This window comes from Paramisgurnus dabryanus, chromosome 1 (genome assembly GCF_030506205.2).
Source record: "Paramisgurnus dabryanus chromosome 1, PD_genome_1.1, whole genome shotgun sequence".
Classification (NCBI taxonomy): Eukaryota; Metazoa; Chordata; class Actinopteri; order Cypriniformes; family Cobitidae; genus Paramisgurnus; species Paramisgurnus dabryanus.
Window position 1 is genome coordinate 66,366,933 of NC_133337.1, and position 144,179 is coordinate 66,511,111.

Sequence of the window (144,179 nt, forward strand, 5' to 3'; positions counted from 1 at the left end):
TGCAACATCCCATGTTCGTATTTTTTTCATAAAATAGGCGTTTTTCCAGTTATTACTCATACAACATTTACTTTAAGCCTAAAAAGAAAAAGTAATGATTTTTTTATTTAATAAACATATTTTTGTATTAATAGAGACTATTAATTTAATAACTTAACAGAACTGAAGAAACATATTGTAAGCATATTCATTTAAAACAAATAAAACTCCGTCTGACGGTGGTGACACTGATGGTGGTGACATTGGCCTCATTATTCCAAAATGTATACCACTCAAGTCAACGGCTTCTTGCTTAAACTTTATGTAAATATTTGGTCCAAAAAATAACAATCCTGAGCACTGTGATGAAGAAATATCAAATCATAACTTCCTAAAATACATAAAACTGACAGAAAAGACAGAAAACCTGACGGTGGTGACATCTGACGGTGGTGACAAAAACCTCATATAGATTAAAAAAATAGATGAGTTGTTCACATTATTAGCCATCTTGTTTCCCCTCTGTTGCTAGCTACTTCTGACCTCTTCTTAAAAATGATACGTTTATTTCATAATCTAATCTAATATTTTTTTTTACAAAGATGACGGTGTTGACATGTTATGGTTGTCACAGTAGCAGTGGCCAAAAATATGAACAAGTTTAAGAGAAAATATCAAACATACAGGAGCTTGAGTGATCTTGAAGCATGCAGTAGAGCTGAAGGTTTGAAAATGGGGTCCTCAGGAATGCAGTTGACCCTGTAATTGTCTGATTTTATTGCTTTTTATAAATATCTGACGGTGGTGACGAATATGTGGGACGCATTTTGAGCAATCACAAAATAATAGTAAATATTGTTCAAAACTCACAACTCACTGTTTGTAGTTTTTAATACATATTTCAATGTACCCTTTCATGTAGTAAATATATTATTCAATTCAATTATTACTTTTGGCTTTTTTAATCAAGTTGAAATGATTATCTATTAACCGAGGACAGCTGATTTTGTAGGCAATGGGCCAGCATATAATCATTAAATTAATAAAAAATAAACAAAAGAACCTTACATATGTGCAAAGGACCCCCTGATTATAACATTGATTCTTTTTCTTCATGAAAATGTTATTAATTTCCAACAGAATTAGCACTTTTCTTAGTGGGACATGTTTTTGCCAAAGTTTCAAGAATCAGTGATTTAACCCATCCAGTGAATAGTGAACACACACACTGCAAGTCGTGAACACAAACGAATTAGCCTAAGCTTGACTTGTAGGACATCCAAGGTGAAAGGTGTTTTACTTAAAAAACCTGTGATACTTTACAAAGTGGTGGAAAAAGGATTGTGGAGTTTGTGGTGGTTAAGGTATGGGAAGAGAAAGTAACATATTTTTTTATCATTAATGCCAAAGGCTGGTTTTAGGCTGTCTTGCACTTATAGAGGTTCAGAATGGAGAAGGGTAATATGAAATAATAATACAATAATAATAATTTGTTACATTTATAAAGCGCTTTTCGGCAGCGCTCAAATCACTTTACATGTGAAAGGGGGATTCTTCTCAACCACCACCAATGTGTAACATCCACTGGATGATGCGACGGCAGCCATATTGCGTCAGAACACCCAAAAAATGTGTGAAACATGAATGGCATCATATGGAGGAACACAGATAAATAAAAAAGATATTTGTCGATAATTGAAGTAAGCTAAATGCGCTGTTGTACAAACTCAAGGTTTTCCAGTAACCCCCTGAAACCACTGGCACAACAAAATAAATATGCAATGCACAGCATACATACTATGGTTCACAAATCCAGTCCTGGAGTGCTTTGCACATTTTGCATGTCACTCTTTCTTATTCACTTGAGAACTGGAGAAACACTTTTTACGGCAATATTAAAAATACAATGATACTATCAGTTGCATGCTGTGGACCTCAGAAGCCTTTTGTTTATTTGAGTCGAATGTAAATTCATGATCATGTTCAATTTTAGGTTTGCAGAAAATACTTTCAATTAATGTAAAATTTAAATATATTAACTACACAGAAATGCATCTTTACTTGACAATAAATATTTATAAAAATTAATAATAAATTACCATAAATAACAAAGAGCCTGTTTAGCTGAACATAAACAGCTGCCTTATCCTCGGCTCAATGTTGAAAATAAATAAATAAATAAATAAAACCTTTTGTTTTCTCTTAGAAATTTACAAGTGGCTTTAAGGTCTTAGCCTCACTAGCCTTCAGAGGGCGCCAAACACTCAAAAACTTTTAATAATCTATTATAAATACTACAAAATTGAGAATTGTATTGTTAAAGTGTTTCAGATATTAAACTTTATCTTTCTAGGCAAACAATATGTTCTAATGTTTTTGTCTCATGTTGCAGCAACAATCGTGATTTCCCATCCAGTGGATGCAATAAACAGAGGCAAAAAAAGACAAACGCATAAATGGATGATTATTTTGTTAGGCCTGGACATCTGAGGCTTGTATTGATGTGTGTCTGGTCACATCTTCATTAATCTGGATCAGATTAGTTGTTACAGAAAGAGGGACATATTTTAATGCGTGTAATGAGATCTGCCTCATGGGATCAATCCTTTCCTTCAAGAGCGTAGATTTGATTTAAACATTGGGGGTTGAAATGTCAACTGTACATATGTTTTCATTAATCAACGTTCATTGTGGGGGGAGGTTAATGGTTAGTTGTGATTATTTTCCCATCTTCTTATAATGGGTAGTACTCAAGAAGATTGGTTAGCAAGGCTGAGTACATGCTACTCATTCGTTGCATGACCAGTTTGTTCTTCTGACGTTGTTACGCCTAGGGCAAAGAAGAATATTTACAAAAGGTCATCCATACCAACATTAATTGGTTATCTGAATCAGAATGTGGTGTGTATATGTATGTAAAAATACAAAAATATGACATAATTACTTAAAATAATTTAAGAAGATAATGGCCTGGTTTCACAGACAAGGCTTGCTTAAACCAGGACTATGCCTTAGTTTAATAAAAATATTTAAAGGGATATTTCACCCAAAAATGAAATTGCTGTCATCATTTACTAACCATCCCATTGGTCTAAACCCATATGAGTTTCATTATTCCGTTGAACACAAAAGAAGATATTTAGATTAATAATGATAACCACAAAGTTGACGGTTCTTATTTGACTTTCATAGAAGGAAAAATAAATACTATGGAAGTCAATGGGTACTGTCAAATGTCTGCTTACCATCATTTATCAAAACATCTTCTTGAGTCCAATTCATGAGTGCAAGTATAGTATAATGAGATGAGCAGTGATTATATAATGCACGTGAAGCGGTTTATCACATCTTGTACTGTACCATCGAAGAGTGACTGTGAGAAGTGTTTGAAGGCTGAACCAGAAGCACTAAAGTAACATGACTGCAAAAGAATGTGAACTCTTTTAGTGCATTACTGTCTGTCAATGAAATACGTTTGCATTGCAAATAAGTTCTCTATGCCAGTTTTTGTTTTAGCTTCCAGCATGTTTAAGGTAGGTTGTTCTATGAATACCCACACCTGAGTTTTGCACTCTTTTTTAATCAATTTTTTAAAATTTAGTTTATTTTAATTTTTTCATTTTTTTGTTTCTTCTTTTTATTAAGCAAATTTGTTTTGGGGGTTTATTTGATCTCATCTGTTATGTGTTTAATGAACATATTAAAAGTATATTTGAGCTGTTTGCCAGTAACTTATTATAGATTTATGTTATTTAATGTTACAATTAAGTTTATTTAACTAAGTTCGGGAGGAGCATGGTCATGTGATCCAACCAATCAGTGCAAAGAGGTGCCTATAAATAGCAGTCCCTCACCTCTGTCACGTGACAGATTTTTTACAGCCTCCCTCCTACACCCCATCACCTCACTCTCATTTATTTTCATTCATCCCAGTTAAAGAGGGGGGGGGGGGTACTATGGTTTCGGGCTAAAATTCCGAGCTCGGAGGCGGAGCCCTCTTCTTGGAGAGCACACCAAATATGCTTTATCTCATTCCCTATCGATTACACGTTAATGCGAACTAGTGAACGGGCAACAGTTTGTTCAAAGTTAAATGAACATTAAACATTACAGAGTAAAACTATAAAATAACAGCCTCATGCAAAGCATTCTGGGAACCAAAATCTGAATGCAAAAAAAAAGAAAGAAAAAGGTTGAAGAGGATTTCTGGTACCCAGAATGCTTTGTATAAGGGTGTTATTTTATACTCGTATTCTATAAAGACAAAGACTTGTTAAAGTTGAATGTTAAAATACATAAATATTAACCAGTAATACTGTAATTTCTACATAAATATGATCTGGCTAAGATAGAAGGCAGAGAAGGCTCCAGCACTCCACACGACCCCAATAGAGCTAAGTGGTATTGATGATGGATGGAAAGATGTTTAAATAGCCCAAGGACCCCTAATGGACAAAGAGGCGGAGCAAGAAGACCCCAAGTTTAAGACTAAATTTACATTCTTTGCTATCTCTTATATACACAGATACATATTAATTTTGTATACAGCGATACAACATACATTTATTGAATAGATTTGATGGGGAAACCTTCATTTAAAGGTGCAGTGTGTAAATTTTTGCTGCATCTAGTGGTGAGGTTGCGAATTGCAACCAATGGCTCAGTTCACTGATTACCCCTTGCTTTTGAAATGCATAGAGAAGCTACGGTAACCGCCACCGGAAAAACACGTCATCGTCGGAGACAACTTAGTAAAAAGAAGTTTGTCCGTTAAGGGATCTGTAGAAACATGGCGGCACAAAATGGCAACTTCCATGTAAGGGGACCCTCGGTATGTAAATAAAAACATCTCATTCTAAGGTAATAAACACATAACGGTTCATTATGAAAGGTCTTAAACACCCCTGACAATAAAGTTTAGTATATTATTTTGCATTTCTGTTAAGAAATTTTTCTAAAAATTACACACTGCACCTTTAAATAAAGTTTAATATTATTATATATGGTAACCTTAATTTCAATCAAGTTTTTTTCATTTCTGTTATTATTAGCCTATTAATGCATTTTTGTTTGATGCTTTATTTTCCCCACAAAATAAGTTTGAATTCAAACATTATTTTAAGGACCCCCCACTAATCCCCAAGGGGTACAGGACCCCCTGTTGAAGAGCCATTATCCATTGTAATATGCCCTATGTAATAATCCCGATTTAAACAGCTAAGTAAACGTACTCTGTATGAATGCATGCATGCATGTGTGTGTACTGTGTCTGCATGTGAGGCTGCGCGCCCTTGCGAACTACGCAAACAAAAATGGGTGGAGTCTCGTGCCATGACAACCTCCGAGAGTCTTGTCTTTAATGTACCGAGGGGGCAAGTAGTTTTGGACGTCATATACGCCTGGGGAGGAGGGTTAGGTACTGGGCACAATAACAGATTATCTGTTGCCGGTCGATGCTGTTAGTTTGTTCATGTATGTGCGTGTGATCGTGAGTTTGTATGCAAAAACAAATGAGAAGAAGAGCCACATCCCCTCGGCGTAAGGAAGAGATCCAGTTAACAACACAGCAGCAATGGAGCACTTATGCGGGTCCACACTTCCATTCTGGGTAAGTTCTGATCAACTCTTAAATTATACTACATGTAGTAAAACACATTCAAATACGAGCCTAGCATTACGCCCATTATATCCGTGTAACCTAGTTTGTTTCGATGCGTTTAGCTGTATATAAAAGCGTGCATATTAAGACTAACGTTATATTAAAAGAATACTTTACCCGAAAATAATAAAATTCTGTCATCATTTACTCACTTTCATGTTGTGCTAAACCTATTTGAGTTTATTTTATCTGATGAACACAAAAGAAGATATTTTGATAAATAATTGAAAGGACATTGACAGTACCCATTGAATTCCATCGTATTTTAAGTGTTTTTCCTACTATGGAAGTCAATGGTTACAATCAGCTGTGTGCTTACCATCATTTATTAAAATATATATTTTTTGTGTATCTGAAAAAAAAGATATTCATACAGGTATAGAACAACATGAGGATGAGAAAATTATGACTATAGGAATTATGGGTGAACTATCCCGTCAAAAGAGTGGTTTTCAAACTGGGGGCCGTGGGGCCCCAGTTTAATAGCATTTTATAAAATACATAAATTTATCATCAATTTTGTGTATTTAAACCTCAGAAAAATAAGTAAACTAACCAACAGCACTACTTTGTATAATTTGATATGCTTTGTTTAAGTTTTGTAATATTTTATGTCATACATTTTCTTTGGTGGGCCACGGCATGATGCCCTGTACATCAAAGTACATTAGCCAAGCGAATCATCTTAACCCTTACAATTAACCCTAATTTTACTGTAGTAACCATAGTTTTAGTAAAACCTTATTTATACAGTTTTCAAAACTATGCCAGTACAAATTGCAATCCAAAACATGGTTTCTACTACACTTTACTATAGTAAAAGCATGGTTACATACATTTCATAAGGAAAGTTAGCCCATGTGGTTACTTAAACATGTAACAAAAACATTTAACAATTCTGTTCTTATCTAGTCTTCATTGTCATGAAAAACCGTGTTTTTTTTCGTGCATAATATTTTTGTATGATACAGTCATTAATTCACTGTTCTTTTATGAAATTTAATACTGTATGATGACAGCGTGTTCAATTTGAGTCTATGTAGCATCTCACGTGCAACTTCCACTAACACACATAAATAAGCATCTTCTCCAAATGGTGTGATATTGTCAGCTTCAGCCCACTGGCTGATGTAGGTTTCAGCAGTCCAGTTTGCACGTCACAGGTTCTGGAGAGGAATTTCTGTTGTTTTCAAGGTTATTTAAGTTACTGTCGTCCTTGTGCGTGGCCTAGTTATTACAAGTGACACAGTTGGTTCTGAGGGGCAGTACAGTCAGTAAGCATTACAGACCATGAACATTATCAGATAAGAAGATTGGGCATGTTTTCGCTGACTTTGCTATCATCTACAAGTGTTTTAAATGTCACAAACCCAGTGACCCCATCTGGATTCTCAAAAAACTCTGGTACCCCAGTCGTTTAATAGACTTAGACGTACAGAGAAATTTACAAAAATGACGTGTTGCACTATTACGGTAAAACCTTTCAGTTCAGTGTATGAAAATTTGATGAAAATCCTCTTCACTTTTTAGCCCTGTAGTACTGTAGGCTCGTTTTATGTAAATGAAGTGATGGACAGTAAAATGCAATACGCTTCTGGTATTTCCATGCTTCCCATGTATTTCACTGATCTCCTTTTCAAAGTTATTCTGTTTCTCACAGCTTATAGCTCATGTTTTTTGTTTTGAAAGATTAATGAAAAGATAACGCACATAGCATGAAGTCTGCACATGCAGGATGTAAATGAGGACTATTTGGTCATAAGTTTCCTTGCCAGGCTAAAGTCTCTCACATCTAATATCTAAAGCAGGGGTGCCCAAACTTGGTCCTGGAGGGTCGGTGTCCTGCAGAGTTTAGGTCCAACTTGACTCATCACACCTGGCTGGAAGTTTGTAGTATGCTTAGTAAGACCTTAATTACCTGCTTCAGGTGTGTTTAATTAGGGTTGGAGCTAAACTCTGCAAGACACCGGCCCTCCAGGACCAAGTTTGGACTTCCCTGATCTTTCATTTCAGTCTTTGACATGGCCTTACTCTGTCTCTATTAAAGAGATCAAGGTTATTTTTTCACATAATGTTCTTTGCATTTTTATAACCTTTCTCTCATGTGCAAATTTGAATTTCTCTCTTTGCCTTTACAGAGATATGTGTATTTTCTATAAGGACACGCATCAAACAGCGTATACAACATATCTATCGCGGACATTGCATCTTCATGCTATCTTATTTGCATGTGTTTGAAAGTTTTGACAGTTTAAACTTTAATTTTACACACACATGCACATCTTGTCATTCAGTACGAGTACAGAGCAAAGCTCTCTCTCATGTCTTAAAGCTACAGTAACCTTCATCTCTCTATAATATTAAAGAGAAAATCACTCTCTGCATATGCTTGAAGAACGGTTGTAAGAATGCATTTATATTATACTTCATACACAGTTTTATTTTTAGTACTTTTTACAGACATAAGCCTTTTTAATGGCATATTAAATTGATCTTTGTAGAATGAATATTTGTTGTGCTTATTTAATTCTGTAAAAAAAATTATGTAACTGATTCAATAATATAACAAGGTCAACATCTGTGCTATTAATTTATCTAGAAAAAGAGTTAACAGTTAGAAAGAGCTTGCAAATCACCTTGAAGAATCAGTATGGGGCATTGGTACTGTATCAGCCGATCATGATGACAAGACATAATTTCAACAGAAATTCTTTACAGTGAATGCTTGGGTTTGTCCATATTTTACCCAACCGTGGATTGAATCAACCCAGCGGTTTTTTTTAAGAGCGTGTGATGCAGTGTTAGAGTGACAATCAATCATTTTTTAAGGGGGTCCCTGAGTTCATTGAGAACCTGGGTGTGGGTTCCTGTTTTTCAAAACGTATAGATCATAGCTTAGCTGTGTATTCAAACGTATTGTGTTGTCACGAAACACTCAAAGACCTGGCTCAAGATTTGAAAAGGTTCAGACATTGCTGTCTGGCTGAGTTCAGCTCAATTTATTCTGCTCACTCAGATTTAGATTAGCTTGCTCAAAAGCCACAGGGCATGTAAGGTAACCGCCTTACATCGACTGCAGTTGAAAATGTGTGTGTCACCACACTCCTCAAAGGATACCCTTAAAGTCAGTAATGTTTGTAAGATGATGAAATACATTTCGCTCCTATTCTTTTTATTGATTTCTCTATAGTATCTCTCCCAACATCTGCCCCTCTTGTATGTAGCACACACACACACCATCCAAGTTCTCAGATGACTTTGTTTTTAATTATTGTAATTATTTATAAGGCGTCTGTTTTATAATTAGTTATTTCCACAAATTCATTACACAATGGACGTTACAGAGATGGTGCTTTATGTTTAAAACATTGATGTCCAATATCTGTATGACCCTTAAGGCATGCCATTGATTTCATGTATAGGTGAAATTCCTCACGGAGGAAGCCAAGGAAATGGGTCAGTCATAGAAAACTACTTACTCCAGAAAAGCCACGGTTCTTACGCTGAAATCAGTGTAAATTAGTTGTAGCATTGGTGTGTCCCAATTTCAAATGAGCCTGAAGTACAGTGTTTCCGCTATATACATTCAACCGTGGCGGCCCGCCACTCCTAAAACATCCCCGCCACGCCTGCGGTTGTGGATAGAAGGGATACAGCAAACGAAATCTCGTTGGATGAGCACTGTTTTATCCTAATCCTTTAACCAAACCCAACTCTAAATACAAAATTTCACACGATTGTAGGATGTATTTGTATCCAATTTAGCCAGAACCGCTGTTTTCATCCTAATAATCCTACCTCCAAATCTAATCCTTAACTTTTCGGTTTTGCTGTATACCTTCTAGACAAAACCCACAGCGTCAGCTCGCAAAAAAGCAACCGAAATGTCCGCTCTGCGAGACTGGCTGTCTAGAAATAAATTCCTTTCTGGATTTGCGTTGTTCACTCATTTATAAATAAATCTCCTAAAATATCATAATTTCCTCCATGGGTTTAGTTTCATGCACAAATAGATTTAAATCAACAGAGGTTTAATAAGCTACGTTTCTGTTTTGAGAAATAATAATAAAATAAATAAGCCTATACGAAATATGTTGCACTTAAATAATTATTAAATTGACAAAACGAATAAAAAAGTATTTGAGTTTCTGTTCTTTTTTTGTGACGCGCTCTAAAACCAAACCAGCAGAAAGCACGTCATGTTTTTAATGATTATAAATAAGCACAAGGTTTTCTCCTTATTGTGAGTTTACACAAATAAAAATACATCATTTGAAGTTTCGAATGTTGTTTTACTTTTATATTTATGACTATAAATTTAGGGTAATTTAAGCTGCAAGGTCATCACGCATATAATGTTCACCGGCGCATATCTACACCAACACAGCGCAGGGCTGCGAGAAAAGACATTATTAAACTTTTGATTTAACATATTACGAGTTTTTTTGGACATTCATTTGGAATCACTGTACTCATATTATCAACTTATCGGGCCATTAGTTATTCAGTATAGGCTATAAGCGCAGCGCACTGCTGAGCGCTCAGCTGTCAGTCAATCGTCTGTGCTTTAGATCGACACTCACAAAGTTTCACATTAAATGATAAGATATTTGTCCAAAAACAAAAGGCTAAATACTGAATACTACTTATATGCGACTGCAAGACATTAATAGTCGAATCTGTTTGTAAGGAAACTTACATTATTCCCGTGGAAGAGAAGAACGTTGGTAATAGAAACTTGAGGCAGACGGTGAGACTGTTTTATCTGTTTTCAGACGAAACAGCAGGGTCGGGGTACCCGCGGGTGAACCGCATAATATTTGATCTAACGGGTGTAATAGGCTATTCGCGTGTCATTTGTGTTGTAGATGCAGGTCGGGACTCAATAGACAAGAGTAAAATGCGGGTCTAACATCCAAGACCAAAATTCGACTCGTTTTTAAATGTCCCGTGCTTATTTGTGTTTAAGATCTGTCTGAAGACCGGTAAAGGTTTATATTTAACTGCGCGATTTGCGGTGTGACCGGCTCGGGGTCACAGTCTTTATGTCAAATGGTACGGGTGTGAAATAAAATTGCTGCTGATGTCGGATAACTGGTGGGTTGTTCTGTCAATCACAGCGGTGCGGATTATCAAACAGGACTGCATGACTCTGTAACAGCTCTGTACGCTAAACACGAGGACGAACTTGCAATGCACACTACATTAAAACTACAATGAAATATCCGAACTACGTACGTAGCTGTGTAACGTTTTTTTAAGAAAATACAGTTTAGATCAAACATAGAAAAGCAATATGCTATAAATATAAGAAAAAGTAAATGAGAGCGTGAAAATTATAAAAAAAATACATGTTAGTTTACTGTAGCCTATATTCTACATTAATTTTTTTTTTACATTTATAATCCTCATGGGCGCCCCCTGCCCCCACAGCTGAAAAAAATCCTAGAGGAAACACTGGAAGTACTTAATACATCAAGGGATTACCACAAAATCTTTAATACTGAATGTTACTATAATCAGAGCTAAAGCAATTGTTGGCATGTGTGAAGTGTCAGGTAAGGTCACTCATTTTGGGGCATACCATGTATTTGCTGGATTGGCACAGTTTGTTCAAATCTGTTTCCTCATTTGACCTGTTTGTTTTGCTGTAAAGTCTTAGAGTACAGTACATTGTCGGTCTGCTGGATTTTGACTGGATTGTCTTAAGACCGACAGCTTCATTGAATGAATGTGGCTTGAATTTGACCCTGTTAGAGCTGCGGTCATTTCAGGTAATACCTGTATTAATGTAAGGAGCATTGATGCACAGGTTTCTGGATTTTCGCTCTCTGCTTTTTGTGCTTCAGGGTAATGACAGGGTAATGGTTGGTTCTTTAAACTGTTGACTTGTAGTACTGATATTTTTTCTAGATAGATTTTCTTCACTGTCTTTTATGTGGTTACTTTGAAGGTATTAACCTACTTTTAATTACCTTAAAGGTAGGGTAACACATTTTGAAAAATGCTAACGGTAGCCGCCTAGCAATGAAATCCCGATCCCACCCTCAAGTCAAATCGCCATCCAAAGTCACGCCTCTTTCCAAACACATGAACACGCACAGATCAGACGGTCACGTCTCATGTCTCATTCACCAGTGAGAAAACTTTGCAGTACAAAGTGAATAACATTTCCAAAATAACCAACATAAACAACTGGTTTACATCAGAATTAGTTTAAGCACACGTTCGATTGTGTAGACGTAGTAACTATATCGTTATGCTAATCCGGAAAACGAACACAAATTTCATAAGCAACGCAACGTTTCATCAAAGTAGAATATCTGAATCCATCTCAATACAAACATATCGCGTACCTACCTTACCAAAATAAACAGTGCAACGACCCTTTCAGACCCTTTGCCTCCTGTAGCTGTTTGCATCTCGCGGTAAAGCAGTAAAGTTACAGATGTTAATTTGGGTTTTTGCTCTTGCTGATCCAGGCAGTTTTTGCTGTTGTTGTTATAAAAGATGCATTTAGTTTTGTTGCTCCTGTGTAGGTTGTCAATTCAGCAGAAAAGTTTGCTGTTCTCGCTGTTTACAGACAGAGCGCACGTGAACGAAAAATGTTCACGATGACGTATGGTATCTGCGTGGACTCGCTGCGCTGTGGGAGTTCAAATTACGCTTATGTATGAGGGACATAAAAGGAAACGTCCGTTCGGACCGAAATCTATGATTTGTTGAACATTTTTTGGTCCTACGCCTTTCACAGATGACATAAATTTTTACAAATACATTTAAACAACTTAACACAGTGATTGCTATCAGAATGTGAGGAGACTTTTAACCAGCATAACTAAAAATGTTTCAGGATCAAATCTGTTACCCTACCTTTAACTCATTCCCCGCCTTTTTTAAAAAGTTGCCAGCCAGCATTTTTTGTGATTTTCACAAAAGTTTCACAAAATGCCTTCCAGGAAAATTTTCTTCTATAAATATAAAAACATTCAAATATATCAAAAGAAGCAACCTCTGCTTTTAAACAAATAAACAAATAAGAAAACAAAACAAGATTTTTTTTTGTTCTCTTTTAATATGGGTAGGTTTCTTCAAAAATACCAAATTGTTAGCAAAAAGCTGAAATAATTGCATTTCGTAAAATATTTTTGTTAGAGATCAGATTCAGAACGATGATCAAAACAGAAAAATTACTTTTTGCTTCAGTTTTTTATAAATTGGGTAAGAGCCGTAAAAACTTGTCAGGAAAGCGTCATTGGCAGGGAAATGTTTTCTCTTAAATGACGAGATAATTGTGTGCTGCGTTTTGTAATGGTTTGCCTGGAAAAAGCCGAACTGTGATTGGTTGCTTTACATGTCAGACAGATGGTCTCTATGAAGCCGTTATGGAGTACATTGCAATCCTTTTCTGCAATTGGTCCGAAATTCTGACCATGTGAGACTGGGAAAAATGTGATTTAAACTATTTTAAGCATCCATTGGCTTACAGTTTTCCTTAGTGAAAGCAAAAAGGGTTTCAGGGCTCAACACAAAGAATTTTCTATACTGTCCGGTCAGGCCAGTGGTTCAGGTTTTAAATTGCCCTGCCAAGATTTTCACAGGCCCCACCAAAAAAAGATTTCAGTGTCATGAATAATTCAAAAGTCAAATTCAATTGCATACATATATATTTTATTCATCATTTGTTAAGACAATTGGCAATTTTTAATGAACTTTAATTCTGAAATTTCCCAATACTCTCATCAGGGTCAATAGTTTCAGGTATATCAGGATTAACTCTGCACAAAAATTGAGAACTCATATCAAAGAAATCTTGTTGTAAGGAAGATAATGACTCAATATAAATTAAGTAAGGGATAATGTAGAGGCAGCCGGTAGTTATCGGGAAATAAGCCCCGACAGTGTGATCAGGACCCGACGCGATTATTACACGGCTTCTTGTCACATAAGAAAAAAAACTGGACATGAATATGAAAATTTTATTGGCATATTTGTTTTAAATTAACATTTTTATCCTTCCGCGAAACTTTGCACAGATGCATAAAATGATCGTAATACCTTATTAAGATCCTCTGCTTCATACTTGTCTGTCTCCATTTTTTTCTCTTTTAGCCAGTCTTTGAGAAGTTTTAATGCCCATTCTGTATTTTTTTGTGTGTTGGCTTCGTAGCTGTCATGCTCTATTTTGTCAAGTTCAGTCTGAGTAAGCTCTCTGTGTCTTGTCGTGGTTGTCCAGTGTTTGTCACAAGATGGCGCCAAACAGACAGTAATCTTTATTGATCTTTATTGGCGCGGAGCGATCTTACTCGTAAAAGTAGTACCGGCTATGGGTTATTATTTTGGAGCGGTTATTATTCGAAAAGAACGAACCTGCAAATGTCTCAACTGACCAATCAGAATCAAGCATTCCAGAGAGCCGTGTAATAAACAATGTTATTAATATGCACTATGCAGTTCGATTCACTTTAAAATTCTCGCCATTAAGTTCAGTGGACCAGATGAAAGTTATCATCAATCCTTTTAGACACCTGTGCTGTCTGCTTCTCTCATGAGCTTTAAGGTTTTGTTTATGGTAGTTGCTTGTTCAAATGAAAAAGGCTCCCGACTTGTCTGCTTTACCTGGAAACTGACTGCAAACTTTGAAAAACATTGTATCGTTTCTTTCGTTGTGTTTTACCCAAGTAAATGTCTGCTTCCAAAGTGTCCAGAATTACGTTTTCATTTGGCCTCATAATTAGAGGATGCCGTCGTCTTAATGTCTCTTTGCTCTACCAGATGAAATAACACATAACACATGCAACAGTGTCCACAACAACCAATAAGGTAGGAGAAATCCCATGACATTGCTGAGAAGTTAATGTTTGTGACGCTTAAAATGTGTCTCGTGATGGTAAAATTGCAGAATACATACGGACAAATGGCCACAGGCAGAAAATATATTTTGATCATTGAGGGCAAGACAATACTGTTTACTATCCCGAGCATCTCTCACACTGGCCCCGGGCCACTGCGCAGTCCTTTATGTTAAGCCTTGGGTGTTCTTATCAGTCCACCCGGAAACAATTTAAAGGGTTTGAGACAATGAGCTCTTGAGAGAAATTATCTAGACAGAGATTGGAGGGTTAGTGTCATCAAAGCTTTAAAAGACATTCAGATTTTTTTGAAGCACTTTCTAAAAAGCAAACGATTAAACATATTCTGTGTGTGTGTGTGTGTGTGTGTGTGCAAAAAATGCATATTAGTTTTGTATGTTAGTTTTACCATTACTTTTTATGTTGCATTTCCTCAGTAATACTTTAAATTTACTTTTAAGTAGTTGCATGCTGTCTTACAAATAAAGGTTTAACTTTTAAAAGTGTTATTGTAAGAGAAAAGCCTAACACAGGATCTCAGTCTGTGCACAAATACTTTTGTTTTTAAATTGACAGAAACTAAATTCAAGTCTAAATCACACTTGTGAAAGTGCAAACATTTGTTTAAAGTCTCTTAATCCAAGCCCGCCAGCTATGTGACGTTTACTTTTGCACTATGTTTACCGTTTTGACTAACTTATTGGGTCGAGCAACAGGTGAAATGGGTTATGGTTGATCAGGGCTGCAGGCTAGCATGTTACTACTTGATATAAAGCGTCCATTGGTCACACAGCTTTAAATATGACAAAGGCTTAAAGGTTATAGGGCGGTTTCGCGGACAGGTCTTATTCTAGTCCCAGACTAAAATGCATGTTTGAGCTGTCTTAATTTTTTTAAACATATTGTACTAACATATCTTAACATATATCAGTGCCATTGTTTGATCTCAAAATGCACACCAGTTGTATTGTTTTTTATAAGATATGTTTGAAAAAATGACTTAAATGTCCCAATATAACCAAGGCCTAGTCCTGGATTAATCTTAACCCTGTCCGGGAAACTGCTACAATGTGTGTACGTTAAAGAGCTCCTATGGTCCGATTCATGATTTTACATTTCCTTTAGTGTGTTAGTGTCTAGTAAATGTTAACAATATGCAAAAGGTACAAACCCCAAATAAACGATGATGAGAGTTATCGTCTCCACCGTAAATCTCTTTTCTTGGACTACAACAAACACACGGATTGTAGGCAACAGTTAACTTCTTGGGATTGGTGATGTAGACAAGACCGGCATTATCATAATTCCTCCCGCTTCGGACTCACAGCCTGTAAGTTAACTCCTGTTAGCATTGCATTGTGACTGAATCTTTCAAACATGGTAAAGAGCTTCACAGTTCCGGCTGACGTCAGAGATTTTTAAGGCCAATCACAACGTACAGATTAGCTGGCCAATCAGGGACACAGAGGTTTTCAAATCAATGAGTTTTGTACAAAATCTGTGAGTTTCAGCAAAGAGGGAAATCTGGAGCTACAATAATGTATGTTATGTGAAAAAAATGTGTTTTGAACCATAAACCACACAAACACATTGTGTTTGCACAAAATAATGTTGTTTTTATCAAGAAATAGGTGCACTTTAAAATACAGGGTAGTCTTCCATTTTACAACCTTTAGAAAGCCATTCACAGATTTTTCAAAGAGCGCCGTGGCTGAGCAATTAGGTTGCAATGTTTGCTTGGGCTTTATATACAAACATTCACTTGAGGACATGGACAGCCTCTAACAGTTCAGTAGAGATCGAGGTTAGAAAATCTCTCACTCCGAATGAATCTCGCAGTTTCACTTCTTTATTATAACGGTCAGAATTCCCCCTCATGTGGGCATGTCTCATCACCCATGCTGATTATGTAGTCTTATGATGACTTGGAAAGGAAACATCATGCCTAATACTATGTTTGGAAAGCAAAAGCTTGTCCTTGTGTCACACTTCCTGTTGTAGTCAGCATGTTTTGCAGTGATTTGCAGAATTTCCATGGAAGACTTTCTTTCTTTCTGGATTTGTATATTACCAATAATACAGCCCATGATTACAATGATTGCATCTGCATTTCCTATATGCAGGGATGAAATACTGCAGTCTTATTGCCATCTCATAAGGAAGAAAAATCAGTTTTTAATATCTCTTCTTCTAGATGTCAATGAGATAAGCAAAAGTTAAAGGGTTAGTTTATAGACTGCAGTTTGATTTACACAATCAAGCCCAGAAAAGAATGAAAGGCATTGCCAAAAAGGTCCATGTGCCATCAGTACTGCCCTACAAAGGCAAAAGACCTTAACTCGCTAGAGTGTGAAACTGAGAAAAATGACTTTTTCAAAAGTTTAGACTTATATTGAGTTTCAGTTGTCAGTTAATTTCTTCTTTATTGTTATTTTCTCGAAAAAAACATAAAATTGACTCAAGATACTAATGCAAATAATAAAGGAGGTCTGGAATGTCTCAAAAATATCAATAAGTACTTTTTGACCAAAAACGAAGTTACTGCCTTTTGCCTTTGTAGGGCAGAGTAGTATAATATTAATATTATGAAGTGACGAGAACACTTTTGTGCGCAAAGAAAACAAACATAATGATTTTATTCAACAATTTGTTCTTCTGCTTTGTGGTTCACGTGCTGCTGATGTCACCTGCTGACATAGTTGCCAATGTTTTTTTTGTTATTTCCCTTGTTCAATTTTAGACATTATACAAACAATGTAAACAATACTTAAAGAGGCTGTATAAATCCACAAATTACTTACTAACCAACGTATTCTATGACTTAGAACGAGACATAGGGTAAGTGATTTATGATAAAATTGTCATTTTGGGGTGAACTAACCCTTTAACTTTTGCTTAAACGGATAGTTCAACCAAGATTTAAATTTCTGTCATCATTTACTTACCATGTTGTTTAAAACCTGTCTGAGGTTATATATTCAGTTGCACACAGTTGACGGTACCCATTGATTTCTATAGTAGGAAAAACAAATACTATGTTGTTAGTCAAAAGCTTTGTGCTTACCATCATTTATCAAAATATCTTCTTTTGCGTTCAACAGAATATAGAAAATCATACAGATTTAAAACAACATGGGTGAACCATGCCAAGTCCCAGAAACCTCACAAATGTCTCCATTAAAGTTTCAGAACAATGACTGAGCTCAGATTTGCCAAGTCTGAAATAAAAAGTAAATATTACTGAAGATTTCTCACCAAATTTACCCACATTTAGATTAGTTTACTCATGCATTCTACATTAATTTTACAGCTCTTAATGCATTTTAACTATTGTCTTACTTGTAGTACACTGATAAGAGATATTATTTAGGGATGCACCGATACCGATACTGGTATCGGGTATCGGCCTCGATACCACATTTTCTAAAGTACTCGTTAAAAGTCCCCCGATACCAGGGATCGATACCACGGTCTGAGAAATGTCTATGTTTGAGCGGCGTGTAAGGGGTTAATGCCTCTTGTGTTTCTAAAGAGGCAGAGTTTACAACAAACTGGAAAACTAGTCCCTTGTTTTTTTGTTAAATTATATGACTAAAGCTGTTACCTGTAAATTTAAATCATGTTTTTTATTAAGTACTCGTGCAAGTACTCGTACTTGTACTCGTATTCCAAAAAAGTGGTATTGGTGCATCCCCAATATTATTTTTATTTTACATTGTTTACTCAAGGATTGACTAATTAATCAGCCTGGCAAATATCAGTCTTTCTCTATAGTATATATTGTGTCTGTTATTACAGCCAATGTTTTACGCTCTACCATGTGTGCCTGTAACATACACGTCTCATATGATATAGTAAATAGTCACGTTTACGAGCTAATTTTTAACCATACCTTTTAACTTATTAATGTTTGAGGTTTTTGAAAACAGTGTATACCATTGTGATATTGACTGACGGTTTTCAGAGTGTTGATGATATCAAGAGGTAAGAACCAGAGGGGCATAAATGGCATTTCACCAACTTTACAGGAGGGCCAGAACAAAAAAAATGATCATGGTTTGATCTGACTTTGTGTACTAATTACATACTTTTATAACTCCAAAATGATTAAGAATTGACTTGTGTCCTTTTGCCCTTTCATATCTCCATTTCAAACAAAATGTCACTTACGCCCTTCTAGTTCTCACCACAAAGTAAATGGTGATATGTAGCATCTCCTAGCATAGAGAAAGATGTTTTTTCGACCTTACTTTGACCCTCAGAAATAAACTGTGTTTTTTTGCTGCTATAGTACATGTGACATGTCATGAACACTTGTGGTCAGTGCTTCCTTCTGGTTCTCACGTGCTCATGGGTTTACTATGTGTCAAATATTTAGAACCTGCTCCATCCATTAATAACAGGTATGGTATACAGTATGACAGGATCACAAACAATCGAATGTTAACATACAGTAAGGCTGAAGCTATTCTGGTTGCTTGTGTTTAGAAAGAAACAGCATTGATCTAACTCTCACCTTATTATCTCACTGTTATTGAACAGAAGTTTCTAAACACTATTGTAAATGTTGATGGTCATTTGTTCATCTGTATGATGTTAAAGATTTGGAAAAATTCAGTACTCTGTTTCAATACATTCACTTTGATGAACTGAGAGAAAGTTTTGAGTGCTTGATTTCAATATCAAGTACAAATTTTAACTCCTTGTCCTATGACATACTGTAGTGACATCATAACCATGACAATTTCTAAAAAATATATATTGTAATAACCATTAATTTTGTGGGCAACTTATAAACTCAGAAAAAAGGTACAAAAGTTGTCACAGTGGCAGTACCCTGCATATTGGTACATTGGTACCTTAGAAGTACATATATGGTTCCTTTAAAGGGACACTTCACCCATTTGCATTAAGCTTTGTATAGTTAGAACCCCAGTCATGTTTTTGAATGGTCATGCATCATTTCCTCAGTTGCCGCTGAGACAGGAGAAATACAGATTTCAGTGTTGCACTTCCTTCTTTCAATGATGTAAAAATCATCATTTTGCATCATTGAAAGAAGGAAGTGCAATGTCTTTGTTGAGGGAGTGAGACTACAAACACCCCTTTTCTCGGTCAAATAGGCACCAAATTCTAAATGTATGTTACATTTCGACTACAAATATGACACACTTTCAATAAAGATTAATGTTTCTACGGGTGAAATGCTCCTTTAAGGTACATATCTATACCAAAACATATTAGAACCTTTTAAAAGGTACCATCCCAGGGACAACTTTGTACCTTTTTTCTGTGAGTGTAAAAGTATTTTGAATGTGACTACTAGCGTGCCACTTCCCTTATTTTACATTTATGCATTTGGCAGACACTTTTATTCAATGTGACTTATAATGCATTACAAGGTGGTATACATTTTTTATAGTTTGTTGGTTCCCTGGATTCGAACCAATGCCTTTTGCGCTGTTAATGCAATGCTTTACCACAGAGCTATACATGAGTTTATTCATCCAAAGAACTTGCAGTGTTTAATGTATATGTTTTATCAGTGTGTGTGTTTCCTGGGCATTGAACCCATGACTTTTGTGCTGCCAATGCAATGGAATTGAGTTACAAGATTAAGAAACATTTTATTTTAGGCAAAGCAAAGTACCGTTTATTTTCCATTTCTCCTTTTTAAATATATATTTAACCCATTTTCAAGATCCTCAGAACTGGATTACCTTATAAATCTTAATAAGTGCTATTAACTGCATCTACTGCCGCCCACTTAAGTTGTTCTTTTATTCTGGTTGGCCGTCTGTATTACATTACACTGGTGAAACAGGGGCCACCTTTCCCTCCCCCCTGCTGGGGGTTCAGCCTGGGTTGAGGTTTCCCAGTGGGAATAGTTTGTGGTTGTCAGCTAGTATTTTTTTCAAACAATGTGTCAGTGGACAGCTCACTGAGACCTGCAGCTGCTGAGACTCTGCGTGTTGGGACAGCCACTTTACTGGATGTGGCGTAAACATTCTGCACTACTGTGTAAAAATGCATTTTTTGTTACTTAAGAGTTAAAACAGAAAGACCTAAACACAACAACACATACAAATTAAGCTCAAACAATAAATGGCTTGAAATTTATTTCTGATAATAAGTAGGAATTTCTCCCCTGGATGACTGGTGGTATGTCAGATTTATTAACTTTGGGGGAAGGGTGGGGGGCTATTAGAAAAATTTAACAAAAGCTCAACTCGTATCTTTGTGTTTGTTATATTTTTGCTGTGCATTTTTTTAAAGCAGCTCTATAATGAAAATGACATTTCCAAAGTTTACATTTGCATTTTAAAAAGTATGAGCATGTTTAATTAGTAACAACATAATATGGTAGCATAATATTAGTGTCCGTCACTTTAAATGCATCATTTCTCCCGCTCATGTTTTAGCAACTCGTCCATAGACCATCCCCTCAAAGTATTTAGGGCAGAGGTGGTCGAATCAAGTGGACTAAAGATACGGATTAAAATGGGACTGTGTCTCTCTCTTCCACTTATAATTAAATCAAACAAAATGCATCTTAAAGTGTTGTAAATGTTGTGAAGACACCGCTTGTCTGCTAATGCCTAAACAAGAGTCCCACTGACTGAAGTGAAGGGTTGGCTGGTGTCACTTAAGCCCTTTTCACACAGAAATTCCGTAAAATACACGTAAAATGCATCCTGGATTTTTCCGGAATAGTTAGAGTTTTTGTTCGTTCACACTGCCAAGATTACACGGCATCTGATGGTCCCGGAAAGACACAGGACATGTTGAAAGTCCCGCCCTCTCTTCTACGCAGCGTCTGAAGTTTGCATATTATTTATTATTTCTCTCTCCAGAAACAACTCGCGTGAATTTTTGTTTATGATAAGACTACAAAGGAGCGCGTGAATGCACAGTTCTATGCTGGTGAATGATCTCAGCTTCAGAGTGGATATTTGACATGCGGGTATTTTCGTTTATTATAGCTCAAATGAGCAAGTGACGCGATATTCTTTTATGCTGCTGAATGATCTCCGTTTCAACGTAGTAAGTAACGAGCTAACTTACCTGATATCTGCTTCAGTCCAGTTTGCTGAAATTTCTCGTAGTGAATGTTGTAAATCCCTGATTTTAAAGAGTTGAACCAACTTCATGTTGCCATGACACGCGCGTCCTCACTACGGCACGTGCGTCATTGTTTATGCGTCTCATATATCATTTCCTGATAACTGCTTCAATCTAGTTTGCAACATTTCTCGTGGTGAATGTTTATATGCATGTTATCTCTCGTTGTAAGGAGCTGAACCATAACTTGTGTTGTGGTGAGGACTTCGACACGCCCTTTACGGCATTCTTGTTCACACAGAGGGTTACCCGCGTATCTTACTAGGTCCTCTTTCCGGCAACGATCCCAGAAGATTAACGGAACGAGTTTTTGTTCACACAGACGCTTGTCTGGCAATTTTACGGGTATTTTCTGGGACCAGAGGTCTGTGTGAATGAGGTTTAAGATACAGTTATATCTGCAACAGGCTCGTATTGGCTGATAAAATTAACCGGTCGGGCTCTAGAATTGAACACTTTCTGACTGTACACTTTAAGTATGAATAGACTTCACTGGTAATACACTGAAGAGTTATTCCCCCACCTTTTGCCCCTTACACTGTAGATTAAGCCTTAAGACATAATAATAGTGATAATCTTCAACAACAAAGGGAGCTTTTGAAGTGTTGCATCAAAAATGCCTTATTAAGCCCAATTTATAGTCGTCCGTAACCTTGCAAAAATTTTTCTTCTACGCAGACCCCAAGCACAGTGATTGGTCCAACTCCACCAGAACCCCTCCCGTCAGGTAAAAAAACTGCGTCATAGGTATTTCCATTTGCGACAGTGAAAACAAAGAAGTTGAAGGTTGATTTAACTCAAACTGCAACAAAAGTCGCTGTTTATTTACTTCCATCATTGCTGGTCTTCTCAAATCATACACAAGTTGCTGTTTCTTCTTCATTTGTGGGTTAACTTGCCAAGCTGCTTCTTCATTGATGGTCATGGTGCTACTGTGGTTACACACATGGATGCTATCTCAGCTTTTTGCTCAAAATTTTGTATTTTTGAAGAAACCTACCCATATTTGAGAGGTAACTTTTTTTTGAAAGCATAGGGTCTGTTCTTTCATTTGATATATTGTATGTTTATATAAGAACAACATTTTCTAGAAGGCATTCAACTTTTGTGAAAATCATAAAAATTGCTAGCACTGGCAACTTTTTTTAAAAACGCTGGTGGGGAAAACGTTAACCCCACTTCTACCCTAAACCCAAACACTTCTCAACCATTTATAGAAAAAATGAAATTTTGAAGATGGGTTTCAAGTTTTATATAACAACGCTTTGCAGAGCAGCCGTATGATAACTGTAATATTTAAAAGACTTCCCTTAGGACAGCTGAGAAGTTTCAGTTAATGTATATAAACTGAAATTGGTTAACCAGCTGTGTTCATTTTTTTTTCATAATGCGTGTCTGCAAAATATAACCATATATGGTGTTTCTTCCTGCCTCGACATTGAGCAATCTAGGTTTTTCACTGTATGTTTGGATTACTCTAAACATTTATGGAATAGGTTGAGTGTTAACTACTTCATTGTTCATCAGCTCAGTCCTTTGATGCTATATTTTGTGGTGATGGTGTTTTTTGTCAGTGCACAGAATTAATGTACAGAAAGGCTTTTGTGCTCAGTTGTAAAGTGCTTTGTTGCTTTTATTTTCAGAAATCCATATGTCATTTCCACCTCTAACCCTACCTTTTTTGTCAACACATGCATTTTCTGTAGTCAGATAAGGGTGTTCTGGTGTAGTATACAGTTTTACAAGTAAAGGTTCCTAAAAGGTTTTTTGTCAGGTTATATAATTTTATAAAGAACCTTAAAGGATTTTTTCAGATTGTGAAAGGTAAGAAATACACTGTTAGACTTTTTATGATATTTTTACGGTAACTTACTGGCAGCAATATTGTCTGTAAGTTAAGCCCTTTTCACACAGAAATTCCGTAAAATACACGTAAAATGCATCCTGGATTTTTCCGGAATAGTTAGAGTTTTTGTTTGTTCACACTGCCAAGATTACACGGCATCTGATGGTCCCGGAAAGACACGTGACATGTTGAAAGTCCCGCCCTCTCTTCTACGTAGCGTCTGAAGTTTGCATATTATTTATTATTTCTCTCTCCAGAAACAACTCGCGTGCATTTTTGTTTATGATAAGACTACAAAGGAGCGCCTGAATGCACAGTTCTATGCTGGTGAATGATCTCAGCTTCAGAGTGGATATTTGACATGCGGGTATTTTCGTTTATTATAGCTCAAATGAGCAAGTGACGCGATATTCTTTTATGCTGCTGAATGATCTCCGTTTCAACGTAGTAAGTAACGAGCTAACTTACCTGATATCCGCTTCAGTCTAGTATGCTGACATTTCTCGTAGTGAATGTTGTAAATCCCTCATTTTAAAGAGTTGAACCAACTTCATGTTGCCATGACACGCGCGTCCTCACTACGGCACGTGCGTCATTGTTTATGCGTCTCATATATCATTTCCTGATAACTGCTTCAATCTAGTTTGCAACATTTCTCGTGGTGAATGTTTATATGCATGTTATCTCTCGTTGTAAGGAGCTGAACCATAACTTGTGTTGTGATGATGACGCGCGCGTCCTCACTTCGACACGCCCTTTATGGCATTCTTGTTCACACAGAGGGTTACCCGCGTATCTTACTAGGTCCTCTTTCCGGCAACGATCCCAGAAGATTAACGGAACAAGTTTTTGTTCACACAGACGCTTGTCTGGTAATTTTACGGGTATTTTCTGGGACCAGAGGTCTGTGTGAATGAGGTTTTACTGTAAGAGCCCTTTACAGAACAGAAGCTTAACTGTAGATGTGTTTTACAGCATGATGCAATTTTATTGTACAGCAGAACACCCTTACTGTAGCTTAGTTTTACAGTATTGTACTATAATTTGCTGTAAATAAATGACACTAGTCCATGTATAACAATTATATTTTTTTATTAAAACTCAATATAGATTTTTAACAATGCATACAAATTCATTACAATTACTCGGTGCAACAGTTTGAAAGTAGTCCAGTTCCATGCGAAACCCTTGAAGTAGCAACCCTAATGCAGAGACTTATTTCAGTCTGAAATGATCTGTATTATTGAAAGGCAAATACAAAAATAGGTTAGAAAAAAATGGATGTTGTTGAAAATTCTCAACATCCCCACTTAATATTTACATTGTTGAAATACAATGTTGCTATTTGAGCTATATGATTAAAAATTAAAATTAAAAGTGTTTTTTTACAGTACCAGTACTGCTGGAAAACAGCACAGTACTACAAATTTCCAAAGGTAATGGTATGTTAGTGTAAATGGCATGAAACATCATATGCATGTAACAACCATAATGCAAAGCATATTACAGTAATAAACTGTAATTAAAGAATATAATGTTACTGTTAGTAGTGAATCATAATACTGTAAGTTTTCTGGTCAGTGTTGTTTAAAGTGTCGACTCATGATTCGCTCCTCCCGCAGTTCGTAACTCCTTCTTTTTGGACGTTATCGGAAAGAATCGTTAAACTTTTATAAATCTGATCAAACAAAAGACTCCAGATTAACATCAGATACGCAGAAACAGCTTGTGTTATGGACAGTTTAACATGTACTAAAACACACCTACACACCAAAGGAAATTGTGAATCAGACAATTGGTGCTTTTCAATTAGAAAAAAAATGCAGCATCCTTTTAGTTTCTTTGTAAATGTTTGGACCATATACACAAAAAATTTCTTGGAGTCAGCTTTATAATTTCCAACCTTCCCACGAAAAACATTGAAGTATTATAAGTATGGCTTTAAGGCACCAACACAAAAGACAAAGCCCAGACAGAGCGTTTGACAGGTAGGAATGCGTAAGAGGATGTGGAATGAGCCGGATCAGCTTCAAATCAAACAGGAAAACAGCACATTTCTAAATGCGAAGCAGAACCCAAAGTGGTGAACAGATGTCTACATTAGAGTAGGAGCATAAGTATATACCCAGCCTTTGCTTGCACGATGAATAATCCCTATAGAAATCAATAAATTACTGAGATTCTCAGACACAGCATAAACATCAGTATGTAAGCATCCTTAACAACTGTACAATACATTTAGTATTGTACTATTACTAGTACTTTTCTATTTATAAGGCTCAGCATGACAAAAAAGAAATACATGCCTGTGCATCAGTGTTAAGTGTGATATTCATCTGTTTTTTTTTTTTTTTTGTTATACATGTTACATTACTATAATAATAACAGTAAATTATGCATACACAAAAGCAACCAATTCTAAACCCAACCTCTAAATGTTGTCAATGAATATTAACTCAGAACTTGTTTGTGTGGTTACACTTTAACAAAATAAGGTAAAATGTGTGTAATATGATATCAGTGCCTCCAGAGGTGAAAGAGAGAGTGAGTAAATCCTGAAGGAATGTTCCTCTTCTGGTTTGCTAAGTGCGCCTTCATACTGATTGTGTAAGTCACCGAACAAGATGAGAGGTGCAGAAGGCATACCCAGACTGAGATCTTTAAAACAGCACTGAAGGAAGTTAACACAACCCAGCTGGCCTGGGCCTTGCCAAAGGCGGGGCTTAAAACAGACGTGGTTTAAAACTGCTAATCCTTTATGTAAAATGCATAGTCATTCCAAACACAGTCACCGTATTTGTTCTTCCCCCTTTGACTTTCCTCTTATTTAATACCTACTTGCTTAAGCATTTAAGCATTTCACATTTTCCTGCATTTGTACACCACGTCCTTGTTATACCTTCACAAAAGGGCACTAAATCATGTTCCTGCTCATTTTCTTCACTACTCCCTGCGGGTGGAATGATCTTTCTATAGGAGTCCGGTCAGCCACATCTCACAAAACAAATAAAAACTTATGTCTTCCAAAAATACTGGACAAATTGATATTGACTGCAAACACACCTCTTCTATCTTAAAAAAAAAAATTATTTCTCTCTCAGCATATGCTGTTTTGCAATAGTGAAAACTTGTAGCTACTTCTTGTATTATTGCCTTCCTATGACGCATCGCTTTGTCATTTCCTAATATTTGGATAAAAGCATCTGCTAAATGCCTAAATGTAAAGGTAAAATGTTTAAATGGAAAGAAAATGTTTAACAAAACCACACATTGACTGCTAATATCCTTCTGACTCTTTCAATCAGTACAGTAAGGAAGATAACACATCAAGCTTGAGACTACTGAACAGTCAGCGCAAACAGCAATATTGAGTGTTGCACACTTTACCCTCAACTCTACAGCAAAACTATCAGTCTACAGACCACAAAGATTTTATCTGAAAATGCTAAGTTACTCAAATCCACAAATGCAACCCCTACCAGCGTGTTTACGAGACAACTTCACAACTTAAAAAGGGGTTTTTTTGCTAAAAAACTACCACTGACATGAAAAAGGGCTACGAACGCATGCCTATATTTACAAATTTGGCAGCACATTCGGCTACTGTGGCGTGGCAGAAGTTAAAACATACTTGGGCTTAGGAAGATGCTATTACCAGGCTTATGTAAGACTAGGTGAAAGGTAAATGCATCCCCACCCGCTGTTAAATAAACACAGCTGCCCTTATTCTCTGCATCTGTCAGCAGTGCCAGCAGACTGAGTTTATCCAGTAGACTGAGTTTATCCAGTAGACTGAGTTTATCCAGCAGACTTGGTTTATCCAGCAGACTCAGTTTATTCAGTCTAGGAGAGCAAAACCAGATAGACCGATACACAGTGCTTATCTTAACTTGGTTAGTTGCTACTATGATATTATTTTGAAAAGTAAGAGATAGGAGAAAATGGTAACATTGTAAAGACCAAACATCTGAAACCGATTAAAAAATCAGGGTTTTTTTTGGAAGTTCAAAACTACTCTAGAAATGTGATGGCTTAAAATGAAAAAAGAAATGTATATATTAGTAATATTTTTTAAATCATTTATTAAATGTTTAACACTAACCCTGTTAACTTGGTTGACTTGGTTTGTACCAAATTAAAGATAGAGATAATACATTAAATTGACTTATTTGATATTTAAATTATATATATAGTGGCCACGTCCCTTATTATGCAGAACTTTAAGGCTTAATATAATTTAAAACGGATGACTTACAAAAAAAGTCATCCCCTCACAGTTTTGCTATATAGACCAAAAACAATTTTTGTACTAGCTGTAAACATATTATTTTCTGCTGTAAAGTTGGGCATTTTAACATGGAGGTCTATGGGAATTGAGTCCTTTTTGGAGCCATCCCTTTTTAGCGGCCAGTCAATGAATTGCAGTTTAGGTCACTTCAGTATTACAATTGTATTACGTGTGTGTTCATGACTTGCTGTAATTATGTTCACTACTCATTTGATGGGTTAAATGAAGAGCCAAGTATGGGTTTCCATATACCGACAACCGTCACATTCACTTTCACCATTTCACTATATAACAATCAACCTGTCTGGATTTATTCTGCATTCATATTTCTTACTAGGGCTGGGCAAATTGTTTTTTTCCGATTAATCGTTTTTTTTTACGTGGTCGATTCAAATTCGATTCCTAAAAGCCACAAATTGATTTTTTTCATATTTATTTCAGCAAACATTGAGCGTAAGATTAACGTTAATCTAATTACTAATTCCACTATGTCACCCTCTTTTTTGCATTGTGAGTGAGAGGCGAGCCTGTCATTCATTCAATATTCTAATAAAATATATAATATAATATTTTAATATAATATAATATAATATAATATAATACAATATCTTATATTCATTGAGTTGAATCGAGAATCGAGTATAAAAATCGTCCGAGAATCGAAATCGGATTGATAGCTTGTGAATTGAAATCGAATTGATCTGGAACATCTGAATCGATACCCAGCCCTATTCGAAAATCAGCAATTCCAAATTTTCTATTCTAAAATGAATGTGCCAATTGTGGGGTGTCAAGATACTGCTGTACAGTTTTTAAGACTTCTATACATGCCCTCTTCACACTGTTCTGTTTTTTCAGACAAGCTGAAATAAAATGTTAACAGCTCCACCCTATAATAACATCCTCTTTGGAAAGCCCGCATTACACTGTAACAGGTTCAATAAACATGAACATATGTTATGAAATGTGCTGTTAAGATCAGACTTTAAAGATTGCAAGCCTTATTTAAAATGAACTTCAGCCACTCTTTACAAACATTAAAATCATTCAGTTGCCATAAATCCTTCAGTTGGATATTACAGAGCTGTGAGTGCTGCATTAAGCCAGCACTTGATTGACAAAGTTTTTTGAAGGCTTTAGTAAAGCTGGCATTAGTATTTCCGGTCAGTTAGCTGTTTTTTTCCTTTCACCTAGAGTTTTAATGCTCAGCACTGACCAAAATAGACCAACTTAGAGAAAGGACCTTATTGTTATATTTGGGCACGATATTGTCAGACTGACCTCATAACAACCTCTAAGTTGGCACAGTGAAGGGTGTCTTCCCTTTAAACCGCAGACCACATTCTACATGAGCACTCGACTGTGTCCTCCCCTGGGTCCTTGCTTTGAAAACACAATGAGGCTGATAAACATTTAAACTAGCCTCACATTTAAAGGGGATATAAAACAGTCAGTTCTTGTCCTTAACAATATGAGAAATGGGAAGTGGTAAACTGAAGTGTGACATACACATTTTTGTCTTCTACAGTATATCAAATGTTTTCTATATTCTTTAAAAGGTCAAGTCATGCTTATAAAAAATAACTTTTATTATGTTTTAAAGACATAATTGTAGTTTGTATTGTTAGTATACATGAGACACACGTACTGATAAAAAAGTACATATTAAATGCACTGTAAGCAGCTACCCAATGGATACATGTGAAATGTAATTTGTTTATCTGCTCTTTGACCCTCTTAACACTTGGTATATTTATCATATTTATCAATTTTTTTAATAATTATTCATTTTTGGTGTCAAAAGAATTTTTCAGCAATGGATTGGTTCTAATCAACCAAAAACCTAGAACTAGTTTACAAAAGTAGATTTGAAGCATGATGCTAAATATCTAACAAACAATTTGACTGAGACCAGTGGTTCTTGAGGAAAAGTTGCTCAGAATAAGGATATCTATCAAATGTTATTAGAATCGTGTTTATATCTGAAACACTGTATAATACACAATCACACAAAAACGAAAAAAAAAAAAATCATGATAGCAGCCCTTGGTGGTCAATTTTTCTATACTTTGCACAGACCTTCGAGGAAGAGAGTCTGCATTTTTTTCCAACCCGCGGGTCCCGCTTTTATGAAATATTTGGCCTGCCCCAACCCGCCCCGCAACACTGTATCTATTTTTACAACCCTAACTGCCCCGCACCCGCGACCATTAAAATAGACATACTAGGCATTTGTAATGTAAATAAAAACAGGCTTTATTTCAGCCTAAAAGTGCTTGGAAACAGCCATTAGATTACATCACCCTGTAAACTGGCAACAACATACGAGAATGAACCACAGGAACCAGCATGGTCATATTAATATAGAGCTAGGATAATGATAAACATTTTCAACATTTACAGAGCAGCGTTTGTATTATCTATTCACATATTCCCTACCTTTATTTCTCCTGCAGATCGTCTTTCATCTTTTACATTTACATTTAGTCATTAAACAGACCCTTTGCCAAAGTGACTTACAAGTGAGGTAAACAATAGACCCTTTTACAGCTCACGTGATCAAATAGCCTGCGCGCGCATTTGGGCAACGGAAGTGGTGTTATTCCCCATTGGTTCTAACGTGGTAGCAACTCAGAAAGTTTATTAAAACGGTTTCCCAGCATCAAATTGTCTGGTTGTTGCGTTTGGTTGCACAAATATAATATACTAATATACGTATATATATGTACCTGGCAACTTTATTTTTGGCCATCTGCTAACGTCTTCTATCCACTCCCCTATAGTACACGGATCTGGTAGCTGTGTTGAAAATGTTCATAAAGTCAACTTTTTTAAAATAACTTACTGTTTGTGTTGCTTCACTTTTGATTCTTACGATACTTCCGTTGCCTAAATGCGCGCGCATACGCTGCCACGTCATCATTGTGTACAAACAGTAAAAGGGTCTATAGAAGCAGTTATAGCAACCCAAGAACAGCAATACATAAGTGCACTGGAATAGTCTCATCAAGTCCAACACAGTATACATAGACGAGGGTTGTTTAGTACTTTTTTATTTCTCCGTTTGTTTTGTTGTTGTGGCTGGCAACGGGAGCTACTTGGTGCTTCAGTGACGTAATGCCAAAGGTTTGGGGATATGAAGTTACGTTGCGCAAGTTACTTTGCGGAAGTTACGTTGCCGCTTAGGCCTACGTAATTTAACCTTGTCAAAGAACGTAATAAAATATAAAAATATATATTCCCAAATATTTAATATGCTACAGGGAATTAGACGCAACATACCTGGTTTTTTATTTTGTTTTTAATGACCCGCCCCAACCCGCCCCGCATTAAAGTTACAATTTCTTTACCCGCCCCAACCCGACCCGCTGGTTACCCGCGCCTACTAGTGGTCAAGCCATGCAAGTTTTTGCATGTGACCCCAGATTGGGCCCATGTATATGTGTACCAAATTTGGTGTCGATACTTCATTCCTGTCCCTAGTTATATCCAAATAACCTATGTTTTCCGGTAAACTCCGAAGAGTAATTAAACACATAATTATAGCCTTTGGGCAAGGCAAAAATGCATTTTGTGTTGATAACAAAAATCTATCTAGTTTCTAGCAGACAACAACATAGACAAGCAAACACAATATGAAGTCCTGTCTACTGCACACAATGTTACATAGTAATGGGCAGACAAGCTAAGAGATTATGGTTCTGGTGCTGTATAGTTCACTACATTTTTTAACCGTTACATCTTTCAGAAACAGTTTGTAATGGTTGTAATGTGTCTGTGATCTCTGTCAAAGCAGGGATATAGAGGTGATGATATGGGTTGGGTTGTCTGGTCATACTGGTTCATGTACTATGACAGGTATACAATCGATCCACGCTGAAGAAACAATCCTGCACTGACGCAATCAGCCACATTGTTAAAAACATACTTCAGCCACTTTTTTAAACATTGGGATTTGAGCCAAGTAAACACAGGTACGGTAAAAAGTCGTCCTTAAAACAAAAAATTAAAGACCATCCTTCATAACGGGCTTGCTATTTACACCGCGCACCATCTCTTGTGTTACCAAGGCAACGACTGACCCATTTATATTACAGTACATTCCAAAGGATGCTACTGTTATGGAAAATAAAACCATAACCGTACCGACTGAGTTGGATAGGCATGGAATAAACGATTACACCGAGTACAGTTTGGCATGGTGATGGAAAAGCTATAGCTATAGTGGTTCTAAAGCACGGCAACATTTAGAAACGAGAGAACAGTACACAAAAACTTATCTGAGTTCTGTTACCACTGATCTGTCTGTGGTTCATAAGAGCATAAGGTACCTCTGTAGAGATGTCATTTATTTTCTTTATAGTGACGGTTTGCCACTTGGTGCCTCTGCTGTGATGAAAGGTGTACACTAAATACCATTTTGTTATAGACTTTATATAAGCCATTATAATGCATGTAAAAAAACATGCTACAAAATAAAGGTGAATTATATAAACCAGGGAATTACCGCATCGATGTATAAAAACATAGAAAAATGCAGAATTATACATATTGTTAAATCATTTCACTAAATGCCTTTAATGTGCTTTAATAATTTTTTATTAAAAAATTAAAAATCAAGACTTGCCCAAATAAATGTTTTTAAATTATAAATAAATGATTTCAACATAAACAGATTGATAGATACAAATTGAACAAAAACTAATGTTCCATCTAACTTAAATGAAACTTAAGCGCCAGCCATGTAGGAACACATACAAATAAAATAGGCCAGAGGTTATCGGTTGAAACCGATATATTAGGCAGACTTCAGTTCAGAGATATTCGGTGTTTGACTGCAATCTACTGCTTCTTCTATTATTACAGAAATTGAATTTCCCAGCTATTTATTACTCAGACAGAAAACTGTGATTTAAACTAACTTGAAAATAAGTTGTTCATATACAGTAAAGTTGAAGAAAGGTCATACTCATCAGCTTCCTGTGTACTTCTCATCCCCAGGATTCCAATCTCACCTTGCACAAACACATGCCCGACTTACCAGAATGTTTTCAGATGTCGATACTACAATGGGCTCCTTGTATCTTCCTGTGGGTAACTTCCCCTTTCTACGTCCTCTACCTCAAGAGGAACAACAGAGGCTATATCATGATGTCTATATTAAACAGAATCAAAACAGTAAGTGATATTACTCAGTGAATGTCTTCTCAGGACATCTGTGTGTTTTTACAATTTTACTTTCTGTTATCCCTTGTAATGGTGGTTTGTGTCTGTTTACAGGTTCTGGGTTTGATATTGTGGATAGTATGCTGGACAGATCTATTTTCTGCATTTCATGAGATGAACCAGGGTCACTCTAAACCTCCCATTTATTTCATTACACCTTTAATAGTCGGCATGACAATGGTAAGTGAGAAAAGCTTCCAGATCAGGGATGGGCAACTTCGGTCCTGGAGGGCCGGTGTCCTGCAGAGTTTAGCTCCAACTTGCCTCAGCACACCTGCTTAAAAGTTTCTAGTATGCCTAGTAAGACCTTAATTGGCTGCTTCAGGTTTGTTTAATTATGGTTGGAGCTAAACTCTGTAGGACACCGGCCCTCCAGGACCGCAGTTGCCCATCACTGTTCCAGATTATGTGTCGTACGTTAATACAACAGAAACGACTTAAAATTTGGTTGTAGCATCAGATGGCATCATTAGCTGGTTTTCCATCCAAAAGTGAAACTAATCTTTTCAAAATTTACCAATTTTTTTTTCGAGTGAATAACGATGCAATTGGTAACCTTGTAACCAATAGTAAACAAAACAAGGCGCGCTTGGAAAATGGAGACATGACTGCATCTAGTCACGATGCTGCAAGTTATTAATTTATTTGCAGTGCAGCTTGTAATTCCCAAACCGAAAGCTGTGCACAGAAGAGGAAATGCAGCATTTTGATGCAGGCACAAGCAGCAAGGGCATTAAGACGAAGTAGAGCCCTTTATATGGTAAAGGCAACGTCAGCGGAAATAGCTAGAGGGTCAGTCCCGTTTGTTTAATGTTCGCTACATCAGAATCAATTTGGAAAATGCGTTTCCATCTCCCATTATTCACATTTACAAAAACCACCTCAAGTGAGCATAAAAACATTTTTGCATGTCGGTTTCTAGTACTGACATTAAAGGCGGAGTCCACGATGTTTGAAAAACGGTTTGGAAAAGGAGACGGGCCGACTACCAAAACACACTTATAGCCAATCAAATCAAATCAAATGCCGGGTTGCGTATGTGTGGGGCGGGTCTATCAACGGAATGTCCAGATTCTATTGGGGTAGGGGCGTGTTTGTTTAGGCGATTTCAAATATCAACACTGGCTTTCAAACATCTTGGACTCCGCCTTTAATTGTGAAAAAACTGTGCACAGAGGGGTGGTAAAGGCTGTATTAAAGTGTTAAAAGAGTCTTATCATTTTATTAGGGATTAGTTATTACTTAATTTTAAATGTTTAACGTTGTCCCGACACGTTTGTTGTCAAGTTAGTTATATTCAGTGTTGGGAAGTAGTTAACTACAAGAAGTTTTGCCATTATAGACGGTTTCAGCGGATGTACGTGTGGTGACGTGGTACGCAGCAACTTCCGGTTTCTGTTTGTTAAATGGTCTGACTAGTTTTAAAACTGAACTCTTGAACAAATACCTGGTTTCCTAGGTAATCTACGTGTTATTTTGCTTGTTATATAAATGAACTACATTTAAAGCAGGGCTTTCAACCAGAATTTTTTCCCAATTGGTGCGTTCCGAACAGAAACAGTATTTTAAGGTTTCCGGTTTTCGGTTCAACCCTAAAATTGACGTTCCTGAACCGGTTAGAACAAAAAATAAAGTTCCCGAACCTGTTAATAACGTTCCATGTCAGCTGTGGGACATACAAATAAGTAGGCTGATCATTAGGACATTAAACTTAAATTATTAGTCTACATAATTTTCCTTAAGTCTCTATTTTGTCATCAAACATTAAAAAAGGATATGTAAGCGGCATAACTGTAATTCTGACATGCCTACATTTGTTGAGTGCACTTAAACACGCGCACACACATAGACGGAGGACGAATTCCAAACAGAGCCTCGGGAAGAAGATGCAGCATAAACAGTCGCTCCACATAAAGTGAAAATTACATTGTTTTTCAGTGCTTAAATCAACAGATGTATTGTTGGATCAACTGCGATCCGTAACACCAATAATTAGTAAAAAACAAACATCTTGAGATACTTGGTAGCCTACAAAATTTACCTCTTATGATTGAGCATTAAAGACTTGGGCTTGAGTAGGCTACTTGCTGGTGGCAAGCTTCTCATTTCTCCGATGAGTCAACGACAACTGGAAGTAAACTTCATTGAGTATTGCAAAGAAATCTTGTCAAAGAACGAAAAAAAAAAATAACGGTATTAACCGGTTACCATTATTTTAAATAAACATTTATGTTCTGGAACATATATTTTTTGAAAGTTTCTGGTTTCGTTTCTGTTCCTTGCAAAACATCAAAAGTTTCTGGTTTTCGTTTTCGTTCCGTGAACCGGTTCAAAGCCTTGATTTAAAGTACTTTGTTGTTATTTATTCTTAGCTGATGTTACCAGAAGTTATGTGTTGACCACGAAAGCCGCTTGTTTATGTTGTAACTGTTGAAACTGTCTATATCATGCATGTTTGTAAACTTAAAATACTGTGCATTTCACAGATATAAAGTTAATACCTATAACAGAAAGCACAAAAAACTTGATTCTATCATAAACCCACTGTCACTATCTTTTTTCTCTGTTCCAGTTGTTAGCCACCTTCCTTATCCAGTTTGAAAGGTTAAAAGGTGTGCAGTCATCCGGTGTGCTTTTCATCTTTTGGACAGTCACAGTGCTGTGTGCCATCGTGCCTTTCCGCTCCAAAATTATTCGGTCCAATCAAGAGGTCAGTACCAAGCTGGATATACCACCAGACTTTACTATAGCATATTTTTTACTAACTTGGTTAAAAGATGAGAAAATTTTATTTATTCCTTTTTAAGAATATATATTTATTATATCAATTATTATAGTATTTATTATACAGTATATTACAGTCCAGATGCAAAAGCCGCTAAACACTACCTAGAAAATAAGATAATGATATTGACTGAATGCTTTAGGCCTGAATGCTTTTAATGTTCATCAAATACTTTTGCTTAATCCTGGCCGTGAGCCATTCAGAAATACTGCCTTGTTGGCAGAATCCACATGAAAAATTGATGTGACGTTAAAACCTTGTTCACACTGTCAGTCCAAATCCGATTTTGGTGCATAGCTGATTTGACAGACTCACTGTCCATATTGTGTATCACAACTGTTCAGATCCGATCTGTGCACGGACTTTCCCAAACACCTCATCATTTCGTCTGAAATTGAATGTTCCAAGGTTCGCGCTGGGGTTGCGTTTATGTGACAGCATGACGTAAACAAAAAGCTACACAAATGCGATCAGAGCGGTCAGACTGAAATGGATTTCAAACCACCTCTGTATGTAGCCTGAAATGGATTAGAAAAAAAACGGATTTCTTGCAGGTTTTTGGCCGTTAACACGTTCTAAATGTAATTGGATTCCAAACGGATACTGTATGCACCAAAATCATATTTGGACTGACAGTGTGAACAAGGTATTAACGTCACATCAATTTTTCAGCAAAGGGAACAGAAGAAGAATTGAATGAACAAGGCGTGCAAATGTCTGATTTCTTTTTTTTAAAAGTAATTATCTGGGCCATTTCTGCCTTTATTTGATAGATAGTATGTAATGAAATGATAGGTAAGTGCAGGGTAGAGAGAGGGGTATGGGATTGGCAAAGGATCTCAAGCCAGGATTCAAACTGAGGTCACTGAAAGTGCATCTGCACCATTTGTCGGAGACAGTCGGATTTGTTAAAATATCAATGAAATGACTATTGAAGTAACATTTGTGAAAATAAACTATTTAATTTACTGAATTATAACCTTTTCATTGCGGTTTAAGTAAAATTCCTGAATTTAAACATACGAGTCATTTACTCTTTTACAAAAAAGTATGTCAGACGCACAAACATGTTCTCCTTATATATAGTATGTAACGGTAACCCCCGAAAGGGTAAAAAAAACATATGGCCAAATTAAACAGAGACAGTGTGAGAAATGCCAAAGTGTTTATTCCAAAACAAGTAAAAAATTATCCAAAAATAGCAAAAAAAACATGTCCAATAAAGAGCAAAAATATAAGGAAATATATTCAAAAGTCTTCCAAAGTAAGTTCAAGCCAATTTTACAAAAATACCAATTCAAATCAAGTTCAAAAAAATTCCCCAAAATTAGTAAAGCAAAAAAAAAAAAAAAAAAAAAAACACAAAATACATGAAAATACCTGCAGCCTTCTGGCCACACTTCACAGCAACAGACACAGACCAAAAAAAACCTACTCCAAACACACAAACATTTATACTGGCGGCCAGCGCCATTTTCCCCATGGGGAGGGCAACTCACAGAAAACACTAAACACAATTCCTATAAACATTAACTCTGGGAAAAGTATCTGATCACAATAATTAGAACATTTACCTTCCTTTACAATATCTTACCAAGTAGTTCACAATATCCTGAACAATGAAAAATCCCAGAAGCAGCTCGGCCGCGTTGTCCCTGAAACCCCCATGTTCAATTAACATTGGTAGACTCCCAAACAAAATGGAACAGGATTCCCGCAACTACTTTCCCAGAGATATACACTACAAGACAAACACCACAATGACAAATACACTCATTTTACTGGATAATTAATAATTATAATAAAAATAACAATACAAAACTCTTGTGTCTTATTTCTTTGTGTTTGTGTGAATTTATAAGTGAATATATGTCCATGTTCAAGTCCCAGTTCTCTGTGTGGTCATAATGTGACCATCACATAGTATTTATTATAATAGTAATTTTCACACGTTCCTAGAGTCATGGATAATTTTATTTCAAATTTAAGGAACTTAAAATTGTGCTTTCAGGCCTGGAAGATCATTTATATTGATAAAATCTAAAAGTACTGAAAAAGTCTAGTAAACTTTGTACAGTGAATTTACATTTTTATTACCTCTTCTTTGCTTTAAAAATACCGAATCAGTTAAATAAAAATGGGATGATTTCTAAAAAAAACTCACAAGTGACTGGTAAAGTCAAGTTCATAGTTCATTGAAAAGTGTAAGAATCCTGCATGTGGTTTGTGTGTTTGATTCATTCTGCGCAGTTGCCTCTACTGTGCATCATTGACCTACATATTCAGAGACCTCAAATCTGAAGGAGTTCAGTTAGGGACATGACTGTTTGAAGAGAATAGTGTTTCTGTTGTTCCTGAAACCTGCTTCAAGACAGCTTTAACTCACAGTAACAAACACAGCTCAAGGCTGCCACTCCTGAGAGGCTCCACTAGCTTTTGTCTGGGTTTGCTCCTGGTCCTTACAGATGCCTTCTAGTAGCCCTCTCTTTCACAGTAGTGCAGGGATGGGCACATAAAGTGAGAATACATTATCAACATAATACTAATAATAAAAAATGAGCCATACAAAATTTTTATATTTAACAAGTAACTGTGTTCCTGTACAGCTCAGTGGTAGAGCCAGGGAACAGACATAATGTTAAAAAATCTTGTAATGCACTGTAAGTCATTTTAATGTAAATGTAACCGTCTTTGGTAACACTTTACTTGAAGGGGTGTTCATAAGACTTACATGACACCTTCATAATCATGACATGACACATGTCATGAACATTAAGGAGAGTTTATGCACATTTATGACAACTGTTATTAAGTGTCATTTGTTCAGTTATGTCATTTTTAATGCAAAGATGACATGGTTTGAGGTGTCTTTGTTATGACAACTTGACATTAACCAATACATCAGTACTTGTAATGATAACTTGACATTACCAAGACAACATAATTGACCACTTTTTACCAGTTGTACACATTGAATTTGTCATTAAAATGTCATTAAGTGTGAATACTCTGTTAAGTAGATTTAAAATTGAATATTTTTTAGTTTCCTCCAGGTGTTTGAGAAATAAAATCAATTATACATTAATAAAAAAATAAAGTTAATAAAATTATATTTTATTCCATTTGGAGACCAATTCACCTTAAATTAAATGAAAACATTACAATAATGGGTTAAACCATGTTTTGTTGCGTTTTCTTAAGGTATTAAAAATTATTAACACTCATAGACATTTTAATGACAAGTTCAATTTGTACCACTTTAGTTGAGGTCAAGAAAAATATTCATGATGCTGTTATAAAACGATTTGACAGAGTATTAACACTTAATGACATTTAAATGCCCCATAAACCTAGGTAGTTTCTTAAGTTTACAAGATAATTATTTTACTATGAAATGTTTATGTTGTACAATTTTATGTCAAGTTTAAACAATGTCATATTTGCATTAAAAATAACATAACTGAACAAATGACACTTAATGACAGTTGTCATAAACGTGCATAAAATCTCCTTCATGTTCATGACAGGTGCCATGTCATGATTATGAAGGTGTCATGTCAGTCTTATGCACATCCCTTTAAGCAAAGTGTTACCCAGTCTTTTTAAGGAGACAGCCCTTGTTAAAGGTTGGGTTAGATTAACATCTTGAAATCAAATGAAACTACAATTTATTTACTTCAAAAAGAGGATGGAGTGAAATAAGGACTTTCAGGACTGATGGTATTTTTCTTGCATCATGAGTACTTATGAGTAAAGCAGCATTCTCTGTTTTCAGAATGGGGTGGAAGACAAGCTGAGATTCACAACGTTCTACATTTATTTCGGGCTCACCCTGCTTGAACTCATCTTATCATGCTTCAATGAAAAGCCACCTCTTTTCTCCAATGTGGTAACAGATCCTGTAAGTGTGTGAATGTGCAGCCTTGTGTACTCGAACATTAACAGTTATCATCGTCTTTATAATTTATGTTATCAAAGATTTAGAAGAAGAATTTATTAGGAATTAAGAAGGAAAAGCACAAAGGTCTTGGAAATGACGGAACAAGAAGTACCTAAAGTGCCTTTGGTGTTTCTGTTTTTTTTTTTCAGAATGTATGTCCAGAAACAACTGCTGGATTCCTATCAAGAATGACCTTTTGGTGGTTTACAAGGTGGGTATTATGTTTGAAAAAGCTTTTGGGTCATCATCAACACACAAGTACAACTAATAGTGTTCATATCTAATAAATCTTTCAAAACGTAAACTACATTTTAAATTGATGTGTCTGTTCCACAGCATGGCTATCAAAGGCTACAAATCCCCATTAGAGAATAAAGACCTGTGGTCTTTAAACAAGCAAGACAGTTCAGAGGTGGTGGTTCCCAGTCTGCTTAATGAATGGGAGATAGAGAAATCCAAAGCACTTAGGTATGTCCGGTATTTTGATTTAAATCAGGTCTTGTTTTAAGATTTTGCAATATTTTGGTTGTTTAGGTTGAAATCAACTTTCATATTGTTTGAGATCATCACTGTATGTTCATAATTAATATAGAATTCCATATGGATCAAAATGCTTAATCTGTAAAATTACTTTGCTGTTGTTTAAAAACGTAAAATAATATACCTTCTTTAAAAAATACAGCAGTATTTGCAGATAGTTACAATGTTAAAGGCCATGTAAAGTTTGATTATTAAATGTGTTGATATTTAATCACATCACAGAATAGTCAAATTTGAATGACGAAAAATGGCAAGTACATAAAACAAGTTATTACACGGCTCTCTGGAATGCTTGATTCTGATTGGTCAGTTGAGACATTTGCAGGTTCGTTCTTTTCAAATAATAACCGCTCCAAAATAATAACGCATAGCCGGACTACTTGCACGAGTAAAATCGCTCCGCGCCAATAAAGATCAATAAAGATTACTGTTTGGCACCATCTTGTGACAAACACTCAACAACCACGACAAGACACAGACAGCTTACTGAGACTGAACTTGACAAAATAGAGCATGACAGCTACGAAGCCAACACACAAAAAAATACAGAATGGGCATTAAAACTTCTCAAAGACTGGTTAAAGAGAAAAAAATGGAGACAGACAAGTACGCGTCGGGTCCTGATCACACTGTCGGGGCTTATTTCCCAATAACTACGGACTGCCTCTACATTATCCCTTACTTATTAAAGTCATTGAGGGCAACTTTGCTTTCTGCCCTGATACCATAGCTTGGTCCAACCAGACTCTCGTACATTAATTTCATTTGTACAGAGAGTCTGGCCACGCTCCATTGCAAAGCGTTACTTCCGTTAAGGAGGGTCCTCTGTTGAAGTTTAAAACTATTGGATCTGCCCAGAGTCACTCAGGATCTGCCATAGGCGATCGCTAACATGTGGTCGTGACGTATATCATGCACCGAAACCAGCCGGAAAAAACAAGTCCGAATAATCAGACCAACAAAACATAGCAAACCTGGTTCTTGCTCCGGCTTTAAGGGGCTGGACACACCAAAACTTTTAAACGCGGCTGAAAACGCTTTGAGGACGCCGAATGCCAGCTGTTTTTCAGCTGAGCGCTTAGGAAGCTGTGATACTTCAGCTGCGAGCCGGTTGGTTGCTGTGGTAATGTCCCGCTTCTCCTCCACTGTGATTGGGCGGCCGTGTGAGAACTGACATTGACGAGCGGAGCTTTTCTCCCAAAGTTGAATCTCTTTCAACTCTCGACGTTCAGCGCCGAGCGCTGAAAAACCGCCGAGCGCCGGTTTTCAGCGCGGAAAAAAACCGCTAGCTGCTGGCTTATTTGAAAAACGCCGAGCTTCCATTGGAAACAATTGAAAACATGCGCCGGCCGCGGGCGTAAAAGTTTTGGTGTACACAACCCCTAACTTCTGTATATTCGGCAGTTTTGCAACAACGGACCGAATAGCTTTTCTCACGTCTTTCTCCGCTGCCATTACTGAACTGAACTACAACTCAAACTGACGCACGACCTCAACGTCATCGTTAGCCACCCCCCTCTGTTCGCTGATTGGACCTGCAGATTTTTGCAGGAGAAAACGAAACTCTACACAGCAGTCCCAGACGTAGTACTGAAGCGAAATGAAAATACAGCGGAAGCACGTAGGAGGGCGGAGCCAGGCTACTGATACCACACCCACTAAGCGGGAAAGCTGCCGTCTTTTTAACTTTTAAATACCACTACAATTCATAGACTGCAAAAAAATTTGGACTTAGTGTCCATGATGTAACCCATAGGTTTGTGAAGAGCTTTTTTGAAGCCAATAGTTGGCGGGGCTTTGCAGTCGCCATCTTGGCCCTGTGTCACCGTGCATCACTAGCGGATAACCAAATATAGGTAAAGAGGCGGGACATGGGTGAAGCTAAGGGGACTGGTTGTTAAAAAAAACACATCTGTCTAGCTTGACAGTAGTGACAGCAACGGCAGTTCACATGTTACTCAAGTGGCCACGCCCTTAATTATGCAGAAATTTAAGACTTAATATAATTTAAACAGATGAGTTACAAAATAATTCAACCCCCTCAAGGCAAAAATTTGCTATATAGATCAAAAACACTTTTTGTACCAGGCTGTAAACATATTTTTTTCTGTAGAGTTGGGCATTTTAACATGGGGGTCTGTGGGAATTGACTCCGTTTTGGAGCCAGTAACTCAGTAACTCCACAATTAACTACAACATAGTTTACAGTCTTTGTAACGTGTTTCAGCAATGTGTTTCTAATATTTATAATGTGTTTAGAAACAATTCTCTGAAATGACTTAAAATCCGTTTCAGCTTTTTATCCCAGACTATTTCATATAACTGAAAATATAACCATTAACATTACACAGTATATAAAGTAATTTGTAACCTCAGAACATACAGTATGAATATTTGTCTGAATTCTTCATCACACAGTGAACAGAGCGCGAAGGATCAGGCCACATTTACGAAACCTGGCACCGGTGCTGACACCAACCATGTTGGTGGCAATCCTGAAGAGGCGGAGGTTTTGCTGTCCAAACGAAAAGAGTCCCGGCAGCCCTCCTTTCTGCGGGCCTTGCTCAGAGCTTTCGGACCCTACTTCCTCATCGGCTCTGCTTTCAAACTGCTGCAGGATCTCATTACCTTTGTCAACCCTCAGTTTCTCAGGTATGGGAGGCTATATAACAGCTGAGTTATACTTTTATGACAGGAAATTTGTAATAATGTATATGGCACATAAATGTGTCATAACTGTCAGGAAAGCTGCCTTATCTATTGATTTTCTGATTTATGGCAGGGCTACAGGGCTGTTGTTTTTATTGTTGCCTGTAGCCAGAGGGGCCTGGGAATGATCTAATAATCCATGATATACACACACACACTATTCAACAGATGTAATTGTTTGCTTTACATAGCCCTGAATAGAGATAATGTGATAATAAGAAAAACAATAGCATCTAATGTTACGGCAGTCCACTTAGAACAAGGTTGTACTGTATTAGTCACATGGTTTATTTTGCCTATTATAGCAGATAAAACTAACCCAAACTATGCTAACTAGCTGGACGATGTTGAAAATGACCTCTTGTAATCATGTTTTCCACAGAACCAAGCAGATTCATTTGCATGATATTTGCTTTCATTTCGGCCTTTTGTTTTCATATGTCCTTGCCAAAGTTTTGCAATTCAAATTTAATGTGCAAAAATGTTGCTCGCTAGTCCTTCGTCACCATTTCAAATATACAGTACTGTGCAAAACTCTTAGACCATCATGCCACAATTAGATTTGTTGTTTTTGTAATGGTGTGGTGATCATATATCATTATTTCTCAGTCTCTTTATTAGAACACAACCAGAAAATAAAGGAAATTTGAATGCAATATAAAAACTGAATACAATTGTAATCTAAAATGTCAAATGTTTAATGTTACCTCCCCTTACACTTGAGCAATAAACTGTCAGAATAAATGGTCCAAAAATGGTCCCAAGCTATCATTGGGGCAGTACCCCTTTAAAATGTCCTAATATGTATCATTTAGGTACATATATGTATACATTTGGTACTAAGAGATGTACCTTTGGTTTACTAATATTCACTCTTTGGTACCATAGGTACATTTGACTGCTGATATGAACTCTTTAGGTGCAAAGGTGTACCACCCCATTGCAAGGGACCATTTTTGGACAATTTTTCTGACATTGTAGCATAAAACTCCAATTCTAATCTAAGGACCTCAAAATGTACTCTTTGCCTTGAAATGTTGAGTTAATTCAACTTAAAAAAATAGTTAACAAATTTTTTTCAGTCAGCTAATATCTTTAAGTTGAATTAACTCAATTTTAAGGCAGCACAGAAACTGACTTTTTTAAAGTTAAAATAATACATAGTTTTTTATAGTGTACTGACTTTGCCTGAAAAAGCCATTTTGTTTGAAAAGTGTTTTTTTTTGTGTGGTTTTATGTACCTATTTCTGGTATTTTCTGTTTGAATCTTAAGATAAAGAGTGAATTGGTCATTGCACTTTGCTGAAACGACAAAGCTGTGGTGGCCTAAGACTTTTGCATAATGCCTTTTGCAAAATACTCTATTGTACACAGTATGCATGATGATATATGTAAATATAAACCACATCACAGAAACAATAATTTGAATAGTCTTCACTAATATCATAGAACTCAAGCGTGCCGCACAAGCCCTGAAAAGAGAAGCCAAAACGTCTCGATCGCCCCCCAGTGACTGGTCCCAGTATAGGTCATAAACCCCGCCTCCCCATGTTATTCAATGGGACTTGAGACCAACTAAAAAAATTAATTACACTTCAATTATCTTTTTTCCGAACCTAGTTTCTGTCATTTATTGTAGTTTTTATTACACTGATGCAAATTCAAATGTTTGTTTTTAAAATAAGTTTGTGTTTAGTTAATTATTTAATGATATAAAAACGGTGGTGTCACGTCATGATTGACAGCTGTGATATCGTGTGATATGCGCATTCTGCGAGGGCGGGGTTTTGATTTCGCGGGTTCACTTCCTGCTCACTACTGCGCATGACTGGTCCCGAAATCGCTACTGCGCAGACTCAAGACCCAAGATGTCAGCGCCATATCGGGACTCTGGCGGCTTCACTTTTCACTAATGGAAGAGAGCGAACAGGCGTCGTCCATCTTTTTTTACAGTCTATGATACAACTATACAATATTTAACATTTGTTGGCACTTTATTTTGCAGTATAGTGTTCTTCACTTCACAAAACACTACACAGTGTGCACTTAATATGGGATAGGGTTAGGTTACTCTGTACAGAGTAGGTGCAATATATGTACATGTAGTATGGGACTGTAAATAAAGTGCTATCTATCGATCTATAAAGCAGTGGTAATAAATGCCCTCTCTTTTCCAGGATGTTGATTGGCTATACCAAACAGTCAGACGCTCCGGCGTGGTGGGGCTACGCTTTGGCCTTTCTGATGTTCGGCACTTCCCTCCTGCAAACGCTCATCTTGCATCAGCACTTTCAGTACTGCTTCGTAACAGGCATGAGGCTCCGGAGTGCAATCGTAGGGGCCATCTATAGGAAGGTACATACTGCTGAGATGACCTAAGCTGGTTCATGCTGGTCTCGCTGGTGTTTTTAGTTAGCTGGTTGACCAGTTATATTCATAAGGAGCACATGTGGGAAAGTGCTATGAAACCCTATTGTAAAAACACTGAATATGGATACTTGAGCTTATGTCAACAGTAACCTGTACTTGAATTTCTTATTACTGCTATGACTGCACTGTTAGGACTGTATCAGGGTTACATTTAGAGTACAAACTACTTTTTTCTAGATTGTTGTGGAAAAGATGTTGCACAAATAGGTAAAAATAAATAAAGGTGCTAAAAAAGCGATGCCATAGAACAGGGTTTTCCAAATTGCAGGGGGAATTGCAGGGGGTTTGTGAGTTAATGAAAAATGAATTAATAATTACAATTAAATAGTAAAATATTAATAAATAATTTAAAAATAAAAAACTAAATATAACATCTACTAACAAAACAAATATATATTTTACATGTCATAAGACCATTACACAACACTGCAAAGTGGATAGACACGTTTTATGTTCCAACCAGAGGTTGCGTTAGATTTTCCTTGTCTATTATTTTGACAGACATGGTCGTAAAACACTTTTATCATGAACCTACAAGATGAGCACATAAGTTAAAATAAAAAAGTGTTTTGATTTTTGAAGAGAACAGATGAACAGAGATTGGAGTGTGTTAAACTTCAGCAGCACTCTACAGATCTATCAGCGTATGACATCAAAGTATCGCGAGTTTTGAGAACAGTGCTTACTTATGGCTCTCTCGCAGAACTTCACGTAGATGCAGCACTGCATTAAGTCAAATGCACACAATTGCAACCAATTGGACAGAAGTACATTTAGAAGTTGTAAGTGTCAAAATTATGGATTGCTTTTAGATTTTTCAGTGACTTCTAAAAAGAATTCATCAAAGGTGAATAAGAAAATGACCAGATTAAGGTCCAATAAGTAAGGAATAATTGACGACAGGCAATTTAATTACACCGTGGGTGTGCATTAATTTCAAATTATTCAAGGGCAGGATTTAGTTATTCCGTTTATACCACGGTTACCACAGACATTGCTAAAACATTGCTCTTGTGGTTCTTTTAAGACATTTAAAAGGTCAGGTGTGCGTTTTACAGAAAAATTATAAACACCCTTGGAATATTTCTCAACCAATCAGAATAAACCATTTAACAGGCCCGTGGCATTAATAATAACATAATGACAGAAAACACTACTGATCAAACCTGTTTTTTAAAGTTAAAGCTGCAAATGTGCTATTAAATTATTAAAATATTTAATATTTACTAAATATTGAAAACATTTATTTTCTTGCTAAATAAACATATCTGTCTGTTTTGCTTGAGTTCTCGGTTTTCTGATATATATATATATATATATATATATATATATATATATATATATATATATATATATATATATATATATATATATATATATATATATAGAATAATGCCTAAAAAATAATGCCTATAAAACAGAATAATGCCTAAAAGCTGCTGTGTGACAAGGAAATGACAAGGAGGCAGCCTCTCGCAATACAGAGTCAATGGAGATGGTTGGATTGTTTTCCACCCGGTGGGCGTGGTGTTCAAATTAGCATAACTGCGCTCTGTCTCTGACTGGATGAGTCACGGTTCAGGTGGCACCAGACATTAATGATATTTGATATGTGTAAGGTAAAGAATAGAGTAGTTTTTTGTTCTGCAGTAGGCGTGATGCTGTAGGAGTGGCTGCTTGTCTAAACACAGTAGTACACTTTAACCCAGATCTGCTTTAAGCCGCATAGGTGCATTGTTTTGGGTGTGACTTTTTGTGTCACTGGCAACGTTACTACAGCAAAAAAATCTGCTGTGTCACAGGGTTTTTCTTTGTAAAACTGATTTCATTAAACTGGACATATCATGAAAATCTGCCTTTTTTCATGTTTTAGTGCAATAATTGGCTACCTAGTGCTTTTATCAACCTAGAAAATATAAAAAAAGAAAAACCCAATAACTTTTGTTTTGGTAAACCATTCTCTGCAAGCATGTAAAAATAATAGGTAATTAAAATTTGGCTCCCCTTGCGATGTCAGATGGAAACAATACAGCCTCTTAATCTGCACTATTCAACCACAGCTCTGCCATTTAGTGAAGGGATCAGCTCATTTGCATTTTAAAGAAAGCCCCCCCAAAAAACAGCAACGTTTTGCCTAATCCTACAAAGTGTCAATTTTATCATGCTATAATAAATTATCTATATGATATTTTGAGCTAGACATACTTAACATATGTACTCCGGGTACACCAAAGATTTATTTGACATCTTAAAAAAGTCTTGTGAAATGTCCCCTTTAAGATTGCACAGTGAGCTAATGAATAAATCATTTAATTTGTATTAACTAAATTTAACAATGAGTAATAATACATTTAATAATGCTTATTCTAGTTCTGAAGTTGGTAACCCAATATAATTCTTACATATAAAAAAACACAAGTTTAATTCTTGCCATACATTTTTAAGTAAAAAATCCAAATGGCAACAAAGTTACAACCTGCAATTATAAGTTCACTAAGCGTTTACAAGAACTGAAGTTTTTTAATTAGATTAGATAAATAGATTAAAAGAAAGATATTGTCCTAACACAAGTACGAAAGCATTTTAGGCAGTTTTTGTTAGATCATGGATGCATCTTTGACAGTGTTATCAATCTCTCCAGGCACTTATAATCACGAATGAAGCCAAGCGGTCATCTACGGTGGGAGAGGTGGTCAACCTGATGTCTGTGGATGCCCAGACATTCATGGATCTAACCACCTTTCTTAACATGCTATGGTCAGCCCCACTCCAGATCATTCTTGCTCTTTTCTTCCTCTGGAAGGTAAACTTTTACACGTTTTATTTAATTGTAGTATCACCTCATGCCTCTTTTGTTATGTTTGTTTATACATGACTATTGTTTCTTTTTAAGCAGTGGGTCACAACTTTCTGTTCTTTTCTTATTGGATGGCAGACATCAGGGATAAACATTGCTTAATGCAAATCAGTTGCTGTGATCAAAAGGAATTTTACTTCCTACTTTTTAATTTAATATGCAATGAAATGTTTGCATACCGCAAAATTTACAGATTACACGGACAGGTTGCATGACATGCCGGTTAGTGACACGCAGTTTAGTCAAATTGCAGTGCCAATATACCAGACGATATTTGGATTTTTTTTAATTGGCCAGTAAATTTTTCTGTTACTTACATTTGTTGTTTTTTAATGAAAAGTACAAGGAGGCTTCCATGTCGTTACGCCATATTGATAAACTATAATAGCAGAGAGGGACAAAAAGCACTATAGCCTACCAACGCGTTTCCAAAACGCATTTTCATTCAGAACACGTGAACCAGCTGAAATAGACAAGAAGACCAGTGAGTTCATAACAGCTACCGTAGTTGCAACACGCATTTGGAAAAGCGAGGAGCTAGAGAGCACTATTCGGTTGAATGCAAAATACAATTTCACCGCTAGATGGGGAAAATCCTACTTACAGTCCCTTTAACTACTTTAAAAGAGTATATTTATTAATATTATTCATAACAAATATGTATTTAGTTTTTATTTTCTGTTTGTCTCTCATTTACTGTAATCACATTTGTGATATATTGCTATTGGCTATTCTTCTTTCTTAATATCGGCATCAACCATTAAAAAAACCATATCTGTTGTCCACTATTGTCTTTATTTTCAAAGCCAACAAACAAATGATTTCAGTATTTAAAGAAAAATAAGCAAAACCTTGGTAAAACTAGGTGCGAGTTCATATAAAATCTGGATCCTAAGGCAAAAACAGATATAAACCACTTTTTTAAAGAGCCCATGTTATGCAAAATTCATTTTACAAAGTTTGGATGTAAATGTTTGTTGGCAGTGTGTGAACGCAACAACCCTACAATAAATAATATCCACCCACTCAGTCTCATTAGACTTGCTGTTTTAATTCTCTTGTAAATGTAAAATCACACTGATAAAGCCCCACCCAAAAGCTTTTATAAATGTTTTTGTTAGAATGTTGTAGTACTAATGCGGTTAAAGATACCACTGTACAAGACTGTATTAACAGAAATCTGATCTATTTTTAAAACTAAAACAGTAGCTTATTTGCATTTAAAGGTACAGACATTAAAACAGCACTTTTTTGCTCCCGCCCAATTAGTGGCATATTGGACATGCTATAACAAATGATCTGTGGGGTATTTTGAGCTGAAACTTCACAAACCCACTCTATGCACACCTGAGACTTATATTACATCTTGCAAAATTGGGCATAATATGTGCCCTTTAAAACTTCCAGTTACCCATAGACGTATAATAATGCATTTTATTGAAGGCATTTATTAAACCTGCATGGTTGGTGGTGTAAATATGGTGGGAGATAAACTCTCTTTTCTTATTCTTTATATTGTTTTTCTGTCTTCAGAATCTGGGTCCCTCAGTACTTGCTGGGGTGGCAGTGATGGTTCTGCTAATTCCGTTCAATGCTTTTATTGCTATGAAGACCAGAACTTACCAGGTTTGTTTCCTTTTTCTCTCCACATCTTCATCTGTGTCTGTCTGCACACAGAAGCGTTTTTTATGGTGATCAATATTTTTCTGGTCTGTGGTTTTGACAGGAACTGTTCAGTCTCTCACATTTTTGTGAAACTTCAAGCAAACCATTACTTCCTCTTAATTTGCCTAAGAGACAGAACTAAATTGTGAACAAGGCACCTTTCAGCAATGCTAAACTATTTAGACAGCAGTTTACTCGTATAACAAACTATGTTTAGGCAACAGTATATTAAGCAGGTGCTCTCAGATGTTGTATGAGAAAGGCTCTTGGCGAAGTGTTGACACTTTCATTGTTAACAAACAGATCAGATTTCATTGTAAGATGACTAAGTGCAAATACTTAGCAGTAAAGATCTTATTTGTAAACCAATTTGGTTTAGTAGTCAGTGTGAACAAAGTTGTAGAGTTATAGATGTGAACCATCTTAGAAAAAGTGCTCAGTTGTATGATGTCACTTCCTGTCTGTACTTCTTACAGGTGGAACAAATGAAATATAAAGATGAACGCATCAAGCTAATGAATGAGATTTTAAATGGCATAAAGGTGTTGAAGCTCTACGCTTGGGAGGTCTCATTCAAGGAGAAGATCCTTCAGATTCGAAAAAAAGAGCTTAATGTGCTGCGTAAGACGGCCTACCTCAGTGCCCTCTCCACCATGGCCTGGACCAGTGCACCATTCATGGTAACACATCTTTCGTGTCTCATTTTTCTTATTATGTGGTTTATGTGTTTGAGGAAAATGCAAATCGGTTACCGTATCTTTGATATGCCAAATGATGCGGTAGATCTTTATCATGCAGGTCTCATTCTGGTCACACATTGAACAGGCATTAGTCAGATGTACCAGACAGATAGGTGACGTGAGAAACTCGTTTGGCTGGACGACTATCTTGTTTTAATGCAGATGATCTGTTAAATGTTTCATACCCTGCTGAGAACCCCAGTGCAGGTCAATGGTCAAATTAGGTGCCCTTACGTACTTTAAGCAACTTACCGTGCATTCAAGGTATATAAATGTATCACTTTGTGATCCCTGTGTATGCACTTGCATGAAGAGAAGACGCACAGGTCCAGATTTTAATAAATTCATGGATTATGTTTAAGTTGGTTATGGTTCTGAAGAAGAAATAATGAAAATAGGGGTTTAATGTGAATAAATGTGACTAAATAAATAAATAATATATCATTTTTGACTAAACTTTACTATTCCTTTAATGTCTCGGCAGGTAGCCTTGACCACATTTGCTGTTTATGTGACGGTGGATAAAAATAATATCTTGGATGCAGAGAAGGCTTTTGTGTCCTTGTCTCTTTTCAACATCTTAAGATTCCCCTTGAATATGCTCCCACAAGTCATAAGCAGCATTGTACAAGTGAGTATTCACTTCTTTCTTTTGTTAAAAACTTTTGACATGTAAAGTATGGTTGTGGGTTAAATACATTAGTTCTTATTCTTGCTGTTTATACATCTTAGCATAGGACTGGCATGTAAATATTTGCACCTTTTAAACCTGTATTAAGTTATATGCAATCTTTATGCATCCAACTTATTTCATGACCATAAAACCCAGTAACTTCAGCAAAATACTTGTGCAAAATACTGTATAGAATATGTACTGTATACACACATACATGGTGCAAACTTCATCCACAGGTCATTTGCATAGAAAAACAATGTTTAGATCATTATTTTTATTATATTATATTATTCATTGCCTTGGTATTGTTTTCACATGCAAGTACTATATAATGCGATATAATATCTAATATTATACAATTTGAACATCTCACACTGCACCAGATCAGCAAATATGCACTTTTTTCAGACATTACAATAATGTTGCAATACATAACTATACAAAAAAATACACACAAAGCATCTTTATCTCCTAATAAGTTTTTCATAAACATTTCATTTATAGTTAATAACTTTCATAATACTTTAATATGATGTTAAATTTAATTCCTATATAATTGAAATCAAAAGATGAATGACACGTGATCCGATTGGAGGAATTTTGTACCACTTGTGAAAAAAAGGACAAAAACACTTAACTCATTCCCTACCGGCCATTTTTTTTAAGTTGCCTGCCAGCATTTTTTGTGATTTTCACAAAAGTTTCACAAAATGTCTTCCAGGAAATGGATATAAACATATTAACAAAAATCTATAAACATACATATATCAAATAAAAAACAGACGCTCTGTTTCAAACAAATAATAAATAAACAACAGGGGAAAAACATTTCATCCTGTCTATATTTTTTCTCTTCTTAAATATGGGTATTTTTCTTTAAAAATAATTTTTTTAGCAAAAAGCTGAAATAATTGGCTTTTTGTGAAGGAATTTTGTTAGAGATCGGATTCAGAACAATTATCAAAATATACACGGAGTTTAAAATTAGTAAATAACGTTTTGGCTTCAGTTTTTTAATAAATGGGGTAATCTAGTGGATAGTCGCGGTATTGCAGATTAACATAACAAATTAATCAGGAACACGTTTTTATACAATTTTTTTTTTAATTGACACGATAACTCGTCAGTGTTTAAATGCTTTGGTGTACACGTCCTCTTAGCTTTCCTGCACAAGAATTTTACCTTATATTCAAATGCAATGTCTACAATATTAAAAGCAACATACTTTAAGAGGGTTAGTCTGATGAAGATACAGTTCTAGGCTTGTTTAAATGATGTAATATTCACCACAGTAGATTCCTGTAGAGATCATCATTTGCAGACAGTGTAACCAGCAATAACCTGACATTGTTCTTTTTCAGGCCAGTGTGTCTCTGAAACGTATCAAGGATTTCCTGAGTCACGATGAGTTAGATCCAGAGAACGTAGATAGAAAAAACAATACTTCAGGTGACTTTTGCTATAGCTGACAGGCTGAAACATGTAAATGTTTGAGGGTTTCTGTTTGGTGTGGAAGTGAATTTTTGCTGAGTCAGCATTAATCTCTGTTACTGTCTGAATGTTTCCTTTAGGATGAGTCAGAGCTTGACTTCCTCAATCTTTCTCTTTTTTTCCAGAATATGCGGTGACAGTGGTGAATGGGAAGTTTGCATGGGCCAAACAAGATCAACCCACTCTTGAAAAGTAGGAACACACATTTGTTGATATAGTAGACTTTTGGAAAAGTGCCAAGGGTTTGGCATGCTTTATTCTTGAGTGTCTTTAAAGTGCATTCAGAAAGTATTCAGACCCACTTTTCACTTCACTTTTTTATTTTATTATGTTGCAGCCTGATGCTACAATCATTTAAATTCATTTTTTATAATAAATCGACGAATAAAATGACGAAGTGAAATACATTTTTTATACATTTTTGCAAATGTATGAAAAAAGAAAACAGAAGTATCACATTTGTATAAGTATTCAGACCCCTTCACAAAAGTGAAAATAGATTTTTAGAAATGTTTGCAAAAGTGTAAAAAAAAAACACTGGCATAAGTATTCAGACCCTATGCAACAACACTTTAATGAAATTTAGCTTGGGTACTAAGATGTTTCAGCTAAGTACTAAGTAAAGGGGCTGAATGCATATGTAAATGATATGGTATTTTTTAAATAAATTTACAGACATTTGTAAAATTCTGTTTCTACTTTTGTGAAGGTACTGAGTGTAGATAAATGAGAAAAATTTAATTTAAATGACTGTAGTACCAAACAAAATTGAAAAAGCGAATCAGGTCTGAGTACACTTGTTAAATTCATATATTGCAGCATGTTGATAACTTAAAATCTCATTGGTTTTGGCATGTCTCGTGACTTCTTAACATTTTATTTTGTCAGGTGATGAATGTGCTTTTTGGAGTTTTGCTAATATTTTTAAATGCATATTTGACGCACCACAGACCCATTTAAAATAATAGCAAAAAACTGCCAAAGACAAAGTGATCAGTTATAGCCCCTACAGTATACACTTGATCCATTTATCAAATTGAATCTAAAATCTTGACTAAAACGGTGTTATTTAATAACAATCCACATTCATGCACATGTTCATTAGAGCAAACAAAACATTGCAACATGAATACTCTTATAACAATGATGACAACAAAGATTATTTTTGTAATAAAACAACTTGCCATCTGTTGGCAGCATTAATGTGATGGTGCCTCAGGGCTCTTTGCTGGCAGTTGTTGGACATGTGGGCTGCGGAAAGACCTCTCTTGTGTCCGCCCTGCTTGGAGAGATGGAGAAACTCGATGGCCAGATCTCCATACGTGTATGTAGCTTCACGTATGCTTTTGTTTTAATTTAATGACGAGTCCTTCTTTTCAATTAATACATTGATTTTCTGTCAATATAGGGATCTGTGGCTTATGTACCACAACAAGCTTGGATCCAGAATGCCACTTTGAGAGACAACATCTTGTTTGGAAGGCCCTATGTGGAGCAAAGGTATCGCTGTGTGCTGGAGGCCTGTTCTCTTACCCCTGACCTGGAAGTGCTTCCTGGTGGTGACCTAACAGAGATAGGAGAGAAGGTACTGTTTAATTGTTATATATGACTTTTAAACACACGTGCTTTACATTAAAATAGTGTTATTATGTAACTGTCGGTTTTAATGATCAGGTAATTTTTGCAGTTGCGTTGCAGTGATTTGTTTCTACGTATGTTCACAGGGCATTAATCTGTCTGGTGGTCAGAGACAGAGAGTAAGTTTGGCCAGAGCACTGTACAGCGAATCAGACGTTTACCTCCTGGATGACCCACTGTCTGCTGTGGACGCTCATGTTGCCAAACACATTTTTGACAATGTTGTTGGACCCGAGGGAATGCTCAAGGGCAAGGTATTCAGGCCATGACTTCTACAGTCTAACCATTTAAAATAATTTAGATGAACAAACTGTGTTATTGCTGCCTCACAGACCACTGCATTGACCCCAGAGTCTTTTTGCTATGTGAATTAGCAAAGCAGAAGTAAATCAGTGTCCTAATCCCTTCGCAGACCCGGATACTTGTGACCCACGGGATCAGCTTCCTGCCTCAGGTGGATAACATCCTCGTGATAGTGGAGGGCAGGGTGTCAGAGATGGGCTCCTACCAGGATCTTCTCAAGCAGAATGGAGCTTTTGCCGAATTTTTAAGAAACTACTCACTGGAGGATATCATTGAAGATGATGAAATGACCCGTAAACACACAACACTGTTTATATATTTGAAATAAATACTGTGATGATTTATATATGACTTATTTGTCCTGTATTTGTGTATATTACTTTTTACAGTTTCAGTGGTTGATGAAGAAGAGGAATTTCCAGAGGACGCTCTCAGTAACCACATTGACATGGTGGACAATGAACCTGCAGTAAATGAGGCACGGAGACAATTCATGAGGTACACATGAATTTTTAATGCCCTCTCACTGTACTGGCGGCAGTCTCTCTTTGACTGCTTTTAATAGCATCTCTCTTCAGATGATAGAATATCAAAATGTCAATGCAGTTGCTGGTTAGATTTTTTTCAAGCCTTTTCTCAAGCCTTTTTACTCCTGTAGGCAGATCAGTATCATGTCCAATGACATGGAGAACCCAAAGAACAAGTCCATCCGTCACCGGCGCTGCAGTGTAAAGAAACTTGCAGAGCCCCAAGTGGAGAAGAAGGAACAAAAGGGGGAGAAGCTCATTCAAGCAGAAACGACCGAAACTGGGCGGGTAAGTGACTCGTGACTGCCCCCATCTGGAGGATGGGAACTGTGCAACCACACTCACAGCACACTAGATGCTTCTGGGGCACAAGATCAGTAGCTGCATTTCCATTACCCTTAATATTGCACAAATTTACATGAAATATGGAATTTTTGCAAATACACTAATATATCAACAAAAAGTTCTTATGTTGCATGGGCTGGTTTTTTAGGCAATTCGAAAAAGGTGTATTTCGCAAAACTGCAATGGAAACTGTAGCTGTGTTTCCATTACCTGTCAAATTGCGCAAATTGACATTGCGAATTGAAAATACGGCCAAAGGAAACAAGTCAATTTGGTGAAAACTCCCATATATTGCAAAAAAGTTTTTATGCACGCATGACGTGGTTTTCCAGACAATTAAAATGTGTATCCAGACAATTAAAAGGTGTATTTTCCCAAAACTGCAATGATTTATTCACATTTTTAGGTCACCTAAACAAGTCACATAATTATTATATGAAGATGACGCGATATGTACTAAAACCTCCAAGAAACACCTCAATACGTGTCTGCTCCCAGGGGCCCATTTCAGAAAGGTGGTTAAGTGAAAACTCTGAGGGGTGGTTTCCCAGAGAGGGATTATCTTATCCCAGGACTAGGCCTCAGTTTAATTAGGAAATATAACTAGTTTTAACAAACATGCCTTACTAAAAACATGACTTGTGTGCATTTTGAAGCAAAACAAAGGGCACTGATGTATTTTAAGATATGTCAGTGCAAGTTGTTTTCAGTTTGGACAGCTCTTACACTTATTTTAGTCTAGCACTAGACTAATCCCTGTCCAGGAAACCACCCATGATTATATTTACCCTGAAATGAGGGAAACTCTGAATGTTCTGTTTAAAATGGGAGGTAGGTTAAACCCAAGACAGCGGGGTAAGTCAAGCCTGTTTAAGAAGGAGAGGTAACTTATACTCAGAGTCTGTTTCCTGGGTTTCTTACTCTGCGAACCTAACCTGGTCGCGAGCAGGTTTTATTCTGTAGTTTGTGCCAGCCCTCCCCCCTTTTAAATGAGTAGCGTTGTTTAACTATCTCGTTCGTTCATTTTGTACATTCATTCATTGATTGCGTACATTTTTATTATGTACACTGTAAACATTTTTTAGCTGTTTTTAAGTCATAATCAAATTTCCAGTGCAAGTAATTTTAACTTACTTCTTTATTTTATATATTACACAAAAAATAAGCAAATTAAAATGACGTGTAAAGCTAATATGATATGTATAGGTGCAGAGACCGTCTACTCTAAGTGACTAAAGTGGCAAGTGCTTTTATGGAGGTTCCTGTAGATGATGATGTTGCATTTATTTGAAGTTACATATATGTTGCGAGAGGACTTTAAGACCCCAAGGGGATTTTTGTCATGTCCACGTGCATTTATGTGAGCGGTATTATACTTTGCAGTCATTTTTGATATATAAATATCCTTACGTGACTAATATCAGCCTTTGTGGCTGGGGTCTTACATCTGAACAGTTGCCTTATGACTTATCACATTTCTTATGAATCCACTCATCAGAGCCGCTGGTTTAGTGTGTAGTGCTGTGCGCAATGGGCAGAGCAGGCTTAATGTCAGCGACCTGAGTTTGAAAGTCCGTAGCCTTTTATGCCAAAGTCTTAGGCCTAATTTTAGCTGAGCTGCTGTCATATTCTTTTGGTCCATGGGATTGCATCTGCATGAATTTTAATATAAGGCTCAATAATTTGTGCCTGTTTATTTAGATCTGATATTTTATTTGTTATGAAAAATTTAATTAAATTTACTAGAGTAGCAATTTCCAACAACAAGTATTTTCTTTAAAATATATGCTCGTAGTTGCTGTACACTTGCAACAACACTTTCAGTTTTAGTATTTAAAAGGATTTAGACCTCTTTTTTATGTGCTGTTACCATGGTGAATCGTAAAATCGGAGCTTTGGTTAAAATAATACCTAGTGCGGTGGATGTGAAAAAAGTAAACATACCAACATAAGTGGACATGATGTTTGGAATGACTTATCGTGAGAGGAAAAAACATGTTTAAATCGCATATCCTCGGTTAGTGGAAATGCTGTAATTTCGCTATAGTTTTTATCGATATTTAGAAAATATCGCAGAAGTTTTGTGCAAATCTATAATGGAAACGCAGCTAGTTTTAAATTGACAGTAAACTGCATTTTCCATGACACCTTCCTCTTTCAGGTGAAGTTAAAGGTTTACTGGGAGTATGCAAAAGCGGTGGGACCTCTCCTGTCAGTTTTCATCTGCTTCCTGTATGGCTGTCAGAGCGCGGCAGCGATAGGAGCCAATTTCTGGCTCAGTGAATGGACTAATGATGAACACAAGAACCGAACACAAGAGAATGTACAAATGAGGGTGGGGGTGTACGCGGCGCTGGGCATTTCACAAGGTATGACATGGTCTATTATATACTATTTGCATAATGTAATGCGGATGTTGTCCGAGTTAGATGTAGTGCACGCAGTCCTGTTTATCTAATGGAGCCTGGTCTGATTAGATTACGTGAACCCAAGCCTGACGCAAAATAAAATGAACTGAAATATCAAGTATGGGCATCAAATATAAACCTGGTCTTATATTTCATTTATGTGCATGGTTAAAGAAAAGTTCACCCAAACTGATAAAATTTGTCTTTATTCACTGTCACACCTTAAATCTTATTTTTAAGCAGATGGTTTATTACAGCAGAAATCCCACCCCTCTTGGCTGTAATGGGAGTCTCTCGCATATTAATACCAGCTACCTATACCCGCAAATTATGTCAAATATCCCAGAAATTAATTATATGGGAATGTGCAAGTTAGAAATGTCCGGTTATTTTTTTATAAGGTTTAAGTCTGACATCGCACCTTGTTGTTTTAGAAGTTTCAATGTCCATCCATATTAATTTTTTTATCTATTTAATTAAGATAAAAACAGAAAATACAGAAACTATGTACAAAAAATTGTAAATTTAATTTTCAGGACTAAATGTCTTCTTTAGGAATCATCTGTGTTTAGTGTGACATCTTTTGGCAATAAACACATCTTGAGCGTTTTTGAGCAGAACAAACTAAAAAGACTAAAGAGATCCTGCAGTTTCCTGCTATTGCTCAAGTGGAAGGGGAGTTTACCCTAAATACTTATACTTTTACGTTGTATCTTTGTCCTCTTGAAACTTGATAACCATGTTTACTACGGTATGTACTGTTGTGGGAATAGAATATAGCTGTCTAAAAAAAATCGTGAACAACAGCAAAGCGACTAAAGGCAGAATTTAAATTTTTTTGGGTGAATTTTCTTTTCCATGATACAGATAAGTGAGCATTTTGTGTATTTGCTCCTGAACATTACTCTTGCCTTGTAGCTCTTTCTCTCTCTTTCTCTCTCTCTCAAATACCACCCCCCTTTCTACCCATAACCCCATTTTTTCCAGCAGGTCTATGTAGTATGTAGTGACCCTCTCCCCCTTGCTCTGGTCTCTCTAACACAGGCATCCTGGTTACATTCTCTTCCTTTACTCTCGCCCTGGGGAAAATCCAGGCTGCACGCAAGCTGCACGAGGCCCTGCTGGACAACAAATTTCACACCCCCCAGTCTTTCTTTGATACCACCCCTATAGGCCGGATCATCAACCGCTTCTCCAAGGATATTTATGTGATAGATGAAGTTCTTCCATCCACAATGCTGATGTTCCTGGGCACCTTCTTTGCCTCTCTGTCCACCATGATTGTTATAATAATCAGTACACCCATTTTCGCCCTGGTCATTCTTCCCCTGGCATGCATTTACTTCTTTGTGCAGGTATTTTTTTTTTGCAGCTCTACGATCAATGATGGATGAAACCTTAATATTGTTATAGCATGTGCTATGCAGAATGTGGTACAAAATGTCTTACCTTCTTGATTTTCCCTTTTCTTGGTTATTTGTCATGTGTTCATTTCCTGTTTCTCCACTAAGCCTGCCCGCACACTTCCTGTTCTGACTTTTGCTGCTCGGCTGCAATCTCACACACACACACACATTCATAAGCACACACCATTACACCAATACACACATGTACACGTGCAGTGATTATAGATGCAAAGTCATATCATATTCCTTGAGAGGTGGTTAGGTTCATACAGTAGTATAGTCTTTGCCTTGTGGTTTGCTTTTAAGGGTCTTTCTTACTGCAGTGGTTTTGTGGTATATTAGCGCCCTCTGGTGAAATTCTTGTAGCAGTGCATGAGGCACACTTATTTCAGACACCTGTTTTCCATTGACGTTCAGATGAGTCTTTTTCTCTTCTAGATATGTGCAGCGTGACAGCACAAGGACAGCCATCTCCATAGTGCCAAATCAGTATTAATCCCTCAAAAGTGTTCACTTACAGTAGCGACCGTGCATTGTTTAATAGCTGATTTATTCAACCAAAACTTTGAGACGTGAACCAAGAGAGGGCACGCGACTAACCCTCCAATTCCTCACTGTCTCTCATTGTGCTGCCCCCTTCAACAGGTGCGCTGATTCTGGGCAATTGTTTACTGTGCCGGGCTTACAGCATGCTGAAGGCGGCCCACACGACCCACCTCGACATGCTCCACGCCATTTTGAGAGCTCCCCAGGCCTTTTTCGAGGCCACACCCTCAGGGCGAGTCTTGAACCGCTTCAGCAAAGATGTGGACACGATAGACTCCGTCTTACCAAACAATATTGATATCTGGATGCGCACTTTCTGGTACACAGTCAATGTGCTGATCGTATGCTCTGCCCTCACCCCTATGTTCCTCATAGTCGTAGTCCCGTTAATGCTGTTCTATTGGTGGGTCCAGGTAAATAGGAACAAGTCTGCTAACTCATTAATACAGCATGCTAACATGTTTCTTTTTTGTTCTAGCTGCATTAGCACTGTTTTAGTGTTGTAGTAGTGTACACCATGTGGTTTGGTCTTTTGGTTTTTAGTGCAGTCATGGAATCGAGATAATGGTGGCCATCAAGACTTGAACCCCTGAACAGGCGGTGTGTACACCAAAGCGTTTAAACGTGGCTAAAATGCCAGGCAGATGGCAACTGTGGGTGCTTGCCAGCATTTTTTTTTTTGCTGGGTGCTTGGATTGCTATAATACTTTGTACAAATACGCTGGTTGGTTGTTGTGGTATTTGTTCCGCGCCCCTCATCCACTGTGATTGGCTGAGCGTTTCACCCAAATTTTTCAACTCTGGGTGCTCAGTGCTACGTGTGGAAAAAATTTGCCGTTTTTTAAAAGCACAGCGCTTCCATTGGAAACAATTGAAAACGTACGCCGGCTGCCTTGGTGTACACGCCCCCTTAGGCAGTAGCTGTTCTTTACCAAAGCACTTTCTTGGGATTTTGAGAACTTTATGTTAATGGTACAGTACATAACAATATACAGTAGTACCAGTATTGCATTTCCCCTCTTAGTACTTTTTATTACATTTAATTTGGCTACCATAAAATGAGTGGAAATGTACATATGGCACTTTCCATTGGATAGCTCAGCTCGCTTTACTTTGGCATGGTTTGCTTTTCCATCTGAGTTTTAGAGCGGGTGGGGTTATAGACTTATCGATACAGTTGCGGCGCCTCTACTACCGTGACATCATCATAAAAACATGATACAAACAAACCCTCAACAGGTAGCAACGGAGCATATCGATGATGTTCTTGATTTTTGGCATGTGGATGTGTTTTACTGCTAAAAGGGAGTTTGGGAACTTTGCACAGATGGGTACAACAAAGCACTGATGACAACCTCACTTAGTTTGCTCAATGGTGCACGAGGGTAATCTAATCTTGTATTTGGCAATGATGTTGGTAGTGACGATTCTCTCTGACCAATCAGTGTCCTGCAGTGTAACACGTGACTTTTTAGTATCAGTACGGCTCGCTTGGAACCTCAACAGAGGAGGTACTAAAAAGTATTGGGTACTTGACATAGTGGAAAACCCCTCAAAAGTGAGCTGTACTATTTTATCCAATGGAAAATCACCAATATATTTTAGATTTTAATTGGTACTGAATGTTCCCCTTTTACTTTATAGACCCAATTGTCAATGTTAACCTGACATTTAAAGTATGCTCATTTGCCGAGTTGAAGCAAGAAAATTTTACTTTTTGTACAAAAATGTGTTTATATTTCATTATTGACTTAAATTATTACAAAACTAAAACTTTCACAAATTTCAATGACACTGTCAGAAATAATGGTCAAGAAATGGTCCCTAGATGTCACTGGTGCCCTACCCTTTTTTAAAGTACACCATTGAACCTAAAGAGTTCGTATAAGTACATCAGAGGTACCAAAGAGTGCATAGTAGTACCTCAAAGGTACCAAATGTATACATATTGGTACCTTAATGGTACGTATTAGAACCTTTTTAAAGGGGACATATCATGAAAATCTGACTTTTTTCAATTCAAGTGCTATAATTGGGTCCCCAGTGCTTCTATCAACCTAGAAAATGTGAAAACGAAAAACTCAATAACTTAGTTTTGGTAAACCATTCTCTGCAAGCATGTGAAAAAATATGTCATTAGAATGTTGGCTCCCCTTGTGATGTCAGAAGGGGATCTTATTATAACAATACTGCCCCTTAATCTGCACTATCCAATCATGGCACAACCATGTAGTGCAGAGATAGAGAGAGAGAATAAATAATTGACAGCACAATTGACTTTCAATTTCAACAAACCACCATTATGGTGATCAGTGTTTGCATTTAATCAGCTCATTTGCACTTTAAAGGACACACCCAAAGCGGCACATTTTTGCTCACACCTACAAAGTGTCAATTTTAACATGCTATAATAAATTATCTATATGGTATTTTGAGCTGAAACACCAAATGTTTATTTTACATCTTAAAAAAGTCTTGTGAAATGTCCCCTTTAATGGGTACCGCCCCAGTGACAGCCTGAGACCATTTTTTAACCTTGTTTGTGACAGTTGAATCCCAGATGTTCAGTATAGACCCAGGCTTTTGGACCCTACTGTTTATTGACATAAAAATCGTCTTCATTTGAGGGGAAAATGTTAAGTTTATGACATACTGTAATTTGTTTTCATGCTAGAGAGTTACTCATGAAACCCTTGAAAAGTAATGAAGGTGTAAGAACAGTCTTTTACTGTAGAGTAAGGTTTGCAGAAGTAACATGTACAGTAAATCATTTGTCTGTATACTGAACATGGCATGAAGTGTTGCTGTGCTGTACAGTAATCTCATCATTTCATCAGTCCAACCTTTATGTACATCGGCATTCGTACTCTCTTCTAACAAATTGGTACTAATGCTAGCACACGTAACAGGCATGTAAAAGTCCAGTTCAAGTTCCCTTGTACCTGGCATTTAGGATTTGTAATGGAAGAACTAGGGATGTGAGGGCAAATGTCAGTAAGTAAAGCGTAGCCAAATAAGTGAATCAGAATACTTACTGTACGCTGTGGGTTTGGTTGTGCGTCAACGTGATCTCACAGGAAAACCTTACTTTTATGAGGTGGTGGTTTCATATGGATTCATGTGATGTGATTTAAAAATCTACGATTATTAGAAAAAAGCATAAATTCGTAAACACAATCATCACTGGGAAAAAGCAGATTGTATAGAAAATGACATCATATCAATTTATTTGAAATAGCCACCAATACAAAATATAGTCTATAGCGGTGAGATTGTTGGGTGTGTCTTTTGTTGATTGAGCCTTCGCTAGTTTATTAAGCTACTAACAATTTAGCGTAAAATCAATTTTAACCAGTTCAGATCCTGATTATTAACTAAACAAATAAAATGACATTACGGTGCTAACACAAACAATCTGTGACATCACATATAGTTTAAATACTGTAGATGATATAGTGTTGTATTTCATTGTATTATACCACGGGCCTGTTGAATGCTTTATTCTGATTGGTTGAGAAATGTTTTATGGGTGTTGATTATTTTTCTGTAAACCGCACACCTGACTTGTCAAATGTCTTAAAAATAAGCACCAGAGCAATGATTGCAGTAACCGTGTATATATAATTGACTCTTTGAATTGACTATTTGAAAATAATGCACCATATTTGCTTCGCATTGTGGCGCATTACCACCCTGGGTGTGCATTATTTTCAAATAATTCAACAGGCCCGTCGTCAATTATTCCCTTTGATGTTGTTTCAGTTGACTTGTTTCAGTCTAGTCATTTATCCTGAATTCTCATCCCACACACATGCCTTTGTACTAAAGCATCTAGGTACTAAACCCAATCTCTCATTGCATAATTGTCATTTACATAATCTCACATTCGTCTTGATTCTTCTTGAATTGCACAGGCTTTGCATGGCGTGAACTCTTTCCTAACTGCACTTTATTTTCTTGCAATGACTAAATGAATTGTCTGTTGCATGCACCTAAAATATCAAATCCATTGTTTTTATTTCTGTTGATGTCCTTATAAACCCATTGAGGTGTTTATGCCTGACCAACCAAACAAACACTACAACATTATCATAGTGTTACATTTCATTTATGGATCAATGAAAAATACAGTATATATATATTTTATATACATGTAATGTATAATGTAAACATAGTTTAATATGTGTGCTGTTGTTGTTGTTGCTGCTTCTATTATATTGCTGTCAATTGTTGTAATAGCAGTTGAACAGGATGTTTGTTTCTTTCCCCTCAATTTCCTCTGTAGAGATTTTATGTTGCCACGTCTCGGCAGCTTAAAAGACTGGAATCTGTCAGTAGGTCTCCTATATTTTCTCATTTTTCGGAGACCATCACAGGCACTAGTGTGATCCGTGCCTACGGGCGAAACGATGCCTTTGTGCTCTTGAGTGATATGAAAGTGGATGAGAACCAAAAGAGTTACTATCCTGGTATTGTTTCCAACAGGTAGGTTGTAGTGCCGCTCACCTTTGGATGCATTGCTGCTCATTTTATTTATTTATTTATTTATGCTTATTTATTAGCTATTCATGACTACACAAAAAATAGCATTTACTTATTTGGAAATGAAAATGTTATTTATTGAGACATGTGGACCCTCTGAGATCTGCCCGATGTACTCTGCTGTGTGAGTTGTCACAGTATTGTGTTTAACTGAAAACAGGTGGTTGGGGGTTCGAATCGAGTTTATCGGGAACTGCATAGTGCTGTTTGCCGCTTTGTTTGCTGTCATTGGGAAGGACAAGCTCAACCCTGGTTTGGTTGGACTTTCGGTGTCATATGCTCTGCAGGTAAACAAACATCATTTTTATATTAATTGTGTATTGTATCATCACAAGCAGTGGTGGCCGGTGACTTCTTTTTTGAGGGTGCACGATTCATCAAAACGTATTTTTCCCGTCATGTGTGTGGCTTGTCATGTCAAAATATGATGTGTTCGGCGTGTCATGTGAACCTATGTTCGAAGGGGTTTATGTATTTTGTGAACAACTCTTTTCTCATAAACTATTTCGACACGTGTGCAGCAGGCACTTATTTTGACAAAAGCATGATGCACATGGTTCACATGACGCAACGAACACATATTTTGAATTTGCGGCCCTCGGAAAAGAAGTTACCTGCCGCCACTGATCACAAGCTGTGTGGTTATGTGATATCTAAGCATTATTTGAACTTTGAACCTTAGTTGTCATCTACAGCTGCTGTACTGTAAATTCATGCATTTTGTTGTATATTGTTTAGCAATAGCACAATTCTCGAAATCTTGTATGTAAACACTTAAATTCTGTAACAGTATGTCTTGTATTTACTACTATATTTTTTAGGTCACGATGTCCCTAAACTGGATGGTGAGGATGACCTCTGACCTTGAGAGCAACATAGTAGCAGTGGAGAGAGTGAAAGAATACTCAGAGACGCAAACTGAGGTGCAGTACAACATAATTTAACCTTTTTATCGGTCAGCTAGTTTCATTTACCATTCTGTTATTTTTGCTGACTTTTAAACACTTTTTTAAGATGTTTATTAAAGGGAGAACTCATTTTTAAAGCGCTCCCCTATAGCTCAGTTGGTGGAGCATTGCATTAGCAGTGCAAAAGGTCATCATTTTTAATCTAATATAAAATACCTTGTAGTGCACCATAACGTCACCTTCCTAAAATAATAGGCTTTATGCCCAGCTGCATTACTTCCTGAACTTCAGCCAGCTCCTTGTTTCCTGTCTGCCATTATTGGACAAACTGATTAATCCAGGTGTGCCTGACCACAGTAGTCACAAACAAACTGATTAATCCAGGTGTCACAACAACAATAATCAGACACACCTGGATTAATCAGTTTGTCCAATAATGGCAGACAGGAAACAAGAGCCGTTTCTCAATATGCGTTCTTGTCTGTACTTGCGTTCTTGTGGACTTGTGAAACGTCATCAGTCGCGGCCCAAGTACTGTTCCAATTCAAAGTTCGCATCAAGCCCAAGTTCACATAAAATCCCCGGATGTGTTCTTGATCCGCCCATTTTATCGAGGATGCATCAGAGGAGACTTGTGTGGACTTATGAAGGCGAAGTTTCCCAGAATGCATTTCGCGTCAGGAGTTCGTTCTTCCGAGTCTGAACTTGCAAGTTCGAACTACGAAGGACACAAGTCCGAGTTTGGCGTACTTGGTATTGAGAAACGGCTAAGGAGCTGGCTGAAGTTCAGGAAGTAGTGCAGCTGGGCATAAAGCTGATTGCCTAAGTCATTTTTTCAGGTTTCTCAGAAAACACAAATTAACTTCAGAGGCTGAGTAGATTTGTGTTCTTCTTGACACAGCTGCCATTTAGAAAAGCGTATAAAATTGCCTAAGTCTCAATGTCTTTTGGCAAAATAAAACAGCCTAAAACATTTGTGTCAAAAATTGTAAAGAATTATTTTAGGAAGGTGACGATAAGTCACTTTGGAAAAAAGTGTCTGCCAAATGAATGCATGAAATCAGACAAGCATGCAGAAAAGTGGTAGCTCATTAAAACAAATGCAAAGCAATCTCAAAACACAAATGGTATCAGAAAGTAGTTTGTGTTGATTTTGTGGTGTACATTTTGTCCTTCTAGAACAGGGGTGCCCAAAGGTTTTTCTAAAAAGTGCCAAAAATCAAACCTGACTGAGGGGCGTGGCCCCAAATTAAAAGTTGCTGTGTTATTTTAAAATGAAAGTTGCCCTGATTCTTCTCATTTATAATTTTCTAATATTTAAAAAATAAATAAACAAACATTACTCTGTTTATGCATAACTAATGCAGTTTTATTTTCAAAGATAACTGTTGTAAAAATAAATAATTTTGCCTATTATTTTTTACATTTCTTTTGTCTGTGTGCCACTGCCTCGACCTCTCCATTCTTAGCCTATAGTACCCGAGTTCGTTGAGTGACTCGTGACGCATGCTGTACACCTTCAAGTATGCATGTACATTAAAAAAATTATTCACTTTAATTCCTTGCATTTAATTTTAATTGACATTTTTGTAAAGTACAAATAAAACAAAAAGGGTTGAATTTTATAAAATGTTTAATTAGAAATATGAACATCTGGGTCACAGACATTTATCCTTTTTCCTTATCTCACTTTGCATGACGGGCAAAATTAAAGGTCATTACTGGCCAACTTTGGCCCTAGTTTTGGCACCTCTGTTCTGGAAGCATGTAAGCTGACATACTATATGTTCATATATTCATAGGCTCCATGGACAGTGTCAGAAACCTGTCCCCCATCAGACTGGCCCGCTATAGGGAATGTACAGTTTGTGGATTACAGTGTGAGGTATCGAGAAGGTCTGGACCTGGTGCTGAGAAACATCTCTCTGAAGGTGAAAGGAGGAGAAAAGGTAAGGATCATTGCAATACATTTTTACTGGTGCACTGTGTAGATTTTAGTGGTGAGATTGTGAATTGCAACCAACGCATCATTCCACAGCTAACCCCTCCTTTTCGAAACGCTTAGAGAAGCTACGGTAGCCTTCACCAAAAGACAAGCATGTCATAATCTAACACAACATAGTGTTGAAAGGCACTCTATAGAGCAGTTTGTCCATTTAGGACTACAGGTATTGTAGAACATTGCGACATGAAATGATGACCATCATGTAACCTGCGGTAGTGATGGCCGATTTCAAAACACTGCTTCACTGAAGTCTCGAAACATTTACGAATCTTTTGTTTCGAATCAGTGGTTTTAAACTCGCCAAGTCAGGTAAATTTAGCAAACAAGGTTTCCTCATAATTGTTTCGAAACGTTTAACGAGTTAATCACAAATGCCCAGTGTCTATTTTGCCTACTTTTTGTTTATAGACTGATTTAATGACAAAATGTGCATCATTAAAAGTAGATTGTTAAAGATCGGTTTGCACTAAATAAAACTTAAAATACAGAATACACTTTTACTGTATTGCTTATTTAAGTTAAAGATTTCATTTTTCTTATATATATATATATATATATATATATATATATATATATATATATATATATATATATATATATATATATGTATATATTACATATTTTAGTGTAAAATGTTTGGACTGAGATCTTGTTGTTTTACAAAGTTTTCACCAGCAGGTGGCACCATATTTAGGTGAATAATTTTTAAAAGCAATTGGTTGAATTGATTCCCATCACTAACCTGCAGTGTACATGTAAATAAAATCTTTGTACACCACTGAAAATTAGTTATATATATTATATTGCATTTCTGTCAAGAGGTCCTTCTAAAAGTTACACAATGCTCCTTTAAAGTGCTGTGAAATTTTGCTGGTGAAACACTGCCAAACCACGCAATTTTTTATGGGATGGCTTCAAATTCTTTTGTACAAACCTTTGACATTGCATCTTCCGTAATTCTTTATTGCTCAGATTTTTAGTAAAATGCAAAGTTGTACTATGGTAAATGGGCCTTCATAGACACTTGGTGTCATTTGGCTTGCATTCATTTGTGCTCAACAATGTTTTTGAGGCATGGCCTATATATCACACATCTGTTTCTTCTACAGATCGGCATTGTGGGAAGAACAGGGGCCGGTAAGTCGTCCATGACGCTATGTCTCTTTCGCCTGCTGGAGGCAGCGGAGGGGGATATCGTAATCGATGAGGTGAAAATCTCTGAAATCGGCCTTCATGACCTCAGATCCAAACTCACCATTATTCCTCAGGTTGGTCTTCTGAAATATCTTTGGCTTTGTTGGTGGTATGACATCTGTTGCAAGTTAAGCACAGCTTGAAAATGGTGTTTATCTTTATATTAGCAGTTCACTCATGTTGGGTTTACTACAGTATGTCAGCAAAATAAGCTAATTTAACTATTCAGTGCCATAAAGCAGTTGATTGTGATTTTTGTCCTGGCAAAAGAGGAGGCCAAAGCACCTTCAGGCTTACAAACAGTGGCTAATGAGCTTGTTCAATTGAAAACACTATTGTGGCTAATGGATTGTTGGTTTTTGCCCAGGTTCTTAACAGTTTAGATGTTTTTTTTTTTTTGCTTGTTAAAGGCAGATCTGAATTTAATTTCACTCTTTAACACATGCTATTTGCATTTTGATATGATGTATTTTGCTTAGGATAGCTAAGACCTGAGCAGCTTAATGGTGTTTACAGCTAAATTTGCTCATAATTTACCCTCAGGTCATTATAGATTTTTATGATTTCCTTTCTTTAGTTAAACAATATATATTTTTAAATGCTTTTAATATAAAAAATCTTACATGGGAGCCTACATACAGTAGTGAAACACTCTAAAGCACATCCATCTATCAATAAAGTAATCCAAAAACTCCAAAAACAATATGTTTATGAGCTTACTGTGAGATTAGTAATCATCAATACATTGCATATTTATAGAAAACAGAGATTTTTAACTTTAAACAACTTGACTTAAATAAGTCATTTTAACTTTCTGGGAGGAGTTGGTATAAATGAAAAATACTTAAGTTAATACAACTTTTAACTAGTCAAAAAATTATTCAAGTTATTTAAACTTAAAGCTCCACTGTGTAAGATCTACTCCCATCCAGCGGTGAAAGTCTATATGACAACCAACTGAATATTACTTTCTAGCCCCCCCCCCCATTCGGAATGCGTTTTAACTCGTACGGTGGCCCGGCCGTGTCATGCCAAGGTTAACATGGCTTCCAGTAGCTACAAAGCAAAAGCAATAAAAATAAATTAACAATTTGCAATGTCCTTTGCCTGTGATCCATCAAAGCACACAGATTTATGTTTAACATGAAAAAAGTCTGATTGTCATGATATGTCCGCTTAAAATCACATACAAAAAGCAACCATAAACGTAGCTTTGACACTCCTTTTTCATCTACGCGAGGAAAAATATCACAGGGGCTGTTAAACTTGGTATTAAATATGTGTTTTAATCCGTCTCTTTTTGTCCATTTTTGACCGCTTCTCTTTAGAATACTGAGGAGATGGTCTGTGGACGAGTCCCTCTCCTGTCATTTAATCATGAGCGAGAGTAATGACGGGTTTAAATGGACGCAAATATTATGTCAGAGTCCAATGCTTATGTTTTATGTAAACATTACATGTCCGTGTATATGTAAGAGCTTTCTCTCAGATTGGTGAAAAAAGATCGCGCAACTTTCACACGCTTGTAAAATGAAATGAAAGATGCGCAGATCAGCTGCGTTTTATCAATGAAAGGCTAAAAATAGGGCTGTCACCGTGTGTTTGTGCTAGAGGTCAGAAAAGAAGAAAAACATTTATCTCAGTACCTCAGATTACATAAATGGGCGGAGAGACGGCATGTGGCTGTTCGATTCACATTAAACCACATGCGTGTTTACACTAGAGGTCTTCACGGGTCCACTTAGATCCGAAAACCCGAGGTCCGACCCGAGACCCGATCGGGTTCGGGTCTAAAAGTTTCACATGTGCCTCGGACACGGGTCGGTACAATAATAGCGGCATCGGGTCTCGGGTAATTTAAAAATGAATGTATTTTTTCTTAACGGACCCGAGAAGACCCGAACTCTCTCGCCTGTGTGCAACAATGTCCTTTTCAAACCTCTCATCTGTTTGCCATGAGCGCTTGCGACATTGTGTGGTTGTCGGAAGGTTCATTTTGGTTGAGACATACATGTCAGTCAATTATAAATGTACATTTTAGCGGTTACGTTGGTGTCGTCGTCAGATAACAAAGTAAAACGAATGGAGCAGCTCGCCAAATTGGTTGCAAGGCCACCGGAGTTTCTTTCTGTCTGACTGCTGCGTGTGGGTCTGCAGAATACACACACGTCAGTGCTGTTTACATTCGGTTCCAGTCGGGTTAAAAAAAAATTCACTAGTTCGGGACGGACTCGGGTCTAATTTTCTCGGGTTTGTCTCGGGTCGGGTCTTTCTTTAAAAAATTTTTATTTATGCACGTCGGGTTCGGGTATGAAGTGATTCGGGTCATTTCGGGTCGGGTACATTTCTTTGGACCCGAGAAGACCTCTAGTTTACACTAACTGCATAACCATGCTATAGTTAGCCAAGGAACTATAAAACTTCAAGTTTACAACATAGACTGTATCGATGTAAAGGAATATGCTGAATTACCTGTGGAGAAGATAGAAAGTGCAACTTCAGTGTCCCTTGAGCCCCATCTTGGAAAACTAACTCCAATAGTGACTTTGGTCTTGATGTTTTTCTTGTCGCGTTGTCGTTTAAAATCCCCGTTTCGCTTCCTTGGCGACTTGTTTTAATGTCCTCGAGAATATGTCTTCAACAGGCTTTCAAATCAAAGCATTAGATCGCAGGTTCATCACAGTTTGCAGCTGTCGCAGCCGAAGGATTCAGCTACGCAGGTCACAGGCTGCATACGTCATCAAGCCTGGTTTATTTAAATTAACTGAGCATTACATTCACAAGTCATAAGCATATTACATCAATTTACAATTAACTAAGAATAACTGTCAGCTTTATAATTGTTAATATTTTGAAATAAGACTGTCTTGATGACGTATAACGCCTACACATGCAACCTCCGGAGGCTTCAGCTATCGGCCAGCGTGAGTGTAGAGAGAAAGCGCGAAAGGCGGAGCTTGAATTTCAGGAATGTCCCTCGTCGGCGAATGTATTTCAAAGATGGAGGCACAACATGGATTCAGCCAGAGAGCGCTTCGACGGTATGCATTTTAAATAGCAGATTCTACACATACGAGAATACTTTGATTAGTGGGGTGGAGGTTATTACACATGAATGAGCACATACTTTTGAAAGAAAACATGGTTTTTTGCTAAGAATTAACTCAATAAAGTACACAGTAGAGCTTTAAACATTTAAGTGCAACAAGGAATTTTTACATTGTACTGAAGAGCGGGGTAAGGGGCCAGTCACACCAAAAGCGTTTATGACAGTTGCAGGCGCCTTTTTTGAATGATATTCTATGGGCAGGGCGCGTTTGCGCGCTGTTTATGCGCGCCGAGCGCCTTGCGTTTTTTTGCCGCCTGCCGCGCACGCGTTTTTGAAGGAGCGCTGAGAGCGGAGAAGCGCCCGACGTCATTCGTGTCTTTCCATTGTCCAATCGAATGAGGGGAGAGGCGGGCCTTACGTTGTGGTGAGGGAAGTTTACAGTTGCTTTGAAGAACCGGACACCACTAGCTCACTCTCTCCTGTGTGTTTGTGCACCTGTCATCCTCAAACAAGGTCAGAGCAAGCATCCTCTTTTTAAAGTTTCTGCTGATATGACAGTTAACAGCAAAAGAGCGCTCACGCTTCAATATTTGATTGACAAGACACCTGACTCGGTGGTTGCTTAGCAATATGAAAAGCCGCGTCGCACTGCTCTTTTTTTTAAAAAGGGAGTGCGTCGCGCCTTGCGTTTGCAAGCGTTTAAAGCGCTTTTGGTGTGACTGCAGCCTAAGTTGTCACATGGGTAAGTTGTCACACTGTTAATAAAAAGAAAAACCCAGTAACTTATGCTATGGCCGAAACCGCCTACTTCCATACTATATAGTTAGCGAAAAGCAGTAGGCGAGGCGAGTAGTATGGCCGAATATATAGTATTTTAAAAACAGTATGCGAAAAGTACCCGGATGACCTACTACTTCCAGTTAGATTTTAAAGTGTGCATACAACGGACACTTCACTATCCCATGATGCCCCAGGAGAGGAGTTATCCAACGAAGAAGAGGATGCGTCGTCTGCGATGTGGCTGTTTTCGCGCTGGTATGACATGACGTGATGACGACATATGTTACGTGTTGTATCAACATGGCAGATGTAGTACGTCCAAATCTCATTCATACTAACAGTACCTACTGTTTTAATGGTCAGTAAGTAGGTACTTCATCTCATTCAGTACCTTAAGTATGTGGTTTCGGACGCAGCCATAGTTTTGGTAAACCATTCCCTGCAAGCATGTGAAAAAAAAGCTCATTGCAAATTGGCTCCAATTGTGGTGTCAAAAGGGGATCATTTTACATCTTAAAGAAATCTCATAATATGACCCCTTTAATAGCAATGATAAGGTTATTAGTCATTAACTGAAATGCCTTATGTTCACAAATGTCACTTTAGTCATTTCATTGGTATTCATCAACTTTGACTATCTTTTTCTAAAAAAAAAAAAACCTCTGCATGCAGGCTTTTTTGGCAAAAGCCTAAAAAAATCCACTTTTTTGGACAAGATCCAAAGATCCAACTAGAAACATTGCAAATGATAAAAGTCAGAATGTAAAATGAAGAAACTGAACCAGACATTAGAGGGCGCTGTGATCCATGTTACTGCCACATTCGGGTTATATTCAGGTACAAGTACTTAAAAGGGACACAAGTTTTAATGTTATCCGTGGTTGTTTTACACACCATCATTCATCCAATTCATATTCTGTGCACTTAGAGGACTTTGCTGAAAAATCAATCTGACATTTAATGGATTCTGCAAACAAAGCAGTATTTCTGAATTGCTTGAGGCCAGAATTAAGCAAATTTGAAGCAAAAGTATTTGACAAACGTATAATACCTGCCGAGAGCATTTAGTCAATATCATCTCATTTTTGACTACGGTGACATTTAGCGGCTTTGCATCTGGACTCCTCAAATACAATGGTATTATTAATTGTTAACAAAAGACTTTTGCTGGTCACAAGCATCTAAGTTAAGCATATGAAATTATAGGCCTCCTGAACTTGCCATGTGTCCTCAGGCACACTTCACATCTAAACAATGTCTGCTACTGTAGTGCTAATTAAAGCATTCATAATAACTTGACTTGTGATTGATATACATTTGTAGGAACCTGTTCTGTTTTCTGGAACGCTGCGGATGAACCTTGATCCCTTTGGTAAATACAGCGATGATGAAGTGTGGAAAGCTCTTGAACTGTCTCATCTAAAGAAGTTTGTTAGCAATCAGACTGCCAAACTCAATCTGGAATGCTCAGAAGGAGGGGAAAATCTAAGGTACAAAGACTTCATTCAATACAACATTTTCTTTTTTAAATGTTATCCAGTAAATTTTTTATTACATATTATTTGATTAGAATAACAGTTACATTGAGGTAAAAATGAAAATATGAATTTTTTTGTTATTTTTGTATATTTTTGGTATTTGATATTACTTTTTTTTTGCTTTAATGACTGCATGCAATCATCCATCCCAGCATGCTTTTAGAATTTTGCATACTTCCATAATTCTGTGGTTCTCAAACTTTTTAGGGTGCCCCCTCCTAAAAAAAACATTCAAGACATAAAATTTAGTTTAATTACATCCGAAACTGGGACCCCCTGCACCATCCTGCAATCCCCCAGGGGGGCCCTGTTTTATGATAGATAATTAATAAGACATTAATTCATCATAAATTCAGTGTAATTAAACACCAGAAAAATAAGGCTACTAACCAAATCCTTAGTATGATATTGTTTTACATCATGATTTTTCTCTTGAGGGGTGCATGAAAGGGATGCACAAACAAGGGGGTGGGCATGCAAACATGAATTACTGCCATAATCAATTTAAACAATAATAATATAATACAGTAATACTGTGGTATCAAACTTTGGACTTTAGAGATGTGTAGCATTATACCCATTAGCTGTAGTTTGCCACTATATAAACCTGCTGATGTCTGTTTAGTGTGGGTCAGAGGCAGCTGGTGTGTCTGGCTCGAGCTTTGCTGAGGAAGACTAGGATCCTCATCCTCGACGAAGCCACTGCCGCCGTTGACCTGGAGACGGATGATCTGATCCAGTCCACAATCCGTACTCAGTTTGAAGACTGCACAGTTTTCACTATAGCTCACAGACTCAACACCATTATGGACTACACCAGGTACAGATTTATGAATTATAATCAATTATAAAATCAATTATATTTTTTTAAACTATTGTACAGACCATTGCTGGCACAGGAAAGTACATGTAAAGAAACTGGACCTCTTGTTATTGAATGTCCCTGATATACTCTACCAGACTAAAGGAGCCCAGATAGTGGATTATTACCTATTGTTGTCTTGTTGAATGATTGTTATGCTGTTGTTATCACTGTGGTTTGTGGGATGTTCATGTGGGTGGTCTGTGGTCAGTGACTGGGTGACAATTACACTGATTCTCTGGAGGTGGCAGACAGGAAGTCAGGTTGCAGGATGGTTACAGTCACTGGGGCTGCAAAAATAAAGTGAAACCCTCAATCACTGTCAAATGCTAAATCTTCCTTTCTTTACATCTAAACTGTATCTGTTTATAGTTTAACATGTATTTGAAACAGAAGAGAGAGGTTCTCCATTCACAATATTTTAACCAGTGCACCTGGTCACCTGTATTGTAGAGACAATGATCTTCTCCTTTTATGTTTTGTTATTAATATGTATTAATGTGCAAAGGCAGCCAATCAGCGCCAAGTGCTTGCATTTCATAATGAGGTTCCCAGTTAATAAGCCAAATAGGTGCAAAACCACGCGTTTAAAATCCCCCACCCTAATACAGCTATCTAAGAGAGGTTTTTAGGAAGCTTTTAAGGCATTACAGACCCCACCAAAATTTGTTGTTAACATGTCACATCACAGAACAAGGATAAATACCCCATTTAATCATTCTATGTCACCTTTAATAAAAATGTAATTTTACCGTAAAATAAGCTAAAATGTACAGTTTTTGAAAGTAAATGGTGTGAATTACCATATGTTATGGTGAAAAGGATTATATGTACTTTTACGGTAAAATTTTACTATGATGTTTTGTTACAATTTGTGTTGTTTAATGAATGTTTATAGCATTATTTTCATGTCACATGTGTTACCAGCATGGTGTTTTGTATTTGTGTAAATGACACTCTACAATGACATGTCTTGTGTATTGGCAACAGTCTATGGAAAGGCCACTTCTGATAAATTGATTCAGCATGTGGCCGTCCATTTTACCACCTGTGTTTGTTACAAAGTACAAAGCAGATTTATATTAACAAACATATATAATCAATTAAATACATGGTTAAGAATGTTAAAGTTTACAAAACTTTGTAGTAAAAATATACAGTTAAGAATTGTGAAATATATAAACTTTGCTGTAATGAAAAAGAAAATGCCGTATTTTTAAACAGTTTTTAACTGCAAAGCTGTTTACATATTCCTGTATTTTTTACTGAGATTTTCTGGCAACCACAGTTTTGTTGTTGCCATAAAAATGACTAGATGAAACTGTATGATTAAACTTAGATAATACTTAAACAACTGTACCGTTCCATGTTAAGATAATGTTTTTGAAGTGAATTAATCACATACATCTTTCTTGTTACAGAGTGCTTGTTTTGGACAAGGGAAAGATAGCAGAATTCGACACACCGACGAATCTTATCGGGCAGAAAGGTATATTTTTTGGAATGGCCAAGGACGCAGGATTGGTGTGAACCCACTATGCTGTGATAATGCCACGAGTGCCTTTACACAGTTTCAGACTGAATGCCAGTGAATGTCATTTTATGTTTACTCGACAGCAAGCTACATGCCAGATCTTTTATTATATTACTTTATTGTCTCTTTTTCTATACTACAGTGCCACTGTTTATTCAATGAGAAAGTTTGATGATGACGCAGTCTATTTTTGTACTGTATTATTTAAGTCACTTGTTCAATAGGAAAGATTACTGCGCAGTTACATGTGATTCATTTTTGTAAACCAAATCTGTAAAAACTTGAACTCTTTTACCAGACTTGGACTATCGTGCATTTATTAAAACTGTTACGCTGTTTCTCTTATGTGTGTATTTTTATGTTCTTTTCCAAAAGCTCTTTGACCAAATAAACAATAGATACAAACAGAAACATACACTGCTATTTCCATTTTTGAATAACTTCATCCTGGCTATTACTATCTCATTTTTAGTGTCTGTTTATATTGATGTGAGTTTTTGATATTGAGATTTGAGAGTTTTCACAATGCTATCACAATGCTACTTATTTTACGAGGTGGCTAATTTGTATTAATTAGTACGACCACGTTTTTGTATGATTTGCCTTGAAGCATATGAAGGGATTAAGGGTGGGGTTTGGTTATTCTTTTTTTAATGATAATCATAAGTTTTTGCTCGCTTCATACGAATTTATACGAATTAGCCAACTTAAAATACGTTTATTAAAATAAAATATGCATGAATTCTTGTTAGATCAATCTGGTTTTTATCGTAGGTTGTTTCCCTCAGTAATTGATAAAAAATTTATTTATACACACAGGATTGATTAACACATGAACACAGCATAAACTTATTATAATTCAGACTATTTTGTGTTTATGGCTGTATGTCCTAGCCATAGTGATGCACTTGTCGCCTGACCAGGGCACTGAAAATAACATATTGATTAGACAATCTGTCTATTCGTCTTTAAACCATCCATACTGCAAAAAAAGAGGTACAAAATCACACAGTACCTTTTAAAAAGGTCCTTACAGATATGTATGCATATATATAAATGTTATTTGAAATGTAAATTTTTTATTTCGTTTTTAAAACCAAATTAAATAAAACATTTTATATTTGTATACATATTTGTATATATTATAGCTACTTTTACTTTTTTTAAATTTACATTTATTCAGTAAATTTGTGTGAAGTCCGACATAAAATCGGATGAAATTGACAAAATTGAATAGGAATAATTGACGACGGGCCATTGAATTATAAGTTAGGTGTGCGGTTATCAGAAATTAATGCATACCCACGGAACATTTCTCAGCCAATCAGAATACAGCATTCAACAGACCCGTGGTATAACTTTCTATAACAACCATCTGTTGTGCAGTGTTTTTCTTAAGTACAGGTTGCCTTAACATAACAAAAATTGCTAACATTGGCAAACATTGTTACTTAAAATATAAAAAATATGAAACTTACCAGACCAAGTGTCCTACTCTGACATCCACAATGAATAAGTATAATAAATGTATATTTTTGAATACATTTTTAAATAAATGTATGTTTTAAAACCCTTTTTTTGGTATGTTTTGAAGCTATGACTTTCCAAAAAGTGGCCTGCTTGTATTTCTTATGTCTGTAGACATAAAGTTGCTATTACTACTCACCACTAGAGGGCGTGCATAAGAGACATACAGTATGTGGCACATGCTGCCCTCCATTCCTCTTAATGTTTAAAGAAGCTAAAACATCATCCTGAACTATTTGTAAATTATCTCTACCTTACTTATCAGTAAAATCTGTAAATGCTAAAAGGAATCGTGTTCTGTGAATGTCTAAAAATCTGCAGTGATAGATACTGTAAAGCATAAAGCAGGTCAAAGGGTGTCATTCCTATCATACTGGACACAGCTGCTGTCTGTGGTCCTCTGAGATCTCAGACTTATCACAAACACCTTGAAGAACAAGTTTTTTAAATAAGCACAGGCTGAAGCAAGAATGGTCTAAGTGTGAAATGTAAGGATTTTACAATATGTGGCACCAAAACATGGCCGCTTAAATGCAGAAATTGGTATTTAAGTATTTACTTTTTACATTTTGCCTTATTCAAATAAAGGGGAAACTTTGGCTTTTGGACAGATTTTACCAGTATTTTCGGTACTGATGTGTGAATGTTAGAGACTGTCCTTCAAAAATAACGACCTAATTTTGTAGTTTGTTTGCAAGCACCTTATTACGACGTCAAGGTATGTTTAAGGGATTTGTGCCCTCTAGCGGCCAGCAGCGTATTTCAATCTGTGGTTACGTTTTCTGGGGCCACATTGGTAAAGCATGCATATGAACAGATTTGATTGTGTGTTCATACTCAATAATCTACGGCAACTTTCACATTTATTAAAAAAATATTGACGTGAAAAAGTGCCTAGTGCCAGGCCAGGGTCTGAGCAGACGTACACACTTTTTCTGCAGGTTTTTTGGTAATATAAGCCATTTTTTCTGTTTGAAAAGAATTTGAACATTGTTCATATAGTTTACAGGTGGAGATCTTAAACTGCTCAGCTGGGCACAGGTTCAAGGTAATTTGCGATTTATAAATTTCACATCTGAAAGAAAGGGGTACGCGCATTTTCTGTGCATACGTTCGTTCTATGAATCACACGTACGCATTATTGAGGATTGATCAGTGGATTGTCATCACTTTCACATCACAACGATTGTTTGATCTCGGTACACTTGGAATATTTTGAGGACCTTTTGAAAGCAGTTTTGACTGTTGAATGCTGTGTTTTATATCATATAATAAATAAATGGTTACATTATTTGCACTAAATGCCTGAGTAGTGTAATGTGTAATATAAATACAATTAATCCTGGCAGTTTAAATTAACAATCATATCCCACTACACAAGGCCGGAGTTACCATTGCGCTTGACTGGGCTCAAGCCCAGGGGCCCCTCGCAGCAGGGGGACCTCGCGCTTGGGTTAGCCTTGTGCTGTAATATAAAGGTTGTTTAAATGTTCTTTTACAGCTTATTGCTTAGTCTAGTGTGGTTACAAGTTCCCTTTGTAAGGAATGGTGACATATTTAATTCCCTAATTTATATGTCACTCATCTTGATGCTGATTATGACACGTCGCATTTACCGCTGTTGAAACCTGCCGGAGACGCTACCGAATATGCAAAATGGTAGTCACGCTTTAAAGAAAACTGAAACAAGAGAGAGAGAGAGAGAGAGAGAGAGAGAGAGAGAGAGAGAGAGAGCACTCAGTGAAATGAAAACGATTATTGGATTTTCACCACACCCTGAAGTATAAGCAGTAAATCCACCTGCTGGAGGAAACCGCTGGAGCTGATCTGACTTCACAAACAGAGCAGAAGCCTATCAATGGATCATCATCTCACACGCACAAACACATTTATCAAACCACTTACTTAGTATTTATCTTGTGCTTTAATCATGTTAGTTTAACCAGCCACTATTATCCAATTCATTACTTCAAATTAAACTTACAGTAGCTCAACAAAAAAGTACTTTTTTGCAAAAAAGGTAATTTATTTCAAAGTAAATATGGTAATATTTAACGTTTATGGTAATAACAACTATAGTGACAGAGATTTCAACAGGTAGGCTTATTATAAGACCGAATGAAATAAAAGTTTTTTTATTTGTTGAAAGAGCATCTATTTTCATTGCCAAACTATGTGTTTGCATGGTTTATGGTAAAAAAAACATTATTTTCCACATACCGTACATTTTTGTAGATCCAAATTTCACTTTCTTCTTGAAACCCATGGTTTTGAAAAGCGCTGTGTCCCTGATTAGCCAGCTTATCTGTACGTTATTGGCCTGAATATCTCTGACATCAGCTGGAAATGTTACGCTCTTTACCATGTTTGAAAGATTCGCTCACCATGCAATGCTAACAGGAGTTAACTTACAGGCTGTGAGTCCAAGCAGGAGGAATTATGATAATGTCGGTGTTGTCCATTTCAACAGGCCTAGGAAGTAAACTGTTGCCTACAATCCGTTTCTTTGGTCTAGTCCAAGAAAAGAGATTTACGTTGAAGACGATAACTTGCGTCATCTTCCATCACTTTGGGGTTTGTACCTTTTACAAATCGTTAACATGTACTAATACACACTTACACACCAAAGGAAATGTGAAATCGTGAATTGGACAACATATGCTCTTTAAGACATAACAATTGTTTACTATGAGTATTTGTCTGTTTATCTGAAAAGAAGCGAACATGAACTTGTTTAAGCTTTGGCTGTGCACGGTTGGTGTGGATAACGATGCTTGTTGCATTTTCAAGTTCAAAATGGCAGTCTAGTACAACACAGTGAACCTAATAATCATACTGTAGCCTATAAAGTTCAAGAATAAAAACATGGCTTTGGGTTCTGTTGTGAAAACAGTACAAACAGAAAAAGAAAGGCCAATAGGGTATATTAGTATATAAGACTTTTTTGAAGTTCACAGAGAGACAATTACTATAAACAATTTTCCAGCTTACGCTGAAATCATTATGGAGTATTTGCAGTGTAAGTTAATATTTTCTTAACTCTTATATACATTTTCCTATTATGCTGTTCTGCCTTAAGTCGAAATAAACACAACGATTAACGGGATATGAATCAGTGGCGGCTGGTGACTTCTTTTCTGAGGGGTAGGAATTCAAAACGTGTTCGGATTGTCAAGCGTTTGGCTCGTCATTCCTAAATATGTGTTTGGTGCATCATGCGAAGCATGTGCTTTATGTGTCATACCTGCACACAGGTCGAAACGATTTATGATAAAAGAGACGTACACGTTCACAAAATACTCGCAAGACACTAACTTAACACTAAACTCTGATTACACATGAGATTAAGCGAGTATCTGGCAAACCCAAGCGTCACTTTCGACACGTGTGTAGAAGGTACTTATTTTGTAAAGACACATAACATAACACACCAAACACATGTTTTAAAATGACGAACCACACAAATGACGGGCTAAATACATGTTGTGACGAGCTTCGCTTTGTGTGCTCTTGAAAAAGAAGTCATTACATTAAAGTCATCTGTTGCTGTTTCTGCCATTTCATTGTGGACAAATTTTCTCCTTTTGTGTGGCATGAAGAAAACAAAGTTGCTCAAATAAACAACATACTGTAGGCCCCTAAAAGTCTTGAGGCAGATACATTGAGTTCAGCGGACAAGCTTAATCACGAAGTGTCGCCTGGAGACAAAAATAAAAACGCAAATCTTTTAACATCCTCAGTTATGTGTTTCTCCGCAAGTGACAAATATTGGCAAGGCTACAAATATCTTGATAGGAGGGCTGTTTATACCAATTACACTCCAAACAAGACACTTCATGTTCTGAGGTTCTAAGTTTTAAGTATTAAGGTAGGGCTGGCCTCTTTTGGCATTTTCTTACAGTAATTTGGATCAGTGATATTTCTTATTTTAAAGACTGCCGTCACATCCCTGCTGCCTTGTTGATAGATGATTGACTCAGAATCATGAATAAGGACTATAGTGCCAGGGTGCGAAATAATATCACCCCCTTAGGCTGATCCACATGAAATATGGATGGATTTGGCTCTTTACCTGCTGATTCATTTCTTGCTGCAGGCAGACAGATTACTGCAGGAGTAGGTATGTTTAGATCAAGTGGTGACAAAGCAAGATTTCTTTCAGATATTAAACAAAGCACTGTTTTGTTATCAAAGCCCAATTGATCTTACACCTGCCAGTGCATTTCCCGATTTAGATGTCTGTGGAATTATGTTTGAATGATTCCTGGCATGGAAGTTGTTTTATAGGCAATACATTTTCTAAAATCTTGGATTGGGCCCCTGGTGTCTGAATTACTTATGCTGTGGTATAGCTACATATACTGTACACGTACACAATTAAGCTGACAGCTTGGTGGTCAAATCTAGTGTAAATTGTAACACAATAGATGTCAATATAGATTGTCCATTTTACAGTCACAAACATATTTCAACCCTCATGGTCTGTGTCTGAGAGAACCTAAACTTTTGCTAAGTAACTTGATGCCATCTTAAAATATAACTTTTTTGTAAAAGAAAATGTATTTGAGGTTACTGAGAGTGTGCAACTCAAACTGACCCTTACAGAAACAGTGTTACTAGAAGGGACACCAATTGCATTTCCAAATTTTTTGTGAAACTGTAACATTGTGTTGATGCTATTGGATGCTTCCAACTAGTTAAAATTATTTCTCATGTGTTTTTGTAAAAATGGGTACTGGACAATGTGGATGCAAACCCATCTGAAGGACCTGAATCATCACGTGGGATTTGACCCTGTGATGGATAAATAAACGTTTAACAATTTTTAAAACAAACAGAGGGGGATTTAAATACTTAAAAAGGGGTGCAAATCTTTTGGCCTTCGTCCCTTGGGCTCACACGGGGGGGGGGGGGGGGGGGCAATCAGATCGGTATACAGATGCGTATCCTGGGCTCGTAGCTTTAGGCATACAGGGATGCATACAAGTGAGTACATTGTGCTTTTAGCTTTGGGTGCACAGGGAGCTATACAGGTGAGTACACTGGGCTTTTAGCTTTGGGCGTACAGGGATGCATACAGGTGAGTTCACTGGGCTTTTAGCTTTGGGCGCACAGGGATGCATACAGGGGAGTACACTGGGCTTTTAGCTTTGGGCGTACAGGGATGCATACAGGTGAGTACACTGGGCTTTTAGCTTTGGGTACACAGGGAGCTATACAGGTGAGTACACTGGGCTTTTAGCTTTGGGCGTACAGGGATGCATACAGGTGAGTTCACTGGGCTTTTAGCTTTGGGCGTACCGGGATGCATACAGGGGAGTACACTGGGCTTTTAGCTTTGGGGGTACAGGGATGCATACAGGTGAGTACACTGGGCTTTTAGCTTTGGGCGTACAGGGATGCATTCAGGGGAGTACACTGGGCTTTTAGCTTTGGGCGTACAGGGATGCGTACAGGGGAGTACACTGGGGTTTTAGCTTTGGGCGTACAGGGATGCAAACAGGTGAGTACACTGGGCTTTTAGCTTTGGGCGTACAGGGATGCATACAGGTGAGTACACTGGGCTTTTAGCTTTGGGCGTACAGGGATGCATACAGGTGAGTACACTGGGCTTTTAGCTTTGGGCGTACAGGGATGCATACAGGGGAGTACACTGGGCTTTTAGCTTTGGGCGTACAGGGATGCATACAGGGGAGTACACTGGGCTTTTAGTTTTGGGCGTACAGGGATGCATACAGGTGAGTACACTGGGCTTTTAGCTTTGGGCGTACAGGGATGCATACAGGGGAGTACACTGGGCTTTTAGCTTTGGGCGTACAGGGATGCATACAGGGGAGTACACTGGGCTTTTAGCTTTGGGCGTACAGGGATGCATTCAGGTGAGTACACTGGGCTTTTAGCTTTGGGCGTACAGGGATGCATACAGGGGAGTACACTGGGCTTTTAGCTTTGGGCGTACAGGGATGCATACAGGTGAGTACACTGGGCTTTTAGCTTTAGGCATACAGGGATGCATACAGGTGATTAAACTGGGCTTTTAGCTTTGAGCGTACAGGGATATACACAGGCGAGTACTGGGCTTTTAGCTTGGGCATACAGGAATGTACACAGGTGAGTACACTGGGCTTTGGCTGGCACTCTCCACAGCCACAATGCCACCACCAGGCGAGAAAGGGCTTTAATCGACAGCTGTCCAGTGCCACCACTCTGCTCCTCGAAAACAGGGCTCTTTCTTCACCCTAGGAAGTGATCACTGACAACACTGACAACGCACAGCACTCCAATGGTCCAAGTGTACACATTCAAAAATGATCCCCGACCACACTCCACACACTCACAGTGACGTAGGGTCAAGGCTAGGGATGGGCATTCGATTACATTTTTTTAGTTGATTGTCGGGAGAATTAACGATCGACTATCGATTAATCATTAATATTTTTATAATAAAAAATAATTATTTAACTTTTATAATTAAAAAATGTTGAATACAAAAATACAGCTTGTTTTCCTCCATAAGACCTTTATTACAAGATCAACTTGTGGCAAATAGTTAAACTACATTTAGTTAGACAAACGGAACATATATGCACTTGAATATGCGGTGCTCTAAAGCAGCGAAACCTGCAGCTGCGAGCCGCATTCTTAAACAGAGACCTCACTTGTTCCAAAAAATCATGACCTCTTCATGATTATTTTTTTAAAATCAAAACGGAAGGTCACAGATAATGGAGTATGGTGTCAAATATTGCACCCTGGTGGTAAAATGTTGAATTGCTGCCACACAGTGAAATTCATTTAATTGCATCAAGACACACGCTACGCTAGGCAACGCAACCTGCATTAGATTAAAAAAAGTATTTGATTAATCAATAACAAATTAACGTCATCGACTAAATTCTTAACGATCAATTATCGATCGTCGATTAATCATGCCCATCCCTAGTCAAGGCACCACATTAGACCGGATTCAGAGTCGGATCCTGAGTTGTTGTACGACAGGGGCAGAAGACAACCAAGTGTAAAAGTCAAGGCCACGACTACGAGAGCTCCTCATTCCTGTTCTCAGCCAGCTCCAGCACACCAATGGATCCTCACAATGGGCTGGGTGGCTAACACACTCACAAAGCGGACTGAGATAAGATTAGTGGTATTGCAAATGACAGAGCAATAGCAAGACGAATTCCAAACGTAACACACTGTTCCTTTAACATCTTATTACTTCCCTTGTCTGTGTAGATGTCCAAAATATCCGAAGCCTTGTTTACACGGGTCCCTCCATTTCTTCCGACACATAGGATCCCTTTCAACATGCACAGTAGGATCAACAGCACAGCACAATGGTATGAATGATTTCCATACTTATCTTCGTTTTTATTTCAGCCCAATCCTCTCTCCTAACTTCGCCCAGCCTGCAAATCCACAACCGACGTCTCTCCAAACACACCGTACTCCTCCACCACACTCACAGCGGTCGCCGGGATAAACAACGCTTCAGACGCGTCTCTTCATCCACCGTAGTCTCTCCACGAACGCCGGAACAAAGGTGACTTTTCACTCCTTCTTTGAAGGTTACTTTTCATCCGCCATTGTCTTCTATTATCCCGACGCTCGTTTTTACTCTTGGCTTTGGTTTTCGGCTTCCCCTCACCCGTCCCCCTTTCACTGCAACCCAGCAGGGCTCCCAAAGCGAACCTGTGGAACAGAACCTCCCTTCCGGTTACCTTAACGCCATATTTATGAGCCTCCTCTTCACTACGATGTCCAATCACCACTCGCCACCTTTGCTCAACACACCTGATCCCGATAATCCTTAACTTTCTGTCCGGAGTTGGCCGGAACCGGCCTGGTGTTACGGTGAGATGGGTCTGGGCGGAACTGGTTCCGCCATTTTGGTTCCGCTGGTGTAAAGTCACTCCGTGACAAATACTGTTGTTGACAGATACAGGGAAGCAAAGAGGAAGCTGGCAGCATTCAAAGAGCTTATCTCTCACTGCACCCAGGTACCGGTGGCATCAGGCAGTTGCTCCCAAATGAAGCTTACTTCCCCTTTGGGAGGGGTTTGTCTGCCTCATCTTTGCTTATTCTTGATCAGTCAGTATGCTTATATAGGGTCATTTGCGGTTCAAATTTCGAAGAAGTGATACCTCTTTTCAGTTATTTGGCAGTAGACCTCATTTTGCTGAGGTCATGGTTGAACTATTTGCTTTACCATAAGCTTTGATCTGTTATGGACATAGAGTATGTGCCCTTTTCCATTAGGGAGTCTGGCTTTTCAGCTTGTAATTCTTGGTACCATGTAGCATACACATAGCATTATCCCCACACACTTTCACTTAGTGCAGGGATGGGCAACTTTGGTCCTGGAGGGCCGGTGTCCTGCAGAGTTTAGCTCCAACTAGTGATGTTAGGTTCTTGAACGAATCGTTCTTTTAAACCGGTTCTCAGGAAGTAACCGGTCGAACCGGTTCACAAATCGAACTGAATCAAACGTTAGTTTTGGGCATAGGTTTCAGGTTGATGACGCAGGACGCACAGCCGAAATAGCACGTCGGACTCAAGAACCGGACGATTTTTGTCGATGATTGCCGAGGCGAGGATTGCCGACGATTCTGACGGATGAGTTGCTGACACTGTGTGTGAATCATCGAGGATTTGAATGAGCCTGAAGCGCGAAGTTTCTTTTTTTTATTAGTTTCTTGATATACTTGTTTATTAAAAAGCTTTAGTTTTGGTACGATTTATTGTGCATGCAAATCATAAGGAAGACCAATGAGTTTAACACACAATTGTATTTATTATTTATACTTACACATGATCCGCAATTGTACATCACTTTTAGGAATCTTATTCAAGTTGTAGGCTTGTCAAAACTGGTCAGTTGTATCTGGCATTTATTATTTATCATCCGCGATTGAAACTGTGACCACAAACATTACTAACTTCTTGTGAATGAAAGGAAATAAATCAGCTATATGCCTTCACAAAAACAATGGTTTTTTTATGTTTTAATGTGTTGACACAAACGACTTTATTTGAATGTTTCATTGATACAGTAAATGCGAAGTGATGTCATTTCTTGATGACGTCAGGAACCGGTGAATCGGCTTTTTGAACCGGTTCAATGAGCCGAACTGTCCGAAATGAGCCGGTTCGCGGAAATGAATCGGACTTTGCATCACTAGCTCCAACCATAATTAAACACACCTGAAGCAGCCAATTAAGGTCTTACTAGGCATACTAGAAACTTTAAGCCAGGTGTGCTGAGGCAAGTTGGAGCTAAACTCTGCAGGACACCGGCCCTCCAGGACCAAAGTTGCCCATCCCTGAATTAGTGCAAGGATGCAACTATGGCTTCTTTACTACTCCAGGGCATCCATGTTCAGAATTACATTGGCGACTGGCTTATACTTAGCCTGGTCCAACCTGTACATTTCATTTGTACAGAGAGTCTGGCCACGCTCCATTGCAAAGCGTTACTTTTGTTAAGGAGGGTCCTCTGTTGAAGTTTAAAACTATTGGATCTGCCCAGAGTCACTCAGGATCTGCCATAGCCAATTGCTAACATGTGGTTGTGACGTATATCATGCGCCGAAACCAGCCGGAAACAACAAGTCCGAATGATCAGACCAACAAAACTTGGCAAACATTGTTCTTGCTCCGGCTTTAACTTCTGTATATTCGGCAGCTTTGCAACAACTGACCGAATAGCTTTTCTCACGTCTTTCTCCGCTGCCATTACTGAACTACAACTCAAACTGACACACAACCTAAACGTCATCGTTCTTAGCCACCCCCCTCTGTTCGCTGATTGGACCTGCAGATTTTTGCAGGAGAAAATAAAACTCTACACAGCAGTCCCAGACTGAAGCGAAATGAAAATTAAGCGGAAGCACGTAGGAGGACGGAGCCAGGCTAGCTTATACTTGCTAGTTCATTCATTGCACTCCCAGATGTGCTGACGCTTGTAAATTCCCAGAATATGGAAATCTTGAGTGCAAAATTTCAGCTGGGGGGCTGTGTTTGTGCTCTCCCCTGGTGGCCTATTAGTTAGACAGTTAGACTTGTAACCTGAAGATTACTTGGTTAGTTCTCAATGGCACCAGAAAAAGACTAAGGTGCCCTAGAATAAGGAAAACTACCCCTACCGGGTGATGCAGGAAAGGGCTCTCCATTTCTAGTGTGTGTATGCATGTGTTCATGGTTTGCACTACATGTTTTTACGACTGAATGGATAGATTTAATGCAGAGGTAACATTCAAGTATGGGTTACCACTTTTGGCAATCACGTCACCTCACTTTATTTCAGCCAACATTATGCTACTTGGTCTACTGTACGAGTTTTTCTTGCTCAAGAGTGTGGGTTTCATCCCTTGATCCACCTATCAAAGGTCATAAGGGTTACACAGCAAGGTCTTTATACATTTCTTATGCGAAAAAGAGACCTACTAAATGATGACTCCCCATGCATAGGTGAAGGAGTCCATATTGCAGTTGAACTTAGTCCACTCTCCGGTTGATACAGTGCTGGAGTTCTTTGACAGGGTTAACTCCTGCTACCCTTAAGTTATATCTGGCAGCTATGTCTGCCAAACACATGTACTTGTTAATGGTGGCTCTGTGGGATGACACCTCTCAGTGTCTCGATTACTCGATGGCTGAGGCCTAGCTTCAGGTTGCAATATCCTTCTTGAAACCATTCTGTGGACCTGGACAGTTTATCAGAGGCTTGATTTGAACCCTTAGGGCCAGCTTAAGAGACGATTTTTACATAATTTTACTATTACCACTGAAATTACTCAAGAGAGTAGGAGATTAGTAGAATGTCCATAGACTTCACCTGCTTAAACTTTGCATTGGGTATGGTCAAAGCTATTCTGCACCTCAGACATGGTTATATTGCGAAGGTGCCTTCTGGAACTGGCCAGCTGCTAGTGCTGCAAGCCTTTGTCGTGAGTCACCCAAACAAGAAAAGCTGCACCCACTATGTCCAGATAGGAGATCTTAGAATTTATGTTTAACATGCTGGCCAGTGGTGTAAACCATCCCAGCTTTTACTCTGCTTTAGGGGTTGCAATAGAGGTAGCACGGTCACCAAGCAGCGCCTTTCCTCGAGGCAGGTGGTATGGCTTCACCCCTACGATTTAGGGGCCCTCTTAGGTGTCACATCTTTCATGTCTCCATCTTTGAGTGCACTCATACATGATGTTTGTGCTGTGCCAGGCTGGTCCTCTCTGCACACATTTGCAGGTTTGAAGTCTGGACTTGGATTCAACACCAGGGTCTCTGGTCCTTCAGAGTTGATCACTTAGTCCAGTGTGTACTCAGCAATCATCTGTGCCAGTGTTACACAACCTTGCTTGGCCATAGCATCAACACCATGATACTTATTCCCTTTTCAGGAAACTGGGACATTTTCGTCAGTAAAACATATAAATATCAAACAGTAAAATGAATATTAACAGAAAATTATTGTTTATGCACAGTTTATGAATTTGAATGCCACAGACAAAATATTTATCAATCTTCACTGCCTATTTAAACATATTATGTCTACATGAAAAAAATATAATATTGTCTTCAAATAATTGGATTTTGGAGCCATTCATTTATTATTATCTTTGTGTTGACAGTTGAAATGATTTTTAATGAGAACGTTATTAGACTATGAATAGACTCTTACTGAGATTGCTTTTCTTTTTTTTTCTTTTTTTTTAAATAACCAGCCTATTATTTTCAACCTACAGCCTGAGGTCACATCAGTCCTCACTTAACATGTACAGACTGACAGGAGTTTATTAATTTTTGCTCCCATTGAACTATTTTCTTCAACAAATGTGTTGCCTTCATAGAGGGCAAGTAAGGTAATCCGTCTCCAAAGTGGGTTATGTGAAAGAATGCACTGTGTTGTAGCTACTTCTTTAGCAATCAATCAAAGACGAAGTCTTAGTTGGTGTTGCAGTATGTTATCAATGTGCCAGCAGTTAGAAGCGGCCCCATGAAAGCTTTTTATTCCCCCTTGAGGCCATACTCCTCTGAACCTGTATTCAGAACACACTTCAGTGGAACATATTTCCTCTGAAATGCTTAAAAAGACACTGATGTGCTGTTAGACGTTCGGTTAATGATATATTTGGATCCAAACACCTGAGGCGTGATATTATATGAATACTGTTTATACAGTCTCCTGTACTGAGTTTTGACATTTAGGTTTGGTATAGTGCCAAAGCTCCGCTTATAACCATAAAAAAACTTTTTATATTAGATAAAAAAAGTTTTATTAGATTATTCTTAGTAAAATATTGTACAAACAGTACGGCACCATATTTCCAAATTAGGAGAGATTGACCAAGAATAAACAAAACCATACAAACCACATGTGTTTTACATTCATTGTTTCATTTGGTTTAAAAATATTAATTCTGAATGAACAGTACAGGAGTTCTTTTATGTCAAATTGGTATTTAAATAATCACAGGGTTTATATTTTAATTTTAAACGGATTTATAAAGACTTTGTCCTCATTTGACACTTTTGAAACATTAATGTTTTCCTCAGAAAAACTTTAAATCTCCTAGAGAGTTAATGTAATCCATGGTTGCAGGGGTAAAATAAGGTGAAACGTCTCATACTCAGCCCAGTGATAAACCTTATAAAGTAGGCTAGCTCTAACTTATCCAGTTTCGTAATGTTTAAACCATAATAGTTATTAGTCAGTTAATGTGCAAGTCATTGTGATGGTAATTCTCATCATTTTAACTTACTGTTTGGCAACTAAATAAAAATGAGTGAAATGCGTAATTGCGCGTATAAGACGTGAGTTTTAAACAGTCGCTAAACGACACTGTGAATAAATATCTTTCGTCTGGGATGTATTTTTGGTAGGGTTAAGGTGGGTTATGTAGCCTTTTTATTCAGCTTTAATTTTTGACACAAATAGATTTTCTTTTTGACTCAGGGTTTCTGGAGTTTGTGATGCATGTTAGAGCAACATGAAACCGCAGTCTTGGGTTGAATGTTGGAAAATGTGTTTACTATAGTAAACTAGCAAATTGTAGAATATTATAGTAATTAATACACGTTATTAATGCATACTAGAATATTATGTAGCATTAACTATAGTGAATTGAAATACTGTACTATATTCTCTAATATTAATTATGGTAAGGTTCAAATTATAGTATCTGGAATACTAGTTTACTATAAATAAGCATACTGGTGTATTTTAATGGTTTATTCGTTTTAATGCATACTGTACAGCATCACTAAAAACTGATTTGTAGCTTAAAAGATACTGACATCTTTCAGATATTGGCCAGGAAAAAAGCAACACACATGTTGTCACATACAGTCCAGGGTAACGTGTTAAATGGGGAATAGGCTACTACAACAATAAAACAGTTCTTTAAACAGATGAGGTTTTATGCAGTTTAAAATCCAATTTTCCAGGCATACCTTCAATATTTGTCTGGAAAATATATATATTGTTTGTTAAAACATATTTTCTAAAAGTATTTTACTTAAGGTTGATATTAATAAAAGACATTAAAGTAGTCAGATAGATAAAAATAAATAAACAAATTTAGGACAAATGAAACCACTACAATATGTTTTAAGACCTTATACACCGACTCTTATAGTTAGATATAGTCTTCAGTACTTCGATCATACCTCATTATTCATACTACATTCATTCATACTGTACTGTAGCTGCAAAATAAACGTTGCATAGGCTATTCAGTTTTACCTCAGTGTATGTTTATGTCTGTCTTTCTGATTCTGTAACCAATTTGTCAAATATAAAGTTAAACATATATTTTAGTTGTATTATAGGAGTAGGCTACTGTAAGTGTTGCTGTCACATTCAAGAAACACTGAAGGAATTTCACGCGAAGAGAAAAGCAGCGCGCGCTCTCAGACCGTCTGGTGCGCGCATGGTGAGGACAAAGGGTTAAAGCGAGCTACAGTACTTTCAAAGAAAGGCAGGTGTCCTAGTACCAACCCAACTCTGGGGCAGATGTTTTTAATCGTCTCTAGAACTACAGAGTAATTCATAACTGTCATTTGCGCGTAAGGGCGAGTTTTGTGGTCAGGGAAATAGCCTTTGTTGTTCAAGAATGTTAAACTATCAGAGTATAAATACAGAGATCTAAACTCACTTGCCACACACAGTATTCAGAATATCAAGGATATTTCTTCTCCTGCTTGGAACCTCGAAGCGCTCAGATTTGCTCAGCTGTTTCAATAAAATTAAGTTAGTTACAAAAGCCTAATTCTACAATTATTCATTATTTCTGATTTTCAACATGTGGTGGATGCTCTTTCCTCGTTGGATCTGGTTCGTGGCGGGACAGTTTTTGTTTCTATTTTTGGACAGACAATGCGTAAAAGGCATGACTTTGCAAAGAGCTGCGTATTCCCACGCAGGGATTTGTCCAAACGACATAAACCCAAATTTGTGGGTTGATGCAATGAGCACCTGCACGCGAGAATGTGAATCTGATCAGGTTTGTAATTTCTTTCAATTTAATTCATTTTTACATTTAACTTAAAAAACTTATATTTAACAATATATGTGACCCAGTCTGTGCTAAACCAGCTAAAGTAGTTTTTTTTGTGATTTACTGTTTTCTACATAAAATCATTCTAAATAATGTAAACAACATTCTGTGAAAATATAACCTTGATATCTTTAATATTGACTGCATAAAGCCATGTCAAAAATGTTATTCAAGGTAAAATTATTATTTAAAAAATATACAATATGAGACTTTTTTGCATGTATGCTGTATTTTACTGTCATAAGCAGCTAGTCATTTTATCAGATGAGTGATTTGCATAACATATATGATTTTTTAGCATTCTTTCACTGGATATTTCCTTTATAAAACAAAATTTTCACTTTTCTGTTGCATTAACCTTCTTTAAAATTCCTCTTTATTCTTTAGGACTGTGACACATCTGAAAAATGCTGTGCCAATGTTTGTGGTAATCGAAGCTGTGTGGCGGCCCGTTACATAGATGCTACAGGAAAGAAAGGGCCAATGGGTATGCCTAAGGAAGCGACCTGCGACAAGTTCATGTGCACTCAGCAGGGCTCACAGTGTGATATTTGGGACGGACAGCCCGTGTGCAAGTGTCGTGACCGCTGTGAGAGAGAACCCCAGTTCACCTGTGCCTCAGATGGCATGACTTACTACAACAAGTGCTACATGGATGCCGAAGCCTGCTCCAAGGGCATCTCCTTGTCCATGGTAACATGCCGGTTTCATCTCACCCTGCCCAAAACTAGCCCTCTGCCCGCAGGCACCACCGCATTCCCCACGACAGCCATGCAGCACACCACGCCATTAGATGTGCATGCTCCTCTCATGGTGGGAAGTCCAAATCAACAGTCTGTGTTTGTTGGCGAGACGGCTAGTTTTCTTTGTGAAGTCGCTGGCCGACCAAAGCCTGAGATATCCTGGGAGAAGCACCTGGAGGGGCAAGGCAAGGTGGTCATTAAACCCAACCACGTACATGGAAATGTGGTCGTCACCAACATTGGCCAGCTGGTTATTTACAACGCCCAGTCGCAAGACGCAGGTATCTATACTTGCACGGCCACAAACCCGGGTGGCTCAGTCCAAGCTCACTTTCCACTTTCTGTGGTCCAGAGAGACCCGGTTATAAACGATGAGCTGAACAACTCCACATCTTTCCCGGCTGATGAGTGCTTTAAGGTGCCCGATAGCGATGACTGCGGAGATGAAAGGCTGAGTTGGTTTTATGACCCCCAAAGGAACAACTGCAACACTTTCACATACGGCAACTGCAACAAAAACCAAAATCACTTTGAGACATACGAAGCATGCATGTCCTCATGCCGCAAAGAACTCGCTGCCCCGTGTAACCTTTCCAGCTATCAGGGGCCTTGCAAAGCATATGAACCACGTTGGGCCTACAGCGGCTTCCAGAGACAGTGCCAGCCCTTCATTTACGGTGGTTGTAAAGGCAATGAGAACAACTTCAAGACCAAAGAAGCATGCGAAGAGGCCTGTCCCTTTCCAAAGATCCACCAGTGCAAGCCATGCAAGCCACGGCACAAGATGGTGACCAGCTTCTGTAAAAGTGATTTTGTGATTCTAGGCCGCGTGATGGAGCTGACGAAGGAAGAGGACTCCGGTCGTGCTCTGATCACCGTGGAGGAGATCCTGAAGGATGAGAAAATGGGGCTAAAGTTCTTTGGGAAGGAGCCCTTGGAAGTGACATTGGAGAACATGGACTGGGCCTGTCCGTGTCCTAACATCACCACTGCAGATGGTCAGATCATCATCATGGGTGAAGCGAATAACGGCATGGCTGTCTTGCAGCCTGACAGCTTCATCACTCTTTCCAGCGTCAAGCGTGTCCGTAAGCTCCGTGAGGTTATCAATAAAAAAACCTGTGACATTTTGAAAGAGTTTATTCAATAGGAAATCACACATTTCCTTAAAATGTGATATACTTTTCATGAAAAGAAATATATAATAATGAGTGAAAATTTTGTTTAAAGTGATATTTTTAATATCTTTCATATGCATTTCTAGTCCAGGTAAAACTGAGACGCTTCGAATGTAAGACTGAGGAAATGTTTCCGCAGCTCAAACAGTAATGTTCACTGATCAAGCAACATCAACGCTGGATATTTTATGTGTTGCCTTTACAGTATCCCACCATGTTAAAAGGACCATATTTGTAGACATAGGATGCATTAATCAAACCCATCTGTTAGCCCAAACATGCCAGCGGACTTCAAAAGGAAGTCCATGACTGCCTTGTAAATGTATTTTTTTACTGGTAATATTTTTTTGGCACATTTTTGTAATGCTGTCTTATCTTTTGATTTTGCTAAATTAACTAGCACCTATTTTCTCTGCTTAGAAGAACTATTTTAAAAGATTGTTGACAAGTGTATAATGTATTTTAGTTACAGTAGATCCACTGTAAAATGCACTTAGGTAAGTTGTCTACAATTGATGTCGATTGCAGCAGGAAAAAATGACTTTGCTCTCTTGTTTTAGCCTTACAGTACTTGTGTAGAGTGACTTGAGTGTATATGATTTAGTACAGACATCTTTATTTATTTGGTTATTCTTTTAATTTTAATTCTCTATTTTTATTATTGTTTTTATTTGAATATTCAATGTGACGGACCAAAAGGCTGACTGGCATTTCTTATAAGCACTTACATATTTTTTTATTCTTTTTTTTAGTAATCTTTGTGGTTCAGTGTCTGTAATACTGTCATTTGTATTGTGGAATAATGAAAATAAAGATTTGAATAATGATTTGAATAATGATTTGAAAATAAAGATTTGAAGTTAATTTTTTTCTACTTTTCCAACAGCGCATGAAGAAACTATGAAAGAATCTTAAATATTTTATTAGCCATCCTCATAATTTATTTAAAGAAATTGCACTGTAAAAAAAGTTTGATCAACTTAAAAAGTGAGTTACCTGGTTGCCTTAAATTTTGAGTTAATTTATTGTAAAAATATTAGTTGAAACAACATTTACTTTTAATTAACTAATATTTTTAAGTTGAATTAACCAAATTAATTGAATTTAACCGTGTAAACATTTACAAAAAAAGTTCAGTACTGAACGAGCAAATGTGTGAGGTTTACTGATGTATTTTTTGTACATTTTTTGCAATCAAGACAATTATAAACTGCACCATGGTTTAATCACATGGCTATAAATGTCCCTTCATAGCTCTGTTATGAGTAAATTTTTTATTAAAGTGTCATAAAAACGAAAATGTATTGAAAATCAAATAAGCCATGACCTTCATCAGGAAGGAGAATTTAAGTTGCCCTGATAAAGTTTTCACTCGAGTGGTCTCAGGCGATGAAGGGGCCCCTCGGTTCATTCCAGCAGACTACCACACACGGACCTCAGACGGAGGGCCATGCTGAGCTAAGGGGGGAGCTGGAAGATGAAGAACTGTTTGGATATGAGGTTTGAACGTTTGGGACTTCCTTTACCGGAGATCTAATGTCCTAACAGATGGTTTCCTTATAGTATTTCAGGGTGGGCTTCAAAAAACGCCTACCGCAGGCGGTAGAAAGTAAACCCGTGACCTTAGATGCAAGGAGTGGCAGAACAAAAAAATGTCAAAAAGCTAGACTTTCATTTTTTGCTGTTTTTATTAGATAGATCAAGGGTACGATTATCTATTGCATGAATTCAAATCAATTTTGCATTGTAGCAAAGCAGCTTTAGAGTAAATACAAAGTATAGTAGTATATAAGAATAAAAGTGTTAAAAAATACAAAATAATAGTACATTAACCATACCCACTGCAAAAACAGTAAGACCGTTATATTCATAACACTATCAAACAGGCAGCTGTATCATTATTTTTCAAAGTATATTAGCAGTGCTAACTGTAATAAGAGTTTTTAGGATTGTAATCGAAAACCTTCATTTTTTAAGGCTCTTTTCAGGTTTATATTATTGATATTGATTGTATAAACAAATGACTTTTGGATTGTAGTCAGAAGTTCAGAACCTTGTATTAATAGTGCTATTAAAAAAGTTGCCATCCATTCTTTGATGTCATTAAAGGTATAGTTACTGTAGACCCCAAAATGAAAATTTTGTCATCATTTACTCACCCTCATGTTAATAGGGCATCTTCTGATCATTTGGTAACAAACATACCTTAAAATATTATTCTTTGTGTTCATCACAACAAAGACATTTATTTATTTATTGTTTTATAACATCATGAGAATGGGTAAATAATGACAGAATTGTAATATTTGGGTGAACTTTCCCTTTAATTCAGTTTGTACGCTTAGAAACTGTGGGTCTCAATAGAAAATGTAAAGCTGCGTATAATTATCATGACAATGAAAACTAACTTTTGTTAAATTACATAGAAAATACATGTTTAGTGAGAAAAGGCTGGGGCCTAAAACTGATCCCTGTGGGACACCATATTTATCCAGAGATTTATATAACTTTTCTTCATTTACATGACAAAGTTGTGATTACTGGATTTATCAGAGGCTAAAGCCAACATACTTTTCTATCTAATAGAATGGTACGATCCCTAAAGCTGCATTAAGGATAGCACAAGAAGAGAGATTAAGCAGAGAGATTCACAGTAAACATCATTTGTATGTCTGAAAACACTGTCTCTGTTCTGTTTTAGGGCGTAAATTCTGAATAAAATTGTTTATACACACTTTTTTCCAGCAAAAAGAATTACAGTTGACTTGAAACTACTTTTCCAAAATTTTAGAAATAACAGGGAGAATCATATAAAATTTGATAAGATAAACATTTTAGTTTAACTTTTTTACTTAGTTCAACTGCCAATGTTGAAAAGTATGAGGTCAATTTTTCACAGAGAGTTGAGGTGTCCTTGAATGCCCTGTAGTTTTCAGGCTGGTAATAACTTGAGCAGGGAATACCTTCTTTCACCCAAAGTAAACAGATAGGCTTCCCACAGTACACTAAATGTTCCTGTTGTAAATACTGCAGTGTAGAAATGGTTCATTGTAGCTGCAAATCCTCCTGGCATCATAAAACAAAATTTATGGCACTATGTGCACCATTCCAATTCAGATTAATGGGAACCTCACACAGGTCTCTGATCTGCCAAGTGTGTGCTGAGCTATGTAAACCTTGTTCAATGAATTTAACCTGGTGGTTCCTGTTCCATGAGTTCTGTTACTTCAATCTGGCCCCCACAGACCCACAGCAATGTGCCTCTATTGAACATCGACTAATAAAGCAGATGTTTGCCAAGGTAATACAATAACATTTTATTGCCTTTGTCATATTAGTTTGCTAATCAAAAACTGCTTATTGGTTGATTAGTAGGAAACAGGCCTGGTTTCAATGATATTTGAAGGCATAATTACATCTGAAATAATGTTATTTGCGCAATGGGATATGCACCAACAATGTAACCTCGGATAACATTGTGGAGTCTGTTGAAACAATTTTAATTGTATTCATTTATTTACATGTTTGGCATCAGCCAGCATATTTTGGCCAGAGAGAAAATGCTTAATTTGCTCAGCAGTATTCAAAAATTATTTTAAAAGGAGTTTATTCCTGTTGTTTACAATCAAGTTTTTAAAATTTTTCACTGACATAAAGCTAATGTCTGTTAAATTGCTTTGTTTCATTTTGCCTTGCAAGATCCCTGATAAATATTTAATTGAGCCTTCATATATCTATTGTGTAAAGATTACTATAGGAAACTGCACCACTACCGACCCACACACTCATCTTTAAACCCAAAACATATTTTTTAATAGATAAAAACATGAATGATATACAAATCTACCCCTTATTCATGTTTCAATATTAAAGGAAAACAGACCCCAAAACAGATTTAAGGCATATTTGTTAATGGCTGTCTCTGATTTGATTTATTGTTTAAAATACACCTAATTGTAGGTATGAAACTATTTTGGACCAGGTTTTTAAAATAATAATATCTGTCATTTATTTTTGAAATGGTTTGCTACTTTGGGAGACAGAACATTTTATTGTGCATAACTACACTGAAAAAAGTGAAAATTGGATTTACTTTATTCTGTAACATCTGAAAATGTAAGTTTTATCAACTTAAATGTTTTCACTTTAAGTAGGAAAATTTTATTTGAAAAAAAAACCCATATATATATTTTTAGGTGTTAGTATTGAAGTAATTTGAAATAATCCAACTTTACTTTTACACTTTTACACTGTGATATTGTAACAAGTTGGACAGAAGGCAGGCAGAGGTAGACAGAACAGAACTTCAAAATAAAAGTATAAGACTGGGGAAACACAAGACATATGACAAATATGGTCACAAGATAAATACAATAATATTTTTTATTCATTCCATGGTTTAACACTTTTCTTTTTAAGAAGACCATATCCTATTGCTATATGCTTACTGTAAAACAAGCATTTTGATTTTAAACAAAATAAAGCAGTAAAATAAAATTAAAAATAAAATAATTAAGTAATTAAATATTCAATCATGTTATTATATTACTGTACAAATTACTTTCTCCAAAAATAATTTAATTACTTATAAGTAGGGCTGGGCATAGATTAATCTCTTACAAAATATATATATATTTTTTGCATACTATATGAGTATGTGCTGTGTGTAAATATTATGTATATCTAAAACACACAAGTACATATATATACATTTAAGACATGTTTTATTTATATATCATTTTTATTTATATATATTTTAGAATATATTCAAATATAAATATATATACACACACACCACTGATCTAAATGACATTTATATAAATCAGTGTGTGTATTTATATATACATAATAATTACACACAGCACAAACTCATATGTTATGCAAAAAATTACTTTTATTTTGAATGAGATTAATCTAGATTAATCTACGCCCAGCACAACTTATAACTAACTTTCTAAATCCAAAGATAGGCTTGAAACGGCTCAAATAAATCATACAGTTAAAATAACATTATACTCCTAATTAATGCTTATTAATACATAGTAAAGTTGCTGTTAAGTTTACCTATTGGTAGGAATTGGGTATTAAGGATGTAGAATAAGGTTTTGCAGAATCATGCATTAATATGTACTTTTTAGTATTAATAAACAGCCAATATCTCTGTAATATTAACGCTATAACCAACCAGTTAATAGTGACAATTGTAAATCGCACTACAGTTTTACCATTATTCTTATGAACTCACCAAAGTATTAAAAGTGAGATACATAAAAAACATGCATTTTAACCTTAGATTTTAAATTTTAATGTTTAATCCACTATTGTATTACATATAATTGTTCTTCGGTACATACTAAATATTTAGTTAAATTATATCAGAAAATATTACCGGAAAAATAAGAGTATTTTCCCTTACTTTGCTTTTTTTAAGGAAAACGTAATTAAATTACACTAACTACTTAGGTTACTCTACCAGTGTTGGGTGTAACTAGTTACTATGTTAATAAAATTCAGTCAGTCTTTGCATTCATATGGGTGCTATAGTCTACTCCAATATTCTGAACAAATCAGTAGATGTCAGCATTGTACAGAGTATTTTTCACTATAGTGTTGTAAGACTTCATCCCTTCAGTATTGATCATTTAGTTCAGTCTAAACGCAAATATAAATGAAAAGTGTTTTGGGGTGTCGATCTTTGTACATTTGGTGGGAACAGAATATTAATCAACATGCTTTATCACATGCTATTCTTGATCAGCTGGTTTTTAGCAGAAAATATAAAAGCCCTAAATGTATTTGTCATTATGAAACAGTTGTAGATTTTATAATACTGTATACTAATAAGGCAAAATCTCATAAGCAAGCATATATTATTGCAAGTAATCACAGCATGCTAACATACAACTATAACAGAGACTTTTTGAAAGCTTTATTCGTAGGTGGAACCTCCAAGATCAACAAAACAAAGTGTAATGTGGCAGTAAACTGGCAAGGAGACAAGAGGCTGTTTATAAAGGATGAAAGTGAATGAGATGCTGCTTTTGTGAGCAAACATATCCTTCATTGAACGGATAATTTTTACAGATGCTGATGTTTTCTTTAAATAATTTAGACATTTTATCTAGCAATGATTTTATTTTTACATTTATATCACCATTTTTGAGGTATATTACACTGCATAGCAAATCTATCTTTATAAAATTTGAAAAAGTTCATGGACAGCCTGTCTGTTTACATTAAACAACCCTGTGTGTATTTTATGGCATTCCCTATTCATTTCTATGGTATATGCAAATTTTGCTGGTTGTATGTTTAAGGCATCAATGTCAATTATATGATTGGCTGACAAGGCACAAATGATCCATGTTAACTACACTTTCTCCAGGGATACAGTCATGAGCTGTGTCCTTATTCAGAGGCTCCATGGCCTTCAAAGTCCACAAAGGTTGAACCAAGCATTGTTAAATGCGACAGTCTAGCCTATGGAGGATTTCTTTCCATTACCGCCCATCGCTCCTGTCACCAGTAACAGTCTGCAGGCATTGGGACACAGCAGAGACATTTATTAAACAAAGAAGGAGCCGAAAAATTTTAACACCCCATACACACACACACTAATGCAGCAGTTTTGTTTGTGTTCCTGTAACTGAACTGCACTGAAAAAAACATTACATAGAATTAAATTATTTTTATTTTATTTATTTTATTTTAAGTTTTTTGCATTAATATTTTTCAAGTAAATTTTACACATATGAAAATTAAGGAAATATATTTAACTTGGAAAAAATATGTAATGTCTACTTTACATCATATGATGAGCAAGTAAGAAGAGACTGATTTCAGTTGGCATTAGCACAGTTATTAATTACTTAGTAACTTAACACACATCATGGTTTTCATTGTGTCAGCTACAGTCTAAACACAAGCACAACTCTTCTGAACAATGATAACTACAAAACTCATAAGAAACATAAACTTAAATACTAAAATTCAAAAATAAATGAGCATTAACACTAACAAGTCTTTCTTTTTAATTAAAAACACATAAAATAACGTTTAATTCTAAGTTTAACTACAAGTACACTGACTAGTTAGTTATGTCTACCAAAATCATTCATATAGTTTCAACACAAAATTATTAAGTTCATTTCATTTTTCTGACAAATTTAAGTGGATTATACATGATACAATTAAATTGAATTTACACAATAATGTGTTCATTTAGAATTTGTAATTTACACATTTAATTTTATTCTAACGCAATTTTTGGAAAAAAAAATTTAAATATAGTTTACACATTTTATTTTGGTTAATCTACTAAGGCACATAATATTTTTTTACAGTGTGGCAGAGCATTGGCAGCATCAGGTCGAAGGTCATAGGTTCGACCCTTGGGGGCACACATACTGATAAAATTTTAGAAAAAGCATCTGAAATATTGTAATAAATATATTTACAGTCTGAAACCACTGTCTTGCACTGGCATTCATCCGCCACTGTGGGACGCTGTCGTTCTGTTTTGGTTGTGCTATTTTTGCCAATGCATTATCTCTTAAGCAAAGAATTACATTGACGTCACCAAAACACAACACTGCGGTGTGTGAGAAGCCAGTTATTGCATTTTATTTTTGGAACAGCGCGCGGTGTAGTCAGGAAAAGAGTGCGTCGGAGCGGTCCCTGCTTGTGTAATCATAATCTGCTGTGCCCAGACTGAAGCACAAGAACACTACAGTTAATCCAGCAGTACCACATCAACACTATCAAAACCTCTCCATATATGATGACACTCCAGGGTCCCTTGTTCACTTGTACATGCGCTTGGTCTCTTCTTTCTGTCTTTGTTACATGCTTTGCTTTGACCTGAATTCATCTCTGCCTCTCTCTCTTATGTAACTTACTCATCAGGGTTTAAGGGACACACAAAGCTGCTCCAACAATCCACTGGCCATGTTTCTCCAATTATACAATCAGCTTTGAAGTTCGCTCAAGGTGTTTAAAGTTAACATATATGTTAAGTAACAGCACAATTTGCCAATTGATTTTTACTAAATGCTGACTCTTGTTTATATGCATTATTCGTATGTGTTTAAGCATGCAGGGAAATAAAGCTACCAAATCTTCTCTGTCCTGAAAAAAAAAAATATTTAAACTTAACTGTGTTTTCACAGACAGGGTCACATACTGTATATGCAGTTATGTTTAATTATAGATGTTCATACACATACATTTCAATAAACTAAATGTAACCCCGATCCAGCTATTAAAACCCTAATTAGGATTTCTCTGGGGGAAATCTAGGGATTAATGGGTTAATTGGCTTTATTCATACTGTTACTCCACCTCTCATTGCAAATATTTCCGGTTGTGTCAGTGACTAACAATGCAAACCGACACTGAATGAGATTGTATGCTGCATGTCTGGATGAGCAGAAACTAAATTTGGTGTTCATGTTGATTCATCGAGCTCATTACTTCAACATGTTCTGGGCATGTTTCTCAAATATACTGTTTTGCAAGAAAGATCACATATTTGCTTTTGGTTTTAGCACATTCTGACATCATTTACTCACTCCCACGTTTTTCCAAATGCAATCTGATTTTCTTTCATATGATCTCAAAAGACGAGATTTTGGACAATTAATTTTGGGGAAACACACTAGATATATTTTACATGAGCCAAACATTTAAAAATCACAAAGTAAAAATATTATTTATAATATAAAAATATATGACAAAATAAAAAGTGCCATAAAAACAATTCACACTGTCACACTAAAAAGTTAGAAAAATGTACCCTTTCTGTCGCTGGGGTTCTATCGGTTCATTTTTGTACCTTTACAGGTATACTAAACATTATATAATAATATACCTTTTTTGGATAATTACTTTTACCTAAAAAGGTTTTGCACCCCTTAAATTTAATAGGTACAAAGTTGTTCCTTAAGGTACACAATATGTCCTTGGGTATAATATTGTACCCCAAAAGGTATAACACCTCAAAGTGTTGTATACCCATAAAGGTAAAAAAAATAAACCTTTGAGTGTACCACCCACAGAAAGGGTACAGTTTTGTATATTTTTCTGTCAGTGCAACTAATGCACCACTTTTGGGAGAAAAACTTAAGTTTAAGTTGCTGTTCACTGACAGTCTCCTCCTCTTACAGGTCTCATTTGCATATTTTGGCACATAATATACGACACATCAAAATGTGCCACATCCATGATGCAAAAGGTCATTGGTTCTCATGTTTCTTGTAAACCAATCACAACATGCCAAATTTAAATGTGCTTATTCAAAATGAACAAATGACATTTAAGAACTGTGGTGGGGGAAAGAAATAATTACTTTAATATCAATCTGTCTCACACTAAGCTATGGTCTCAAAAGACTTGGATTATAGAGTTAGTTGTATCAACAATTTTTTTTTGACATTTATATAATTTATAGAGTTTCAATCATAGAGCACAATTCACTTATATTGTACCATATGTAAAACAGCATCAACATCCTGACTATGTCCACCATAGGTTTTCATATGGAAAACCATATGATGGCAAGTATATATTTTTTTGACCTGACGGGAGGGGTTCTAGCAGACCAATCAGAGCGCTTGCGGTCCTCGTAGAACGAAAGGTGTTCCTCAGTTTACCATGGCTTCAGGACATGGCGTAGGGATTGTGTCTATGCATATTCTACGGTGTTCAATCGACACAGAAGTATAAATTGGACTTTAGACTTTGTGGTACGAATTACACAAGCACATTTGCCAGGTGTACGTGTAGTTGGACACATGAACATTTTGAGGTAACTCGCTCCATGGAGTCATTCGCACACAAATTTTTTGTCATTCGCGCATGAATTTTGAGTCATACGCACATAAAATTCATCCGGGCGTGAAATTCAGATGCAAATATGCTCAATTATACGCTCCTTTTTTTATGTTTCTATAAAAGTACGAAAATGTTCAGCTCCGGGGGTGTCCACATACAGCGGCAATGGTTTTGTCCTCCATGGCCGTTTCATATTTCTGCAACTCTTTGCTATGTCGTAATCAAATCACTACTAGAGCAAGCTCCTGTTTGGTTAACGCTACATGAATATCCGCAAAACAAGACCAATTTGCGTGAATCACACATTACATGTCAAAACCTTTTTCTGCAAAAATTTTTTGTATTATTTGTTTCTTATTTACTAACCACTATTCGACTGTCACAAATCCTGTTACGCTTTTGCGTCCGAGTGTTTTTAAGAGAGATGTGTGATTGCATTTACTAGTAATCATAGTTACCAGCAGTAAACTCTATCAAAGAATGATTAAATGATAGAGAGGTGGGATATTATTGTCAGACTAACAATTATGTTAACAAGTAAACATTTTTTTATGTAAATTTTTTAGGGCAGGTTATACAAGAATGAAATGTTCTTTTTGCCAAAGAAACGAGATCAGATGCAAAAGCCTCTTAAATAATATAATATTATTAACTGAATGTTCTCAGCACGTATATGTTCATCAAATACTTTCCCTTCAAATCCACTAAATCCGGGCCCCAGGCCATTCAGAAATACCGCTTTGTTGGTAGAATCCGAGAGTCTGATTAAAAAATGCTTATTTACAAAGAAACCATGTCATGTGCACTTAGAGGGTTTTGCATCTGGGCTTTTAAAAAAATGTTTTTGACAGTCTGTTGATAGCGATTCAGAGACAATACAAACATTGCCTTATGCATTCTCTTGTAGTCTTTGAACCACCTGACTGTCTGATTAGAGGTGTAACTGTTGGGCTGTGATCATTTTGATTCAGATAACACCAGTGGAAAGCTGTTTATCTGCCAAATTTTGTTTCAAAGGTAAGCAATGAATAAAGAAATGTTTTACACTGGATCTTCACATAGAGAATAAGCAATTTGATCAAACAAAAGCAAGGTCAAAGCTCTAGTCTACAACACAAGAATATCTAACAGGCTGTTTTTCATGTCTGGTTCAAGGATAACACTGTTATGTATATATCTGTATTAAATATATCCACTATATATGTCATGTTTAGAAAACATGTTTCAAACTCAAAAGAGATGGTTTAGATAAGCAAGTTTCTTGCTGGCCCAGTCGCACAGGCCACTGCTTCTGAATCCAAGCCAGGAAAAATGTGCTCAGTACATTGCGTACAATCCAGACTTTTGGTCCTTGTTGAGATGCAGATAGAATGCAAGTCAGCTTTAACACAGCACAGCGACACAAAAGCTCACCACTAGCTCTTACCCAGCACCCAATTGAGATTTGAATGTGAAAACTCTTAGGTGACAAACCTGATACATGCAAACGCTACATCTTTGCCCTATTTTACACCACATACACGATCAGATGAAGAAGAAATGTACACCCATAGCAGATAACATTGTGCTTACACAATGACAGCATTTCATGCTGTGTAAAATTTCAGGTGCCCCCTCAGTCATTTCATTCTGCAGCTGGGCCGGCTAAGACACAGTTTGAGCTGTCTCAACTGAACATAACTTGCACTGACACATACTAAAATATGCCAGTGGTGCCAATGATTATACTGATTATACCACTATATGGCATTTTTTTAAAAGATGCTTAAACATCTTAATTTAAGGCCTAGTCCTTGCTTTAGCTAAGCCTTGTGAAACCAGGCATGAGTATTTCCTTTAATAATAGCCATATGTTCTTAAAGTTATCTTGAATAAGCCAGCTTGAAAGAGGTACTAGTTGATCATCCTATAGTCTAACATATGGTTTACAGGAATAGAGATATGAAAATTCATTAGTGCAGCAAGTTTAAAGGGTACCTATTATATTACCTAGATGTAATATAAATGTGCCCAGCATGGGCGAGGCTAGCCCCTTTTTAGGGGTGCTTCAGCACCCCTAAAAATGAGCTCAGCACCCCTAAAACTTGGAGCACGAAATGTATTTAATCTAATGTTCGTTCGTCTTTGACAAGGTTCAATTATGTCCAAAACATACTCCGTAGTTTGTAGTTTAAAATGTATATGTTAAGTTAGAAAATGAAAACCTCCCCGCTTAGCAAATGGTGTCATCCTTTTCTTTTACTTCTCTGTACCTGCATCGACCGTTATTCAGCGCGAGACACACGCAGAGTGAGAATCAGTTAAAAGTGTTGTGATGCAACTTTTTTGTTCAAATCTTACAAAATGTTTACGTTATGTTTATAATGAGCGAGTACATCACGAATCAATCTTTCAAGCCGTGTTTTTGTCTTATACTGAATCACCATGGTACACGTATAATAAGTGTTTATTTTCGGATTATTTTAGTCCGGCGGGTACCCGCGCGCTGCGGAATAGCACAGTACCTGGGTGACTCGTCCATAGACTTAAACGGAGATGTTCTTCTGCAAGACGCATGCAGTTTTGTGCGTCTCAGTGGGTAGTTGCATACGTGTGTCTCCGTTGTTAAAGTTTATTGTATGATTTATCGTTAATTTGAGACTTATTTTAACAATCGGGAGTCATGTAAACATGACGTCACGTGGGTCTTTTCTGGTCAGTCGTCATGAAAACATAGTGTTTGGAACAGAGTGAAAACAAACTACATATCACTGTATACCACCAGTACCGGTAAGTTATGTGTAAAATCACTAACTGTCTGACTATCAAACTAGACAATAAATATTTTTTTAGATTGTCACATGTAGATTAATATGAAGGGGATAACGTTTTTAACCCTTAGTGCAGGAGTCACAAGTGTTTTGTTTTAGACATAATAGTAAAGGTAATGGTTCAATTAAAGGACTGTTAAAAGAAAAGCTGCAAATTAACAAATTATTAATAAACCTACCATCCTACCATATGTTGTAGGCATATTTTTATAAATTAGGAGATTTGTCATTTTGACAAAGGCTTAAAACGACACACTGTATATTCACATAAAACCATACCCACACTGCTGCTGTAGCCCACCTTTTGTCCTGATACTTTAATATGGCATTAATGGCAAAAAAGTGCTAGCTCGCCACTAATTAGAAATAAAAAGGTTGGCAAAAAAATGCATCTCAAAACTCATCAGATTGATGCTTTAAAATATGTCATTTTAAAAAAATTCTAAGGGGGAGCATGCTCCCAGACCCTAGAGGGGTAATTCTCATCTTTTTCACCCCTGACCCGTTTTCATGCCTGAAAGGTCTCCAAAAAAATCTGGATTTTGGAGTTAGTTGAACCAATGTTAAAATGATAGTTATTTTACAATAGACATATTATTGGTTTCTGTAGGAAAAAAGAGTGGGTGGTGGCAGTGGAGCTCATTGGGTGCTCAGCACCCCTAAAGCTCTAACCCTAGAATCGCCTCTGGTGCCCAGAATGTGTCTGTGAAGGTTTCAAGATCATTTATTATAGCATGTCAAAAATGCCTATTTGGGTGGGAGCAAAAACATTTTAATGTCTGTACCTTTATATGCAAATGAGCGACAGCTCCTTACTTCCTTACAAACATACAGTGAGCGCTTTCAGTAAGATCTGATTATTACAGTCTGAAACAAAAGTATCGTTTGGATATCGTATACAACTCTCTGAGGGTAAAAACTATGATAATCCAGGACTGTAAGTGGGTGGATCCATACAATCCATTTTCATTTTCTTATCAATGTGACCTCACATTGATAAGAAAATGAAAATGGATTGTATGGATCAGTCTAATGAGACTGCTTTGGTTTAATGGGGATTAAAAAACAAAGAGTGGGTGGATTTGTAGGGTGGTTGTGTTCACACAATCTCCAAACACCTTGTAAAAGTAGATTTTGCATAATAGGTGCCCTTTAAATATGCGACCCTGCCTGTGAAAACCCAGCTAAAGTCATATTTTGTGATTTACTGTTTCTACCTAAAATCATCCTATATAATGTAAAGAACATTCTGTGAAAATATAACCTTGATATGTTTCTCTATTGACTGAGTATGGTCAGGTCATTTTCTCTTACAAAAGTATGGTTTATGCGTCAGAAGACAAAAATATGTAGTCATCTGGATTCTTTTAATGATGGATGCATGTGCTTTCTTAAAGTGGACAGACTTTTATGAGATGTCAAACAAATCTTTGGTGTCCCCAGAGTACATATTTAAAGTTTTAGCTTAAAATACCCAACAGATAATTTATTATAGGATGTTAAAATTGTCACTTTGTAGGTGTGAGTTGATCTCTGCACTAAATGGCAGTGCTGTGGTTGGATAGTAGTGCAGATTAAGGGGTGGTATTATCCCCTTCTGACATCATATGGCGAGACAAATTTCAATTGCTTATTTTTTCACATGCTTGTGTAGAGTGGTTTACCAAAACTAAGTTAATGGGTTGATCTTTATCACATTTTCTAGGTTGACAGACGCACTGGGGACCCAATTATAGCACCTAAACATGGAAAAAGTTTGCCATGTTGACTCCCATATAAGTAGATAAAATGACAGCATTTTAATATAATATCATTTGTTTGTGTTTAACTGAAGAGACAAAGTCATATATATCTGGGATGGCATAAGGATGAGTAATTATAGTTTTTTTTATATTTTGGAGTTGTATGTTACTACTCCTCTACTGCACAGCTTACTTGTGTGGTATAAAATACTTACAGATTGAAAGTCAAATCACATGGTTTATCCATCCAACTACTATATGTAACTGATGCTAACTGAAAGGGGAAGAAAGTGTCACTACCAGTATGAAATGGAAACTCAACAGGTTTTTGAACTGGTTTTAGAGTCTTTATTCCACTGAACAGGCAGACACCTGCTGTTGGTTAGGTAAGTGTGCCACAGATACAAATATTTTTGTACATTTTTAAGTGATTACATTTTTAGCATTTACAATTGATTTATAAATGGCTTGCTTATATTTGTCTGCATAATTAACTGGGGAAAGTGAATGGGCATTGACTAAGCACAAAAATTAGGAAAGCCATCTCATCTGCTCACACACCATGGGTAGATCACTCTTGACCTTTAACCCAGAAAAAAACAGGAGCCAACTGTCACTGCACTTTTGCTCAGTATCATCTCTCTTTATGTTCTGAAGCAAGACCATGTTTAGTTCAATCTGTCCACAGAGTATAGCAGAGCACAAATCAACATCCTCTGACATAGAGAACAAAATAGCTACAGCCTGAGGATTAAAGGGATAGCACCAAAAAATGCTAGTTGTTAAAGTTGTTACAAATCTGTATAAATGTCCTTGTTCTTCTTAACCAAATACAGATATAAAAAAATGTTAATAACCAAACAGGGGCATCATTAATTATTTAAATATAATTGTTTTTCCTACTATGGAAGTCAATGGTGCCCCAGATCTACTTGGTTACAAATATTCTTCAAAATATTTTCCTTTGTATTCAGCAGAACACAGAAATGTATACCGACTTGTAACAACTTGAGGGTACGTAAATGATGACAGAATTTTCATTTTTCGGTGAACTATCCCTTTAAATCATAATGGTTGTGATCCACTGCTGGGGCCTCATTTATAAAGCCTGCGTACGCACAGATTTGATCGTAAAGTGTGCGTAGGCGAAAATCCACGGCAAAGTCCATATTTATAAAAAACGTCTTTGACGTGGAAAAGTGCTTAGCGCCACGTCAGGGTCTGAGCAGACGTACGCACTTTTGCTTGTCTGATTGCTGCAGGTTTTTGGAAATATAAGCTATTCTTGCTGTTTGAAATTCGGTTTAAACATTGACAAGCGCTTTTTATATGTCTGACATTAATTACGCATCGTTTAAAGGCGGAGATCTGAAACTGCTCGGCTGCGCGCACAAGTTCAAGTTCATTTCTGATTTATAGATTTGAAAGGGGTACGCGCGTTTTCTGCGCGTACGTTCGGTTTATGAATCACACGTACGCATTTTTGTGAAATGATCGTAAGATCAAATTTAGGATGGTTTTTACGCAGCATTTTATAAATGAGGCCCCTGATGTTTTGCATTAAATTACCCCAGAACCACTAGCACAGTTTTATATATTTTTTTTTTACTTACATTATCCTAAACGTTTTCAACAATGTTTAAATAAAAAGAAATTTACTGTTTAATCTGTGTAAAGTTCTGCTTTTACTGATGTAGAAATCAAAGGTGTGTTTGACTTTATGAGACACTGCACAGACCAGTCAGCGTGTGACATCAACATGATTTTGAAAAACACTTTTGAAAAGGCCGAGTACCAAAACAAACTTGTAGCCAATCAGCAGTAAGGGGCCTGTCTACTAAATGACATCGTTGCCTGGGTTGCGTATGTGTGGGGCGGGTAGGGATGGGTATCGTTAAGGTTTTAACGGTATTACTACTCTTACCGGTACTGCTTAACGGTCCGGTGCTTTAACGGTATTCTTATCGGTATTTTGGCCAATGTTAACATTTGATCACGCACCTATGTTCACATGATTAAGTTAATTATGTGTCTGCATTTCATTATTACAAATTAATTTCTGGATATCATTTCTAAATAGTATACATATATTTATTAATGCACCAGTGTGAAAGCTGCAGAAAAAATACTCTAAATAGGATATTTAGGCTAAATAAATGTTTACATGCTGATTTTTCTTTATTTGGGATTTTAAAAAGAAGTAGAAAATATGTTGAATGCATAACGTTCAGCATTTCTCCCAAAAGAAATCAACAGAATTTCAACGTAAGGTAAGCAAACCAATTAGGGAGATTGTACATTTATTTTAAATGACGTGAACAATGTTGATTCAACATGGTTTTAGCATACATGCCTGACGTTGATGCGGCAACCACCAGAGATGATGGTTGAATTTTGCAGGCTGCGACCTTCTAAGGACGTATTTTAAGACCGATTGCGTCACAGCAGCGCGACTTGAGGCTGTGACTTGTGTTAATATTATTCTGTTTATGTTGCGTATTTCTAAGGTTGATTAATTTTATATACTGTTGAATAGTTTAATCTACATCAACGTGTCATATTTTCTAAAATAAATGAATATTTTTCTGATTCCATATTTATTTAAATAAGTCTGAAACGTCTCCGCTGTGTCCTGCTGACAGGCACGGTGGGCGCGTGCAACAGGTGACGCAAATTATAGGTCCTCCGAGGGTTAGACTGTCTCATTTCAGTTCTCTTCGCGGACTTCTGAGGCTGCCACCTTGAAAGACAGAGTGCTCCCCTTTTAAGGTTGTATGCTTAGAAGGTCGCAGCCCTTGAATTGGGACACAGCTTCTTTCTGCACGTAATACACTTTTGAAAGATGCTTTGACAGATTGCTTGTGTTTCCGCCCTTACATGCAAACATCTTGTTGCACTTACCTGTATGACAACGAGCGTTGTCTGCATCAACTCTAGTAAAGTATAACCACACTTTTGAATGTTTTGCTCTATCCGCCATCGTCACTCTTTGTATTAAGCGGTAGTTTTCGTGCTGTTATGCGTGTGCGTGCGCCGCGCTCGTTGTTGTGGTTGTGTTTGACAGACAGCCAGCCTCCGCGGCGCGCATGAGAGATCTCGCAGGTCTCACAGACAAACGTCTTAATCGCAAATTAGAAATGTTTGGTGAGATAAAATGTGCACGAAAACATTATTAAGCAAGAATAGATAGTACATTTATTTTTATTTTTTTCTCCAGGACCGATAGCAGAACCGATAGCGTCAGATCTTACTGATACTTCGGTCTTTCATAATTTAGCCCCGGGGCCAGTTTAATACCGGGTTTCGGTACCCATCCCTAGGGGCGGGTCTATCAAAAGAAGGTCCAGATTCTATTGGGGTAGGGGCGTGTTTGCTTAGGTGATTTCAAATGTCAACATTGGCTTTCAGAGATCATGCACCCCACTTTTAAAGTCCTACACTGATCAATCTGCACAGCATCACATGTGAAAGTAATAGTTGTAACATCTAGCGCATTGTTTTAATCTAAGTCACTGTCCTGGTTTACATTATAGCATAACTGTTATAAAATATAAATCATCCATTAACATAATTTGTGAGCCCTGTTGGATTGATTCACATCCACAGTATAAAGACAACAACAAGACACATTTGTTATTGTTCTGTGACATCTAATGGCAAAGTTACATACAGTATATGAGTATTCTGTTGAACACAAAAGACAATATTTAAACATGGTAAGCGGTTCGTCTTTTGTGTTCAACAGAATAAATAAACTCATGCGGGTCTAAAATAACATGGGTGAGAGGGTGAGTAAATGATGACAGAATTTTCATTTTTGGATGAACTATCCCTTTAAGTGTTGTTTTATTTTTGCATGCATTGGTGCCATTTTAGAGAGCGTTTGTGTTTTTATGGTCGCACATGTGTTCACTAAATGCATTAAGGCAAATGTTCATCCAGGGATGAGTGCAGCTGATATGGATGACTCACTCAACCTCTCTTCCTTCTCTTCTCTATTTCTGGAGTTTATCTCCAGGCTTTTAGCCCAACAGCCAAAAAAAGAGGTTGACGTGGCGGTGGGGGTGCATGGAGACAATTAAAGCTTGGATGTTCTGTCCACATATCACAGAGCAGATGTACACATTCACTCTGAACTCAACCTTTTGGTTGGTCCTTACATATTTTATATGTATAATTGTAAAACAGGTTTAGGTGCTCTGTATAAACACACCACACTATCCATTATGCCTTCAATAGCACAGGAGAATGATCTCAGTTGAATATTATTCAAGAATTAACATTGTCTGACATATCACAAAAATATCAACCAGTGAACACAAAGCACAGAGCTAAAAACCAATATGGATAATACCGCTCAAATGATTTTATATTGGAAAAAACTGACAAAGTAAAGTCATACTTTAGTTTAGTCTAATATCAAAATGATTGATTTACTCACCCTCAAGCATTGAAAGATACAAATGTCCATCATCTTTCAGACAAACACATTTGTAGTTATTTTAGTAAATGTTCTTGCTTTTCTAAGCTTTTAATGGGAGAAAACAGGGATCAGGGAACAACTTCTGACTTGAAATCCCAAAAAAGTGCATTCATCCTTCACAAAGGTAATCCACACGTCTCCAAAGGGTTAATAAAGGTCTCTTGCTGGTAATCAATATGATTTTGTAAGAAAAATATCCATATTTTAAACTATAAACTACAATAACTTGCTTTCGGTAACGCCATCTTGAACTCATAAGATTCACGAGCAACGGAATAATGGCAATCAACGCTCACTATACGCTAAAACTTTCTTGTGAATCACGTGAGTCCAAGATGGCGTCGTTATTACAGTTTATAAAGTCTGAATTATGGATTTTTTTTACAAAATCGCATCGATTACCCACTTTATGAACCCCCTTGAAGCCGCGTGGATAACCTCTGTGAAGGAGTATTTGGCTGGAGTATGCCTTCAATACTAAAACTCTGAATCTGGTTGCATACGTTGGGTTCTTGCCAAATCTGATTTTAGTTCTCTTCTAAAAATGTAGGAGATATACACCAGTGGCGGCTCGTGACTGCTCATCTGAGGGGCGCTAATTCAAAATATGTGTTCAGAGTGTCATGTGTTGCTTGCGTTTTCACAATATGTGTTTGTTTGGTCAAAATAAGTGCCTGCTGCACACGCGTCAAAACCGTTTATAATAAAAAAAGAAGCTTATGTTCACAAAATACATGCAAGAGACTCCCTTAACAGTTAACTCTGATTACACATGAGATTATGTGAGTATCTGGCAAAAGCGATCGTCTCTTTAATCATAAACCCTTTAGACGCATCTGCAGCAGGCACTTATTTTGACAAGACACGTGATGCACACACAATCTTTAGAAGCGCAGAACACATATTTTGAAAAACACATGACAGACTACATACATGTTGTGATGAACTTTGCATCGAGCTCCCTCGAAAAAGAAGTCACCGGCCGCCACTGCTATACACCCTGGTCTTTATTAAAACAGAAAATCTGAAATTCAGAAGATGCATGAGATTTTAATCTCATTGCTGTTTAGGAGAAATTACTGTACAAGGAATCTATTTATGATCTTGCTGTGTTGGTGAATTCAAGTGCACATATTTCCTTGCTAAAAAAACAACATTATTTTTTGTATTTGGTATAATGCAATGTGTTTGCATGGTTTATAGTAAAAAAACAACATTATTTTCAACATTTTTGTAGCACCATATATATTGCTTTCCTCTAACACATTGATTTTGTACAAAACTCATTAATCTGAAAAGCTCTGTGTCCCTGATTGGCCAGCTAATCTGAATGTTGTGATTGGCCAGAATATCTCTGACGTCAGCCGTAAATGTGACACTCCTTACCATGTTTAAAAGATTCGGTCACAATACAATGCTGATAGGAGTTAACTTACAGGCTGTGTGTCCAAGCCTGAGGAATTATGATAATGTCGGTCTTGTCCATATCACCAATCCCAGGAAGTAAATACGTTTGCCTACAATCCGTGTGTTTGTTAGTTAAAAAAAAAGAGATTTCCGTTAGAGACAATGGGCCCTATCTTGCACCCAGCGCAATTGACTTTGTCAGTGACGCATGTATCATTCATATTTTGCACCGGCGCACAGCGGGTTTTTCCCTCCACAGACGCACGTCGGCAAACTAGGGAATGAACTTGCGCTCCCTGGGCGGTTCAGCGCAAAAAAAGAGGCGTGTGCCGGCGCAAACCATCCCTGATGCTATTTTGCAGTTTCAAAAAACAATTGCGCCACCGACCAGAAAAAAAAAGTTTAAAGTCAGTGGCGCGTTGCGCGTTGTTCATTATGCTATTTTAAGGGCGCATGCTTGACCATAATGTATAGCGTGCACAACGCGCATACACTTTGCATCTAATCTACACAGATGCAACAGTTATTTTTGTAAATCATAAATTGTTACACTAAAAAATATTAATTCACGAGATGAGGGGAATCATAGTGGTGAGCATTGTGGTGATAGTTTTTATTTATTGTGTGGCTGCGTTAAAAAATTCTCATGCAAATAACGATTAAAATATTTTCATAAGTTTGTTGTGTGGCTGTATTACGTTTATTTTATGTAAATAATAATTAAAATGTTTTCATAAGAAACCTTAATGTATATGAACTTGATTTGTAAGAGTACTTTGGGGTTGGACCTTGCTTGCGTTTCTTGGGTCCGATTTCAAAGCTCCCAAACCCTTTCAGCGGTGAGGGTGGACGCAGCGATGTCCTCTGCTGGCGTCAGATTCTGATGCAGATCCACCTCCCGTTACACGGCGTGCCCGATTTATGCTGGCAAGCTTGGGATTCCCCCGTCTCCTGACATCATTGTAGCGCTTGGCGCAACGTCCTGGGGATGCCTATTTCCTCTCACACCTGTTTAACCGACGCTGATTTGGGCGGGTTTCTCCTATCCCCATACAAAACAACTTCTCTGTCTTTGACTGCTCTTACAAGAACGTGTGTCTCCTCGGCTGTGAACCGCTCCTGGCGTGCGCCTGGTAAATCCGTCATAATAATAGCAACCCGCCATGGAACTTGCGCCCTTGCGTTTAAAGGGAATGTTGGATAGCGTTCTGATTGGTTTATTTGACGTTACGTCCAAACCACACCTATGAATAATGAACCTACTTCAGACCAACCCCTTATTGATTTGCGCCCGGCGCAAGAGTTATTTCTCACGCCGGGAAAATAGCAACAGCGCCCAAGATCCGCCCACAAACTCACTTGCGCATTGCGCTTCGCACTTGCGTTTCAGATCGTTAAAATAGGGCCCAATAACTCACATCATTGTTTACTTTGGGATTTGTGCCTTTTGCATATCGTTAACATGTAGTAATACACATTTACACACCAAAGGAAATGTAAAATCGTGATTTAAAATTAAATCATAAAAATCAATAAATAAAATGGAAGTTTATAAAATAACTTCTTGTTCTTAGAAAACAATTTATTTCTACATTTTTATCAATTGCTCTTTCAGATCCTTTTTAAAACCACAGGCACAGGATTGTTGGATATCTATAAAAAAAATCCGTAGCCAGAATGTTACACAAACACTGAATTACATACACCCTGCGAAGGCACATTTGTCAGCTTTTGTATTCAGCTCTGTTCAAAACACCATCAGGAGATTCGGCATATTTTTACAAATGACCCATTTCTCCAACCAACCATCGTAAATTTACTCATCATGCATATTTGTCAACAGAGACTATTACTCACCTGGAAGAAACTAACAGAAAGGACCAAACACTGTTCATCAGTTAAAGCTCAGCTTTCAACACACGCACTGTATTATCCATATTTTTTGCTACAATGTCAGATACAATTTTAAAAAATGTCCCCTAGCTTTACCCTTTCGAGGTACCCTTTCGAAAAGTACACAATTGCACCCAAAGAGTTCATATTAGTACCTCAAAGGTACATATTGTTACCAAATGTATCATATCCTTATGTAACTTACCTTAATGTTAAACATTAGGACCTTTTTAAAGGATTCTGCCCCAGTGACAGCTTCATCGTTTTTTTGCCAGGTCCTTTGAGCTTCCAGCAGTTTCTTCTTTAACTTTGCCTAGACTTCTTAACCAACAGAACATTAGTATTAAGTATTCACTTTTCTTTCTGTATAGATATAAAGACATCAGAGCACCTCAAGGGATGCAAGCGGAGTGCTCTCTAGTATTCTGTCTTTACTATAATTGCATATCTTCCTACAGCTTCGATTATATTATCACGTTTACACAGGACACCACGGTGGTTAGCTTGATTACCAGAAACAATGAATCAGCCTACAGGAAAGAGAGAGAACATTCCCATTTGTTTCCCAAATCCAATCTTCCAGACTAATTATTTGCTTATCACTGTAAAAAAGTTCTGTAAAAATTACAGTATTACTGGCAACTAGCTGTCAGTAACTTACTGTAGATTTTACATTTATGTTATTTACTTTTAACAGTTTGTTCAAAGTTAAATGAACGTGAAACATTTTCAGTCTTTATCTTCTACAGTAAGTTACTGGAAACCAGCTGCATAATTACAGCTAATTTTTTACAGTGTAGTTTTGCAATTGCAACATGCATGTGCAAATAAAATACATAATGTACATGCCAAAACATGCTGGGTTGTTTTTAACATATTCTGTCCAATATTTACCCAGCATCGGTAAAAAACAACCCAGTCATTTTCCTGAACGTCTTACTAAGAAAACATACATCAACAACATCCATATCACTGAACACATATGGTTGATCTCTATCTCTTGTCTGGGTTAAACGGTACATCAGTAAATATGAAAACCTCTTCTTGCCCAAAAAATTACCTGCCCAACTGCTGGTGAAAATCCTGACCAAAATTTTTCCAACATACTTTGTACATCCTGTTACTGATAAAAATGTCATTTTCTAATCAAAACTGCTCAGGACATTACTGATGTCACCAGACAGACTTTTGACTTTGCTGCATTAAGTCATCGTCAAAGCTTTTTCAGACCAACAACAACCCACTTAGACAGAAAGAGTCTGAAGATCATGTAAATCAGCCAACTATGGGTCAGTTGTGAAATGGACTATTTCACAACAATATACTGAAGTTGCATAAATAAATTAAAAGCACAGCAGTCTCAATGTTGAAGAAAACTTGCATAAAATGTTTACAGTCTTCAGAATTTTTATTCATATTTTTGAAATGCACAAAATATTTTTTAAAACAAAACTCTGTTACAAAGATAATACAAAATGTGATTTATAAATTTAGTTTTAAATATAATATATTTAAATCTTAAATAAATTATTAAGGTGGAAAAAAGTAATTATATTTTGCCAGAAAATAAGAAAACATAAGAAAATTATTAAATATTAGAACCAATGTTTTGCTTTAACATTAATGTGATGAAAATTAAGCACAATACCCCCCTAACATTACTTTAATGCAAACAATTTTGTTATACCTCTTATTTTCACTACATGTGCTGATTCTTATTATAGTAAGAATCAGCACATGAGGTGAAAATAAGAGGTTTACAAAAATTGTATGCATTAGATTGTTATTATTGTGATGTAAATCAATGTCACAAAAAATAATGTCATGATGCTTATCTTTCCCCGTCATTGAAGAGATATCTCGTCAATTAAGAGAAAACATGTTCCTGATGAGATTTATGTTAATCTGTTATACCGCGATTATCCACTTACCCAATTTATAAAAAAAAACTGAAGCAAAAAAATTATTTACTAATTTTAAACTCTGTATGTTTTCATAATCATTCCGAATCTGATATCTAACAAAACTCCTTAAAAAAATTCATTGGATTAACTCAATAAAATTGTGGGCAGAATTTCCATCCAATGAATGTGTACCCCTAACTCATAAAAACTGCTTTACACAATAAAAATATATTGAGTTAGTCCAACTCAATTTAAAGTAAATGGCAATACTCAATTAGTTGCCTCAACTCCATTTAGAGTAGTTTGAATAACTCAATTCTGTTATTTTATATAAAACGGTTTTATATCATACTAATTAGCATAAGCACATGTTAGCATGTTAATCAGCCCCGCCGCTCCCATAACGCGCATCACGCGCTGTGCGTAGGGTACCAGGTCCTGAGAGGGCACCAAAATAATAGCCTAATGAAAAAAAATTATAATGCTGATAGAATTTCATTAGCCTGTAGAAATATTATTTGGCACTTTTTATCCATGTATATGTTACAAAAAAGGGGGAACGAGATAATTTAATTGCTCTAGTATAGGAAGTATGCCCCCCAGCCTTTGATGGTCCGTGCAGGTTGATCGCGCGGGCGCCTGACGAAGTTTGACAGAGACCGTTTCTCAATCTGAAGGCTGCAGCCTCCAGAGGTCGCATTTCCAGGCTGCATACGTCATCAAAAAGTTTTTATTTCGTAATATTAACAATTATAAAATTGACTATTATTCTTAGTTCATTGTAAATTGTTGTAATATGCTTATGACTTGCTAATGTAATGTTCAGTTAACTGAAATAAACCAGGCTTGATGACGTATGCAGCCTGCATATGCGACCTCGCGCAGGCTGCAGCCTTCGGATTGAGAAACGGCCAGACAGTAAACTATTGGAAATGGCCCCGAAAAGACAGCAGGAGTCATGATCGGAAAAAAGAAGAAACTGCGGGATGATGCCCGTGCATCACTTGCAGGTAAATCCATCATGTTTTATCATTCACTCCTAAATAAGGGAAATGCGCATGTGCTGCAGCTGCTGCTAATCGTAATGCGCCTCGAACTTGCTGTGCTGACATTAATGTTAGGAAACCATGTTGTTATAATTTATTACTTCAGTGCAAGCTAAATTGAGATTTTACTGTAAAACAGTACCTATGCATATGCATTTTACAAATAACTGACGTCAGCTGTTACTTTCTTTACTACGTTTCTTAAGATATTGAGCAGTAGTTAATTTTGTGGTTTATTTTGACGTGATGCTGGTTAATACTTTCTCAGTATAAGTTAATGTTAGCAGTCAGTGCACATGGTAGGCTAAAAATTCCTGACTGTTAAATATATAAAAATATAAAATGTCACCATGTATGATATGAAGCAAACATTATGTGACACTTAGTTCTCTAAATCTTTGTTTTATTTAAGAATATTGAGCATTCTTGTTTACTTATTGGTGTTTATTTAATGTAATTTATTTAAAGTGACATTGTACTTGGGAAAAACATGTCTGGATTATTTTTTATTATTATTTTGCTATTCTATTTAAGTTTGGTAATTTTTTTCTATTTTGCTATAAAAGTTAGCACTTTCAAATGTGTAGTGTTTGTTGACTAAAGCTGTGATTTTACTTTCTGCTATTAATTTATATGTTTGGTAATAAAAAGTTAAACTTCCAAAAAAAAAAAAAATTCTCAAGGTCGGGGGGGCATTTTAAAGGAATTATGCTTAGGGCACCAAAATGGCTAGCAGCGGCACTGATGTTAATAATAATAACATATGATACTTTGGATGAGCATGTAAGAAGAGACTGATCTCCAAACACGGTGCTCATTGAGAGAAATACGTCACATCCACAAACTAACCATAAGCGCCACTCTTCTGCACGATGGTAACCAAACAATTTGAAAAAATATAACACAAATGCTTCTAAATCAATAAGATAAACGGACATTAAACACTATTAAGTCTTTCTCTTTACCTAAAAATGCATAAAATAACACTTAATTTAAAAAATACTCTCCAAAAGCAGTTGCATGCAAAGCATGCTGGGAAATTATTTTTCCAGAACCCAAACTCAAACTAATTGTGTTAACCCAATTAAAAAGAAATCAATAAATTATAGTACATATTCATTTTGTGTTAGACTAATTAAATATATATACCTATTGCTCTTAATGAGGTATTTTAAATTAATTAAATAAAAATTTAATGTGTCATTTCTAAGAAGGGCTTGAATAATTTTTTTGAGTGTTGTTTGTTTAAAAGCAGAGGTTTTGTTCTTTCATTTGATATATTTGTATGTATATATATTTTTAGAAGAAACTTTTCCTATAAGGCATTTTGTAAAACTTTTGTGAAAATCACAAAATATGCCGGCGGGCAACTTTTCAAAAAATGGCTGGTGGGGAATGAGTTAAAAATTAGTCCAACAGAATCTCATGGAAATGTGAACATATTTTATGAGATGACTAATTGATAAACATTTTTATGAAGTTTTGACTTGTTGGTTCAACTTAAAAAGTAAGTTGCCTAGTTGAGTTAATTCAATAAAATAAAAATAGTTTATATTTAACTTAAAAAAGGTAAAAAGTTGTGTTGTTGTGTCAACTAATATTTTTAAGTTGAATTAACTCAAAATTTTAGGGTAACCAGGTAATTTAAATTTTTAAGTTGAATCTTAGATCTAGTTGTGGGGTACCATTAATGTTTTTTTCTAATAATCATACATTTTATACATTAAAATTCACAAAATAGTCACTTTGTAAACTTTCCATGAGATCAGGTCCTAAAAATGTGCAATTTCTTTCCTTCTTGTGCTTACATAATTGTAGAATATACTCATTTCTGTGATGAACAGATTATGCGTTTCACTTTGTATATCAATGTGAGCTAATGCTGAAATATAATGAATACATTTAGGTCCTCAGTTGGGTCTGAGTGAATTGCAAGTCATAAATGGGTAAAGACTCAGTCTGCTATATGCACTTACTGGTTTAATCAATAACTCGCTTAGTAATATAAGCCACTGATTAATCTTCACCTGTACAGATAGCAGACAGCTCAGCTGATATGAGATATGGTTAGAAACTGCATTTGATGGAGGAGTGCAGTAGATCCCTTATCATGAGGCAATTTATGAGCCATTTATTTAGCCATTTATTTCTCAAAGCCCTCTGAGATAATCATCCTTGTGACCGAGGTATCTATTATAGCCTGAACTTATCAACGATCTTAGAAAATATGAACCTATAAGGATCTACTTGCCATTCCTCGTAACAATTTTAGTTGAAGCAATTTAAGAAATGCTTATACAGTATGAATACGCCATGCTCACCAGATACAGGACCAAACACACACACTTTCCCTTGCACATTCATATCAATTAAAAAAAGTCCTGGTCTTTAAACTTGTTATGTGTCAACTAGACAGTAATTCATTTTGTGAGGGCAAAGTTTTACTCAAAATATTTTTATTTTAACTGGGGGATTACTTATGCCTCATTACTGTCCTTTTGTATTAGATGACTGTAAGTACAAACACAGTGTCTCAATCTTATCTGGGTTAGAGAGCATTATGCTGTTAGGATCATTGTTCTCAAAGTACTCACAACAGTTCATACACTGTAATTGACCTCGAATGAGATCTGAGCCTCTTACACCATCAATCCCAGTGCAGAGGAGGGGGGTGTAAGCACAATTAAATAGTAGTAAAGTAATAAACCTTAAAATCACTTTGACATGCCTTCTCCACTCCACACACACACACACACACACGCACACACATGTGGGTGTATGTGGTTTACGGGGACATCTCCATAGACGCAATGCATTTTATACTGTCCAAACTGTTATATTCTATTCCCCTTACCTACCCAAGTCCCTAACCCCAATGTCACAAAAACCTGTTGCCAGTCTTTAATCTAGAAAAAATACCATTTAGTATGTTTTTTTAGCTTTTCCGTTTATGGGGACACTGTCTGTGTCCCTGTAAACCACCTTTATAGCATAATAAACATGTCATTATACACTATTCATGTCCTCATAAACCACATAGACCAACCCACACACACAGACGCAAGCAAAAACTACTAGTATTATTATCTTTGTGGGTACATTTGGTTCCTTAACTGTATTGATTACCAGAACCAAACATACACACATATGCAAATACAGTTGTATTAGTTTATCTAGATCAGGACTTTTGAACTTTCTATTGACTTATATTGTGCTAATGATGCTTTATTTCTTAGGCAACACAGAGAATGATCATTTCATTAAGTGACCAAAAACCACTGACCTTCATGCACTGTTTGTTTGTCTTTGGCCCTGTATTACTGCAGCTGCAGTGCGATACTATGTAATCTTTATCCTGTTAGTGAAATATTACCTAACTGTGTATTAGACAGCCTTCTACAGACTTGACCAAGCAGATAAAATTTCTCTACCGTTCTCTCACTCTCTCTTCTTCCATATTATCTCTCAGCCTGTGTTTACACTGAAGAACATGATATGACCTACCAGCATGTGATTTCAGAAAATAGAGCGCTTTACTTTCTGGTGCCTATAGAGAAACACAATACTCTTAAAAATAAAGCTTCCCAAAATGTTCTTTGTTGAGTTCCTGAAGAACTTTACAATATTGTCGTACGTATGTATTAGCTAACATGATCTAACAATGAACAATACCTTCATGTTAATTTTAGCATTTACTAATACATTTTTAAATCAAAAGTTGTATCTGTTAACATTTGGTAATGCAACATAAACTACCATAAATAACTGTATTGGAATTAACTATCATTAACAAAGATTATTTCATGATGAAAAACTTCACACTTTAAAAGATGCTGGATTATTTTTAACGTGTTGGGTCAAAAGGGACAAACCCAGCTGCTGGGTTAAATTAACCCAGAAAATGTTTATATTTGACCCAACAAGTTCAAACAACCCAAACTGCAAAAAAATAGCTGTCAGTTACTTATTGTAGATTTAAATGTATGTTATTTATTGGCAAGAGTTTGTTCAAATTTAGATGAACATTAACAAGTCTTTATCTTTACAGAATAAAACTATAAAATAAGCATTCTGGGAACTAGAAATCCTCATCAACCTTTTTCAGAATGCTTTGCATGAGGCTGTTATTTTAGTTTTATTATGCAATGTAAAAATGGCTGGGTTATTTTTGGCCCATAATGGGTAAATATTACAGGGTATATGCTCATAGAGATTAATTTACTACCTTTTACTACCTTTTTTACCACCTCCAAAATATTTTTTACTACCAACACGACATCAAGCAGCAGCCCGTTTTTTGAGGGTCTGGGAGGTGTATGCGAAGCACCACTTACTATAAGGTATAAGAGTCACACCCATCATACATATTAGGTACACTAATGTTTAATTGTGATCATTAAGTAATGTCGTTGTCAATTATGTTTTTTTATGTAGTGTCAAGTTGAGTTTCAGTTGTCGTAACCCTAGCCCTTGAGTTAACCATCTTAGCCCAGGGGTGCAAACTCATCAGGGGTGAAAAAGGTGACAAAGACACAAGCGTTCATATATCATCATATTCATATATCACAGTTTATATATCAATTATAATTTTTTAAATTTTTTTATTGTAAATCTTATTCATTTTAGCATATATATTTTTTAATCAAATTTGAAACTGTTAACATTAGTTAATGCACCTCAAACTAACATCAATTACTGTAATGACATAAACAAGAATTAAATAAATGTTTATATACAATATATTGTATTTTTTTGTTCATAATGCACGTGCTGGGTTAAAAATTGACCCAATGCTGGGTTATTTTAACCCAACTGCTGAGTTATTATACCCCATGGTAGCATAACAACAACCAAACATTGGGTAATTTTTAACCCAGCACGGGGTAATTTTTTAATCCAGCATGTGTTCTGTTCCCTATTATGGGTCAAAAATAACCCAGCCATTTTTAGAGTGTGTAAAGATAAAGACTTGTTAAGGTTAATGTTCATTTAACAGTAAATAACATACATTTAAATCTACAGTAAGTTACAGTAAGCAAACAGCTGCATTAATACTGTCATTTCTACAGATATTTTTACAGCATTCTGAGTTAAAATAACCCAGCATGGGTTAAATTACAACCCAACGGGCCGGGCTTGACACTTTTAGACCCAATGTTGTGTTAAAAATAATCCAGCATTTTTACTGATCATTGTTAGTTCATGTTAGCTAATGCAAGAGAAAAGCTGATTTATATCGTCATGAATGACGGCAACTGCTACTTATACACTGCTGACATCATGAGGTTATATAATTTTGTCTTTTCTTTGAGAAGATAAGTGACGGGTCACTCCAGGCTGGGCTTTCATTCCTCACAATAACTCATTATGTCGATGGGGCAATCCTCTTGCCTGCATAGGCTTACATGCATATGCATTCAGCTCATTCTTTCTGAAACAGGGATTCTACAAAGACCTTAGGCAGTCGGTTTGTTATGAGCTTAGCAGAGCAGAATTAATGGGAGACAAAGGCAAGCCCTGTGAATCTTAATTGCATTCCTGTTAGATAACACATTTTTTTAGATATGCATACACAACAGATGAGATTGAAAATCGAAGAATGTTCTTATTAAAGTATTTTGGATTTTCCTTTGAAACAAATTGCTGTCTTGTGTCTAATTTACTTAGCTTGTGCTCACATGTTTGCATTTGAATTTCTGCATTTGGCAGATAGCCATAGTGATTTACATTTCATTCAAGTTATACTTTTATTTATCACCATGTGTTTCCCCTGGGAATCCAACCAGTGACTTTTGAACAGCCAACACAATGCTCTACAAGCTGAGCTACAGAAACACTGATAGGCAAACTTCAGACAGTAAAATGTCAGTACACTTTTAGAAAATAAATGGGCTGTATACTCTTTTTGAAAAATACAGCTTTGCACCAAAAGAGTTCATATTACTACGTCAGATATCCATATTGGTAAAACAAACTGTGCTAAACAGCACTGAAAGTGGTTCACTGTCTCGTAATCATAGAGGAACCATTTTATTTAGCACTAATTGTTTAAGTGTACATATCTATACCTAGTAGGACCCTTTTAAAGGGTACTGCTCCAGTGACAGCTGGGGTATATTTTGACCATTTTGGACTATACAGTGTATATTGTAGACCTTTGGATCCAGCTGTATTATTGCTGTCTTCATCTATGTACATTACTAACAAACATGACTGGTTGAAATAAATTTATCACTGACTGAATATTTAATAAAAAAATATTGATTTTCTACAAAAAAATTGTAGCACTAGTGGTTGTTAATCATTCACCTTTCTGCGTGTTAGTTGTTTGTGTATGTTTGCAGAAGGTGCCATGATTAATAGTCAGTTTTGCATATAGATTGGATTTGGACTGATCTCACACCCATGGCAACATTTCATCTGTTACAGTCCATGCTTTCTGTGCTTTATTGCTGGGCATAGACAGATATTACATAAGGCAATCCCAGTAATGCATCTCAGGCTGGGGACTTAGTAAGAGTAAGATAAAGGTGGGGGCAGGACATTGGTTATGGCCTTTACCTGACCTGCCGGCAGCATGGATATAAAAAGGATAGCAAGTATATGAAATGAAGAGCAAAAATAACAGGGACATTTTATTATGATGCTTATGCATATTTATATATATATGATAAATCTGTTGTAAGTACAGTAGTGTTTCTCGTTATTTACAGTATACATACAACCTGTCATTAACAAACAATTGTCTGTACTAAATACTTATAATGTACATGTACATCTAAAGTTACATAATAACTACTAAGTACCACTGGTAAGTACAGTAATAATACCATTTAATTACCAGATACTCAAAAGTATTTACCACACATTTGTCTGTAAGTACAACGTATAAAGTGCTACATGTTTATTGAAATGTTTATTGAAACCTGCCTCGAAGGTTTATTCAGCAATGTTACATTTTTTTAATAAATATACAGTATAAACACTTCATATAAGGAACTATTGAGCAGATTGAAGATTAGATGTTCCTTAACATGTATAACTAAAGGTTTGTGAATGAACAGGATGTGTTATTTTGATGTGCATTCTTGTTTCCGCTCATGTTTAGTGTCCCCCTGTTTTTACAAGGCACTGATGCTTTGACATAAAACACATTAGATAGACAACAATAGATACATTCTGATTTACAGTGTCAATACTGACTGTGCAGGGTAAGGATTTGTAAAAGTTCACTTCCTTGAGCAAGAGATGTTATTTTGAAATGTTATCTAACACAGGCAACTCTTGATTTATGGAGAATAGCATTTTTAACAGCTTTTATATTTATATTGTATCCCTATTTATCCACCCGGTTTATTTAACATTCATTATTTAAATGTAAAAGCGACTATATTGCTATAATAAAAGGTGTTGTTAGGCAACTGTACCATAACTTTTATTTTTTTAAGCTGAAATACACAAAAAAACAACACTTTTTGAGTTTGCTTCAAATACTGCGCAATCGCACATGGGTGTGTTTCCCGAAAACAACTATTGTCGCAAGTTCTGTCTTTACCAACAACGACCATAGTTAGCTAACGATGCTTTGGGGAAATACACCCCTGGCTCTGTACAGAGTCCCACCCTCAGAGAATCATTAGTCTTTACCGATTAATGATTGGTTCTTTTAACTAGAAGGCAGTATTTCTGTCACCAAAGCATTGCATTGTTCCCTGTTCATCTTGTTATTTCAATATATTTGCCACTAGTCTCATCTCTTCACTTCTTCAGCAGGTAATTTACCACTGCTTCAAATTACCCGACTCTGTCTGTGCCTCCTGTTGGAAAGTTGTGATGATTTTTTCAATTTTGCTTTTGCTGTGTGAAAGTGAATCAATCAGGGCATTGTACTGCCGAAAAAGAATAAAAATAGGGTGTGAATGGATCAGTCTGTAAAATGTAAATACCTTCAAAGAGTTGTCATTGCATTCACGTCGGATTTTGGGATAAAAGAATTTTGCTCCATATCTATTTGATCCTCACAAATCCTTATTAATCTGGCTTTTATCTTGCATTACTGAAACAGGAAGGTTGCTTTAAAGTCATATGTCATATTTATTTATCGTAATCCATAGCAAAACCCTGCTATCACAAGTATGAATAAACTTTAGCCACCCCTCCTGTTGGTCTAGATTGTGATTTCTATAGGAAATAGATATATGACTCCACAATGACACAAATGATCTCCCAGGAAGAATTGCTTCCAAAAATAGCATCTGGTATGTTTTGTGATCTGGCTTTTTTCAATGTTTGGGCCTAAGGAGCATTGGTTTGATTTAGGCGTTCAGAAGATAACCCACGCAAACCAGATTGTTTGTTTATATTTTATGCACAGTATGTATATTATTATTATCACCACTTTTATTGTTGTTGTATAATCATTTTTCTAAAACATGAAAGTTGGAAAAACTCCCTTTGATTAATATTTTTAAAGACTTTTTTTTAAAGACTCTGTTTTTACCTACAGTTTTTATGTATTGATTGTTTGATTGTGTTTATCCTGGTTTATTGTGTAACTTTTTGTTCTGCCATTTCGGCCAGGGCTCCCTGGAGGAAGAGATTTGGTATCTCAATGGGACTATCCTGGTTAAACAAATAAAAAATAAATATACATTTTATAAGCAAATTTTGAATTATTGTGTCTTAAATGTATACAATCTAAATACAGATACCAATATCTACATTGTTTGAAAATTTGTCTGGTGATGACCAACAAGTAAATGCAATTTTATGAAAAGTTAGTGTACTATAATTGGTTACCAAGGAGACAAGTATTTTGACAATGTAAGGTGTGAGGAATATTGCTATATGCATTTAAGATGTGGTAGAAATGACACTGTGGTGGAAAAACTCATGACATTTCAGAAGAAAAAATAAAAAGAGAGATAATTACTGTGTGTGATACACATACTTCCCACTGTTATTACACTGCACAATAAGGTATTTGTTAACATTAGTTAATGCATTAGCTACTTTAACTATCATTGAGCAATACTTCTACTGTATTTATTAATTTTAGATAATGTTAATTTCAGCATTTATTAAACAGTTTTAAATCAAAAATTATATCTGTATCTTCATTGTATCAGAATCTGTATCTTAATCTTAATTGTATTCATAATTGTTTTTTGACATCATCAATGTTCTGTTTCATTTTTATGTTTTGGATTTTTGTTTTCGCTTGTGAAGTACTTTGTTCAACCTTTGTGTTGTTCAAAAGTGCTATATAAATAAACCTTGACCTTAATTTACAATGAACTAAAATTAGAAAATTATTCTGCTATTAACTAACATTAATAAAGAGTAATAAATGCTAAAAATGGTAAACTATTGCTCATTGTTACTTTATGTAAGCTAATGCATTACCTAATGTTAATAAATACAACCTCAAGTGTGTAAAACATGTTTTAAGAAAGCATGTAGTCCCAAAACTGTTTATAGCTAAAGAATTAAATTTTCTGACATTTTTTGTAAAGCAGCTTTAAAACAATATCCATTGCGAAATGCGTTATACAAATAACTGAATTGAATTTTGTGAACTATGTGTTGTATTTACCTAAGGTAAGTCACTACGTCTCGTTGCTGCATCACACCAGATTATACAATGTCTGGGTAACATACTGAACACAAAATAATGTGTTTGAGAACACAAATGAAACCGAAGCAAACCCTGCAATTGAGTACACACAGGAGGGTGATATCTATATAGGGCACCATCACTTTGGTGTTGTCAAGAATGGGGGTAATGTGGCTTACAGCGAGCAGTGATGATGTTTAATGAGCACCGTTGCCCTCCTCTGTCTCATAGGTAATTTGGGATGGGATGTTAGATGCCAGTTAAGATCTGGTGCTCTGACATTTGTCTGTGACACAAGTGCACTAAAAATAATCAGAGAGGAGATGAACAGACTTGGTGTTTAATGGCTTCTTCTTATACCTCATTCCATCTCGGCTCAGACGTCTCACTCTTCATTCACAAGGAAAGATATGCACTTTATTTTTATATTAGACAAGGCCATTTAGAGGGCATTCGTCCAGTTATGGCAACTTTGTTGTTTGATAACATTATTAAAAATGTAAAGTTTTTGGTGTGTGCTCAGTATTTAGAAATAGTAGGCTCCAAGAGCCAAATGGGCTGCACAATGACATGTGACATGGCTTGTGGTCCTTTCCCAACTCTTTCTTACCCCATATAATTTGCTATTCTAGCTTCACTATCCTATTGAATGAAGGCCAAAATGAAAATAATAAGAATAAGAATTAAAGGATTGCCCAGTTTTACAAGATGTACGGTGTGCCTCAGGTCTGCCTAAAATGTGTTTGTGAAGTTTCAGCTCAAAATACCCCACAGATCATTTATTATAGCATGTCCAAAATGCCTCTATTGGGGTGGGAGCATTTTACCTTTAAATGCAAATGAGCTACTGCCCTCACTCCCTTACCAACAGACAATGAGAGTTGTTGGTTAAAAATAAATCAGATTTCTGTGAATAAAGTCTGGGACTGTAATATCTTTAGCCGCATTAGTGCTATGTGCTAGCAAACACATTTAGAAAAGCTTTTGGGTAAAGTTAACCAGTCAGTCAGTGGCCGTGGGTGCACGTTTGTGTGCATGGCCGTAGCCAGCTATGAGGTCACAGAGGTCCGGACCTCGGTAATTTTTTCATATAAAAAAATTAAAAGTTCTCTGAATGACTTATTAGTTTTTTAAAACGAATCCGCATATATAATTAAGTTTGGACAGTTTACTGTATAGTTTAGTGTAAAATGACGAAGATTGGCTTAAGCTGCGAAGGCGCGGGTACAGAATTTGCAGTGTTGCCAGATCCCATTGTTAAAATTCCTCTTTAGACGTAGGATTGGTTTCCCGGACAGAGATTAGCTTAAGCCAAGACTAGGAATTAGTTAAATTAGGAAATATAACTAGTTTTAACAAACATACCTTACTAAAAATATTACTTGTGTGCATTTTGAGGCAAAACAAAGGGCCCTGATGTATTTTAAGAAATGTCAGTGCAAGCTGTTTTTGTTTGGACAGCTCTTACATTTATTTTAGTCTAGGACTAGTCTAATCCCTGTCCGAGAAACCGCCCCATAGTGTTTTAGCAATTAATGTGACACTTTGACATATCTATAAAGTGATTGTTAGTATTAGCGATTTCTCTGATTTATTTCTGAAATACAATGTTTGGACGAACTTTGTTTTTAAGGCCAATTATTTTTGCTTGTTTATCGTTCTAATATCTGGCAACATGGAAACTGAAAGTTATCAAATAAGACTTATTGCTGATACTACATTCAGTAAGATAAGAACAGTAATCCTCATAATTGTGTCTGTAAGAGTATCAACAACACTATCAAAAAACAGAAAATAACTCTGGTACAAAGATGTAGAAGAATTGGGTTTAAATAAAATATGCCAAATATGTTAAAACACATAGCGTAAAACGGTAAAGCTAATCTCAACAAAACATAAGCATTAAGAATTCTGTTATTTCATTTAATTTAGAAATTAACCTTTAACAAAGTCATGCTGAAAACAATAAGAGCACTAAACAAGTTCTTGTTTAAAATCTTGTAACGTTTTTGTTATATAATATTAAAATGATTACAAAAATAAACCTTGTTGCATGAAAAAGTAATAAATAATCCAGCAGTCCCAGTCCATCCCCCAAAACAGATTGTGTACCCAAAGTGTAAAAAGGTTAAGACAGAATATTTTAGATCGCAGGTAAAAATAAAGTATGCTTCAATGTACTTAAACCACTTAAATACTAGCAAGTACATTTGTAAGTTATGTAAAGTTATGCTACAAATATACTTATTAAAAGTAAAGTTCTACTTGAGCAGTACTTCAGTTTACCTGAACAAGTAAGAATACCAGTACCAACTAGATTTTTATTGAAATAAATTATGTCTCAAAATAACACTTAGATGTTCTTAACTTAATTTTAAGAAGTACCAAAAACAAATGTGATATATAAGCCACACAGCAAGTGCACGAAAATAGTACATTTACTAAGTGTACTTAAAAGTGTATTTTATTTAAGTGCACTTTTTTTCACCTGGGATAGCATTTGTTAACTCTTAACACCCTACCCTGGACCTCAGTAATTTTCAAACCCAGACTACGGCCATGTTTGTGTGATGTTACATTTACAGGAAAATCAACACAGTATATCAAATGATACGGCAGGGTTTAATTGGGATTTAAAAGAAGAAGAGGGTGGATTTTTTCACTGAAGGGTTGTTGTGCCAACACAAATTTATGTCCAAACACCTTGAAAAAGTGGGTTATATTAAGATAAGGTTGATCTGGAAACAAAAGTACCAAGGATTAGCATTTTTTTTAAAGCTCCACTGTGTAAGATCTACTCCCATATAGCGGTGAAAGTCTATATGACAACCAACTGAATATTACTTTCTAGCCCCACCCCCATTCGGAATGTGTTTTAACCTGTACGGTGGCCCGGCCGTGTCATGCCAAGGTTAACATGGCTTCCAGTAGCTACAAAGCAAAAGCAATGAAAAAAAATTAACAATTTGCAATGTTCTATGCCTGTGATCCATCAAAGCACACAGATTTATGTTTAACATGGAAAAAGTCTGATTGTCATGATATGTCCGCTTAAAATCACATACAAAAAGCAACCATAAACATAGCTTAGACACTCCTTTTTCATCGACGCGAGGAAAAATATCACAGGGGCTGTTAAACTTGGTATTAAGATGTGTTTTCGTCGATCAGATCACAAGTGGACGAGACATTACGTTTACACTTGGTGTTTAAATCCGTCTCTTTTTGTCCATTTTCGACCGCTTCTCTCTCGTCTGTGGACGAGTCCCTCTCCGGGAGTAATGACGGGTTTAAATGGACGCGAACTAAATTTGTCCAATGAGTCCAATGCTTATGTTTTAAGTAAACGTTACATGTCCGTGTATATGTAAGAGCTTTCTCTGATATTGGTGAAATAAGATCGCTCAACTTTCACACGCTTGTAAAATGAAACGAAAGACGCGCAGATCAGTGGCGTTTTATCAATGAAAGGCTAAAAATAGGGCTGTCACTGTGTGTTTGTGCTAGAGGTCAGAAAAGATGAAAAACATTTATCTCAGTACCTCAGATTACATAAATGGGCGGAGAGACGGCGTGTGGCTGTTCGATTCACATTAAACCACATGCGTGTTTACACTAACTGCATAACCATGCTATAGTTAGCCAAGGAACTATAAAACTTCAAGTTTACAACATAGCTGTATCGATGTAAACGAATATGCTGAATTACCTGTGGAGAAGATAGAAAGTAGCAACTTCTGGCTCCCTTGAGTCCCATCTTGGAAAACTAACTCCAATATTGACTTTGGTCTTGATGTTTTTCCTGTCGCGTTGTCGTTTAAAATCCCCGTTTCACTTCCTTGGCGACTTGTTTTAATGTCCTCGAGAATATGTCTTCAACAGGCTTTCAAATCAAAGCATTAGATTGCAGGTTTATCGTGGTGTGCGGCTGTTGTAAAATCCGAAGGATTCAGCTACGCAGGTCACAGGCTGGATACGTCATCAAGCCTGGTTTATTTAAATCAACTGAGCATTACATTCGCAAGTCATAAGCATATTACATCAATTTACAATTAACTAAGAATAATTGTCAGCTTAATAATTGTTAATATTCTGAAATAAGACTGTCTTGATGACGTATAACGCCTACACATGCAACCTCCGGAGGCTTCAGCTAGCGGCCAACGTGAGTGTAGTCTGAAAGCACGAAAGGCAGAGCTTGAATTTCAGGAATGTCCCTCGTCGGCGAATGTATTTCAAAGATGGAGGCACAACATGGATTCAGCCAGAGAGCGCTTCGACGGTATGCATTTTAAATAGCAGATTCTACACTTACGAGAATACTTTGATTAGTGGGGTGGAGGTAATTACACATGAATGAGCACATACTTTTGAAAGAAAACATGGCTTTTTGCTAAGAATTAACTCAAAAAAGTACACAGTGGAGCTTTAAAGAAAGTTTTAGGTAAATCAGCTGATTCTTAGACTCAACTGGCGATTTGGACAATTTTCAATCTGGTTTCCGTCAGCATCACAGCCCAGAGACAGTGCTCATAAAGATAATAAATGATATTCGCTTAAACTTAAAATATTAGTGCTGGTGCTACTAGATCTTAGTGCTGCCTTTGACACGGTAGATCACACAATACTCTGGAAAGTAGACTGGAAAACTGGGCAGGGCTCTCTGGGATGGTCCTCAAATGGTTTAAATCATACCTAAAAGGGAGAGGTTACTATAACCATAAATCTGAGTGGACATCCATGACATGTGGAGTCCCACATGGCTCTATTCTTGCACCACTTCTGTTTAATTTGTATATGCGCCCACTTGGTCAAATAATGAAAAAGAACCAAACTACTTACCACAGCTATGCAGATATACTTAGCCCTGTCAGCCAATGACTACAGCCCCATTGACTCTCTGTGTAATTGCATTGATGAAATTAACAGTTGGATGTGTCAGAACAGAAGTCAATGTATTTGGAAATAAAGATGAAACTCTCAAGGTTAACACATACCTTGACTATAACTGTCTAAAGACACGAAATAAAGTCAGAAATCTTAGAGTCTGACCTTAATTTCAGTAGTCATTAGTGGTGAAGGGCAGGGTATTGCCACTTCTTTAATAGATGGCATTGGCTATACCCACATCTAAATTTAAAATATTAATTAATAATATTAATTTAATAATGATCCTTATGCTGAGCAGTCAAGCAGCAGAAGTAAGTGACAACACTAGCCCATTTTGGAGTGAATTAAATATGCAGTCTTACATGTCACTGTTTAGGGGGTTCAACCTTAGTTGAAATGGGGCACTTTTTAAAAAATGGTGACATAAATAAAGAGTATACCCACTTCTCCAAGGACCACTACACCACTGGTAGTCATGTGAAAGCGATAAGCAAATCAACTTACTACAATCTCAGAAATAAAGCCTGAATTTGTTGTTTTGTCTTAGAGACAAGGACTTGAAACATGAAATATGCTATACAAATAAACATTGCCTTGCATATATTTTAATGTTCTTTCATTGTTTCAGTAAACTTGGTGGTGAAATGTAAGTTTTCATGTCTTTTATAGACCGTGCTCTGTGACACTCACCTGAGTAACAGGCTATGCAGCTGGCCATGTGATGATGGTCACACATGTTTCCTTTTATTTACTAATTTCTTCAAAGCTAAAGCTCTTTTATATTTGTAAATGTTTATTTACGTCAACCTTAACTGTTGACGTAAAAAGCTCATTGTCTATTTTCACATCTTGTGAAAATAAAAACCCAAGTGTTTACATTTAATTAACCTTCATATTTTCCTCTTTCAGGGTTCGCAGAATCCCAACACAGCTGGTGTCTGGTTTACTGAAGTTCCATTAATGGCCTGTTTTTATTCAGCCCTGTGCTGCTCAAAACAGGCCTGCGTGCCCACGTCTGTGTTTAACATTCATGCGTGCGGCTCACGCTTGCTGTTTAGTATTCAGCACCGCACAGATTACGTACTCTCTGAGAAAACCAACAGGAGTTAGCGGAACATGTCTTTATTACCCAATCAACCTGGAACAATTAATCACACCCCTGTAAACGTTAGGCTTACTGCTAAAATTGAAGCCAAAGTGCCGCGCTCTTTACACACCAACACTGGGAGGTAAAAGAGAGAAGAAACCAAGCTGTGTTAAGTTGAGTTCTCACATTTATCCAAGAAGTAGAGAGATTAAATCTATACCACGGAGCTGGGGAATGCTTTATTCTGATTGGATGAAAAGTGTTCAATAAACTGACCTGTCAAATGTCTTAAAGGGGACATATAATGAAAATCTGAGTTTGATGTCTGATGTCTTCCTTGTTCTATGAAGTCCCTCTGTCAGAAATACGTAACGTGTACTGATTCTGTAGTTTGTGTTGTGATTCGACAGCAGCTTAGCTTAGCAGAACCGTTTGAGCCAAAGCTGCCGACTGACGTATTCCTGTGGGTGGAGTTTAGTCAAAAACTCTAATATTGACGTCATTCAACTGGGAAGTAAAGGACTATAGTCCAAACCGGTCGTTCACTGTAGGCTTTGAAAGGCGACTTCTGTTAAAGAAAATATATCGCCTGGCAGTGAACTTTGAGCTTTATCATTTTGCAGGTATTATTTATGCTCTAACAGCAACATTTCACTCTAACTACATGTAAAGTTTGAAAAATGGGATCAGGAAGAACGTGACCTTCAATGCAATCCAATCCTATATTCCTATTCCATCTGTGAATCATGCCTGAAATAAGATGAAATGCAGAGGGCTAGATAAACACGTTTATTTTTGGCTGCAAATTATATGATGAAGAGTGAAGGACTGCCCTCACCTACCCTCTTGACTCCCCCCCTGGCATTCGTGGTAATTTTAGAGGTTTCACACCACATAGCATATTTCTCACAAAGACCTTCATGAAAGCGTGGAAAAACATCTATAGGCAAACTAATCAGCTGAATACGGCAGTATTTTCTGAGCAAATCCACCAAAGCCTCATCCCTTTTACAATCATACTCATAGCCAAAAGAATAGGCAACACAATACCCAGAGTATTAACTGACAGTCTGAGCATTGAAGGTCAAATGGCATGCACAAAGATATCCATAGCCTGAGAGATTATGATGATATCAGCATTAACAATCAGTTCTAGAGCTAAGAGACACATTGGGGATTTGCTTCGCTGTCCGGTTCGGGTGCACATTGTACTGTAAACTCAGTATAGGCGAGTGAATGGAACATTCCATCCCATTCTGACTCTCTGGTTACAATCTACTGCCCTGGACCTTTGAAACCAAGGCAAGAAACAAGAGCCTAGCAGTTTGTGTGTGCTGAGGTAATAAATTCCAGACTAACCTTTCCAGTTGGGGTACAGATAGTAGGCTGGTGTCAGATTGTTGGTTTTTAATGTTTGCAACAATGGTTTCTAAGTACAATACCATTTCTCCATGTAGTATACCTATGTTGATCTACTTTTACCTTTGCTTTCGTGCAGTTGGTGTAAGGGGTGGGTTTCAATTGTGCTTTTTTAGATTATATGTTAGGTGCACTGTCAGAAAAAAAGGTTGATAAATGGTCAATAGCTGTCACCGGGGCAGTACCCTTTTAAAAAGGGTTAAACCTAAATTAGAGTACCTATATTAGTTCCTCAAAGGTACCAAATATATACATATATACCATCATTAGGACCTTTCTATAGGGCACTGCCCCAGCAACTTTTCATTTCGGGCAGCCCACCTAAGCTGGGAAACCCTACCACCTTAACTAGAAACTAGAACTAAAAAACTTCGCCGCATAAAAGGCTGTCAAGTGCATCTCGGAGAATAGCGAACAGGGCACGCGCACCACATGGCCGAAATGAGAGAAAGACATGGTCCGTCACTGTCTGGAGGATAACTAGCCAGTTGATAAAACATTTAACTCATTAATAATCTAGTATGTGTTCATTTTCTGTCATAGTTTCTTCAAAATTGAGTTTTATTTGAGTGTTTAAAAAATATATTTTCATCATGACGCGTACGCCCCGCCCCTTTGATTGCCATGCCCCCGGCCCCGCCCACACGCACAACCCTACCTCCTTAACTAACAAATTTTCTGGGGGAAACCCTGCCCAGTGACAGCTTGGGAAATTTTTTGACAATTTTTTCGGACAATGTTTGTTTCACCATCATACATATTCAAAAATAATCATCGTGAAATAAGTTTAAAATTCTTTGCTGCCTTAAATTGTTTTGTTGAATCAACTTTATTATAACTTACTATTATTTATCTTTATAACAGATGAGTTGCTGCTTCAACTTAAAAATATAGTTGAAATATGTCAACTTCATTTTATAAGTTATAACAACTCGTCTCTAGTCAAGATAAATAATAGTAAGTTGAAATGACTTGTAGATCAGGGTTGATCAAGGCAGCAAATCATTTTTTACAGTTTGTTTTTCTACGAGATCAATTTGAGATCAATAAAAAGATTCTTATAGACACACTTCATAAAACCCATAGGGGTGGTGTCCTGGGCAGGGATTAGCTTAAACCAGGACTAGGCCTTTGTTTAATTATGAAATATAACTAGTTTTAACAAACATGCCTTACTAAAAACATTATTTGTGTGCATTTTGAGGCAAAACATACTGATGTATTTTAAGATGTGTCAGTGCAAGTTGTTTTCAGTTTGGACAGCTCTTATTTATTTTAGTCTAGGACTAGTCTTATCCCTCTCCGGGAAACCGCCACATAATGTTTGTTAAAAACATTAAGTCTTATTTGCATGCAAATATGTCCTTGTAAATCGCTTATGTGCTTAGCCTTAATGATGTATAAGCCTTATTGTTTCTTGTGTGATTTTCCATCACAACTACAAAGTAGGCTATATGAATAATACAAAATAACAGAGGGCTGGATTATATGTCCTCTGCATTTAAAAATATCATTCGTGCTGCTGTGTATGTGGATTTAGGAAATTACTTTTACTAATATCCTGACATCCAATCTGAATCAGGAAGGTTCGGAGTAAAATATTGTAGATTTAGAGTCCCTTTAGAGCTTTGTTATGTGGTGTCTTTCATCTAGTACTTTAATTCTACAGTGAACAGAGGGAGATGGGATTACAACAAAGCTGCGTTTCTCTAATTGGACACGACAAGCTCTGGTCAGTCAGATGAGGTGAGGACTTCAGGCCACGATTCGGTTCTACAGTGGACAACTGCCACGAAGACTACATACTACAAATGACCGGGAATGGAAAGATGATTTGTGCATTGACCTTATGATGCAGATGATACACATTTCAGTAAGGTTTGGATTTTGTAGTGTACTGTATATAACCTATAGAAGAGACTCTATAGGAGAGGAAACTACTGTATTATAGCTATCTGCAATGATATTGAATTAAATTTGGATTTATATATATACACTGTATATCTTTTCACATTTTTGCATCTTATCAAAGCAGCTTCAATGTTAATACAGAAAAGTACAGGCAAAAAGAAATAAAAATATACGAAACACTGTCAGAATAAATGGTCAATATTTGGTCCCTAGCTGTCACTGGGGCACTACCATATGTAAACATATCTGTAACTATATGGCACATATTAGGACCCTCTTTAAAAGTTCCTGCTCCAGTGACAGTTAGGGACCATTTTTTTTTCTGTAGGATACATTGTAGGATATATGGGGCCCTATCATACACCCAGCGCAAAATGTTTTTTGATAGTTTCAGCCTGACGCATTATCATTTTCACATCCAGTGTCACATTATTTAAATAGCAAATGCATTTGGACCCATTTGTGCACCTATGGGCATTCTGGTCTGAAAACGAGGTGTGTTCAGTCACATTGTTGGTGCGTTGGTATTTTGAGGCAACTTAAATAAACCATGCAATTGACCAACTAAAACCTGGTCTAAAGTAGACAACATGCTTTGCTTATCACACATATGGATGTGCAGCAGCTCACAAAAGTTTTAAATATATAAATTAAAGGATTCAATGTAAAGATTATTATTGAGTCTCTTGGACATACATGAGGACAGTTTACAGGACTTCAGAAGGCGTGAAGGCCTGGTAGGCCTCTTTGCTTTTAAAAAGTGCCAACATTACATTTATTTCGATTTTTTTAAATCCTACCATGATTTATTGTATATGATGACTTTGTATCTCTGGATTTGGTGAGATGACAACTTTTTGTAAATTCTTTTTTTCTTTATCTCCTTTTTGTTAGAAAGTATTTTTACTTGTAACATGTAAACCTTTTTTAGGAAGAGTTTCTAAATTTGGTTGTCATAAACAAATGATTACAAGAAATTATTTGCTTATAGACAAAAATAAATTCCCACATATCTGCAATGCCTTTGATTATTTTATCAACTTCTCTACACACACACACGCACACACATGCACACAAACAGACAAGAAGTGCCTAATCATATGCATATTTCACATTTTATCAAAAGTGTTTTAATAAAGTGACTTGCAATGGTCTTGGTCTTGGTCTCAGCATGTCTTGGTCTTGACTCGGTCTCGACCCTTTAAAGTCTTGGTCTTGTCTCGGTCTCGGCCTATCTTGGTCTTGGTCATGACTTGGTCTCGGTTTAGGTGGTCTTGACTACAACACTAGGACTTACTATGGATTACTAAAAGTGTAAATTGAGTCAGATGGTTAAAAAGTAAGACATTTTGTGACATACAAATGCCAGGCAAGTTACATTTTGTATTTTCTTTTTTTTAATTACATATAACTAAAAATGAATAAAAGAAGACTCGAAGGACCTGCTTGTTAAAAGTAGTGAAAATGGTCAGTGTCAAGCTATTACAGCTCAAAGTGTAAGCTTTCTTACAGCCTTTAACTAATTAGACAGATTTTGCAGCAACATATCTTTATTCAGTTGAGGTTTATACCATAAAAAGTTCAAAGCCCTTGTGAGAATGTGTCAGACATAAAATATTTCAGCCAGCTTTGGCTTTGCTCCAGTTGCAGAGTATGGATGAGGTGCATTGTGCTGAGCATCAATCTTTTCTACACTACATTAAAATGGTATATCTCATAAAAATCTCTTTCATCCAAAAAGACACACACCAGATAACTTCTTTGAAATTAAAACTATGATTTAAAAACACATTTATTTTGTGAATTTAGATGTCACCATTTACATTATTCTAGTTTTATTATTTTTAAATCAGGCTAAAAACTTATAAAGATCTATTTAGTGTCAGGTAAACCACTTAACTCATATGCTGTGACAACATGACCCACTATTGTCCCCTCACAAAAGATCTGTGTGTGTTTAGTTAGTTATATTTTTTACTCCTGTAAAAATGATGTCAAATCAACATATATTTTTATGTTACTTTAAAGAAACAAATTCAATTAAACAATTTCAGTTTGTTTTATAAGTTATGTCAACTTATAACAAGTCAAAACTTAAAATAGGTTGAATCGACAAGTAGTTTTACCTTCATGCTGCATTTTTTTTTTACAGTGGGGCCAACAATTGTTCAGTATTTTTCAGTAACCTTTTCTTAGGGAAGCCTTACATGCCTCTAAGAAATTGCTCACTTCGAGACGTAAATATTTCCCCTATAAGATTTGGGCCTCTGGTGTGCTAAGTACTACACAAGCTGTTATTGCAACTATACAAACAAGTGTATTGTTCAATCTCCATTCTCAACACCTTAATACATTTTCCTGTCTCACAGAATGTTAATGCACCTTCCTCTGAGCTCATGGAAAAGAAAGAAATCATAGAGCGGGTGATCATTAATCTTGAGTTAGAGAAGCTTTCTCATGTACAAGAAAGCGACTTTATAAAAGCGTTCCCAGCATGGCTACAAATCTTATGCGCACTCTTCTAAATAGTCCTTCTGTGACTAGCTATCCTTCTGATCCCCGGACCAAGCTGTGAGTTTAAGTATGTGCTTACTATTCACTGAATCTGTGCTGAAGCTGAGCAGTCATGACCACCAAACAGGGATGAAAGGCGAGTACTGAATAGTGACGCTTAACCGGTAATTCATCCTGCTTGAGCTGGTGCCAGGTATTCGGCTGGAGTTCACACACACCCAAGGACACCCTGGGAACAAACAGGAAAAAACATTTACAACACAAGGAGACAGTTGAAAACATAGGATCTAAAACACTGAGACAACCAGTAAATATATGTTCTTATTTGAGGTTCTTTCTAATTTAATTGTGAAAATAATAAAATTGATGATTTTTTTGTAATTCACTGTTTTAACATAAAATTAAGCTGCATAATGTAAAGAACTGTGTTAAATATATCCTTAATATATTTATATAAATATTTTTGTCATTCACTGTTTAAACATAAAATTATCCTGCATAATGTAAAGAACATGTTCATTTTTGGATGATAAGATTTGTGTGTACTTGTAAAATATATCTAGTCTACATTTATTTGCAGGTTGATTATGCAACTGATATAAATAAATAAATAATGGTTACTCCTAATTATAATATTGAGTATTCTAAACATTATAAATATATGTACAAAGCAAAAAAAATGGTTCAAATTAAAAAAGTGAGTTACCTGGTTGCCTTAAAATGTAGTTCATTCAACTTCAAAAATATTATTTGACTCACTTTTTTAAGTTGAACCAACAAATCTTTTTTTACAGTGTGTGAAATATAACCTTAATATATTTAATATTGACTGAGCACCATGTCAAATACAAAAAAAAAAACATTTAAGTCTTACGTTTGGGCTGATCGCCCACCATTTTCTATGTGTCCTGGAGATTGAACGGTAATAAAACTAAATTATATACACACATTTTTTAATGCTCTGATTTTAACTTTTTTGAACTTTTATAAACTTGTTTTCTGTGGCTGCATATTATGCTTATTTCTAATGTTCGCTGATGGTTTAGAGTAATTTTGATACTGTACATCTATTTTATGAGCGAGTAGTTAATGTTTGCTGTTGTTTCAATGGTGAATAAACACTGAATATATGGACATATAACACTGCAATGTCTTTGAGGTTTGAAGGAGGTCAAAATCGACTGCACTCTCAGCTCCATAATGTTGCACAAAGCCTCAGTGATGCCTTTTAAAATGATACCATGACTTCATTCTTTTGTTCATAAAAGCACTCGTGAATCTGTTGCAAAATGGAAACATTATAGGATGTGTTTGGCCCTGAAAAAGCGGCCTCATATTCCATGGTCATTATATAACCACACAGACCAATGATTTGACCCCATGACTCCCACATTATGGCAGCCCACACCATTTGTGGATTCCTTAGTACTGTATGTTGGCAGTGTACACTGTGGGCTAAAGGCCTCCTTTAAGTTTTTCTTCAAATGTCAAAAATACACTTTAAAAATGCTGGGTTGTTCAAACTCATGGTTGGGTAAAATATTAACAAACCCAACCCAATTTTGGTTTAAATAAACCTAAAAAATTGTAAACACCGGAGCCAACCATGCACTGTTACATTAGTAATGTACCCCAAAAGGTACAACATTGTATTATGATTTGAATACCTGTAAAGGTACAAAATGGAACCTTACAACCCCAGCGACAGAAAAGTACAATTTTAAACCTTTTTCTTTTAACAACCCAGCACTTTTGGGTTAAAATAACCAATTATACAGTAGGTTAATGTAAATACAACGGTTAGATTTTCCAAAAATATTATCCAACCAAGGGTTGAAACAACCCAGCAGTACAGCAGCAAAAGTTTAGGTTGAAAGTGCTTTGCTGTGTTGTGCTTATTGCACCAAATTATGCATCGTTGTAGGTTAACCTTGGATACAAAAAGATAGGAGCTCATTGTCACATTTTTACCCCAGTGATTACTACTTAGGGTTTGTTTATTTTTGGAAGTTATTTTCTGCATAGGCACATGTCCCAATAGGCACCTTATGGGGTCATGTGCTATTACTATTTATATATAGCCCAGGTTTACAGCTAAATTTAAACTCAAAACAATTCATTAAACACCAATAATAAAATATGAAACCATTCATCTGGCCCACTTAAACTGTTAACTGTTAACTTTTTTCAGCCCATAGCCTTTAGTTTATGTCACAGCCATGAAATATGATTGGCTGCTATTGATAATCAGAAGCAGGTGATATTAGAGAATGGGGGTGGGGAAATCTTATTCTGGGGAGCATTTTATTGGTCAAAAATTATATACATCCTTATGTACAAGATGAGTCACCAACATTTTGTCAATCTTTATGAGTTTAGTCTACTCAATAAACACTAAAACTCAAAACATTGCATTATACATTGCTGATAAACTCATTTAAAGGGGACATATCATGAAAATCTGACTTTTTCTATGTTTAAGTGATATAATTGGGTCCCCAGTGCCTCTATCAACCTAGAAAATGTGAAAAAGATCAACCCAGTAACTTAGTTTTGATAAACCATTCTCTGCAAGCATGTGAAAAAATAGGTCACTGGAATTTGGCTTCCCTTGTGATGTCAGAAGGGGAAATACTGCCCCTTAATCTGCACTATCCAACCATGGCACTGCTATTTATTGCAGAGAGAGAGATTTCAACTAACCACCATTATGGCAATCAGTGTTAACAATTAAGGGACACACCCTTAAACAGCACATTTTTGCTTAAACCTACAAAGTGGCAATTTTAACATGTTATAATAAATTATCTATATGGTATTTTGAGCTAAAACTTCACATATGTACTCTGGGGACACCAAAGATTTATTTGACATCTTAAAAAAGTATTGTGAAATGTCCACTTAAAGTAGAGAAAGAATTTACAAGTAAAATTATACGAGAATGGATTCAGACTACCGTTATTAGTTGTGTTCTCCTTTTCAAACACATGTTAAAATAAATAGTTTATTTAAAGCTGTACAACTCATGATACTTAACATTTAAGTGATACGCTTTCAGTTGAAGTCATGGATCTTATTTATGACCTGAACTAAAAAATCATATAGCACATTACTGACCCCTTTAAATTTTTTGATGGTGAATAATTTAAACCAGGAGTGCTGCACTGATTTACTTACCTCACTGAATTCTTTTATGACATTAGTCTACATTAAGATGAGCTTTCACAGTC

The 144,179-nt window shown here is 36.6% G+C and overlaps 2 protein-coding genes across 2 annotated transcripts; both read left to right on the forward strand.

Moving 5' to 3' along the window:
* The first annotated feature begins 5,301 nt into the window (after positions 1 to 5,301).
* Positions 5,302 to 76,801, forward strand: abcc3 (ATP-binding cassette, sub-family C (CFTR/MRP), member 3). Its single transcript, XM_065253516.2, has 31 exons — positions 5,302 to 5,587; positions 32,748 to 32,924; positions 33,027 to 33,152; positions 35,545 to 35,682; positions 39,533 to 39,658; positions 39,847 to 39,908; positions 40,034 to 40,165; positions 42,656 to 42,889; positions 45,124 to 45,301; positions 48,018 to 48,179; positions 49,767 to 49,859; positions 50,375 to 50,578; positions 51,123 to 51,269; positions 52,676 to 52,763; positions 52,931 to 52,997; positions 54,003 to 54,129; positions 54,214 to 54,390; positions 54,530 to 54,697; positions 54,856 to 55,039; positions 55,136 to 55,244; positions 55,405 to 55,561; positions 57,780 to 57,987; positions 59,071 to 59,381; positions 64,264 to 64,463; positions 64,681 to 64,807; positions 65,342 to 65,443; positions 67,231 to 67,377; positions 68,543 to 68,701; positions 73,780 to 73,946; positions 74,620 to 74,814; positions 76,278 to 76,801. The coding sequence occupies exons 1-31, from the start codon at positions 5,552 to 5,554 to the stop codon at positions 76,384 to 76,386; spliced, it is 4,617 nt and encodes a 1,538-aa protein (XP_065109588.1). The 5' UTR covers positions 5,302 to 5,551; the 3' UTR covers positions 76,387 to 76,801.
* Positions 76,802 to 91,928: 15,127 nt separating this feature from the next.
* Positions 91,929 to 95,232, forward strand: wfikkn2b (WAP, follistatin/kazal, immunoglobulin, kunitz and netrin domain containing 2b). Its single transcript, XM_065253515.2, has 2 exons — positions 91,929 to 92,421; positions 92,863 to 95,232. The coding sequence occupies exons 1-2, from the start codon at positions 92,221 to 92,223 to the stop codon at positions 94,366 to 94,368; spliced, it is 1,707 nt and encodes a 568-aa protein (XP_065109587.1). The 5' UTR covers positions 91,929 to 92,220; the 3' UTR covers positions 94,369 to 95,232.
* The last annotated feature ends 48,947 nt before the right edge of the window (positions 95,233 to 144,179 follow it).

Coding starts and splice junctions, on each gene's coding strand:
- abcc3 (XM_065253516.2), top strand. CDS start 5,552: ATGGAGCACTTATGCGGGTCCACACTTCCATTCTGG. Junction 55,245..55,404: donor GCACGGAGACAATTCATGAG/GTACACATGAAT, acceptor TTACTCCTGTAG/GCAGATCAGTATCATGTCCA. Junction 67,378..68,542: donor AGGTGAAAGGAGGAGAAAAG/GTAAGGATCATT, acceptor TTTCTTCTACAG/ATCGGCATTGTGGGAAGAAC.
- wfikkn2b (XM_065253515.2), top strand. CDS start 92,221: ATGTGGTGGATGCTCTTTCCTCGTTGGATCTGGTTCGTGGCGGGACAG. Junction 92,422..92,862: donor GAGAATGTGAATCTGATCAG/GTTTGTAATTTC, acceptor TTTATTCTTTAG/GACTGTGACACATCTGAAAA.